At 56.1% G+C, this 129,917-nt stretch overlaps 4 protein-coding genes across 9 annotated transcripts; all 4 read left to right on the top strand.

Annotated features, from left to right (window-relative positions):
* Positions 1 to 12,741: 12,741 nt before the first annotated feature.
* ARHGEF37 (Rho guanine nucleotide exchange factor 37) lies at positions 12,742 to 26,883 on the top strand. The gene is made up of 14 exons (XM_055813157.1): positions 12,742 to 13,217; positions 13,552 to 13,614; positions 15,602 to 15,819; positions 16,242 to 16,365; positions 16,766 to 16,913; positions 17,813 to 18,012; positions 18,572 to 18,702; positions 19,291 to 19,395; positions 21,451 to 21,561; positions 22,789 to 23,118; positions 24,070 to 24,198; positions 24,558 to 24,753; positions 25,192 to 25,364; positions 25,742 to 26,883. Exons 1-14 carry the CDS (start codon positions 13,160 to 13,162, stop codon positions 25,949 to 25,951), a joined length of 2,196 nt encoding a protein of 731 aa, XP_055669132.1. The 5' UTR covers positions 12,742 to 13,159; the 3' UTR covers positions 25,952 to 26,883.
* Positions 26,884 to 47,409: 20,526 nt separating this feature from the next.
* On the top strand, positions 47,410 to 104,893 carry PPARGC1B (PPARG coactivator 1 beta). 3 transcript variants are annotated; one of them, XR_008748308.1, is made up of 13 exons: positions 47,410 to 47,579; positions 83,084 to 83,257; positions 85,736 to 85,948; positions 87,842 to 87,958; positions 88,754 to 89,900; positions 90,522 to 90,558; positions 90,972 to 91,036; positions 91,477 to 92,248; positions 92,739 to 92,814; positions 93,627 to 93,748; positions 94,129 to 94,283; positions 96,018 to 103,943; positions 104,055 to 104,893. XR_008748308.1 is itself a non-coding variant. In XM_055811477.1 (12 exons), the coding sequence occupies exons 1-12, from the start codon at positions 47,496 to 47,498 to the stop codon at positions 96,119 to 96,121; spliced, it is 3,066 nt and encodes a 1,021-aa protein (XP_055667452.1). In that variant the 5' UTR covers positions 47,410 to 47,495; the 3' UTR covers positions 96,122 to 104,893. The 3 variants fall into 3 exon arrangements, 2 of the variants coding, with proteins under 2 accessions (XP_055667452.1, XP_055667453.1); XM_055811477.1 differs by having other exon boundaries at positions 96,018 to 104,893; XM_055811478.1 differs by lacking the exon at positions 47,410 to 47,579 and adding an exon at positions 83,838 to 83,949 and having other exon boundaries at positions 83,130 to 83,257; positions 96,018 to 104,893.
* Positions 104,894 to 106,649: 1,756 nt separating this feature from the next.
* On the top strand, positions 106,650 to 115,935 carry LOC106112107 (E3 ubiquitin/ISG15 ligase TRIM25-like). Its single transcript, XM_055811482.1, has 6 exons — positions 106,650 to 107,339; positions 107,976 to 108,071; positions 109,186 to 109,419; positions 109,515 to 109,537; positions 110,531 to 110,673; positions 114,606 to 115,935. The coding sequence occupies exons 1-6, from the start codon at positions 106,716 to 106,718 to the stop codon at positions 115,076 to 115,078; spliced, it is 1,593 nt and encodes a 530-aa protein (XP_055667457.1). The 5' UTR covers positions 106,650 to 106,715; the 3' UTR covers positions 115,079 to 115,935.
* A 705-nt stretch (positions 115,936 to 116,640) lies between these two features.
* Positions 116,641 to 125,372, top strand: LOC101924715 (E3 ubiquitin/ISG15 ligase TRIM25-like). 4 transcript variants are annotated; one of them, XM_055811486.1, is made up of 10 exons: positions 116,641 to 117,302; positions 119,249 to 119,344; positions 119,920 to 120,153; positions 120,270 to 120,292; positions 121,447 to 121,574; positions 122,044 to 122,074; positions 122,311 to 122,342; positions 122,952 to 123,104; positions 124,287 to 124,337; positions 125,122 to 125,372. In XM_055811486.1, exons 1-10 carry the CDS (start codon positions 116,685 to 116,687, stop codon positions 125,160 to 125,162), a joined length of 1,407 nt encoding a protein of 468 aa, XP_055667461.1. In that variant the 5' UTR covers positions 116,641 to 116,684; the 3' UTR covers positions 125,163 to 125,372. The 4 variants fall into 4 exon arrangements, with proteins under 4 accessions (XP_055667461.1, XP_055667459.1, XP_055667460.1 ...); XM_055811484.1 differs by having other exon boundaries at positions 122,910 to 123,104; XM_055811485.1 differs by having other exon boundaries at positions 121,447 to 121,583.
* The last annotated feature ends 4,545 nt before the right edge of the window (positions 125,373 to 129,917 follow it).

Below are 129,917 nucleotides of genomic sequence, written 5' to 3'. Positions count from 1 at the left end.
CAAACCCTGCTCCCCTGCAGGTGACTCTGGCAGAGCGGGGTGATGTGGGGCTCACCAGGGCATTGCAGTGGGGTGGGAGGGATCTGGTTCTTCCACATTCCTTGGGCAATGTCCTGCCTGACACCCACCCACACCAAGGGCATCCACAGGCACCAAAGAGGTGGCCCTCTGCCAGGGCCACTTGTCCCTGCCCTCCTGCTGCTCCCTCCCCTGTGCTGTCAGGGCCAGTCATGGGGCTGCATGGAGCCAGCCCAGGGAACTGGTCCAGGTTGAAAATAACTCTGTTTTTCTGGAGCAGTCTGACACCGGCTGCATTTGCCAGGCTGGCTCTCAGCACAAAGCTTCAATGCCAGTTCTGGCACAAGGCAAGAGGCACCATTATTTTTGGCAAGGGTGCCTGCTTCAAGTGTTCGCACATAACCCTCAGAAAGTTGGCATCCCTTGTGGTCCAGGGTTACAGCCAGCACCAACAACGCCTTATTGCATCAGAAAAGACATAAGCAGCCATGCCGTGTCTGACCCAGATCCTGGGATTTCATCTCTGGCACTGCTGCACGAGAAGGGCAAGGCTGGGGCGAGCCTTCTCCACTTATGCCAAACCCTTGCATTTGACCACATCGTGTCTCCAGATAGACCCCATCATCCACAGCCACGACAGTGTGGATGTGGCATTATGCCTTGCTTGTCCTGCAGCAAAGAAGGGACATGGAGAGCCCTGGAGCTGGGGCACAGCTCTGGCCAGGTCCGCAGAGCATGGCTGGGGCAGTGGGACAAATATTCTTGCAGTGCTTGAATTGAACCAAAGGTATCGGGGTCTGGGGAGAAGGTGTCCATAAGCTAACAGCACCATTTCCAAGCCTTGCAAGAAGTTAGAGGGGAATTCTGCAGTCTGGGACATTCTTGGCTGGAGGGAAGGTTGTTTTAAGTACTGCAGGAAAAGGGGGATTTTCAAGTAATTTTTATGATTCATAGGAAATGCCATTAGTGCACAGCTGAAGCTCTACCATTGAACTTGTTCCCTGGAAGACTCTTTCCTGCAGTTTCTCTAGTGATCATGATTGCCAAGCAGCAGTGTCTGCAGGCTGCTTGGATTGCCCCAGCTCTGCTGCAAAGCTCAGGCTACCGACCCAGGCAAAAAGGTTGAGACACGAGATCCCTAAAATTTCTTTCTTGATGGAGCTTACCTGATTTCCTTTGAGATACCTTGTTTTACTTTGCCTTAACTGTGTATGGCCACAAGATTTCTAAAAGTAGGTTCCTTCCCTAATCCGGTGCCAAGAGGCTGTGCAGCTCCAGAAGTGTTTGTAGGGAGATGAAGGAACTGCAGCTCCTTTCCTTTGGCACAATCGCTAGAGACAATTTGCTGAACGGGGGTGAAACTGAAGTCCAAACTTTGCAGTGATGTCAGACTTGAAATTGCTTTGGGTACTTGAGCAGATGCACTGGGAGGTGAGGCGAGAGACTCTGAAGAAGTCAGGGGCCAAAAAAAGATGTAAATGGCAGCACAGCTGATTCACTGCATGCCAAGTGCTACGGATAAGGCTTCAGCAGCAGTTTCTCCGGTGCTTTTGAATTAATTACCCTGTTAGTGCAGAGTACTGGTATTTGGCATCCAGGGCACATTTCCTCTGTGAGACAGCTTAAATCAGTCAGGTTCAAATCATTGAAGTGAGTCTCCTCTGACACAAAATAATTCAGCTTGTGGATGATGGCTGATACACCTTGAAGTAAATCTTCCCCTTAAATATAATTTCTTGAACCATTTTAGGGAACATGGGGTCTATACATGCCACGTGCTGTGGTTTAGGATGCCAGGGAGGATAAGAGGAATAAAAGCAGCTGGTGTAGAGTGTCTGCTGCTGCAGTAGCAGAGCAAGAGCCTGGAGTGTGGGATGTGGCCAGCTCGGTCTCGTCTGCCCAGCGCAGGTTTGGCTGTGCTGGGTGACACTGCTGCTCTCCAGTGGCCAAAGCCAGCTGAGCACAGTCCACCCCTCTTCTTGGGGTGCTCTGGATGTCCTTACACATTGCAGGAAAAATAACACAGAGCTATGAGCAGAGGCTGTGTTGCCTGTCCCTCAGGCCCCTCTGCAGCAGGGATGCTCCCTCTGCCTCCCACCTCCTCTTAAGATACTTAGAGGCTGCCTTTGGATGATGTGGGACCCAATCAAGGGCTGCTGAGTCGGGTGATTTTATCACTAACGGCATGTCATGTGGTGGCTTTTATCGGCACCTCCTCAGGGGTCATGGAGTTAGCCCTGTGGAGTCAGGGCATTACAATTCCTTCCATTTTTTTTCCAAGCAAGTTGCTTCCTCCCAAGATTGGAAAGAAAAACATGTCTGAGAGCACCCCAGAGAGCCTGGTGCAGCGGAAAAGAGCTCCATCCCTCCTGGGGATTGTTTGTAATGTCTCTGTGATTTTTAAATCTTATATTCCCTAGGCCACCCTCCCGATTTCTAAATCCTGGGGGAATTCAAAGGAGACTAGCTCTGACGGATGCTGAGTGCTTGCCCATCTCCCAGAAGCCATGCACAAGACATGGTACTGCGATGCTACTGGGCAAACTATCCCAGGATTTGGACTCAGGCTGGAGCACCTGACTCCAGACAAATTGTAACTGGAAACCTGGGGCTCCAGCCTCTTCGTGAGCATGTCCTCCGAGGGGTAGGATCCCCTTGTGTCTTGTCCCTTCCAACAGTCACCTGCAGGCCTGAACATCTTCTCTACTCAATGGAGCAGCTTTTCATGTCATTCAAAATCTGATTCTTGTTGCGATTAAAAAACAACATGGGCTGAGAGATGCTGTTTGATTATGCCTGATTTTTTGTCTCCCCTCCTGCAAAGATCATCACGAGCTCTGGTTCATTAGCGTTTGTGAAAAGCACAAGGTGGAAAGTGCCAGATAAGGGGAAAGGCTCATCACATGTTATTGTTGCCACAGTACTGGAAATATCACTAACAAATCAGACAGCCCCTTGATGCGCAAGGCCCTGCTTCACATCTCCTCTAGAGCAGCAGTCACGCCACTGGGTCCCACTTTATTATCTGAGGAGCAGATGAAAAGGGTGTAGGGTGTCCCGCTTTAATGCTCTTGAGAGTGAGCTCTTTCAAGGGCTCTTTTGTTGATGGGCCTTTGGCTAATTTTAGCACCAACGAACAGCAGCTCAGCACAGCTCAGGAGAGCAGGGGCTGCAGTTTTGCAAAAGCAAGTGTCCTTGTTAAAGGCTCCAGCCAACATGTAGGTAGCCACAGAAAACGGCTCTGCGGGATCTCACGGGCAGCCCTGAGCTCTCCATGCCCATGCTCCAAACCAGCCAGGGATGTGCCAGCTTCAGCCTCAGAGCTGAGTGGCAGCAAGACCCTGCGGGCACAGCTTAACTGGGGCTCTGTGGCACTGCAAGGCAGCTTTCGGCCATGGCTTTTTCTGGCCATAGACTGAACTGCTGCCCGCTGCTCAGAGGCACAGGGCCAGATGTCTGGGTGCCCTGGGAAGTAGCTGGGTGTCTTGAAGAGTAGGGGGCTTTGCTAGTGCCCGCGATGCAAATCTGGGAGCAGCACCAGCTAGGTGCAAACCTCCCTTCTGCTCTGCACTGACTGCAGCTCTGGCACAAGCTCCCTCTGCGTTGTCCTCTGCCTAGGGGGAGCAGCAGGCTGGTTCCTGCTGCTGAGCGGGGGGGCACCTCTGACAACCCAGGACCAGATTCATCTGCAGAGCAGCTTCATGGTGGGAACACAGCCCTGCTAATCACTGCTCTGTGCCTGGTCTTGTTAGCATTGCGACTGGGTGAAAAAACTGGTGTTTTATTTATCACTGCGTGAGGCTCCGGGTGCAGAGCTCTCACACCCGTGCTCCTTTCTGCATCCATCTGCTTTGGGTCGGTCTGTGAGGCCACATTTGTGTGGTGGTGACTGACGCCTGGCAAAGGAATGTCACACAGCAAGGATGCCTCACCCTGATTACAGGTGCTGCTGGTTTGATCCAAAGCCCACTAGCACCTGGGGAGCAGATTGAAATCTCATGTGACTCAGGCACAGGACTTATCACCTCTCTCCTAAGTGAGGCAGTTCCCTTGCTCTCCCAAGGTCCCTTGTGATCCTGCCTCCAGAAGGACACAGAGTCTGCCAGGTCTCCAGAGGAGGGGAAGGTGTGTGGTGCTGAGCCATGGCTCCCCACAGCAAGTCTGTGCTACCCAGGCTGATGGAGCCAGGCTTCTAGGACTGGCATGCAACCTGCTGTCTGAGACAGGCAACTTACATCACTCTGAAGCTTCTCAAGAAAATTCAGACTTGTGGGACCTGCCTCCCCTCTGCAGGGAAACAAAAAATGGCCTGAGGTCAGAGGGGAAGAAATGAGTGTTTGTCATTCACCCAAGGGTGGACCCGCCACAGCCATGCGGTGCAGCAGGTGACAGCATTTCTCTGTCCTGTGCCACTGCTGGCCAAAAGGTGAGCGATGCATCCAGAGCATCCCTTGAATGCTGCAGCATGAACTGCAGCAGCAATGCATGAAGTCAAAACAGGTGCCAGGTCCTGGTTGGGAGCTCTCTGCCAGCCTTGGCACTGGATGTCCTCAGCATCTCTGTGCTGCTGTACCAGGATCATTTCTCATGGCAGGTTGGGGCAGATGCTACAAAAAGGATCATTCCCCCCTAGGTGTCCTGTCCAGTTCCCAAGGGTCAAGTAGCTTCCAGAGTGACCTACACTGTGACTGGTGTGTTCAGTGTCTGGAGCACATGAAGTCCTGTCAGTCACCTCTTCAAAAAACTATCCTGAAAACCAATGCTTCTAAAAATAGAAATTTCTCCTTGCTTCACCTCTGCTGGACCCTCTCTCATGCAACAGAGGAGACAGACCGGAGTCAGATCTTCCCATTAAAGCTGATGGTGTCACATCTCTGTACCCAGCAGCTGGTACCTGGCTTCTGAGGACTGGTGCATTGCAGGGAACTCCAGGCACATGACAGCATCCCTCTGTGTGCCCTTGCTGTGAGGTTTGCCTTATCACCCCAGGGAACTGGAGACAATGTTCTGAAATCTCCAAACTCAGACTGAATTCAGTAGTGCTGCCTGTGTGTCACAGTGATCAGATCATATCATCAGACCATGTGGCAGCAGGCAAACAGAAGACACTACAGTCAGCTGCTGTGTCCGAATAACCAGCTCCTGCCACCTCTGCGCTGATTACAACTCCTGCAAGCATTAAGCAGTGGAGACATGCACGCAGAGGTGCAGGCTGGTGAAAGAGGCAGGACTGAATCCTAACAAAAGAACTTTTTAAAATTTTTTTGTGACCAGGACGTGTTGTGGTTTCCATGAATTCCCAGACTCTTTTCCCCTCCTCTGTCTCAAGGACATCACCAGACAGCTGTTAACAGCAGAAGTATTTGCTTTCGTTAGGCTGTATGCTGCCTGAAATCCAGAGGAGTCCAGGCAGAGGGATGTTCCCCATGGTGAGTCATTCCAAAAAGCACTTGAAGAAAAATAGTGAACTTCAGTTGATCATCATCAACAGTTCTCTTAAACCCAAAGGGAGCGGGAACATCTTTGTGATGGCAGGACTGGTCTGGCACACGGCACAGGTGGGGCTGAGCCCCATGTGGGGCAGCCTTCCTGCAGAGCCTGTGGCCAGAGCAGCCCAGGCTGCCCTTGGGTGAGGAAGCAGTGTGCCATGTTCCCAGGGAGCTGCCCGGTCTGTGGCTTCATCTCAGGGCAGCAGTTTGACAAAATGTCAGAGCCACGTGACAGCTTATCTAGGCCAATATCCTGGCTCCAGCTGTGGCCCATGGCAGAGGTTTACAGAGGCACAGAGCAAGGGCACAGCAAGACTTCCTGAGAATAGTCCCTGAGCTCCCACCAGTCCTCCAGCCTCAAGGAAGAGATGGTGGTTCTTTGTATTTAATAACCCAAAGGATTTTTCTTCCATGAATTCATCCAGTTCCTGTTTAAATGCTTTGCATCTGTCACATCCTGTGGCAAGTTGCTCCTCGCTCTAACTATACATTGCACAAAGAACCACTTCCTTTTCCTTGTTTTAAACTTCCCTCCAGGTAGTTTCGTTTGGAGCTTGTACTCCTGCACTGGAAGAGATGGTGAGTAATCACCCCTCCACACCCTCAGATGCCTCCCAAGATGGTGCAGATCTGTATCACACCCCTTTCCATCATTCCTTTTCATGTCCATGGAACTGTTCCTCATATAGAGGCTGCTCTGGAGCTTGGGGCATTCCTGCCTCCCTTCTCTGAGCCTCCTCTGTATCCTTCTTGAGATGGATGCAACGGGCAGAGCCAAACCCACACGCAACCTCCTGAGCATGGGCACGTTGCCGGCTTATGCAGTGGCAAAGCATCCTTTCTCGTCTCCTGTTTCTTTCCTACTCACTTGCAGGGAATTTTCTGTTTTCTTTGCTCCAAACATTTTGGAAACATCATTTAGCACTAGCCCCAAGATCTCCTTGCTGGGAGGAGACGCACCAGTCAGGGCCCATCACCGGGCTACCAGCGTTAAGACAGCTTTGTGTGTCTGTTCTGCCTTCACCTGAGTTTCTTTGGCCACCTTGCTGTCCCACCATTCGGGAGGATGAACCTGGCAGCTCCTGGCAGCCTGCCCTTGTCTGCTCTGCTCTGAAGAGCTCAGTGCTGGTGGCAAACATGGGCACTTTGCTATCTCTGCCCTTTTTCAGATCATTTCTGGACACACTCAACGATCCTCCGTGGGTAACATCCCTTTGCTGTGAAAACTGACCCTTCGCTTCAGCCCTTCCTTCCCTGCCTGTAACAACTGATCTGCCTGGCAGCTCTTTCCCGTCTCTGTCCCGTACAGCACTGTGTCCCCAAGGGTCTGTGGTGGGAGGCCTGGCTGGCCATCTTGCTGGACAGCCCACGTGAACCTGGTTTCATTCCCCACATCCTTGCTGGATGTCCCAGTGATCCCCCTTGGCCAGAGCAGGACCCAAGGCTGGGCAGAGAAGTCTCTAACTGGAAGGGCTCAAGGCTGGTGGCTCTCCACCATCATCGTGCCTATGCAGCTGGGGCGTAGGCTGGTGAGTCAAGGCGGGTGGAGGAACTGGAGCTGGCATCTCATCTGCACATATTAATAATGGTGACGTCCTTCTGACGCTGCAGTCATCTTGAGGCTGGAGGGCAGGAGATGAAGTATTGGCTGCTGACACACAGCGGAGCTCTGCTTTCAGCCGTGGTGACTGACGGGCAGAACATGCCTCCACTGGGCGCTGCCTCTTTGGCAAGAAGCCCCATGTTGCTGGAGCCAGGATAACCAGACAGGAACGGGGGGGCTGAGCTGTACCCCGGGGTCTGGGCAGGTGCTGCCCAGGCTGTGCAGGAGGCTCTCCTCTCAGCTGCCAGACTTCAGTGCCACCGGCATGTGGGACTCCTGGCCATTGTTTTGTGTTCCACAGTATTCGCTGATGGGGTTTTCCCACAGCAAACTCCTCCCCAGAAAAATATCCTCCTTGCTAAGACATGAGGAGGTGGGTAGAGGAGGACATGTAGGCAACACCGTGGGCTGGTCCTGCAGCCTCTCTGCTGCTTCTGGACCTCTCCTTCCACCTCAGCCTCTTTTCACCGCTTCTGAGTTTGTTTGGCCACATCTCTCGGTCTTCTCAGCCTTGGCATGTGGCAGCCTCACCAGCACTGACCTGCCAGGTCAGACCACCATTCACACCAGGCAGCTGCCTACCTGCAGCTCTCCACAGCTGCCAGTGGAAATGCCTGGTTCTCCCTGCTTGGTTGTTTATCTGCTCATGAACTGAAGATCTCCGGCATTAGGCTGCTCCCCTGAAAAGCCGCTTGGCTGTGGTCTTCTCCTGCACAAAGCTTGGGGGCTACCCACCCCTGCACTCCCTCCCTCCCGGCAGTGCATGGAGCTGGTGACCTATGGCAAGGTCTTTGCTTCAGGTGACCTTACTATGCTGTGAAACACAGCACAGCGGCTGAGGTTCCTGGGCTGGGTTTCTGCCTTCAGTAGTGAATCAAGCGCATGATGATCCCTCTCAAGGTGGCAGCTGTTACACTTGCCTGTGGTGGAGACACAAGCCCTGTCATGGCAGAGGCACTCCCTGTTGCGTCAGTGGAACAAGGGATGGAGAGCTTGCACACAGACTGGCTTGACAGCTTCAAAGGGCTGCTCTTGCCTCCCTCCCACCCTTTGTTTCTCTCTCAAGCAAGAGAAGTCAGCTCCTGCAACATCTCCCGCACAGGCAGCAGCTGCTGTGGTGACTCCAAGAAGAACCACTCTTGCAAGAATTTGCCTGGATGAGCGGGTGCTGGTGGGACTCCAGAGGCACCTGATAGCAAAGGTGATGGTGAATCTCGAGGGGATGCACCTCTGCTTATCTTCTTGTGCCCTCACCGTGCGTAGGGGAGCAACTGCACCCAGGGGTGGGGTGACAGCAGTGGGGTGCCTGAGTGCCCTGGGCGTGTGGGTGGCCCAGGACAAAAGCGTGGTGTGCTGCTGGGAGGAGGTGGTGGTCACGTGGAGCTCCAGCTCCACGGGTGGGTGGCTGTAATCACTTAGCAGGAGCAGAAACTCTACAAAGTCAGGCAGGGAGAAGATGTTGGTTTGATCAGTGGAAATGACTAATTAGCATAAACCACCAGAATTTTCTAAATACTTCTTATCTCTCTTGTGTCTCGTTACTCCTCACGGCAGGCAGAAGATGCTCGGTGGGATAGCGCGCCTGCCCTGTGGGATGCTTTGCACAAGGAGTGTTGTCATTGGCACTGCCCTGTGATGGGGTGTCACTGGCTCCAGCTGGGTCTGGGCTGTCCTGGAAACATTTGTCCTTCCTCCCAGAGCTGCAAAGTGCTGCAGATGCCTCCATCCTCCCTGGCACCCCTGCCCAGGTGCCCACGGACTGTGCACACCTCTGCGTGCTGCTCAGCCATGGCTTTCCAAGCCGGGCCAGGCCAGAGGCAGCGACTAAGTGCCTGTCCTGCTCACAGGTTTGGAGACACCAGCCTCCAGGAAGGGCCAGGTGCACGTGTCCTTGATGGGCAGGGATGGGACACCTTGCAGACCAGAGCTCTTATGAAATAACCTGTTTGCTAACTGAATAATTGTGCTCTCCAGCAAACTGTTATCCTTCACCAGCAGAGATACCAGCAAGAAAAGCAGCCACCAGCATCCATGCATTAATGGAAGGAAGAAAAGAATAAATATCAATACTGCTTGGTCTGTTGAGCAAGAGATGGCAGAGGGCTCCAGCAGAGCACTGCTCCGCACTGGTCCTGAGAGCTGGCACTGTTGTCTGGACAGAAAGGCAGCTACCTCAGCATTCAGTGCCCTCAAAACAGCATCTGGTTTTCTCCTCAAGCTGTCATCACTATCAGCTGGCTCAGCTGGTAACAGGGATGTGGGACAGATGGGTGAAAGGCCCAGAGTCACCAGCCCTGGGAGAGAAATGGAGATCTTGGGGTAGGAAAAGCAATTCAAGGCAGCAGGGAATCTGCGGGGAGAGGGAAGTACCACAGAGGCTGGTGGACATGAAGCTTCAAGCACTAAAATGTGGACAGAGGAGACCTGAGGGGCTGTAGCCTCAGCAAGGCTGAGAGGGGCTGAAACCTCCTCCACAAAGGAGATCTGCCTAAGACCCATAAATAATCCCCTCAGAAATAAAGAGCTGACTCAATTTATTCCACCTGGATCAAATTCTATCTGCTTATTTTTAGGCTGTGCTTCTCCTCTTGGTGCAGGCATTGCCCCTCCAGCCATGAGGCTGGAGCCTGCAGCTCCTTCCAGACCTCTGGAGATAACACAATTCATACTTGCTTAGAAGCAGGTGCAGCCCTGACCGAGTACATGGATGGGGTTATCCCAAGCAGGTACACACTGCCCTCCTTCCCTCCCATGGAGGCTTTAAGCACAGGTTACATTAGCCAGGAAGGAAAGAAAGAAGAGGAAGGAATGACACCTATGTGGTTTTTCAGGAGTTGCTCATGCTGGGATAAAGACCTTCCATTTCATGAGTGTTTTCCTCCTTTCTCCACACCTCAGCTCAAATTCCCCTGCTTTCCACAGCATGCACACGCAATGGTGTTGGAGGCAAATTCCACTTCCTAGAACTGCAGTGTGGGAGGAAGTTTTGCAATTAGGACGCACCTGCAAGTACATTCTTGGGCTGCAATTTTTTCCCCCGTGTTTTCATTTCCACCGTGAATGGCTGATAGCGGCGTGTGGTCACAAAGTCCTTTCAAGACTGGAAAGAAATCCAAAGAACAGTAATAATGCAAAAGATTAAATAGAGGAAATGTTACTTTCCTGTGCAAACCCGCTGCTTGGAGAGGAACCCCCGCCTGTTCTTATTAGGCATAGCCTGAACTGTTGTGCTTTGCATGGCTGGAAGTTGTGTTTATTTTCTGTGTGAGCCCTGCCTAACTCACAGCTTGTCTGGTGTGTTCCCAGAGAGCCCCCTGATGGCTTTAGCTTTCATCCAAATAGTCTGAGCTTTAACATTTTGAGGAGCTAGGAAAATGCTTGTCAGCCTTCCAGGAGCCAGCAGAAGTTTGGGGTGAGATGTTGAGGGAAAATAACCACCTTTTTGGCTGAGATGGTACCTTCTCCCTGGGTGGCTGCGTACACGCTGGGCGGCCACATGAGCTTAGCTCAGGCAGCTGGCAGCCTCCTGCCCTGCAAACCTGCCTCCCTCTTGCTGATGCTTTTACTACAATGCCTGTTTGGAGCCAGAGCCCAGCACCATCAAGCAGGTGTTCCTCCAGCCTTTGAACTGGGCCTGTGGTCATCACACAAGGAGTGTCATGGGGGTACCTTGTTCTACCAGCAGCTTGGGGTTGTGTTTTTTATTTAGATAGAAGAGCTGGCAGAGCGTTCCTGCTGTGGCAGTGGGTATGAAGATGGCCGGGCAGATCCGTGGAGGTGGCTCACCCTTGCTCTGTGAGAAACATCCTGTAACAACAGGTTTGCAATGAGGTTACACAAACCTGGGTCTGTTCTGGGAGAAGGCAGTCCTGCCTCCCTGCTGCCCTCCGCAGCGGCTGCAGGGTCCCACGCACAGTCCCATGCGCAGTCCCATGCCCTGCCACTGCTTGCCAGGTTTTGTCAGGCTGGGAGTGCTGGCTTCCCACAAGAGTGTGAAATGCCAAGAGTGCCAGGGGACAGCCCACCCTGCTGGGACCCTTTAGCTTGGCATAACCTGAGCACAACGCCTCGCCCTGGGACACAAACAATTCTTCTTGACCAGCTGGCACCTATTTGCTTTTCCCTTGTAAGGAGAGCCAGACCAGGGAAGCCAGCCTACTCTCACGCCTCCCTGGGGAGCTCTGGAGTGGTGACAGTCCTGTGACACTGCTCCCGCTCCCCAAGCCGCCCACGTGAGCCAAGCCGAGCCAAGCCAAGCCTAGCCGCAGCAGCCCCAGCCCTGGGGCTGGACAGAAGTGTGGGGTCAGCAGCATGGCAGGAAGGAAACGGCCATGGGGAAGGAGGTTTCAGCCACTCCCTGCAGCTCTTGGCGGCGAGGCCATCCTGCAGGGAACTTGCTGGAGCCAGGTTACCCAGCATCTGAAAAACCAGACTGGAATGGGAAATATGCCCAAGGAAACACCCATGGCATGAGCTGGTCAGGGAGAAGTGAGTGGCCAGGGATGCTGCCCTGCTGTGCCAGACCCAGTGGGGCAACAACACCATCCAAGGGCGGAATGGTGCCCTGCCAGGATTCCCTCGGCAGCTGCAGGAGCGTGGTACCTGCCCTGGTGTGATCTGCCAAAAGATGCCGATGGCAGCAAAGTGGAGATGACGTACCTCAAGGGGCGACAGGTTTGTTGGACACAGCAGTAAGAGATCCTGCCCAGGGATGGAGCTGGGGAACTCCTGACCTGTGCGATGCCTGCACAAAGGACGCCCAGCCAGGCGTTTCGCTGCTTCAGAAAGCACCTGGGCAAGGACTGAATCCCTGCTGCCACCTGCAAGGGAGGAAGGACAACATCTGTGTCCCCAAGGCCACAGCCAGGTAAAGCCCTCACTGCCCAGCCATGTGCAGGTCTCTCTCGTGGCCATGTATCTCCCTAAATCCATATGGCGTGGGACAGCCTGGGAACCATTCTCATGCGATGGCTTTACCCCAGCCAGCCACCCAGCCAGGGGACATTGCCATGCGTTGGCTTCTTCTCCAAAGACCTGCCTGGGCATTAATACTTCTGCCTCTTCCCATCCTTGGCTCTTCCTGCCACGTTGCTGCCCAGCTCATCCATCTGAAACCATTCCTGTGTGGTGCAGCATCCCTCCAGCACAGGGATGAGGGAGGCAGTTTCATGCTCTTGGCTCAGAGCCTGACACAGCCCCACAGGTGGGATGGGATGCAGGCAGGGAAGGCAGTGGGTCAGGCTGCCCTTCCTGGCACCAGCAGCAGGTGGGAGCCAGCAGGGCAGGTGTGTGCGGGCCCTGTGCTGCCCTGCGCGGCCCACACCTGCCCCCACACCTCAGCTGGGGAGGGGGCTGGCTTGCACCCCCAGGAATGGTCCCAGAGGGAGGGTCTGCACCAGAGAGCTTGTCCTGGCCTGTGGGGAAGTTTGGCTTTAGACACAGGCACTGCCTGTGACCTGTGTGAGTCACGGGAAGACTCGGAGTCCTTTTTACCGTCGCATTTTTCGGATACTGCAGGTCAGCATGCACAAAGCCAAGTGCTGCTGTCCCCTCCCTGTGGCCAGACCGAGGCCGAGCTCCCAGCTGCGGGAGCTGGCTGCACATCACCATCTCCCTTCTCAACAGCTTGTTTATACGGATGCAAACACCTCACGAGCCAAAAAACAACTTCACGCCAAATAGCCACTAACACCCAACGGCCAGCTCTGCGCAGCCACTTCCTCGGTTGTATATTTTCGTTTCTGTTTGCTCCGAAGCCTTTTCCGCGGCAGATCAGCTGCCGGGCGATGGCAGAGCGGAGGGACGCGTGGCCAGGGCCATGCCGGCCCGCGGGGTAACAGGGTGGAAGCCCACGCGTGCAGGGATGGGCTGTGGGTGCACCGGGGCTCAGCTCGTGCGGAGGTGGCAGCCCGCTGCAGCCGTAGCAGGGCCATGAAAAGGCGCAGAGGACTTGTCCCTGTTTATTTATGGCAGGAGCCAGCCGGTGTGTCCCCGCTCTGCAGCCGGTGCCGCGACAGCGGGGCTGCCGTGCTGCTGCCGGCAATGGGGGATGCCAAGGGGCAAGGCGGGGGCTGCGGCCGCCGTGCCGGGGGGTAACGCAGACCCAGGTACGGCGCTTCCCGCCCCCCCCCCCCCCCCCCCCGCCCCGCACCGCCCCCCCCCGCTCGCTTTCCGCATCCTCCCCCGCCGGGGCTGGCAGCGGAGGCGCTGAGCAGCCGCTGCCCGCCGGGCCGCCCGCCAGACCCCCCGCCGCGCCGGGCGTGTGCAGGGAGCGGCGCTGCCCATCGGCCCGGCCGCCCCGCGGCCACCAGCCCCCGCCCCGCGGCCACCAGCCCCCGCGTGGGTGCCGCCACCCCCGCGCCGCGGGCTCGCCCCGTCCTGCCCACGCCGGCCGTGCCAGCGCGGCTGCGGCGCGGCGGGTTGATCATTAACTCCCCGCAGGCAGCCGGCGAGAGACCGCAGCCGGGCGCAGCTCCCCGGCGCCAGCCCCGGCCGCCTCCGCAGGTAAGAGCCGGGGCCGGGGCAGCCGGTTTCGGGGCGCGGGGGGGGGTGGGCGCGGCAGGGCCGGCGCCTGTCGCTCGGGGCGCGGGGTCGGGGGGGCCCTGCGGCTGCGGCATCCCCTGCGTGCGGGTCGCTGCGGGCTGGCTGCGGACGCTGCCGGGTCCCCGCGGCGTTGGGGGCAGGGATGCTGGGAGCCACCGAGGCGGCAGCGACATGTCAAAGGCAGGCGGCTGCCTGGGAGCTGGGGAGTAAAACCTGCCCCCGCTCTCCCTGCCTGCTCCAGCGCTGCCCAGAAATGCTTCTGTTTGGTTTTGCGCGATTCCCTTGTTCCTATGATGTGTCAGGCCGGGGGGGGGGAGGGGAGAGAAAGAGGTTTCCCCAGCCTAGGGACGAGCCCCCAAGGCAGCAGCATGCTCTGGGGGATGCTGGTGCGGGGACCAGTGACAGCCCAGCTCCTGCATGGCCCTGCGCTTCAGGACAGCTCTCCAGGCTTCGGGGGCTGTCTCAGATCGGGGCTTTCCACCTGCCTCTGCTCTGCAGCCATTCCTCTGAGCAAGGATTTTGCTTTCACCCCCAGACAGAGGGCTCTGGGCTTCTCCAACAGCCCTTAATGGGAATCCTTCTGCCTGGACACCTCAGAAGCAACCAAAGGGGTGCAGGAAAGTGCCTTCTACTCCCCATGTCCCATAGCAGCAGTCAGGGGTGACAGCCAAATCTGCAGAGGTCAGGGATGACAGCTGGCAGGGTAACGTGCCCCTGTAAGGCAGGCGGAGGTCCGATACCTTCTCACATGCGTTTGCTTGCTGTGCCAAGCCCAGCTGTCCTCTGGCGCAGCAGTGGGCATATGCCAGGAGGGGACATTCACCCTGCCCGGTGCTCACAATTGTATCACCTGCTTGTTACCCAGACCCTTCCCCAGTGAAGGCTCGGGCTGCCCTGCCAGCCCCTCTCCCTGCTCCCACAGCTGTCACTGGCTGGGCAGGCAGCAGAGAGCAGAGGCAGAACCACCATCCCAGTGCTGCTGCTTGTGCCATCTCACTCCTATCCTGCCAAGCCACCTCCATCCTGCCTTTGCTCTTCACGTCCTCCACAGCCTCCATGGACAGGCAGCCTGGCAGCATCTCTTTCCCTGGCTGGAGTCTGGATCCAGCCAAGCTGTGTGCTGTGCTGCTGTGGGCTGTGCTGTCTCCCTCTCAAGGCCTCCTGCCTGGGACTAAGTATTATCTGTGATGCTTTGGGAGTTTCTCCATCCTCCCCTGTATCAGAGCAGAGTGTTCCCTGAGAAGGAAATGGCATGAATCAGCTCTGATTTTTCATGCTCTCCACAGGCAGAGAGGAGAGGGGAGCAGGCTGTGCTGCGCAGGGCGCGGGCATTGCGCAGCAGGGACTGCAAGTGCCTCTGGCAGAGGTGCCTGCAGCTTCACCCACTTCTCCCCCCATCCCTGTCACTTTTAAACCAGCTCTCCCTGGCACAGAAACGCTTCTTGTTCAAGCACTGCAAAACACTCTTGGTACTTTGAATAGGACTCTTGAACGCGAGGCAACGTGCCAGGTGCCAACAGCCAAGGCAGGGAGGGATCAGCTAGCCCCGGCAGCAAGGAGTGCGAGGAGAGGTGGCAAACCCTGCTTTGCCCTCGGGGACCAGTCCCTGCGCAGCCCCAGTGCTGGGGTAGTGCTGCCAGGCCCCTGCCTGCACCCTGACCCTGCACGTAGTCGCTGGCGTTTGGGCACGTGTGTGTGGCAAGTCCACCCCTGCCTGCCGCACATGGGTGTCCATCCCCTGCAGCCAGCCCGCCCCTGCTTGCAGCTCTTTTTATGGCTCTGGAGTGTCATCCACGCCTTGCTTGTACATGAAGATGGCTTGAGTGTCCCCGAGGATGTGCTGTGGGGTGCTCCCCACACACAGAGCAGGGACCATGGGCATGGGGCTGGGTTGGGCACTGGAGCACCCTTGCACAGCCTGCCCCTAACCCCCTGCCACCCCCTGCAGAGTGCCCCACCAAGATGGCGAGTGCCCATGGGGCAGAGCCCAATGCAGAGGATGCAGCCGAGACCCAAGAAGCCATCTACGAGGAGATCATGCCCTGCAACAGGATGGAGCTGAGCCAGCAGCTGGCCGTGGAAGAGCTCATCACCACTGAGGCCAGCTACGTCCACAACATCCAGCTCTGTGTGTTGGACATCCGAGCACACCTCCAGAAGAAGCAGGTGAGATGGGGTATGTCCCCTTGCCCAGGGGCTAGAGACTGTAGGGTGAATCTGTCAAGAGCTGAGAGATACCCAAATCACTGCAAGGAGGTCACCACATGCTCACCTTCCACCTTCCTGGGCTCACCTCAATCAGCCAAGGTCATGGGTTGGATGGACATTGGGTCTGACCCAGTGCAGCCGTCCTACAGCTTTAACCCTGCATCTGTAACATGAAAAGGCCTCATCACCCCACTCGGGAGCACAGCCGCGTCTCAGCATACCCAGTGTCTCCTGCAGCAAAGCATTGCTCCAGCTCCTCTGGTGTCATGTGGGGCAGCTGGAAGGACACAAGTGCTCAGGAGGGCATCTGTACCTCCAGAACACACGGTCCACCTGTCTGATGTATTTGGCTTACCCTGGGGCATCTTTGTTCCCTTCAGCTGCCTGATCTTGACCTGGAAGGACTCTTCTCTAACACTGATGACATCCTCCATGTCTCCAGACGGTTTCTGAAGGGGCTTGAGGCCACAGCCACCAAGGAGCATGAGCAGCTGCACTGCATCAGTAAGTGGTGCAGTGCCGAGAGCTGATCCGTGCCCACCGATGTCTTTGCTGGTGCTGGCAGTGCTGCTGCCCGGTGCTATGCCCAGGTGCAGCCTCCAGCCCACCTGCCCTGACACCTCCTGCACCTTCCTTGGCTCCGGGAAGCACTGCTGCCTGCACGCTGCCACCCACGCTCACCCCGGTGGGACAAGGCAGACCTGCCCAGCCTGCAGAAAGTGAGGGGGAGGGCAGCATCAGGGCCAGGTTAGCAGAGGGCCCGGGGTGCAGAGAACTGCTCCAGCGTGTTTGGCTGGCACTGCTTTGCCGGCTTCACTCATCCAGTGCACTGGGGAGAAACCTCTGCCTTTCTCTGGGGCCATAGGAAAGGGCCATGCTTCCCAGCTTCGCTGTCCTTCCCCAGGCACCCTGTTCCAGGAGTTCAAGGAGGAGATGGAGACTGTCTACAAGATCTATTGTGCCAGCTATGATCATGCCCTCCTGCTGGTGGAGAGCTACCGCAAGGACTCCAGGCTGCAGCAGGAGATCTTGGAGACCCTGAATGCAACAGTGTAGGTGCCTGCTGGCTGAGGCCACCACCTCCCTGTCCCTGTTTTGCCTACTGGCCTTGTTCTTCACCTCTCTGGTCAAGCTGTCTGCATGGGTATGTGCCCCCAGGCTGAGTGTAATATCATGGCTATGACCTTTGTGGCATTGCTCTGTCAGCCTGTCCTGCATCCTCGGGGCCACTTGCCGAAGGGGCATTGCAGGCTGGTGGTCTTTTATGGTGGACCCCAAAACAAGGAATGGGGTGGCACCCACAGCTCCTGCCCGCTCCATAGCCAAGAGGCTGTACCCACAGATGGCACGTGTATACCAGCTTGACCAGAGGGATGGGCTGGCCCCAAAGGACCTGCTGAACCTCTCCTGAACTATCAGGGGGGTCACAAACACTCTTGGAGCCAGGAGAGGCAGGTGCAGCAGCACAGGAGCTGCTGGCATTTACTGCTCTCTGTTTCAGGGCACGGGTGATGTGACTCCCAGCGAGCAATGCCTTGCACGCAGGCGGAAAGGGAGTCCTGCCTGCAGCCGGCCCACGCTTTGCCCACACCCTCCCCTCCCCATTGCCCCTGGAGCAAGTGCTGATCCCGTGCCTTCGAGCTAGACAAGCACAGCACTGTTCAGGGAGGCAGGGCACCCGCCTGGGGCTGGCACTGCCTTCGGGGCTGGCAGGGACAGCGTCCCCCTGCCAGTGCTCCCGGGGGGGTGGCCTTGCAGCTGGCAGAGAGCAGGAGTTCACAGCCAGAACCTGCCCCCGGCTACTGGGCACAGCTTGTCTGTGGGTCCAAGGCAGCAAAGCTCCCCTGCAGCTGCAGAGGCGCTGCTTTCTCCCCAAAATGCTCGCAGAGAAGCTGGGGGAAGCGGCAGGGAGCCCTCCATGCCAACGTTAAGCAATTCCCCTCTCCATCAGGCCTCACACGGGCGTGTCGGATCTCAGCTTCTTCCTGGTGATGCCAGTGCAGAGAATCACCAAATACCCACTTTTGCTGGGGAAGATCCTGGAGAACACCCCCGCCAGTGCCAGTGCTTACCCGGCCCTGCAGGCAGCCGTCCGTGCCATGTCCCAGGTCAATGCCAACATCAACGAGTACAAACGGCGCAGAGAAGTAGGTGAGTGGTCAGGAGGCACGGTGCAGGCAGGGGGCATGGTGTCTGGCAAGCCCCAGCCCAACCCCATTTGTCTCCCCTCGGTCTTGTACTCATTCCCACTTCAATCAGTTCAAAGCTGTCCTGCCCACCACCCATCCTGCCTGGTGGAGCCACAGACTTGTGCGGGCAGCTCCTGGCACTGCTCTGGTCCTGCAAATGTCACTCTGGGCAAGATCTGAAGGCTGCAGGAGCAGGGTGGCATGGCGGGGTGGAGCACAAAACTAGTCTGCCTGCATTCCTGGAACTGGGGAACAGGGATGAACAGTCCTGCCCTTGGGATAGGAGAAATCAGGCTCCCCACAAATGGGAGCTTGCTGCTCTTTTTGGTTTTCATAGTACTTTCCTCAGGGCTGCCCTTCTTTGATGTGGGTTGTGCTTATCCTGTTCATCAGGACTTGTCAGCTCTGGGCCCCTGTGCTGCTCACCCGCCTTGCCCACTCAGGCTGCTGAGGCTGCTGCCCTGAAGTTTCCTCTTCTGATCTTTTTTTCCTCCCACCTTGTGTGCCCCAACCCGAGGCAGCCACCAAATACAGCAAGGCCGAGCACCTGACACTGCGGGACCGCTTTGCACGCCTCAACACACACTCCATCGCCAAGAAGACCACGCGGCTCAGCCGGCTCTTCATGCACGAGGCCGGCATCGTGGCCAAGGTGGGCAGCGCGCACCCCACTGCCTGCACCCACGGACCTGCTGCCTTTCCTCGGGTTGTTTCTGGGGCTTTCTGCTGCCTCCCGAGATGCCTGGCTGGCTGAGCCGAGGTGGGGTGGCCAATGCTGACACCCAGTGGCCCACGCTGTCACGAGAGCCACAGTCACATTTTCGAGCAGCCTAAGGATGCCTCCCGGTCCTCCATCCCGAGGATCAGTAGGGTAGAAGGGATGCAGGTACACACCTCGCTCCTTGCCTCAGAGCGTTGCAGGGGAGAACTTTGGCCCCCAAAGGATCTAGAGGATCCTTGGGCACCCCAGCAAAAGGAAAGGCACCCCCGTGTTCCCGGCACTGCAACCACGCCAAAAGCCCTGTTTCTACCTGCATCCGAAGCACCCTAGATCTTGGCCCTTCTCAGATTCCTGGAGCCTCTCAGGGTCTCCCTTGCCCGTCCCCAGCACTGTGAGCTTCAGTAAGACGCCAAAGCGCCTGGCTGCTGTTTCTGTCAGCACCCAGCAAGGGGCATCAGCCCTGCCGGAGGCATTGCCTGACGTGCCCGTGCTGGTGATGAGCTGCCCCTTGCCTTGCAGACGGAGGACAAGGAGTACGACGACCTGGAAGAGAAGTTCCAGTGTGTGGTGTCCAGTGTGGCCATGCTGAAGGAGAATGTGGCCTCCTACCTGGGCCATTTAGAGGTAAAACCTTGACCACTTGACAGGGGGTTGGCCCCATCCAGGCCTCGGGACCCTTTTCTTGGGGTTGCAGAATACTTTCAAGCCCTGTGGAAACCAATAGTAGTTGGGGCTGTTCAGGGACTTGCATCTCTCAGCTAAATCGTACTGTTGTGCCAGGGACTTGCACAACATCCAACAATTGCTCAGGTCCAGGGGAGCTTAAAACAAAGTTGATGGTTCATCAGTGCAGTCTGATCTGGGTATCATTTGAGAATAATCTGTCCTTAAACCGACCATTATCTCAAGGCGTGACATGGCTGAAAAGGCTGAGTGTTTCTCAGCCTGGGAATTTTTGTGTTAGTAACGGGTATAAGGCAGAAATGCTCCCAAATCAGGCCTGACAACAAACTTCCTTTCTGAGCTCACCTGGGTCAGTAGCTGGTATGATTTTCTCATGGAAATCCCTTGGGGCATCTGTGGAAAATGAATTGATGGCAAAACGTGCAATCCCCAGACACAGTAGTATCAGGGAAGCCTCAGGAAATGGCAAAGGGTTCAGAAAGCAGCAATTCAAGGGCTGGAAAGACCCTGTCATGGAAATATTGAGAAGGGCTCCCCATTTAGGATTGCGAAGGAGGAAAGGGGGATTGAAAAACTCCCTGTAGCCCAAAAAGTGGATAAAATAGGGTTAGCATAGAAAGCATGAGGATAGTAATCTGTTTGCCAGTGAGACATGGCATCAGCTAGGGGAATGGGGTATATCCGTTCCTTGGGACATCATGTACTCCTGGGGACCTGCCTGGCACTGCCCCTCGCTGAGCTGCATCTCTAAGCTTGGCACCTTGGCTTCAGCCAGGACATCAAGTGTCTGCAAACAGGCTGGGCAGCCTAGATAATAAGCTGTGGTTAGGAATCGTGCTGGAGCTTGGATGCTGCTTCAGAGGAGCTGCTGGTGGTGGAAGGTGGGGCTGCATGCATGCTCCACTTCTCTCCCTCTGAAAGCTTCTCACAGCCATCCTGAGGGCTGATGAAAACATCTTCTCATAGGACAGAGACAGTCTTACCTGACTTTGTGCTAACTGGTGGTTCCCTCATCTCTCTATACTGGTGTCCTCACCACAAGGAGACACAAATCTTGGTTTGTACAACAATTGTCACAGCCACCTCTGCTTGTGTAAGAGCCCCTGCAGGGCTGGGGAGCAGCACAGGGGTCTCAGAGCTGCTGTCTTCCGCTCAAAGGGTCAATTCCCTTTCATATTTCCATCTCCTTTCCCTCCTGTGGTAAGGAAGGACATAAAGGAAAGGTCTCCTAAACATAGCCACAGGCAAAAATAAGACGGGGTTTAGGACAGAGATCAGGGCATCCTGAGAGACCCATGGTAGCTGTGGTTGATGGGAATCAAGCAGAAACTACTCCAGGACTAACTGCAGGAGCAGTGCTCCAAGCGGTAGCAAAGCTCGCCCAGGGAAGAGAGCTGGCTTCCCTTGGCCAGAAGCAAGCTGGGTCTCAGAGCTCTGTGTTCCCTTCTGGTGGTCTAGGTGTTGTGGGTCAAAATCTCCCTGCAGGCTTGTAGGAGGCTGCTGCCCAGGTTTATCATTAGAGCAAAGCCTCTCAAAGCAGAGGAGTGCTTCCACCCAAACCATCCTTAGCTGCTTTCCTTTCCCGTCAGTCTTACTCTCCTTGCAGAGGTGGGGGGAAGGTTTTGTGCACAAATACAAGAAACTCCAGGGCTGCTGGAACACCAAACCCAAATGTCAAAGCACCAGGCGACATCAAACTGGGGCAGGCCACCTGGGGCTACAGGGCAGCATTGGCCACCTTGTTGGGGTAGAAGTCCTTCACCAAGCCAGTGCATGACTCCTTCCTGAGTCTCCTCTAGGTCTATTAACACCTGAGCAAGCTCCCTTGTCTTGCAGACAAGAGTAGCTAGAGCATCAGTCCCACAGAGCTGCTAGCATAGAGCACCCTAAATGGGACATTGGCGTGTCTTTGGGAACACGGGGATAAGCTATGGATGGGTTAACTAGTGTTGGGCAGCTTCTGCAGGTCAGGTCTGATGGCTTTCTCCCTTTCAGGTGTTCCTGTTGCCTGCTCCACACAAGTGCGAACTGCAGATCGACGAGGGACCTGCCCAGCAGTACCGCCGCTTTGCAGAGTACCTCCACGGCACCGTTTTCCCAGAGTTTGTGAGTGCTCCTTCCCTGGTCTCCTTCAGCCAAGCATATGCTCTCACATCTTCTGGCAGCTGCACAGCAGAGGCTGGCTTCTCCCCCAGGGCAGGACAACCAAGAGCTGAGGGGCCACCCCAGAGCAGGCAGCATCTGCACCAACAGGCAGGCCCCTGGGGCCTGAACATTGCAGGCAGAGCCAGGGGCAAGTAACAGGATCCATCAGCAGCCCCAGACACAAAAAGTGGGAAACCAGCTCCAGAGTCCGTGTAGGAAAGAAGAGACAGGGCCAGAGAGACAGCTACAACACAACTCTAAAGTCCGTCCAGGGCTGGAGACAAGCTGCAACATCTACGTGATGGATTCATCCAGGACCTGAACTACCTATAGCTGAGGTCCAAGGTCCACCCAGGAAACAGAGGCAGAAACACACCCACGGCAATATTCTGCAGAAACAGAAAGCCCTTAAATGAGCTGTGAGCAGGGGTGGCCCCAGGTGAGGCTGGTCTGGGCCATTAAAGACTATTTGTGCCTTCAGGGCCCTGATGTTCAGAGCCAGCCATACAGGCGGGGCTGTAGTGGAGGACAGGATGGTGGGAAGACCAGGTGTACTGTTTGACTCACACAGGGCATTTGCCACCAAACCCCAGTCCCACTTACACACATCCTGTGGACATCTGTGCTTACCTTTAGGAGCCCAAGAGACCCCCACCTGTCTCCTTCCACCACCCCTGTCTGGCTATCCAGGACTCCCTCTTGGGTGGTGGCTGCCGCTCTGAATTTCAACAGGGAGGTTTTTCCGAGCAGTGAAGAGTGTGGCAGGGCAGCCTGAACCCCACACCTGGATGCTGGCATCCCCGGGGAGTGCCTGTATGGGGAGGGAGGATAGCTACGTGGGATAACAGACCCTGGGCTGAGGGCCTCTGTCAAACCAAGACGTTACAACTTGCATGGGACAGTCACTGCAGCACCCACCTTGGCCCTTGGGACCTTGTGCACGGGGGTCCTACCCGATCATTTGCATTTGTATTTGAATCAAGGTATGCCTGACTGCTCTGCTCGGTACCAACAGTTTGCTTTGGTTGGCATCCTGTGTGCCTTCAGGGAAGGATGCCTCAGATGCTCCCCATTCCACACAAGCCCACCAACAGGTCCCCAAACCTTTTCTCCTCTGTACAACAGTGCCCCATGCAGACAGCTGGGCCTGTTTGGGGGCCTCACATTTTGGATTTTCTTGCCCCACAGAAGCAACGACTGGACAGGCTGGTCTGCCAGCCCCTCTGCAGCCTCTCAGACATGCTGGTGGGGCCACAGCAGCTGGTCAAGAAGCGCCTGGACAAGCTGCTGGACTACGAGGAGATCCAAGAACGGAAGAGCGAGATGGGCAGCGTGACATATGACGAGGAGGCAGCCATGAACACCTACCTTGCCATCAATGCCCTGCTCGTGGCTGAGCTCCCACGGTTCAACCAGGCAACCGTGCAGCTCCTGGGGCAGATACTGTGCTCCCTCAGTGCCCTGCAATGGGACTTGGCTGCCCAGGTGCTGCGCCAGGCAGAAAAGGAGCTAGAGCAGGTGAGAGTGACCCCTTGGCGTGTGTGCCCAAACTGTTGCACGTGCTGAGCCAGGCCTGCCCCTGCCTTCTTCAGGCTTGAGACATCGCTTGGACATTGAGGCACTGAAGGTCTGCTGTAGCCCAAGCCTTCTCTTGCTGACACGCAGCTCCCTGCCTAGCATTTGTAAACAATCTCTCCTCCTCTTTGGCTGGGGAAAGCCAAATTTTCTCTTCTTCGCTGCCAGGAACTGTCCTGCTTTCTCTTTGAGAACACCACTGGTAATTTATGGATGTGCTGCCTGAGAGATCAGTGTTAACTCTGTGAGAGCTCTGTGCTGGGAAGGCAAGGAGGAGAAAAACAGCTTCTGGCCTGAGGAATGAGCATCCCTCGACCCCCATCCCCTGGGAGACGTCTCCCAGCACTCCTCACTGGCACAGTACTCTCTGAGGTTGACGTTTGTGAACATGGTGATCAGGCCAGTCCACTGCCCTGGGGTAGAGCATGGCCCTGACCTGACCCATTACAAAGATGAGAACAAGATACAGCCACGTGGAGGTATCCTTTTAGGCGCTGCTCCTACGTACCTCGTCATGAGGGTGGATCCCCCTTGCTCAGTCTGGAATGCTTATGCTGCAGACATCTACCCTGGAGCTACATCTACCCACCTCCCTTTATAGTTGGGTGGGGTGGGGTGGGCTGTGGGCTTGGGGCAGAACAACGGGACCCAGGGACTGCTCTGGTGGGCTGGGTGCAGCCCTAAGAGCCCCATGTGTGATGGCCCTGCTCAGGAAAGGTGGCTCAAAGACAAGAGAGGAGCAGCTTTGATCCTAGATGCAAGGTGCATCTTTAGTGACCGGGTCTGTTCTCTTGCTTTCTCACCCTTTTTCTTCTTGCTTCTTCTCTTTTGACCCTACCCACAGCTCTTCCCCTCCCCAGGGCCCTCTCTCATCTCCAGAGTCTGTCTCCACAGATGCCCCATGGCCACATGCCTCTGCCCAGTTTCTGGAAGATGGTGGAAGACAGCTTGCAGCAGTCTGGTGCTCAGCTCCGTACCTTCTGCCAGATGTTTGAGACAGTCGTGCCAAGCCCTGTGACACAGGTAGGAGCTGGGAAGGGGATGTCTCAGACCAGCTGGATAAAGAGGTTCCCCGGTGCAGAACAGCTCTTTGGTGGGTAAATTGGCTCAGAAAGTGGCCCAGGGGCTTGCTGCAGCCCCAGTATTTCCCTCAAGCCCCTGGCTACAGCTGGGTGGGAATAACCAGGGATGAAACAGTCTTAGCTCCTCTAGTACTGGACACTCGTCTCCAAACCATGAGGTAGAGCAGATAGTGTGAAGGAGTTTCTCCTCTAACCTCTCACTGGGATGTGAGCCTGCAGAAAGCAGAGCACACGTATATGGAAGGCCTCAGTCTCCTGCATGTCTCATCAAATGCTCTGGTGTCTCTTGCTCCCCACCAGCCTCTGAACCCTGCTGAGGAGCGGAAGGTCCTTTCCCTTGTGAGCAAGCACGGCCCAGACAAACTTTACCAAGTGACAAGCAACATCAGTGGCAGCAAAGACCTGGACTTGACCTTGCAAAGGGGACAGATTGTAGCTCTGCTGCAAAGTGTGGACACTAAGGGGAACACGAGCAGATGGCTGGTGGATGCTGGAGGTACGGTGAGCGCTATGGGGAGCCTCTCCCTGCCTTGGCACCAGGGTCAGAAACCAAACCCAGACCACATCCTCATCTTGGATGGCCATTGCCTCCCGGACCCTCCCTTCCAGGGTTTGCTCATCCCAAACCCACCTCTGCTTTGCCAGCTACGCCCGTAGCCATTAGCTGTAAAGTTCAGGTTTCCCCACTCATTCCCCAGGGGAGCACTTGTGATGTGTTGTAGCTGGGAAAGGAGAATCCCATGCATACAGAAACATCTTGAACCCCCTTTTTGGGTGGTTTTGCTGCTGGGTATCCCCTAGCGGTTGACCAGTTTGAACAGGGCTGCTGTGCCATGCCAGGCAACAGCCCAGTTGTCATTCCTCTCTCCTGCAACCAGTCCTACATGTGCCAGGCAGCAGGGCCCCATGGCCTGTGTGTCTGCATGTCCTCCAGGTCCCCGAGGGTTTGTGCCTGCTGGAAAACTTCAGCCCTATTGTCCTGTACAAAGCCAGCAGCCCAGGATGCAGATGCCGGCCCTGGAGAGTGGCACAGAAAGGAGGCGACATTCATATGCATCACCTGAAGCTCCCAGGCCACAGATGGCCACCTTCACCCCCACTTTCCAGGTGAGAGTGGGGGACACCCCCCAGGGCCATTCCTAGCAACCTCACCAGCTCCATGCTAGTCCTCGTGTGTGCAACCTGTGGGTGGGAAGGTGGCCTTGCTTTTCCAGCACACCTGTAGTCATACATGTGCAGCCACGTGCCTAGCAGGGGAGTGTCGCATCCCGTGGCCAAGTGTCCCATGAGGCTGGTGTCTGCCTTGCTGAGACCTGGGGTGGACGGAGCAAAAGTGTCCTTGGTGGGGTCCCCAGTGTCCCTACATCAATGGCACTGCTGTACTGCCCTCAGAAGTGGCCTGCTGGCCTGCCATGTGTGTGCTTTCCCCCTTTGACTCTCCTGTCCAGCAAGGGCTTCCTCCCTGCTTCCCCCACCTTTTGCAGGTGGTTGCCGGCTTCTCCTTCGCAGCCAGGAGTCCACAGGAGGTGAGCCTCCAGGCAGGGCAGCCCGTGGTGGTGCTGGAGCCGCATGACAAGAAGGGGAGCAAGGAGTGGAGCTTGGTGGAGGTGAATGGCCAGAGGGGCTATGTGCCCTCCAGCTACCTGGTGACCGTCCCTGTGCAGGAGCCCACAGGCTGGAGCTTGCCTGTGTGAGCACAGCCAGCCCGCACCCAAGGGCACAGGCTTCGTCAGATGAGAGCGATCCGCTTGGCACCCAAGGACTCGTGGCAGGAGATGCTGAAGGGCAGTAGCCCTGGGCCAGGGAGGCGGTGGGAAGCAACTGGCGGAATATGGCCCAGGGAACATGGGTGTGAGGAGGGATGGCTGTTGGGAGGCACTTTTTGGTGGGTAGGCGTGAGGATGCCATGTCCCATACATGTTTGCATGAAGGAAGGCAGTATGAGGGAGTGAGGGCAGGTGGCTGCAGGTTTTCAGGAATTTGTTGAAATCGATGTTAGTGACAAAAGTGTCCTTAGGGGTGATGAGACAACATTGTCCCCAGTTAGATCAGGACTGAGCTGCAAAGGGTAAGTGCTGCAGGGGGGGTCTTCAGCCTGGCTTGAAGCATCTGGGGCTCTCGGAAGGGGGTTCTCGGAGCAGCACTGGTGAGAGTGCAGAGGAGCAGCCCTGGAGACGCGGTTCCCTGCTACTCGCCGGGTCACTCTGCCTACCTGGTTGCCTGCCCCTGTGTGCCATTGCGGTCCCTTTGGCAGCACAGCCTTCACGTCCTGCTGAAGGGCATGGCGATGCCAGCCTGCGCCTGGCTGCACCATCAGTGATGGGAGAGTGTGGGGCTGAGGCCCACGGGCCGGGGTCCTCCCAGGCCCTCCTGGCCACGCAGCCCCACTCCCGGCCTCGGTTTCCCCCCGCAGCGGGGCTGATGCTACTGACCCACGTGAGAGGCGCTGAGCTGTGGTGACCAGAAGCGCTCTGTAACACCGCCGATGCTGTTCTGTGTGACGGACTGATGCGCTGGCGTTGTCGTGTGTGACACCGCCGGCCTGCGCCAGGCGTGCTGACGGGCTCGGCGCCCCGCGCGGGGCTGCGCCGCGGCCGCCAGGTGGCAGAGGCACCGCGTGTGCCGGGCTGCGCCTCGGGGGGCGGGGCGGGGGCGGGGCTTCAGCGGCGGGGGCGGGGGGAGCGCGGGGCTCGGGGGAGAGGGGCTGCGGGGAGCGGGGGGCTCGGGGGAACGGGGGGCTCGGGGGGAGCGGGGCTGCGGGGAGCGGGGGGCTCGGGGGAACGGGGGGCTCGGGGGAGCGGGGCTGCTGGGAGCGGGGGCTCGGGGGGAGCGGGGCTGCGGGGAGCGGGGGGCTCGGGGACTGCGGGGAGCGGGGGCTCGGGGGGAGCGGGGGCTGCGGGGAGCGGGGGGCTCGGGGGGAGCGAGGCTGCGGGGAGCGGGGGGCTCGGGGGGAGCGGGAAGCGAGGACCGGGGCTCCGCGCTCCGGCAGCGGGGGGAGCAGGGAGCAGGGCTCGGGGCTCGGGCAGCGGGCACCGGCGAGCGGGGAGCAGGGCTCCGGCAGTAAGGGGAGCGGGGACTGGGGCGCGGGGTGCCGGCAGCGGGGGGAGCGGGGAGCGCGGCGCAGGATGTCGGCAGCGGGGCTCGGGGCTCCGGCAGCGGGGGCAGCGGGGCGCAGGCGGGCCGTGGAGGGGTTTCACGGCTGCGGTGGAGTGTGCGCGTCCCCGACGTGGGGACAGCCCGCGGCGGCAGGGCTGGCGGTGCCGGCGGAGCACGGCTGTGCCGCGGCAGCGGCTGAAGGCGAGCTGTGCCCCGCGGCCCTGCCGGCCGCTGCTGCTCGGGCAGGGGTGCTGAGCACGGCTCCTTGGGGCGCTGGGGACACCCTGTCGCCATTGCCCACCCCCACGAATCAGCAGTTTGACACATGCATGCTCTCGGGAAGCACCGGCCCCGTGGAAGAGGTCATTGGGACAATCAACCTGTGTCAGTCGGGCCCTGACCTGAGGCTTGGTCTGGGGATGGACACCGCGCTCCCTCCCACCACCCGAGGTGTCATGGCTCTGTGCCTCAGTTTCCCCATGGCTTGCTTTGATGCTGTGCTGTCATGCGATGCTGATGGGGCTCGGGGCTGGAAGCCATGCCCACACCAGTGCTGACATGGTGTCAGAGGGGAATTCAGGAGCTCCCAGCTGCAGCCCTCAGGGACTGGCACCGCATTCCCCCCACAGGAGAGCTCAGCCCGTAGTGCCACACTGCCCACCCCTCACCCACCATGGGCAGTGGAATATGGAGGCACCCACCGGTGCAGTAGCCTGGCGGCATCCCGACTGCCCTGGCCACCTGCCACTTCCCGCATCAAAGGTGTGATGGCTCGGCTGGCGAGCGCTGGCGTGCCAGCTCCTGCACCCTGCCCGGCAGGGAGGCAGCACACTCGGCTGCCCACAGGCTCCCCGCAGGACGTGCTTTGGCGGCAGGGTGGCTGGGTGCAGGTGCCCACAGTGCTGCCCTGCGGCTACGGGTTGGGCAGAGGGGCAGAAGTGGCATGTCCTCATCCAAGCTTGCACCATGTGGGGAGGGATGGGGTGGGTGCCAGGCAAGTGGAGACAAGCCCCAGACACTGCTCTGCTTTTGCTGTGCACCCCACATGTGGGTCTAGGGGCCTGGTTTGAGGCAGAGCTGCCTGTGAAGCTTGCCCTCCTTTGTACCTGCAGGGTCCTGAGGCTTTATCTGCTGGGAGGCTGGGGGCTGGCTATCTCCACCCAGGTGCCATTGAAAACCCCAAGCAAATGCTCACCCACACGAAACCTTGGAGGGGATGGCAGTGCCAGAGCTGGGGACATCACCTGGGGATGCTCCCAGCCTGGGGAAAGGCCATTAGGCTTCTCCAGATGGGCAGGCTGGGGGAACGAGGGCCACCGTGTTGGGTCTGTGTTTCTGAGGCTCACCCATCCAGCCCCAGCCCCACAGCAGCAGGGCTTACATCTCCAGCTCGCTGCTGATGGCTCCTCCAGATTTTTCCGTTCCTAATCAAATCACATCAGGTCGGATTTCCCTCCTGAATCACCTTCCTGCCAGCTCAGTGGGGTGCAGAAGCAATCAGCCCCGTGCCAGCACAGGCAACGGCAGGAGTCAGCGGTTCGGGCAGGTCCTGCTCTGCAGCCCACAGGTGCCCAGGACCCTTCAGAGGGTGAAAGGTGACAGCAGGACAAGGAGCACCAAGAAACAGCTGCTGCCTGTGCCCTGATCTGCCCATTGGAAGGAGACCTGGGGTGGGAAGGACTTGATACGCAGCTCATAAAACCAGTTGGGCTTTCCCTGTTCCGCTCACCTGGACTCTGGATTTCATGTACTCTGAAACAACAGCTCCCCTTTCCCTCCATCCAGCCACTGCTGATGCTGCCTGTGTGTCAGTGCTGGCCAGAAGGAGCTGTTTGCCCTGCCTACAGCTGGCACAGGGGGTGCAGGCTGATGTGAGGTGCCCTAGACCCCTGCTGCCTCTCCTGGGTCCCTGCTCTACCCATCAAATGACCATCTACCAGTGCTTGCCAGGGCTGATGGGCATGAAGAGCAAGATGGAAACAGCCCACGCACATCACACCAGGAGATGGACATGGGCCACACACCAGTGATCTGCAGAAGGTGGGAGCACACTGGGGACATGCTGCTTGCGTCAGGCACCAGCTGCCTGCCCCCTGCCAGGTAATGTGGTTGTGCTCCAAGCTGGGTACAGCCAAGGCACCAAGAGGCTCCACTGTACGGTGCTGAGCCAGCCAGCACCAGCACCCGGCCCAGTGGTGGTGGCAGCTGTGCCCTGCCTACCCCAAGGTCCCAGAAGTGGCTGGAGCACGCTGTGGATGTCCTTGCTAGGAAGAGGGAAATTAGCTCGTGCTACTCCTTGGGTCTTTGGACCCAAAGGGGTGAGCTGGGTTCCGCAGTACCCACCAGCCCTGTTGCCAACCTCGGTGGCCACGGGACCTTCACCGTGGGGTCTGTTCCCAGGACATGGTCTAGTACTTTGCTGCAGGACATGGGGCACCAATATCCCGTACTTTTCCCATGATTTCACCCAAACTCTTTGCACCTGCTGCTGCCCTCAGCCTGGAAGCATAGCCCCTCGGAGTCACCGAAGGGCACGGGGCTCTTCCACCCTAAACACGAGGGGTGTAAAGGGCACAAATGTGCCTTTAAATAGCCCGGTGAGGACAGGCTCTCCCAGAAGGAATGCTCTGGCTGGCATGGTGGAACATGCTTGTGGCTGGGGTCACGGGGGGACAGCCAGGCAGGGACAGCTCCTTGCCAGAAGGTCAGGTCAAGGTTAGGCATCGCCCCGGCCAGGCGCCAGTGTGCCGTGGCTTGGAACCACGGGAGCAGACCTGTGCAAGGGGGAGGGAAATGCATGCCAGGCCGGGGTCTTGCCATGCCTGGGGCTGATCTGCAAGGTGACAGCGGAGCCGGGCAGGTGCTGCTGCCTGCAACCTGCCTGCTGACCTGCAAGGGCTTTGGCACCAGCACAGCCTGGCTGCTGGAGCAGTCTGCTGGGCAGCTCGGGTTGTCCAGGAGTGGCTACTGCACTCCTGTCTGAGCTGATTCATATCCTAGACACGCAGGCATTTGGATAGCATCCACCCCTGGGGTGTGACAGCGCATGGCCCTGTCCCCAAGGTGCAGGGCACCAGCCCAGCTGCACACCTCAGGGCAGGATGGTGGCAGCTCAGGCTCTGCTCTCCCCTGCTTTGTGGGGCATGCTGGTCTCTGGGGACATGGCAGCGGCTGCAGGCAGGGTGAGGAGCCACAAAGCACATCTCCATATGGAGGCACCTGGATTGCAGGGAAGATGGCTGCATGCCCAGGTGTCGATGTGCCCGCTGGTTCTGCTGGGGCACCCAAGTGGCTGGGAGGCATGAGGAGAAAGCAGCTGCCAGGGAAGCACCAAGCCTGGCCTCCCAAACCCAGACCCATCCCCTCACCACAGGGTGCCAGGAGGGGAGTCGGGGTGCAGCGGGGCCGCAGTGGCCGGGGGAGGAGGGGAGCAGGGGGTCCCAGCAGGAGCAGGGCAGCTGTCCTGGGCTGAAGGGCACAGCCAGCCTGAGTGGAGCTGTGCTTGCAGGCATGGTGCTTGAGTTCCCCACCACTGCCAGGCTGAGCTGGCTCTGAGCAGAACCAGCCTGCAGCTGCACTGCTCCCAGGCACCAGCCCGTGTGCGGGAGCAGGGTGGCCCATGAGAAGCAGCCCACAGCCCTGGCACCCTAGCCCCCGGCAGCCCTTGCTGGCCCTGCTTGCTGTGCCACCAGCTGTGATCAGCGTGGTGCTGTGTGGCCTGAGGGAGGGCTGAGCCCCACAGAGAGTGTCCCCAGGGCTGTGAAACAGGAGCAGAGGTGTGAGCAGCAGTGCTCGCTCCAGGCTTGCGCAGCCGGCACCTGAATTGTCTAATAAAGTGTGAAATTGCTTTCATGCTCTGCTACCTTTGCTGAGATGGACCATCATTACGCCCCCCCCACCCCCGCTCCTTCCCAGCCAGCAGCCGGCTGCTGCTGATGTCCCTGCTGTTACGGCTGCTGCTGATGTCCCTGCTGTTACGGCACTGCCAGATGAGCCCCTTGCTGGACCTGTGCCTGGCACGGCTCTGCAGGACCACTAGGACCACTGTGCCAGGAGCTGCCAGGTGGTACCCACCGTCCTGGGGATAAGCACCCCTCCCCGGCCTCCTCAGCCTTCCACTGTGCCCACCCCATGTAAAAGCACAAGCTGGTGGGTGCACCACCCTGGATGGGGGCAAATCTCTGCCACGGGGCTGGGGGCTGCGGAGTCTCTGCCTTCCCCCCTATCAGGTGACCTGGGGGTACAGGTGTCAGCTCAGGTTGGAGCCCTGCCCTGGGGTTGCTCTGCTGCCCTTTCCCAGGAAGGCCTGGTGGGAAGCACGCCTGTCGGATACAGCCCACAAAGAGATAGGGCTCCCTCCAGCTGCGCCAGGAGTGCCAGGAGCCACCTCAGACCCTCACTCGGGCAGCAGAGGGTGCCCACCTTGGCAGGGACAGAGGCGCAGCCCAGCCCCCTCCCCCCACTGGTGGGTGACTAATTGCTCTTGAATCACCTGGATGTGCACAGAAACCATTCTCCAGCCTTAGTAACGATAATCAATCATCCTGCTCTGGGCAGGGGCTGTGGAAAGCTTTCCAAGACTGGGGAGCCGGCAGGGCTGGCAGGGGGTCCATGGTGCCAGCGGGGGGGCTCCCCTCAAGGGGACACAGAGAAGTCTCTGCTCTGGTGGTGGCTTTCCTCCTGCATTGCCTGCCGTGAGGGCAATCCATGCCCAGGTACACCCTACAAGGGGAAGTGCCAGCTCCTCTGTCCTGTCTGTGCAAACCGTGATTTTGGAGGGAAGGTAGGGCCAGCTGGGACCCCAGGCTGTGTGTGGGGCACAGGGTGCTCCCTGCCCCAGAGGGTGCCCGTGCTAGAGGGCCAGATGCAAGCACCAGGCAGCTGCTGAGGGGTGCTCAGGAAAAGGAGCTGCATCTGGGATTTCTGCAAGGATCACGATACTTTGCCCCAGGGAGATGGTGCCACATTTTTCCAGCCACTGATAAAGTTAAACCCTTGATCTGGTTAAAGATTTAGCCCACAAGGCAAGCCTGGGTAGGACACTGACTTGGTGACACTTGGCCAGGCAGAGGGGACTAACCCTGCTGCCCCCCTGCCTGCGGCTCAGCCCTCCTGTCTGAGCACATCCCCGCAGCCAGAACCTGCTGTCGGAGCATATCTCTGCAGCTGGACCCCACCATCACTGGGCTGCATCCAGGCCCCTGCATGGGGGATGGAGCTGGAACATCCCCAGGCACCAAGCTGAGGCTGGGCAGGCGGATGGCACGCAGCCAGGGAGGGAAGCATCCCGCTGGGAGCTGCTCTTTCTTTGGTGTAACCTTATAACCTGTGTTCCCCTGCCACCTGCCCTGGCCACAGCTTGGCCCAGTGCCACCAGTCAGGGGGAGGCTTCATGCCGCTGGGAAGCCAGCCTGGCCCTGACGTGACATGAGTCAGCTGGAGCGGCTGGGCAATACTCCCCACTGTGAATAGCCTGGCTGGCATGCCAGCCCCTGCCCCACATGCCCCTGCCCCACCGTGCCCCAGGGGGTCCCCAGGCAGGGACACTCTGAGCTGGCGGTCCCAGGGTGATGCACCCTGTCTCTTGGGGCTTGCTCAGTCCTGTGGCATGAGGGGCTTCATCCACTTGTCAGCAAAAGGCAGATCCCTGTGGGCTTGTCCTGTCCCCAAGGTCACTCCTCTGGCTGGACAGCGCTCCGGGGCTTTCCAGAGGTCACAGGAGTTAAGCAGTGAGCGTGGTGGGGAGGAGGTGCAGAGCACCCTCCTGCCTTCTGCCGGCTCCTGTGACAGCTGCCCTTTCCTACTGCCCAGCCTGGCAAAGGGCACAGAGACCCACGGCCCCAGCTCTCCTGCAGCCCTCATGCCTGCATCCTCGGGGTGGCTGCACACAGTTGTTGCAGAAACACTTGAGACTTCAGAGGTTCTCCAAATACATCCCTGCAAAGGCATCCCAAACGCAACCCTGGTACGTCTTTGGGGTGTTGCTGCCCCCCAGGCAGCAAAGGCAGCCCTGCCTTGAGTCATTTTGGGCACAGGGGCTCTGGAGTCCAGCTCTGCTCCCCTCTCTGTGGGTGAGCATGTGGCCTCCCCTGCCTGGATGGGCTTGCTGCCCCAGGGAGAAGCTGCGTGTGTGATCCCTGCATGCCACCAGGCACTGCCGTCGTCCCCTGCTGCAGCTAGAGCTGCGATGGCTGGCCGTGCTCCTGAGCCAGGGGGTTTCTCCCTAGCCTGAGCCCTGTGGCTGCAGCCCCCCACACCCTGCAGCTCTGGGAGCAGGTTTCCCCTGTTATATGGGGAGGGCTAAAGGGACTGTTGGGTCCCAGACAGCCTGGCCCTGTGGTTTCATGCCTCCTTGGCCAGCTCCCAGCTCAGCTGGCTGCTCGCTCAAGGCATGGCCCCACTGGTGCGTGTTCTGTGCTGCTGGGGAGGCCCCACAGGCAGCTTTTTGCTAAAGCAAAGGCAGAAGGTGCAGGTGGGAGGCAGGGATGGAGAAGCTCAGGTGAGCATCTCAGGGAATTGTCCCTGCCTGCAGGTAGAGAGAGGGCAGAGGGGTCGTCCTGCCTTCTGCAGACATGGGGCTTCACGGGGTGCTAGCTGGCATGCCACGGTGGGGACAGCACACACCTCTTCTGCCATAGGCCCCTTCAAATGGGCCACCAGTTCAGTGTGAAGACCCATTTCAAAGCCCTCTCCTCTCCTCAGTCACTGGAGGCAGAAAGGGTGGCTCATTCCCACCTCCCCTCCCCACTGCCCCCGAGCCATCCCATCTGCTAGAGAAAACCAGGAGCTGGGAGCAGCCAGGTGAACCGCGCTCCAACCCAGCAGCATTCCCTAGCCCTCCTTCATTGACATTCCTCCTCTCCCAGCCTGCACAGCCCGTTCCCGATGCCTGGACTGTTAATTGAATTACTTCCCCCAGAACTGCCGCAGCTTCAGCTTCGGGGATTCGAGCATCTGCATATGCCATGGGCAGCCAACTCCGTGCCGGCTCAGCCCTTGCCCGCACTCCTGCTTTCCCTGCAGCTGGCTCATCTGCACGGAAGAAAAATGGATCTGGCAATGGCAAATCCAGGTTGGTGTGAAGGTGCAAATGGTCCCATTGCAAAGGCTCACAGAACAAAGGGAGTTGGAGTCAAAGTGTAAATCAGAAGCCTCAGGGGCTGCGGGAGCCCCCCAGTAAGGTCTGCAAGTGTTCAGCGGGCTGAGCAGGGCTGGGAAATGTCCTGCTGCTGCTGCAGCCATCGCTACTCCCGCTGTCGGGCAGTAGTCCATCAAGCTGTCAGTCCGAGGCTGTTACTGCATCTCTACCTGAGGGAGGTGATGTGTGGGTCTACAGTTTGCCTCCTTTGGGTTGCATCCGACTATAGCTACAAGCTGCAGACACAAACCCCCTTTGTGTGCCCAGCCCGCATCCTGGCTGGGATTTACCTAAAACAGCCCCAGGGGGGAACAGCTGGGTGGGGACAGGGAGGGTGTGGGATGGGGAGGAAGGCTGCCTGGTGTTTGTTTTTACTAATGAAGCCCCATAATCACATCATTTCAATTTTAATTGTAAAGCCAGCAGGCAGATTTCTGTCTCCAGATGGGACGTGATAGGAATAGTTGAAGGCTGGGCACGTTCTGCTGCTCACCTTAATACTTGGAGCAAGGCCGATGGGAGCAGCCCTGGGGAGGCTCCTACCCTGCCTCAAAGAGCCTGATTCTTGACGGGTGTGAGGACCATATGAGCCTCCTTGGCATCATTCAGAAAAAAGGACCAAGGAAATAAACCCTAGGGAAAGAGTTGCTCCTGCACCCCGAGCCATCCCAGGGTGGAAGTGGAGGCACATCCAGCCAGTGCCAGCAGAGCCTGGGGCTATGAAGCTGAACCTTGGCAGCGAGGTGTTCCTTGGAGCACCAGCCCAGCGAGCCAGCATCCCGTTTACACCAGCCTGGGACCTCATCTGGCCCAAACCTCCCCACACACACATGGGGGCAAAGAACACCAGAGCCCATGGGGTTGGACAGGGCAATGTGGGACTTGAGCTGGGGTCAGCCCCAAAGCATCTCTTGCTTCTCTGACCCGGGGAAGCTAATGCCGGGGAGGATGTGCTGCTGCTGTACCCGGATCTGAGCAGGGGAGGCGGGAGCCATTTCCCTTGCTTTCATCTCCCAGCTCTGTCAGGATATGTGAAATCTATTTGTAGCTTCCACTTGCCGTCTCATTTTTTGGGTGCTTGGACGTTGGGAAAAGAGAAAAATAAAGAAACTGGGTCATTTTCTATTTAGATAGAAGAGCTGAAATGTTAGCCCTCCAGCCGCAGAGAGCTCTGCTCACGTTTCTGTGGGGCTCGACACACTTGGAAGCAAGCAATGCGGGAGAGGAGAAACCTCCTCATCACCACAGAAAATGTGTGTTTTGCTCAGCTCCTTGTTTAGGCTAGGGGTCAACTGGGTGCAGTGCGATTGGGGTTGACCTCCCAATCTAAAACAGCTAATTCAGGCTAAACACATGTGTTTGTTTCTCGTGATGGAGAAATGCAGCCAGGAGGGGCTGGGTTGCTCTGGGACTGATTAACTCCCCCAGGCTGGGATATTCCCTGCTGCTTGCCAGCCCTTGGCAATTGCTCAGTGGTAAGGGATGGGCAAAGAGGTTCCAGCTGGAGGTGTCAGAGGAAGGAGAAGATCTCCTCTCCTCTCTGTCAGAGAGGTTTACTCCTCCCAGAAGAGGACAGAGTCAGAGGGCTGGAGTGGTACAGCACGATCCAGGCAGGTCATGCCATACTGGGCTAGTGTGGTTGCCATAGCCATAATGGGGCAGAGCCCATCTCTTATCAAGGATGGCTGCTTCCCTCCCCATGCCTGCAGTCCTGCTCCCAGTCCTGACAGCATTTCTGGAATCCCCTGGAAGGGATCCAGGCCGGGGGATGCCAGGCACTGAGAGCCACCAGCATCCCTCCAGCCGGGCCTCTTTGCTCTTATCTACTTTCCCTTTTTGTGCCTGAGTCATCAGAGACAAGACCATCAAATCAGAAATAAAGTCATTAGCTCACTAAGCAAATACAGATGAAAATCCTCACTTTATTTTTTTAAATTGGAGTCCCAGCTCCCTGGGGCTTTAAAGAGTGTCTTCCCTCCTCCAGCCTTCTCTCGGCCAAGTCTGTTCCAGCCCCACGTACATCCTGGGGGCAAGGAGAGGAGGGAGAGGTGGGTGCTCAGCTTTCTCCACAGCAGCCCATGCACTCGCCATCAGTACAGCTCTCCAGCTGGGATGTGGGGAGCCCTGTGCCCAGTGCATTCCCTTGCTGATCGACTCCAGCTACACAAAACCACAGCAGCTCTCCCAGCCCGGGCTCGACGTGCTGGGCACATCCAGGAGAGGTGAGGTGTCCCTCTCCCCACCCTGAGGCTCCCATCCCTGCTGTCAGCGCAGCACCCTCTGCCCAGGGCTGGGCACATCCCTGCCGGCTCGTGCCTCCCATGTGGCTGCAGCTCAAGCATCCCCATCCCAGTCGATCCGTGTCAATCCATGATTTCGCTCTTCTTCCTATTTTTTTCTTTTCACCATGTACAAATGGGAATTAAATTGAGGCCACTAAACTCATTCGCACTCGCAGCTGTAATGGGGTTGCAGGCAGCATTTCATCACCAGCTCTTCACAGCAGCTGCCTGTCTCCGGCTGGAAAACCGCAGCGTGCTCGCTCCTGCTGCCGGTGCCCAGCGTGCTGCTGCCTGCTCCCTGCTGGGCCCCCGTGCTGGCAGCCCACGCGGGAAACCAGGGCTGGGGTTAAACCCAACCAGACCAAAACATGCACGAGCAATTTCTTTCTCATGTGAGTGTGCTAGGGGCCAAAAGGCACCGCTCAGCTCCTGCTTGGGCTGCCACGGCTCCGTCTGGCCCAAAGCCCCATCACACTGGGTTTACCTGGTGTCCCAGGGGTGCACCCCTGTCTGCACCCCTGCCCCAGGGAGCTGAGTGGGCTTCAGTGTGGGGGGACAATCCTCCCACCGGAGCCACACGGTGTGGTGCTGGAGGCCCCACAGTGTGGGTCAGCCTCAGGGTGTGAGGCACCATGGTGAGGAAATGGAAATGAGTCAGGGCCAGGAAGGCAGCTGCGGGGCACCTGTAGCTGGTGCAGGGGCTGGGGGTGCTGTTGAGCATGGGGGGCTCAACCTGCGGGCGAGCACCCAGCCAGCCCTGCACGACCCGCTGCACTGGGGCAGGGAGGAGGAGGAGGAGGAGGAAAAAGCCCCTGGAAGTGCCTGTGGGCAGCAAAGGAAGGCAGGCATGAGTGTGCTGGAGGGAACAGCTGCTGGGAATTTCAATGACCGCCCATGAATGCTGGTTTTGTTTTGTCCCAGCCATGACTGTACTCTGCTCCGGCCAGGCAGCATTCAAATACAGCCGCTCGTGGGCTTGCGCTTGCAAATAAAGCTGGTTTGGAAAACCCAGGGAGAAAATGAGCTTGAGAGGAGCCCTGGAGCAGCACCCTGCCCAGCCCTGCCAAAAGCCATTGCCCCGCAGAAGAAACCAGTGGAGCGGGACAGAGCGGGCAGAGCCGCAGTGGCAAGGGTGTGCAGGAGCCAGGCTGGGCTCACCCTGCGGCCTCCGGTAAAGCTTTATTCCCATCTGCCAGAAAGAAGAGTGATGGAAAGAGAAAAGATGCTCAGGAAGTGAGCAAGGCGTGCTTCCTGCTTGCTTCCTGCATGCTTCCTGCTCGCTTCCCTCTCACCCTGCCTGCTGGACACTGCTGTGGGGCTGGGGCTGGGGACCAGAGGTGGACTTTTCCAGGGAAAACCTCAGGGTGCAGATCTCAGCTTGGCCGCCAGCCTGGGACATGGAAGCTGCCCCGTGACCCACCATGGCTCCCTGGGCAAGTGGAGATGCTACCAGTCACCGCGGTTTGTGGCCTCAGCCACACGCCGACTCGACGCACGCTGCCAGATCTATGCCCTGAAAATCTAGTTTCATATGGATAAACAGCATTTCTTATTACTATTGTTAATGCAATGTCAGCACATTGCAACATAAATATTTTAATAATAGATAGTTCTTTTAATGAAGAGGCTTAACAAACTAATTTACTTTCCAGCATTTGTATATGTCATATTTGCTAATTTATTCATGCAAGAAATGAAATTAAAGTTACTAAACATTTAGAAAATAACGAGTATATATAAGAAGTGCACCTGTGTATTAAAAAAAAGGCAGGCGCTGCTTTTCCCGGCAGAGAGGCTGCCCACAGGCACACACTGCCGAGTGTTTCCTCCTCCCTGGGCAGCAGCACAGGCTGGAGGGGAGTGCAGCCGGGCACTGCCAGTCCCCCATTTCCCAGGCATGCTGACATCTGTGACAACCACTGCATTTGTATTTTTATCACCCCAACAATATCACTGTTTAGATCAGCTTTTATTAAAAATAAATAATGCTTTTTAAAATGAAGTTGGCACTGGGGCACCAAACTGTGACAAAGGCCAGGGAGGCGTTGCTGAGGATGATTAACGTGATTTTTTCCAGCCAAAAACTGTAGCAGCTCTCCCATGTCAAGGGCTCTGCCGGGGGCTGCGAAAAGGATGAAGGCACTCAGTGCTGCTTGCAGCCCGGTAGCTTGTCTGCAGATGGCACAGCCCGCGCTCATAAGAGGTCTGACTGCAGCCTCGTGCTCTCCCCAGGCTTTGGTGGGCACGTGCCAGGCAAAGGCAGGAGGTTGAGGCACGGAGCCCTCCCAGCTCCTTTGCAGGTCCTGGCTCTGTATCCCTTCCTCCTTCGGCTCTTGTCCCCCACGCTTGCTTCCAGCAGACCCATTTGCCCGAGCCAAGCTGGGTGATGAACACGCTCATCTTCAGGGTAATGAAACAGGACAGATGGTGTATCCTGACAAGTGGTGTTTGCTATCCGTGGGGCTTTGGTGATGGCATATACCCATTGCTTCACCATGCTGCCCAGGCACAGAGTGGCCCATGCCAGGCATATCCGTATCACATATGGAGACTTCCCTCATATTGCGGCCTCCAGTGCCTCAGGAAATCTGCCAAAGTCTGTGCAAGGCCAGGCTCGCTTCCCTCGGGCACACTCAGCCCACTCGGGCTTCCCAGGAGGGTGAACCTCATCCACCCCAGCGCAGATGTGTTTTACTGCGCAGAGCACCAGTGCAATGACCTAGCTGCCACCACTTATGGTCACAGGGACTGGGCTGCAGCTGCTGCCCTGGTGTGACAACCCCAGCTGCAAAACCCTTGTAGCTGATGAAGCTTGTGGCTGGAGGCCTGTAGCCCTTGCTTGGAGCTTGTCCAAGAAGTGCTCAATGCCTAAGTTTTCCCCTGCTTCCTGCTCACAGAGACCAAGTAATGAGCAAAGTCTTAAGCAAACATTTTGGGAATCAAAAAATCTCACTCTCTGAGTGTGGTTTGGCTTAACAGCTTGATGGGGGATGGCGCACAGTCAGTGTACAGATCAGGAGATGGAGATGCTGACCCACCGAGCTTGCAGTTATCTGCTCCATCACGGAAGGGAGAAGAGCTGCTGCACGTTGTTGCTTTGTTCCTTTTGTCCTGGTCCCTTCCCTGCCTTTCCAGGCCAGAGCATTTTCCAAACTCTGCTTTATCCCATCCCTGCCGCTTCCTTTCTAGCACTACCAGCATCACTAATAATAACAGCTCTAAATCCTCCTCGCCTGATGCTTAGTCGGTGGCAACAGGCGCTGTGCTGCCTCGTTGCATCTCTCTGTGTCTCCATTTGGTCTATGCCTGTGTGTGCACCCTTAAATACATGAAATGTGTGGGCAATCGCACAACACACCCTCCTCCCCCAGTTGTGCAATTCAAGTGTTTGGATGCAAAATCCAACCCCCTGGCTCTTTGCTCATGGGAATATCGTGCCTGTCCCTGTGGCAGGCAGAGTAGCTAGGCGGCTGTGTTCCTTACCTCTTGAAGGAGCTGGGAGTGCAGAGAGAGCTGGAAATAGCCCTGGCTGACACAGATACCTGTGCAAAACAGCAGGGGCCTGCACTTGCCTTGGTAATTGCATACTGCATGGCGATGAGTCACCCGTAGCCCTGCTCCGGCGGGCAGCACACGGCCTCCCTGCCTCCTGCTGCATGGTGCAGGCAGGATTTGCCATGCTCAACTTGGTACCGCTTGCCTGGGAAAGTGATGCACCCCCCTGAAGCACAGGCAGTGAGCAGCAAGGATAGCAGGAAAAGGATGGGAATGAGAGCATCTTGCAGCTTTTTAAGCTCTTGAGATGCTTTCAAGTGCCAGGAAGACTGTGTGAGCTGTGATTTTGCTGCATTATTTCTGTTGCTAGCCATCTCTGCACGGGGAGCTCCTGTGTGCGGAATAACTGCTTGCAGCAAGCAGGCATCTGTGCACTGCCTGATCCGGCAGGGGCTGAGCCCTCCGGCTGACATCACCTGCAAGAGACCAGGGACCACCCTGGGACCAGCCCTCAGCACTTTCCAGGGTGGTGACCCGGGGCCTCTGCCATGGGCCCCCCTTATCTCAGCCACCGGCACAACTGTAACTGAAGCAGCCAGGGAAGGAAACCATGTGTTGACTCACGCTGAGCTCCTTGGCCATGGCAAGGCCCCACCAGCAGAGCCCTCCATCCTCCTCATCATCCCCCTCCCCATGGCAGGGGGCTCGGGGGCTGCCTTGCTGCTGGCAATTGCACTGTCAGGAGGAGATTAATAAATAATTAGCCGGCAAACTTCCACCGGGGAGCTTTGTTTCTTCTCCTCCAGCAGTGCCGCCTGTTCAGAGAGCAAAATCCAGGGGAGAGCGGCTCTCTCAGGGGTAGAGGGTCTGGAGGGGGTGGCATTTTCCTCACCAGGCTGGCAGCTCCTCGAGCTCTTCTGCAGCTGACTTCACATATCAAAGGGACGCAGGAGGGAGGAGGAGGAATAGGTATAATCAATGAGAACCTATTTGGTGGGATAAAAGAATGTGGGTTTATTTATAGTGCTGGCTGGAGCTAGAGTGTCTCCTGCCCGGGGACACAGTGCCGAGGTGCTGAGAAACAGCAGAGCGGTGTCTGTGTGGGGCTGGGAGATGTGCCAGTGCCTGCTGCCCCAGCACCCCGGCCTCGAGCCCCACTGAGCCCATGGCCCCCTCCCTGATGCTCCCCAAAGTGCTGCGGGCAGCTCCGCTTGCCAAGCTGGCAAGGGGAGCAGGAGGGGATGCCTGTGGAGGGGTTTCTGCTTTAACACCAGTGCCTGCAGCTGGGGCAGCTGGGACCTGACAGCTGGCCCCTTCCAACACTGCTGGTGCCTCAGCCAGGGGTGCAGTAGCTGTGGACAGTGATGGCTGGTCACTGTGAGGGATGCTCGGAGGAAAGCTGGTGAGGAGGGCAGGGGTGCTGTGGAGGAGGTGCTGTGGGACGGGGTCCCAGGGGCAGGCAGGGCAGCCTGGCTGCCAGTTGCCCTGGGCAGGGGGCCACAAGGCAGGGAGATGCCCACGAACATCCCTGCCAGTGACAGCTGGTTGAGGAACGGCAAGTCCTTGCTCAGCAGTGCTGGGGATCCAAAGCAGCTCCCTTTGCTGCTCACCCCCTTGGCCAGCTCTGCTGGTGCAGGGGGATCAGGACCTGCTTGGATGATCGCGGTGTGTGTCTGGGAAGAGGCAGTTAGAAAGAGGAAGAGAAAACATTGATGGCAACACCCAGTCCCTGAGCAGCTCCCATGGAGAGGCAGGAGGAGTCACCCGGCTCAGAGCCAGGGTCAGCAGAGGAGGATGAGGTTGGTTTGGGTCTCAGCCAGCATCTCCTCTGCCCCTCACTCCTAGTGAGCAGAGCAGAGAAGCAGCTGGCAGCAGGATGATGGGGATGGAGGAGACACCCCAGTTCCCGATGCTGTCCTGCCAGACAGGGACAGGCAGGAAAGGGAAGGGAGGCCACGCAGTGCTAGCAGGACCAGAGGCAGCCCAACAAGCAGGGATGAGGCAAGCAGGCTAGCAAGGGGACAGTGGGGAGACATTGATGGGCTGTGACAGACACCATCAGCACAGCGTGAGAGCCACCAGTAGCATGGTGTGGCAGAGAAGCTGAGTTCAGCCAGAGCAAGAGTAAGCACGAGGGACATGTGCTGTAGGTGAGGCTCCCTTTGGTCCCCACACACGGATAGCTGGCTGGTGCCAGCGCACCAGGCTGCCTCTGGGGCAGCACGTGGGGACACTGCTGGCAAAACTGGGAAGGCTTGTGCCTCCATGGTGGGATGTCAGGCAGTGCAGAAAAAGCAGTGCAGGGTCTTTGACAGCAGGTTTCTTCCCCTAGATAAAGCGAGGTATGAGGTGAGCTGGGTGCCCCAGGCTGCTGCCAGGCTCTCGTCCTTGGGCAGAAGGGGCCTGCTGGCCCCGCTGTGCCAGAGCAGCCTGGGGAGGAGGACAGGTTGCTTCAGCTGCTGTGGGTGTGCTGCTTCCCGCAGACAAATGAGTCACTGAAAACACCATAAGGAGTCAATGGGCATCCTGGTCTCCTCGCTCAGCCCACACAGCTGGTGGGCAGCATGAGCCATTGCACAGGAGCCTTCCCTACCCTCCACCGTGCTGCCTGGCCACTGCTGCTTGCTCCGGGAAATTCCCATCTGTTTCAATAGCTCATCCACAAACCTCTTCTTACTCCTTTGTCACCACATTTCTTTCTTCATAGGTTTCCTCTGCAATAGCTGCATGCCTTTAGCTCCACAGCAAGGCTGTAGTTTTGGAGAGGAGCAGGCTGCAGAATCGGGCAGGCTGGAGCCCTGCACATCACCCTGTGTGTGTGCACCCCCCCAGCCCTCAGTGCCGGCCCTGGGCTCCTTTGCTCCAGGGAAAGACAACTGCAGCTAGCTGAGTTTGGTGGCACAGGGTGGGGAGGGACCCTCTGCTGGGTGCACTCCAGAGAGGGGACTGGGGGGTCTCTGCCCCTGCACAGGCAGATATGGTGCCTGTGTGTGCCTGCATGATGGGCTTTGCTGGCACGTTGGAGTATCGCTCCCTGATGATGCTTGGGGATGCTGGAGTGAGAACGGCAACCTCTGAATAAGCATTGCCATGGCTCTGCTCCCTGGACAAGCTGGAGTTCAGAGCAAGGAGCCCAGCCAGCACCTACGTGTCTTCTGAATCCACTCTTTTTTTCCACAAAAAATCTCCAGGTCCTCTCCAGCCCAAGAGACCACGTCCTCAGCCTTGTGGCAAAGAGGATGTCAGACTGAGAGTGGAGGGGCAGTTTCCAAGCAAGCTTGAGGGGAACGAATGTAACCCAGCAGTGCATTTCCAGAGATTCACTCCTTGTTCACCATTAAGCATCACAGAGCCTTCATGTCACAAACTGAGGAGGAGGAGAAGGAGGAGGAGGAGGTAGCAGGAGCTCCCCTGGGTGAACACAGCTGATCATGAGCCACTGGACACAGAAAGCATGGAGGAAAAGCAACAGCAGGTCCCTGTGCTCAGTGATTTCAGGTGAAGGACAAGGCTGAGCTGAGTGCTGAGTGGGGCTGAGGGGAAAGAAAAGCAGAACTTGTGGAAGGGAACCAAGCAGAGAAACTCAGCAAAACCCGGGAGTTCAGCACTGCTAACCACTGCTGCCCTGTGGGAGCAGGGCCTGCAATTAGCAGCCCACATGAATGAAGATTGTTTTAGGGGAGGACTTTGGGAGAGCCTCAGGGGCCCTTTCCCCTTTGGCTGCCCCCAGATTACCCAACCGCTGCCTCCAAGAGACCCAGCCAACACAGACCCCTGTCCCCCGGGTCCCCTGCGAGAGTGGCCACCAGGGTGGCCATCCTGGCTGCCACGCAGATTTTCCCCAGGGCTGCATGAGTGCCACAGCACAGGGGGCTGGCCAGGACCCACCAGCGGCTGGGGATGATGTAACTCAGAGGAGCCCCATGTGCCGCTGCCTCTCACTGCCCACGCTGCCCAGCCCTTACAACATATTCCCATGCACAAACAGGAGCAGCTGCAACGCGAAACCGAAGGCAGCAGTTTGCAGAGCATGGGGTGTCTCCAGCCCTGCCGCTGCTCATTGGCTCCTGCCCCACATTTGCCCTTCGCTAGGCTCAGGGTACCTTCAAACCCTGTCCCCTCCTGACCGCTGGCCTACTGACATTACTTGCTCTCTGCTGTTTTGAAAGGGCATTTGTAGACTTTTCCTGTTATAGTTTACCTTGGTAATATTATCCTCAGCCCCTCTGGGCTTAGCATCGCATTGCTGCAGCCGGCTGCAGCGCCAGCGCAGTGCCACAGTGCCATGGAGCCCTCTGGCTTAGCCAGGGTGGCCGGTACGGGGTGGGCACCAGCGGCCGATTTCTGCCCGACTGTGGCTGACACCTCTTTGGGTATATAAATACGAGGAGCAGTAGAAGCCAAAGCTCCGGCAGCTCTCCCGCTCACAAAGCTCAGGTTCTGGTTTAGGAGGAAAGCCGTGAAACTGCACCGTCACCCTGGGCACAGAGAGAGAAGGGTGCGTGCACATGGAGAATGTAACATCCCATTCACACCATCGCATTGAAGTACTGTGGATCAGATGCCCTCTCTGCCCACCGCGGGTATTTCTGAGGCTGCCACGTGACTGACTTCTAAGAAGGTGGAGACAATACCAGCTATAACATCTTGTCCTCCTTTGCCTCTCTCCTGGTGCTTTCGAAGCCCTTTTTATGAGCATTATTCAACCAATCCCCCCAGAAGCTCCAGGGCACAGGGAAGTGGTGTGATCTCCATTCTATAGGTGAAAAAAAGCCCAAAAGACACAGAAAAATATTTGGACTGTGCAAAAGTCCAGAGCAGTCAGGAGCAGAACTTGGTTGGAGCATGTTAACACCAACTTGCAGCCATGTGAACAACGGTACTTCGTCCTCTGGGATTCCATGGAAACCCTGAAGCAGCAGCAAGCCCACCCCTCTGAGATGCCCCTGTTTTGTTCCATCTCTGCTGTCCTCTGGCCCCTTCCCAGCACACAGGCAGCCTGACCCCAGCATCCCATCCAGTTTTGGCTACCTGGCTGAAAGAAGCTCTAACCATCCTCCATCCAGAGGAGAAATGGGGCAGCGTGGGCTGAGCTTTGCTTTCCTCACGCTCTGTGGTACCTGTGGCTGCTTGGCCGAGCTGTACTGCACGGGTGGCTGATGCCAGGGTGGGTGCCCTGCAGGCTTCTGGCAGCTGGGGGCTGGAAAGGGCTCATCTTGGGTTAGCAAGGAAGGAGGAACTGTGCTTGCACAGACACCAGAAGGGGGAAGGTATTTCTGAAACACATGGCTATGCATAACATGATTTTAGAATAACCATTCACAAGTAATTCCCATGAATGGTTACTTCCTATTTGAGTACAACTGGTATGAAGGAAATCACGAGATAATCAAGTGAGAACCTTGCCTTTTGTGCAACAAATCCCTCACAAACCACTACTTTTATGGTGGGGCCTTCTACTCCTGCTTTTTCCCCTGATGGGGAAAGCGTCCCTCCTCTTTGCAGTTCACCTCCTCTCTCTGTAGTGTTCAGCGCTTGCGTCTTCTGCAAAGGAGGGACTGGGGGGAGGAATGCACTCCAGATCACCAGCCAGCAGCACCAACTGGGAATTCAAGTCTTGGTCTGCAAGGAATTGCACATGCTCCAGAGCAAGGCAATTTCCTTTCCCGGGCCCTCCCGGTGCAGTCTGGCAGCGCTGTGCTCCATGCTGTGCCTGCTGTGAGCTGCAGCTGTGCATCCCAGCAGCGGCGTTTCTGGGCCCAGACCTCCCACCCACGGGAAGAGAAGTTTCATCGCTTGGCAGAGCAGCTTGGAAGGCAACTTGGGTAACTGTTTGAGAACTTCATAACAGTAATTAGTAATAAAGTGCCACAGCAACGAGGAAGAGTTGGCGGCTGTCTGCTGACATCTTCTTTTGGTGCAAAGCTTGGGATCATCAGGGAAAATCCAGTGTTGCTACACTGCATGGTGTTTACAGCATGTCCTGGACCAAATGGAGGCCAGAAGGTACTACAGAGTGGCTGGAAGCAGCTCTCCCTTTGAAACAAAAGCAAGGCAAGCACGCTGACGGGCAGCAAGCCTTTCCTACCAAAGAAGCACCTTCTGTTCACCCACCGGAGCCTGACGCCGAGCTCTCCACCTCGGTCGCTCTGTATTGCTTTGCTTGGTCAGCCATTTGCACTGATCCTGCCCGTCCATCTGAGGGAATGTGAGGATCTGGAGCCGTTAGGTTGCAGGTGTTGCCACTCGGTTGGTTGTGTATCAGCTAATTCAAGCTGCAGTGCCAAGCCCTGCTCTTACCCATGTAATTGCTACGAGTAAGTAAATAGAACATTCATGAGATTTTTGGTCCTATCATTAATTATTTCTGAAAGGGCTTTTAGTATATGCCTCAAAACCCCAGACAGAAACATGACGTGCGTGATACCGAGATGCTTGCAGCAACAGTGGGATAAGCATTGAGAAAAAAACCGAGGGAAATGTGAAAATCTTTTGCTTCTTGTTACTTTTTGCTCTCAGCCACCCGGCCCCACTCCAGTGCAGACCCACCGAGCCTGGAAGCAGACCCTCGGCCCCACACATCGCACTCTGCGTTGGTGTATCTCAGTGCAGGGTGACTGAGGGGCTGTTAGTGGTGCCCGGTGACGCTGGGCACCCCCACTTTTAAGAGCTGGTGCTTCTCAGGTGCGCACAGCGGTGTTTGAAGTGGGTGCCCTGGGTGAGTGCGCATCCAGTGGGAAGGTGCTGGTGCCACGCGGGTGTCTGCAGGCCCTGGGGACACTCTGCAACTGCGGGGAACCCCCCTCCCCGAGCCTTGATGTGACCCTCAGCCCAATGCGCTGCACTCAGGCTGTAGTATCTCAACTCGGGGTGATGTAGGGACCGCCCAGCGGTGCTGGCAGCCCCCGGGGTGCCCCCCCGTTTTAAGAGCTGGCACTTTTCAGGTGTGCACAGCGGCGGTTAAAGCGGGTACCCCGAGTGGGCACGCGTCCCGCGGGAAGGTGCCGGTGCCCCGCGCGTGGCTCAAGCCCCCACGGGGCACCCTGCAGCGAGTGTCCCCCCTGCCCGGCTCCCTCCCACCCCCCGGCCCGGCCGCCCGCCCCGGCTCCCGCAGCCGGCGGGCGGGGGCTGCGGGCGGCTCCGCCCCGCCGGCCGCCCGGCTCCCCGCCGCCGCCGCCGCGCCTGCTGCATGCTCGGTGCCGCCTCAGCCCCAGCCGGAGGTGGAAGATGGCGGAGCCGGGGCCGGATTGCAGCTCTCTGCTCGACGAGGATCTTTCCTCCTTCGTCTTCAGTTACCTCGCTGACAGCCAGGTAGGGAGGGCGGCGCAGGGGCTTTGCTGTCCGGCTCCCCAGCGCGGTGCAGCTGCAGCGGGGAGAGCCGGCAGACCCCCCCCCCTCCCCCGCTTCCCGGGGCACCTGGGGAAGGAGCCGGTCCCTGCACGCACCGGGGTGTGCGGGGACCGGCTCCTTCCCCAGGTGCCCGGAGGATCTGCAGGGGGTCCCGTTTACTCCGCGGATGCGCGGAGGGGGAAATGCCGGGCGGGGGGACGCGCGGAATCCTGCCGCCCCCGCGGCTCTCTGCGCGCCCCTCCCCGTGGCTTCGGGGCGGCCCCGGCGCGGTACCAACCCCGCCAGCCCCGCCGGCGCTTTCAGCACCACCCGCACGTGGACTCCCGCGTCCCCCCCCCACCCCCCCCCCACCCCCCAGTCCACCCCCACGTCTGCTGCAGGGAATTTGGGGGGCGGTGGGAGAAGTTGACGGGTTGATCGGCTTTGGCGCACACACCTCCCTTTGCAACAGACCCCCCACCCCCCACCCCCCTTGCTGCAAAGGTGGGGAGGGGGACGCCGTGTTGCAGGGCGGTGGGGGTGGGGGTGGGCTCCGCAGGGGGCTGCGCGGTGGGGGCTGATAAGAGCCGGGCTGTGGGATGAGTCATGCCGAGCGTCAGTTACACGCATACGGGCTGGGATCTTGGGGGATGGAGGTTTGGGGAGGGGGGTGGTTGGCAGGGAGAGGGGGTCTCGGTGCCGCGAGTCAGCAGCTCCAAAATCTGGATGGGCTCCCTTTGGGACGGAGCTGGGTATTAAAATCAGATTAAGGCTCCTTGGCAGCTCCTGCACGATCACGAGAGCGAGCTGTGCTGGCTATAGGGCTTGCATGCTTTTCCATTTTGGGGGGTGGAAGAGCGGCGCTATACAATGAGCCGGGCAGTAGCCAGAGCTGTGACTGATCAGGAGCACAACCGCGCATTTCGCAGTCGGATTGATGAGGCTGGTGCAAGTGGGGAGAGTTTTCTGTAGTTATGTATCATCCCTCCAGCCCTTCACTTTCATAACCACAGATTACAAAATAGCTTCGATTGTGAAGCTAGCACATTCATCCCAACCCTTGCTCTCTCACCAGTTTAGCTCCGGGATTGCAAACAGCAGGAGCATGTGTGTGGGGAATGGGATGGGGACTAATCCTGCTGTTTGGGTTCAAAACAAGTAAGGTCTCAAGACTTGGTAAATCAGATTTGCCCCTGGCGCATGTGCCAGACAGAACCAGGCAGGTCTTGCCACCAGCTAGGCTGATGTAGTCCCAGCACCTCTCCTCGCCTGCACCAGCTCCAGAGCACTCCGGCTTGGCATGGGACCCGGGCGGCTTGCTGGGGGCAGAGCAAGGGGGAGGTGGTGGCTTCGGTTGTTAACGAAGACCTGCTGACAGGTTGATTACGGCAGAAGGGTCAGGAAGGGTGAGAAGTGGGCTGAGAAGATTTTGTAAGCAGTTTGCGTTTTCTGATTTGGACGGATTTATTATTGCTGAAAGAACCGTCAGCTAGAGAAGAGGAGGCTGGTTGTGTGGGATGCCATCCCTAGGAAGTATGGCAGAAAGGCTGCAGCTCCCACCGGCCCCATTGCTCCCTGGGCAGGTGAAAGTTCTTGGCTCCACTTCCCTGCAATAACCTGCCTGTTCTCCACGTGCTTGACATGAAATGAAAAGCTTGCAATGATTGCAGCATGCGTCTGAAGGTTTGTTTCCTTTTTGCTTTTTGGTCAGTGTTTGATATGCCAATTTAGGAATGTTATTCCAAAAAGGGATTGCTAAGGCAAAAAAAAAAAAAAAAAAAAAAATCCTGCAAATTTCCATCCTTCCCTGGTGCAAAACCACCATGTTGTGAACATCCCCTGCAAAACTGGGGACTCTGAAATGGCCTGAGATCTAGTAAGACCGTTCTGGCATCTCCTGAAATACGGTTTGCTCTGCCTGTCCCCTCTTTTTCTCTCCCTCTCCCATACGTGCACTGTATTGGAGGGTGCGGTGTAGGTACACGCACAGTTAGTGCTAGTCTGATGTCTGTGGGGTGTATAACGTGTATAATCTTCGCAGCCCGCTGCAGGCTCCCTCGGCAGCGGTGTGCAGCCTGTGTTTGCTCTCCCGCCCGGCGCCTGCTTTTGATAATTGCATTTCCTCTCTGTCCCCACGTGCGCAGAGGGGTGAAAGGCTGGGGTAAAAAGAAAAGAAAAAAAGGAGAAGGGAAAAAAAAAAAAAAAGCAGCTCCCCCCAGCTATGATTTGCGTGCATTTGCTTAAGAAACGCCTGAAGTTGTAAGCTTGTGTTGTGCTTGTACCTTAACCTCTGATGAAACTGCAGGGCAGGCTCCAGCCCTGGCTGCTGTCACATGCCTGCTTTATAAGTCGGAGCGGGAGGCGGACCCGGGCTGGCTGCTGACGTCTCTCCCCATTACTACTGTACGAGCTTCTGCTTACAACTGGGTTACTGACTTCTCAATGAAGCCCGAAAGCTACTTCAGCAAAGACCCCAGTGCTCCAGCACAAGATCAGGTTATCCTGAGAGGCTACAATGTCAGGAGGCCATGAGATCATGAATATTAGCCGTTTCCTTCGTGGAAATCTTGAGGAACTCTGACTCTCCTCCTCTCTCCCCCATGCTCCTCCCCAGTCCTTGCTTTTGCAGTAGGTTTGAAGAAGGGCGCAGCTGGGTGCATGCAGGTGCCAGGTGATCCCTTCCTCTCCAGGGGAGGGATCCTCAGGAGAGCTCTTGGGGAGATGCACAGTGGAGGTCTTACATGGATATTTGCATCAGTCCCTTAATTATATGGGCTTGTGCTGAGGATGCCTGCTAACCTCTATTTACATATTGAGGACAGCAATGATTCACGTGGTACCTGCATTGCTACAGAAAGAAAACCAGGGTTTTTCAATTGATATCAGCCTTTCTCCTGCCAACTCCTTTTCCCTTTACAACAACACAAAAAGTGGTTTCATTTTGCTGCGACTCAAAACGTGTCATTTCTGGGCCCGCTTAAACCATTTTGTGCAACTCTTTGCTGCTCAGAGGTATGAAGCTGGTTGTAGCTGGTTCGTCTGCTGGCACCAGGCACTGGAGAGTGCCAGCCAGGCAGCTCTGCCGTGAGCACCGCGGAGCGGCCGGCGACTCTTGGCATCCCTGCGAGAGGCAGCAGTGGTTTGACTCTTACAGTTTCGATTTGTTTACAAACCCCAAACAAAGTGCAGCAGGGGGGGGGAAACCCAAAAACCCAGGCTGTTTCTCAGAGAGATGCTTAAAGATCACATGAATGGAAATACAATATTCCCTTTAACTTCCCGGCCTCCTGCTAACAGCTTAATCCACTGATGAGTGCAGGAGGCACAGGGAAGCCCTCGGTGGAAAAGCGATCTGTCGGGTGGGTTATTACCGCTAGAACTGGAGAGGGGAGATGCATCCCTAATTTCTGATAGTCCTCACTGAGCAGACCGATATTCTGCTTTTTCTGCGGCTCTTCTCTCAAAGATTTGGGAGGGTGTCTGGATGACTGAGACAGCCCAAGGGCCTCTGCAAAGTGTGTCTCCAGCCTGGCTGCATTGCTGCAGCTTGGGTTGAAGGGCTGCTGCATTGCTGGGGCTGGAGGCCCTCCTCGCTCTGTCAGGAAAGCACTGCAGGGTGGCTGTGGCACGGTGGCAGTTATTGCCAGTGGCAGTTCACCGAGGCCACACCAGTACGTTTGCAAAGCGTGGGGCAGTGGTTGCTGGGGATGCCAGCAGCCGCCTGCGCCGCAGCGGTAGCTGCGGGAGATGGAAAGCGCGGCATGCTCCTGAGCCTACTGCTCTCCTGAGCCTGCTGCTCAGAGCCAGGAGGGAGCAGCGGGAGGGAGCAGCAGCCGGGGAAAGGAGGGCTGGCCTGATAACCGGGCCGCTTGGAGAGCATCGCTGCTCACCTGCCTGCCTTCACCCCCTGCTTTTGACTGGGTCCCCTGGTGCTCCACTGGCAGGCCCCAGGGCTGCCCCACGCTGTGGGCTTCCCTCCCTCCTGCCTGCACATCCCTGCCCCACTCTCATGCTGTAATGGAAAGGCACCTGTCCAACAGGTGAATAATTAAGGTCTCAACCTAGTGCCTCCAGCAAAGGGAGCTTTGTGAGGGAGATGGATCTCTCTCTCACATTAACCTTTCCAATGTCAAAAGCCTCTTTGTAGTTAGAAACTTCACTTGCTCCGGCACTTCAGTGCTGTCGGTTGTTCAATGAAAAATGCCCAGGGGATGCCCTTCTTGCCCCAGACCCCATCCTACCTTTGAGGAATGGGTCCTGTGGTCCCCAGCATGGGGCTGGAGACTGGGATGCCGTGGGCTGGCTCCTGGCAGGTGGTTTGCTGTGCTGCTGGCCACTGCTGCCTGCTGCTCCTGAGGTGCAGAAGCCTGCCAGTCTCTGCAATCTCCTTTGGCGGGGCTGGGGGCCAGCTCACGGCAGAGCGTGGGAGCCCTGCATCTGCACTGCCGGCAAGCAGAGCGCTGGCAAGGGCACGCAACCCGCGGCCGGCATGTGCCAGCACCCATGGGAGCTCGGGGATGTCGCCTGTTTGGCTGGGGCAGAGGCATTGCACAGGAGCAGTCTGTGCCTTTGCTGCCCGGTGCCTGTGGGGCAAACGCCACCAAAGCCACCACTGCTTCTGCCTGCCCATGGCCTTGGGGAGATGGTGTCACAGGGCGAGGAGCACCGTCCCTGCAGGGCACTGAGCCAAGCACCCGTGGGGGTCTTCAGTATGGAGGGGGCCCTGGCCCTGCCGGGTGAGGGAAGAGCTGTCCCCAGAGATAAGGCTCTGCCAGGACCACGCACGTTGCGCTCGCTTGTTGCCCCTGAGGAGCTGGGGACACGAGGTGCTGGCAGGGCCTTGGTCAGCAAACACGTTTGCCGGAGGAATCAGCTTCGGGCTCCCGCGCCGAGCCCCGCTCCATGGCAACCCTGCGCGGGCTTATATTTCTCGTGACTGCTTGGCAGCATGAAGTGATTTAACAGAGGGGGAACTTTGTACGCGCTGGAGCTGCCACTGCCAGCGCGGCCGTGCCGGGCCAGCCGCCGCAGCCCTGGCCACATGGCACTCCTCCTCCCTGGGGGGCACGGGCTGGGGCAGCCCCTTGCCTGCACCCCAAGAGTGGGCAGCTGGCTCCCCAGCCCAGGTGCCATGCTGGGAAGGGACAGGTTCCCGCTGCCTGGCCAGCTACCCTCCTGTGAGCACCTGGAGAGGATGTTGTAAGCTGCCTCTGCTTGTAGTAATGAGCCAGAGACTAAAGGTTGCAGTTAATGGGGTGGGTGGTCAGGTGAGGTAGTGACCTACTTCCAGGGGCAGCCGCGGTGTAGGCACCGGGTTATGGTCCAGCCAATGTGTTTCCCTTCTCTTATCGCTTGGCTGTTCTGCTTTTCAGCACTTTTCCTGAGCTCTGGCTCACAAATTATTATTTATTTATTTATTGCTTTTTGTAATGGGAGCTTCCAAGAAATACCGAAGGACTTTGCACAGATCTGGCTGTGCTCAGAGTCTCGTCAGCCCTGTCCTTACCCTGCTCCATCTTGGTTCACCTCCCCAGGCAGAGGCAACAGCCAGGGGTTGAGCAGCTGCAATTTGTTAAATTGAGCCGGTTCCCTTCAGAATTAAGATAGGGAGAAATAAAAGCTGGAAATCTCCTTTGGCTCTGTAAGAGCTGGACATCCCCCGCCCCACCCCACCCCCGGGGAGGGCTTCCCCATGCAACAGGTCTGGTATCTGCTGGTGGGGGTTGTGGAAACTGTGGCAGCCCTGGGGGCTCTTTGTGATGGCCCCATCCAATAGGCAGACTAACCTTCGATTGCTGCTGGCTCCTGGGCAGCAATATGGGGCTTAGGGAAAATACTTCTCTTATCTTGCATCCCTGCTGTCCCAAGACAAAGCCGGCAAGCACTGGGTGCCGGGTGCCTCCCCAGTGCTCCCCATACCCCACGAGCTTCGTCGGGGGAGCAGGATGAGGGTCCTCCTGAAGTATTTATATCTTCCCGTGGGCACCCACCCTTCCCGTGGCACCCTGCCCACCCACGCAGCGAACGGGCAGGCATTTGCCCTCATGGGCAAGGGGAACCTGGGTGATGGGGGCTGAAGCAGGAGAGCCCCCGGTGCGCTGGGAGGGCTGATGTGACGCTTCTCCCCTCCCGTGGGACTGAGCCGTACATGCTTTATATGGATGTTTTTGTGCTGAGGTGGTGGAGGATAAAATGAGTGCCTCAAGCTCTTGCAGTGACCAGGGTTGCAGGGCAGCGTATCTTTACTGAGATGCATTTTCTGAATTCTTCCTCTGCGCCCGCTTCTGCGCCCTGCGGTCGCTGCAGGGCTGGGAGCACGCGGCCGAAACAGCCCCTTCTGCTGAGCCAGCGCCGCTGCTCAGGCTTCTCGGTTCCTGTTTCAGTTTGCAGCAAGTTCATCACTGCAGTTGCTTCTGCTTCCCTGGCCTTTGTTTGGGGAGGCCGCAGGACCCTGTCCGACCCCGGGATATGGGGTGGCGGGTGAGGGGTGTGGTAGGTGTCATCCTTTCCCCCCCCTCCCCGCCACAAGCAGCCTTCCCCACCTAGTCCCTGAGGAGCCCTCATTTCCTAATTTTTGTGCACATCAAGAGCAAGGAAATCCTGTGTCGGGGGGAGATGGAGGGGAGAGGGCAGAGCATCCCGGCACAGGCGGGGGGCTGAGCTGAGCTGGGGCTGTGCTGCAGCCGGAGCAGCGTGCTGGGGCGGCCGGCTGTGCCTTGCAGACGGAAGGAAGCCCAGCTGCCTCTAACCGTGTTTCTTCTCCTCCCTCCTGCCCGGATGAGGGGGGACTGCAGGTTTCGAAGCCTGCATGTGACAGCTGGGGACCTGGTTGTCCTGCCGCGAGGGGACCTGCGGCCGGAGCAGCCCCAGCTGTCCCTCGGTGGGCAGAGCTGGCATGCCGGGGAGCTGCTGTTGGGAGCAGGCAGCATGGTCCCTGTCCCCGAGCCTTAGCAGCCTTCCTGCTGAGCCCTTTCTTGCTTTGTTTTTAGCCAAAGTGCCTAGGTAGGAGTGAGTTACGTTGGGTTTTTTTATGAAGAAAGTGCAAATGTAGCCATGGAGTGTTCCAGGAAATGTCCCAGTGGGACACTGCTGCAACCTTCTGCATGCACACGAGACTGACAGGGCTGAGCTCCAGCCGGCCCTGCAGCAGCCGGGCTGGGTTCAAGCAAAGAGCAGTGCTGGTCACAGCCGGGTGATGGTTGTGCATGCACTTGGATAGCAGCGAGGAGCTGGAGGTGTAAAACGTGGCACTCGCGCAGCTCCCCTCGAAGGCCAAAGCAGGGGCAGGCTCTGGCTTCTCTTTCCCCTGCAGAGGCCAGCCCCGCTGCCACACGGCGTGCCAGTGCCGCTGGGTGCAGGGCTGGGGTGGCCGCGGTGCCTTGGCTTCTCGCACGTTGCCCGGGCAGAGCGCGTGCTCCCTGGGCTCGGGGCAGGGGGCTGAGCCGCGGCGTGTGTGCTGGGAGGATGGGAGCTCTGCCTGCCCGCGGGCAGCGCTGGCGGAGGGCAGGGCAGGACACGGGGCTGTGCGGTGGCTTGTGCCAGGCGAGCTGGCAGTGCCCTTTCCTGCCACACAGAGGTTGCTCACCTGGCACCCGGTAGTGGTAGGGCTGGACTTCGTTCCAGCTCAAGTCCCTCTGTCCTGATTTCCCCGGGACTTGCATGGCCTCGGTACAAATGTTTGCAACTTCCATGGCCCTTGGCTTCAAGCTAATTAAACTTTGCATTCCTGTCAGCTTCCTTTAAACCGCAGCTGCTTAGCTGCTTGCCTTTCCCCCTCTGCTCTGGGGCCTGCAGCCCTGCCAGCACGAGGTGTGTGCGGCTCGGAGCCACCTTCCAGCATCTTAATGATGGGAGGATTTTTAAACCTTCCCTTGAACAGCATAAACACCAGAGCTCTGCATAGCTGGAGCTGGAGATTTAAAGCAACCAGCGTTGTTTCTGCTTGTGAGCAAGCCTGCACACAGATAGTCACGACCTAACCAGGCTAATAATGAAAAGAAAAAATTGCAAATGTTTTTCTTAAAAAGGAAGTTTCTGTCTTAGTGGGCCCCACCAGGAGATGGGCACATGTGGGTTTTGGGTGCTAAAATCCATTTCCCAGGTAACAGACTCAAGCTTATGAGAACTGCATGGTTTTCTCAGGCTGAAAGGTTGGATGGTATTTGAACTGCTTTTTTTTTTCTTCTTCTTGTGGCCATGTCCTTTTAGGAAAGAATAAGTATGTCTATTTATATATATTTTGAAAATGAAAGCACGTGGTACATGTCCTCAGAAACCCCCATGGTGCATGTTGTCACCTAGTTCTGGTGGGGACGCTGCTTTGCTGATGACCAGCAACCAACCCTCCGCTGCAGCTCTGCCGGCAGCTGAGCTGGGGAGCAGGGGCAGCCCCGGCCCCGCAGCCCCAGCCTTGGGGCGAGCAGCGGTGGGTGTGTGGGACACACTCACGCACGTCCGTCTCCTTTCCTCATGGGAACAGGAGCTTTGGGATGTGGAAGTGGATGCAGGAAAAAGGAAGCTGGCAGCTGTGTGGGGAGGAATGTCGTGGGGGGACTGTTAGGACAGGCACAGATGGGGAGGGCTGGAGCTGCTCCGTTTATTTACTTCTTTTGACTCATCCTGCCCATTCTTTCGGCCGTGCAGCCTGGCCTGCCTGCAGTGATGGCTTCTCTGTTTTTCTGTTAGTGCACCCGAGATGCAGTGCATGGGCAGCCCCCAGGCCCCTGCCTCCCTCTGGTGACCAGGGGCTGCCCGTGAGGGTCCGCTTGCCCAGGCTCCCTCGACTCGGGTTGCACCGCTTGCCTGCAGCCTGTCTGCCCAGAGGAGCTGGAAACCCGTCCACACATCCAGCTGAGTCAAAAAGAAATGAAAGTCAGATTATCGGGGGGAGACTGTCCCTGTCTCTCCTGCTTGCTTATGGCAGTGCAAGGACCTGGAAACACAGCTTTCAAGTTTCTCTCTGTATTTATGTAACACAAACTAACTCTTTTTTGGAAAAAGCCACTCTGTCTCATTTAGATACCTAAATATAGCAGGCGCTCTGGAGGGAGGATTAGCCTGCGAGTGCCCTGGTGGGTACAGGACCTTTGTGGACCAGTGTTAGGGGGACTGTAAACCTTATTCAGTTAGTCCCCGGGGGTTATTCCCCTGCCGTTAGCAGGGTGGGCTTGCAGCGGTCTTGGGGGAGTGGGGAGCTGGTGGCAGTGACCGTCTTCGCTGGCTGGCAGGGAAGCAGTAACCTATAGAGATGTGGATTGCAGGTTTTTTTCTAAGCGTCTCGATGTCTTGTGGTGCCAGAGTCCATCTGTGCCCAAACATGCTGTTTGCTAACGTGCCATTGCCTCCCCTTGGAGGAAGGCACCAAGGCACAGAAGCAGAGCTGAGCTATGGGGCAAAACCTCCGAGTCCTGCCCTGCCAGGGGGGCCCACCAGACTGCAGCACCCCGGGGGGATGGTTCAGGGCTGCTGGAGAGGGGTCACTGCTGCTTCGTGGGGGTGGGAAGAAAGGCAAGGAAGGGCAAAGGTCCCTCTGCCCTCAGGTGTACCCAGCACTGCAGGCGTCAAAATCCTTTGAGCTCCTTTAGTGAAAGATGCGGGGCCAAGCCTTTGAAATGCCGAGCCAGGGGATGGCCCACCCGTGCCGTTCCCCTTTGCCAGGGTTGTGTGCTGCCCACCCTCATGGGCACTGGGGCCCAGACACTTGGCCGAGACACAGGTGGCAGCAGGATCTGGGTGCTGCGTGCATCCCATGGACCCATGTGCACTTCCTCCTACACACAAGACCCCTTGTTGCCTTTGGAGTGAGCACAAGAGATGGGTTCGCCTGGGTGATCTGACCACCTCGCTGGCCTGCCCACGTGGCGTGGCGGGACTCTCTGGAATCAGCAAGGCTTGCACATTGCACCAAGTATTGATGAAAACTGAGTTTCTCAAAGGTGCTCAGGGCGGCCCTTGCTTTTGCCTCATGACATCTCCGACTGCCCTGCAATGAAGGTGCCGTGGTTCCCTTCCAAGGAAGCGGGGAGCAGCTGTTTGCACTGGTGTCCCAGGGACTTGGGGCATGGGACACTTGCTGCTTGAGTCTCTGCAGCTGTCTGTTCATAAGCATATGGAGGGGGCACCCCCCTCTGCTCCTCCCTACTTTGCAGCACTGACGGTGAGAGTCCAGCTGCAGGGGCTCCCTGATCTGTCTTGTGATTTGGGCCCTGTGGAGATGCACAGGAGCTGCCTTATGTTTTCTGTGGGAAATCAGGGGGTCCTTCAGCTATCTGAGTCTTCATCTCTGTGCTTTTCTTGTTGCTTTCTCTGCACGTGGTGGCTCTGTCTCCTTGCACACCTCCACACCTCCCTGCTGCCCACCCCTGCCCCTCACCATGCCCTCTGCCCAGCTCGGAGCTGTGCAGCCTCGTGCCAGAACTCAACCCAGTGTGCAGGGTCCTCTGCCACCCTTCCCATCCCACCAGGGCAGGAGCCACCTGGCTAAACGGTGGGACCCCCGGGGAGGTGTTGGTGAACACAAGCATGCCAGCTTCCCACGGTGCCCTTGTACAACCTTGCCAACACCGGCACGATGCCCCCTTGGCTCCCATCACAGTGGCAGGAACCAAGCAGGTTCAGCATTGCCCCGTGGCAGCCCCGCTGGTCCCTGCTGGGCAGAGGTGGCCGGGGTCTGAAGAAAGGACCCTGCTGTTTTGGTGATGCCCTCCTCAGGTCTGTGTTATTTGGCCCTAGGAAGGTGGAGGTGAAATAGAGAAGGTAAATGCTGTGCATTGAAATGGGAGGAGGCACTGCTGGAGATCCGGCCAGAGGGCTCGCAGCGTCCCCAGGATCCCCAAGCCGCTCCGGCAGATGGCTGCAGCCCTCCTGCCCTGCTCTAAGGAATACAAATGTGCGGCAGATACGGTTACCCAGCCCGGAGAGCAGTGTTAGCTTTCATCTAGATCGATATCCCTGCCTGCCTGCGTCTGAGGGAGCACTCAGCTGGCAACCCAAGCCTGGCCAGGAGGAGACACCGGCCAAGGCTCTGCTGCCTGCTCCAGACCCTGCCTGTCTGTCTGTCCATCTGCCTTGGTGTGGAGGCAGAGCCAGCACCAACCGCAGCACCGTTGCTGTGCTGTCGGACTCCATCATGCGTAAAATGTAATAAATAGGGCCATAAGCCTTTTACGAAGTCTATTTCCACTCTTGGATCCGGGATTTAATGCATGGCTGCTTAGAGAGGCTGAGGATTTCAGGGGTCAGCAAGGCTAATTGCACTGCTGGAATAAAAGGGCGCGCAGCAGGATCCTGCGTGTGGGCAGGAGGGGGTGCCGGGGGTCCCAGCTGCCTGCCGTGCTGCCCCTGCCCTGCGTGCTCCCTGCCAGCAGCCTGGGAAAGCAGCGGCCACGTGCAGCGGCTTGGCAGGGGATGCAGTCCCTGGGGAGCGCTCCTCGGCTGGGCACCAGTGGCTCTGGGGCTGGGGGGACCGTGCCAGCTGGGGAGTCATATGCTGTAGGTGTTCGGTTCCCCACCGCTCCGTGGTGTCCCTCGGCATCTGAGCACGTCTGGCTGAAATGCTTGATCTTAGATTACCTGCAAGCCAGGGAAAGCCTGTGTGGGGACCAAGGGCTAGTGAGGATCAGGGCTGGCCTGGTGCAGGCTGGTACTGCCAGGCGTGGCTGGCCCCGGTACCAGCTTGGTCCCAGCCTGCAGCATCTCCTTGAGCTGCAGAGGGGAGCTGGGTGCTGGCCCTGCCAGACTGCCTGCTGTGCCGGCTGGCCCTGACACCGCAAGCTGGGGTGTGCAGGCACGTGTGGGCTCGGAGGTGGTGCTGCCGGGGAGACAGCCCCACCGGGAGTGGAAATGCAGCACTGGGGTGAGAGCCAGGGGCACGAGCCTGGCCGGGTGCTGTGGTGCTGGGTGTGCGCCGGGACAGCATGGGGCTGGGGGTCAGGACCTGGACTGCACTTCCATGGAGGTGTTGGGGAGGGACCGATGGGATGGGCAGGCTGCGCTTCACGGGGACAACTGGCAGCCAGCACATGCCCTGTAAGGCAAGGGGGACCCAGATGCCCGGAGGCTCCCAGTGCTTCGCCCCGTGCCAGCCAGCCACGCAGGACTGGCAGGGCTGTGCCGCCGGCCGCAGCAGACGGAGGACGCCAGCTCCGCTCGGTTACTTTCCTGGCTGATCCTGTCATCTCCATCTCGCGCCAAGTGCTGAAGTCGTCATGGAAACCAGCATGGTGGCAGCCTCGCCAGCAGCTCCCACGCGGGATCCTCGGTCTGAGTGCCCGGCCGGCACTGGTCTGCAGCGGTGGCGGGTGGCCGGCTCAGTCGGCCACTTGCTGCTGGTCCTTATTCCTTGAGGGCATCAGCCTGCTGCTGGGCTCCAGCGATGCATCCCTGGCATTGTAGCAGGGCCCAATCCATTAGCATTCACCAGTCCCAGAGAGCCTTGCAGAAAGCACAAAACCCCATAATCCCTATAGTACTGCTATTAATAGTACCTGTTCACAAAGTTATTTTTAGCAGCACCGTTCCCACCTTCATTCATAACAGCCATCGCATGGGCCTGATTCTTCTCCCTGCTGCCCAAGTGGCTTTGAGATTACCCCGACCTCCTGGGGTGCCCCACTCCCCCCGTGCTTCCACCACTCGTCCAGCATTGCATTTGGCTGTGGAAGGAGATGGTCTGCAAACCTTTCCCTGTAGTGGGAAATGGAGCAGGACTTTTTTTCCAGGGTTAATTTTTCTCTGGTGACTGTAGCTCTGAACTCTGCTTGCCTTTGCCTCTCCTCCCACGTTACTCCTGTCCAACAGAGCTGTGTTGTGCCAAAGGCTTTCTCCCTGGAGCATCCCTGCTGGAAGTCTACACTAGTGCTGGGATTTTGCTTGATCAGTGGAGGAGGCAGGGCCTGAACTTGACTATTGGGGATGGAGTATTTTCCACTTGTATTTCAGTGTGTGTTTTCATAGGTTTCAAGCTATGGTCCTTCTTTCCCAGCGTCTTCTGTCTTCGAGCTCATGCAGACTCCTGGGAGGGTGCAGGGCTTTGAAAGGGCTATGAGGATTCATGGGTTCAGCCCACTGCTTTGAGGCAGCATCTCCTACCACTGCCAGGGAAAGGCCTGTCTCTCCTATTCTTGAACTCGGCAGTCAGAGAGTTCCTTGGGTTCCTGGGCTAATCTGTTCCTGCCTTTAATGAGCTGCCTCATTAAAGGGTTTTTCCTTAATAACCAACCCTCTGGGCTAGATGAGAGGCTGGTGATGTTCGACTGTAGACAACCTGAGACCTGCGGGCTGCAAAGGGCTTTTCTGGCTGCTTGCAGGCATGCTGGATGAACACCAGCCCTCTCTTCCTGTGCGGTGCCAGCAAGGCTGTGAGGAGGCAGCAGCCCAAAGCACCCCATTCCATACCTCCCCTGGGCTCCAGCACCAGATTTACTGGACCCACAAACTGTAACAGGGCAGCTCAGGGGGGCAGGTTGCACTGGGGAAGACATCTGTCCTTGGGGTGCAGCAGACTGGGGGTACTGGGGTTGAACTGCCCTGCTGCACAGTCTTCCTGCACAACATCCTTACCCAGTGATGCGCTGCACTGGGGCTGCTCGCTGTCACCGGTGAGCCAAACCTGTGCGTGCATGCTGCTGAGCAGGCATGCCTGTGTGCCTCGGGCCCAGGAGGTGTCTGCCCAGCCTTAATGAGGCCTTTTGAGCTTGTTGCCTTAATGCTTGGGAGCTGGGGCGGCTGGTTTTCATAAATGGAAGTGGAAATCTCCCTCCTGGGGGCCTGCTGTGTGTGGAGGAGTATGCACACAGCTTGCGGCTGTGGCCTTCTTGGAGTGTCTGTCCGGTGGACGTTGGTCCCACTTGGTCCCCCCGCCTCCCGTGTGGCTGCCATGGCCAAGCGGCCGCAGGGCTACGAAGAAGCAGGTTCAGCAGTGCCTCTGGCGAAGGAGCAGGTTCAGCAGTGCTTCTGGCAATGTGGCAGCATTTTGTGGGCTGAGCCAGCCCCGTCTCCAGGCCATGGTTTTTAGGGTGGCAATGATGCAAGGCAGGAAGGTGCCTGGTACCAGCGCTGCTGGGGCTGCTCCATTTATATATAGCTGACCCACTTGCTGAGCGGGGGCTGCCGGCCCCTCCTGGTGCTGCACTTGGTGCGTGCGTGCACCAGGCTGAGAGGGGCTGCACCAGCATCGGCCTGGGAGCGCGGAGCTGTGCGTGCCTGGGCTGTCGTCGCCTGCAGCCTGCTCTGTGGATGGGCTGCAGGAACTCTCTGCTCACAGGGTGCAGCTCTGCTGCCGGCCACTCAGGGGGTGCAGGCTCTGTAGCCTGCCTGCTTCCTCAGCACCTCTCCCAGCCTCACCCACCCACTGGCACCCCAGCTCTCCCAGGGAAGGAGTAGCCGCCGGTGCCCCAGCAGAGACTGAAGCGGGCAGGAATTGCTGCTGGAGGCACCAGCTGTGCCTGGTCTGTGGCGGGATCCCAGCCCAGGGCAGTGCTCAAGCCCCCATCCCGAGATGCAGCCCCGTGTCCCATGGGGTTAGCTTGCCTCCTGGACGTCCCCTCCCTCCAGCCAGGCCGGGGTGTCAGGTGCTCAACAGGCAGGGAGTTCGGGTGCTGGAGCAGCCATGTCACTGCTAGCCCCAGGTCTGTGTGAGCAGGTGTGCATGGGGCCTGCGTGTGCATGCACCGGTGAGGCAGGAGCTGCAGCACACCTGCCGGGGCCAGCTCCCACCACACATGCTGGGTGCCTGCCTAGCCAGGCATGCCCTGCGCCGTGTGCCGTGTCCCACTGCCCGGCCCCTGCCTGCGCCAGTAGGAGGGTTCCTAGCCAGTGGGCAAGTAGGAGTGCTGGGGTGGCTGGGATGGGGTTGCAGGTACCTTGTCCCTGTGCCCTGGTCACCGGGGAGCTGTGCTGCTCCCCAGGGCTCACATCATCTCACAGGCACAGCCTGGTGCAGTGCGGTGGCCTCCCGGCTGGAGTTCCCACGAGAGACAGAGTACAAGGACGGGGCTGGGCAGAGTAGGTGGCAAGCACAGAGTGGGCTGTAAGAGGCAAGGAGCCCAGCTATGGGGCCAGAGGACCCAGGAAATAAGGGAGCAATAACCCACCGAAATTCATGCCCCGGACCACAGAGCACAAATCTTGCATCTCCTCTCCTGCTGGTACCGGTGGGGCTGTCCTGATCTCCCTGCACTCCCCAGCCCCAGCTCACCCCTCCAGCTGCCTGCTGCTGTTTGTGGTGGGTGCTGCTGGTGCCTGAGGGGCTTGGGGGAACTCTTGGAAAGCACTGGGCTGCCAAAGCAGTGCCTCTCCCTGCCAAGCACCTGGGAGCCAGCTCTTCCCCAGGATGGGGAGAAGATAAAAAGAAAATTTCTCTCGAAGTGCGGCTGGTGGGACACCCCACCACGCAACAGCATGGTGCACAGGCCACCTGGACGAGGGAAGGAGGAGGCACCAGTGCTCCGAAGCCTGCACCTCCATGGGCCTTGGCCAGTTTCTCAGGGAGGAGAAGGGGGTGCAGAGCCACCTGCTTGCGCTGTGGCCTTCCTGGTCACAGGTGGGAATGGGGTGAAGTGGCAAGGGCCAACCTCTTCTAGGTGGGCTCGTAGTGCTGCTCCTGTGGAAGGGTGGTCAGCCAAGTGGGCTGTGGTTTGGTAGGAGAGGAGCTGGGAGGCTCCAGAGGCAGCAGTTCTCTGTGCGGAGCCATCTCCCTGCTGCCCCATCAGTTTTCTGCCCACCCAGAGCCTGGCCCTTGGGGCAGAGCATTGTGGAGGTGACAGCAGGTGTAGGGACAGGGTCTGGTGCCAAATGGCCTGTCACACAAGGCTGCAGGTGACAGCGTGTCTGAGCTGTCACCCACATTGAGCCGCTCCGCCGCAGGATGCCGGTGCTGGCACAGGGAGGTGGGTGCCATAAGAGCCGCGGACACAGCAGCGGGTGTCATGGGAGCATGGCAGGGTGGCCCTGGGGAGACTGCGGGACTCGGCCCGTTAACCCTGCAGCTTCCTGTCCAGGATCAGGGCGTCTGGCCAGGATGCTTTCCCGAAAAGAGACGCTATCCATGCGTAGTTGCGTCTGACAGGCTAGAGGGGACATGGTGTTCCCATCCGATGGCCTCTTGACGTCCCTTTGGCTGGGTGTTTCCAGAGCTGTTGTGGTTGGCACACCTGGAGAAAGGCAAGTCCCCAAGGTAGGTCAAAGCAAAACGCTTGCTGCGGAAAGGGAAATTAATTATAGGCGCTTTGCTGCACTCCAAGCAACTGCAAAGGCTGATGGTTCTCCTGTTGGCTGATAAACTAATTGTAATGACAAAACCTCAACAAAAGCAACGCTCTTAAATGCTTTCTTAATTAATAATTCTCTGTAATTACTTGACGTCAATGACCAATAAAAATTTCGGAGAAGGGAAGTTGCTGTTAAGTGCCCAATACCTTTGCTCCTCCAGTTGCTGTGCCTGGGTTCCTGCGGCTCTGATGAATCCCACAGAAAAGAGCAGGGAAGGCCAAGCCTGATGTTTTTAAAGGAAAACATTAAGCAGGAAAAAAGTGATTATTCATGTGCATGTCCACAGGAAAAAGAAGAGGGAAGCTGAACAATCGCTCAGCCCTGCTGCTCCCTGCTGAACAGCTAGCAAGGGATGGCAATGCTGACAGATAGGCGCCCAGAGGGGTGGCACCCATGGGTCCCCATCTTGTGCCCCTCCAGTGCTGCTGAACCCTCAATGGGGTCCTTGCCTGGGGACAGCGTGACAGGGAGGGCACCTTCCCAGGGAGCCCATGTGCAAGGGGGCTTTGAGGCACTGCTGAGTGTCCTGCACTCGTGGAGGGCCACCTCCCTCCCACAGGCATCTGCTGCTGCCTCCTCCTCCTCCTCCTCTTCCTTCCCACGGCCAGTCTGAGGGCAACATCTCCCATCTCGGCACTGCCAGGCCTCAAAGCATCACCAGCTGCATTTTACTGGGTGGGAGCTGGGGAGACCTCAGTCCATCTGCTGTTAAGCAGAGCCTCAAGAAACCTGCCATTCGTCCTCACTGTGGTGCTCCTGTCTGCAGTGCAGTGCCGGGAGGGTTAATGTCCTCCTCCTCCTCCTCCTTCTCCTCCTCTCTGCTTCACAGCCATCTTAAAACCGCTGGAGCCGGAGCTGTGCAGTCCCTGTTCCCACTCCTTTTACAGTATGGGCTGGCCAGCCAGCCAGGGAGCCCAGCTGGCTCCTCCATCCATCCGACTCCTTTCCTTCTTTGGATGTCCCCTGCGCTTGCTGCCCAGGCACAGCCTCCTTCCCGCAGGACAGGGACTGGTGCCCCTGCCGAGGGGTGATGGCCAGGGTAGGGGGCTGCCCAGGGGCTGGGGGGCAGCAGGCCCAGGGGCGATTTTTGCAGAGGTTTCTCCAGGACAGCGCTGGGTGTCTGCCAAGATGGATGCCAGCCGGCTCCCCGGCACGATTAGCACTTAGCGAGCCCTTTATACCTGCAAATCCCGTGGCGGGCGTCAGCAAAATCCTCCTGTGGGGAAAGGTGGGAGAGGGTTACTGTCGTTAGCCAGAGGAGGGTGGCACAGCCAGGGGACATGAGCTGTTTGGGGCAAAGGAGCCTGTGCAGAGCGTGCCATCAGGGATGGGGACAGGGCTCCTTCCAGGAGGATGGCAGCAAAGGCTCACCTGGCCCATGTCATCGTCCAAAATAAGCTGCAGTCCTGGGGGGGCAAAAGCAGTGATGCCACAGGAGGCCCCCCCCAGCCTAGAGAGCTGCAGGCAAGCAGGCTCTGCTCCCCTCTGAGCTCTCCCCCCATCGCCCCTCACATCTGGACTTGGGGGTCCTGAGGGTGTTTGCTGGCAGCCGCGGGAGAGCTGCTGGAGCATGTGCTGCTGCTGTCCTGACAGACGGCCGGCCGCAGCCATGGCTGGCCAGCCGTTAACGGCAGCACGTGCTTCTGGCTCTGCATCCCCAGTGCTCCATGGCCTGTTACCCAAATACCAGCTGCTGCCCAAAGGTTTATGCCCCCTGTGAGCCTGGGGAAAGCAGGGGAAAGGCCTCTCAGGCTGGGGGGGGAGGTGGAAGCAGGGCATCCATGTGGCCCCTCTCTGCTGCTTCAGCAGATGTTGGCACAGGGAGGAGGAGGTCATCCAGAGATCACGTTTGGGGATTTTTTTTGGCTTGCTGGAAGTTTTTGTGCGTAGGATGGTCCCTGATCAGGGAACAAGGGGAAGGAGAGAAGGAGGAGCAGCCTCCAAAGGCATGGGGAGGTCTCTGATGTGTTCCTGCCTCATGAGCCCAGATATTGCCCCAAAAGGAGAGCTGGTACCATCTGTAAGGCCTGGCTGAGGAATGTAGCATGGGACTGGTCAGCTCACTCCAAGCATGGGGATACGGTGAGGGCTGGACTGTTTCAGGGTTCCCCACACTCTGAAAACATGGTCAGAAGATTATGAGATTTGGGGGGAAAGGGTCAAAACGTGTCCCTGTCTCTGGTCCCCAAGCGGGGACTGAATGGGAATTTCAAGACTGGGAGCATCCTATTGTATCCAGGGTTGGGCTGAGGCATGTTCATGGTCACAGGTCTCCTGTGGGCTTGTAGAGTCTTAGCTCCCTCCCTGCTGTGCCGCTGCAGGTCCCTGTGGGCCACTGATAGCAACAGTCTTGCTGCAGCCCACATGGCAGCAGCGACACTCCATACTGGCCAAGGACCCGTCAGTCAGAAGGTGGCTTTTTTAGCTGCCCTTCGTGAGCTTGTGCCTTATCCTGCCTGTCCCTGTGTGGGGACAGCAGCCTGGCATGTGAGCATCCCTCGTGTCCGGGGACCTCTGGCTGCTTCTGCAGCCACCCAGCTCAGTTTCCAGCCAGCAGCTGAGATGCTCAGGAGCAGGGGGTCACCTCTGCCCCTGCCCGGGGATGCTCGGGGGGGTTGCATTGCACCCTCCCCGTGCTGGCGATGGGTGGGAATGCTGCAGGAGAGTGTGCAGTGGGGGTGTGTGTGGTGGGAGGTGTGCGATGGGCGGCTGTGCGATGGGCGGCTGTGTGATGGGTAGCTGTGTGATGGGTGGCTGTGTGATGGGTGGCTGTGTGATGAGCAGGAGTGCCGTGCAAGCCCGGCAGCTTCCTGGTCCCCATGTGAGCGGTGGTATGGGTGCGGTGGGTGCCATGGCTGCCTTTGCTGCTACCACCGTACCATCCATCCAGTTCACCCAGAGGAGCTTACACTGCCGTCCCCACTGCTGGTGGGATGAGGCAGACCCCAGCAGACCCCCGCTGCTCTGCAAGACCCGTGGGTGGTCGCAATACCAGCATGTGTGGAGTGTGGGACTGGTGCCCCTGTGGGTGCCATGGGCCGTGGGTCCAGCCACTCTCCAGCTGGGTTGATCAATGGCTTAACTCCTTCCCTCCCTCCCTACTTCCCAGCCTTCCACTTGGCCAGTGGGGTGGCTGTGGGGGAAAGGCAGGGTGGGCTACGGGGGTGGAGGGCTGTTTCCTTTTGCTGGAGCTGTGTTCACGGGGCAGGAGCCATGGATGAGGCCAGCAGTGCCGGCAGCAGGGCGCCCTGGCCACCCTGGGAGCAGGTGTCCCAGCATGAACCGGCCAGCCGGGAGTGCCGGCGGCAGGAGGCAGGATGCCTGGAGTTCCCGTCCTGCTTGGCCCTGTCTCAATGGGACTCAGCGCCAAGAGCAGGGGGATGGCTGCTGCGAGCAACCAGCAGCGCCTGGCCCAGCCTGGCTTCCCGGCTTGGGGGCTGTCTTGTTGTGCATCCCCTCTTTTGAGCCATTTTTCCCCAATGTGGTGAGGGAGGCAGCAGGCACGCAGCCTGGCTCCCTGCCCCTCCTGCCTCCTGCGCAAGTCCCCATCGGACAGCAGCAGGAAGGGTCCAGGGAGCTTGCTGTGCCCGGGCAGAACAGGTCACACCAGCCCTGCATCTCCTGGGATGGCTCTGACGGGCCGTCGGCTGGGGTCAGTGCTGGGGTTTTAGCGAGAGCCCCTTTGGGCTCTCACCGAGTCCCACCTCTGGAAGCTGGAGTGAAGGGGCTCTGCAGCTTGGCCTGGAGTGGGGGAGCTGCTCGGGGCAGTGGCCAGGGGCATGGTGCTGCGGCACGGCAGCTTGCAGCTGCCTGTGGGGGTGGGCAGCAGGCAGCAGCGGTTTACCCTCTTGTTCCTGCCTGTGCCTTGGCCCCGTGGCAGCTACCTTCATACCACGTCCCAGAGCTGAGCCTGGCAGCATTTTGTGCTCTGCTGGGCATGTGGGATGCAGTCTCCATCCTCCCCTGCCTGCCCTACCCTGAGTGTCGACGCCCCCCCCAGCACCACATGTCCCATCACTGAACAGGATCTCTTGGGATAACCTTGGCAAGGAGTCACGGAAGCTGTAGGTCCCCAGCAAATTTTGGGGCATATCTCCTTCCCTCCACAATGTACAACAAAGGGACAAATCCTGGTGTGACCTGCGTGTTTGGCAGAAACGATCCCTCACCTGTAGTCCCAGAGAGACAAAATGTGCAGCTGGGTCAAGCACTGGCCTCCGTGGCTGGTTTGGCGGGGAGGCATGCCTGCGTTTCATCCATAGGGAAGCCACAGGAAAGCTGCACATCCTTTGCTGGGAGGCCTGGGCACCACTGCTGCTGTCACCAGGAGCAGGGGGAATCCCTTCCCACCCAGGCAGGACAGACCTGCTCATGCCGGTGCATCCCTAAAGCCCTCCAGGATGCAAAGCAGGGGATTTGGACCCACAGCATTATACCAGCAAACCAGCCCTGTTTCTCAGGAGACACCCAGGGGGAACGCTTATGGTTTATTTTATGCTTTGCACCTTGTAGGAGCCAGTGTGAGCTTCTGCACTTGATGTTTACAGGCAGTCCCCACCTGCGGGCAAGGGGAGTGTCAGCGCAGCCCCCCAGCTCCTCTTGCACCACATCCAGCAGCCGGCAGGGTAATAAATGAGGAGTCTATATTTAGATGCAGTGACTGCAGAAGCATCACAGCATTGCCAGCGGGTTTTACAATTCAGTGCAGGCAGGTTTCCCCGCTCCTCCAGCTTAATGCCACCTTTGTGGAAAAGCTCATCAAGGACATCCAACACCAGCTGGAAAAATACCCCAAACATAAAAACCAACACCTGCGACAAGATCTTGGCGCCCACCAAGGAATGAGTGGAGTGGAGCATCCGAGGAAACCTTGGAAAGAGCTGGCTGGGGGCCCATTTAGTTTGGCAAAGGCCTTGTTTTGTTGCACAGAAGTTTGTAGTAAAGAAACATGTTGCAGGGATGAAGCCATCTCTTGTGCCACCCCAGCCCGTTGTCAGCTCCCTCTCCCAGCGCTACTGCTGGTGCAGCCAGGCTGGCGTCCGTCTTCTCTGTGTGCTGGCTGGCTGATTGCTCTCCATTTTCCAAGGACTGGCACAAAGGCTGGCACAAAGCATTTCTCCCTCTCCATATTCCCACCCGGGCTCCCTGGGTTGGGCACTGTCCGTGGCAGGAGCGCTGCAGCCCTGGTGCAGGCAGGTGGCTGGCTTTATCCCATCCTACGTTTCAGCACAGCGTCCGGAGCTGCTAATCCATACGGTGCCTAAACCTCCGGCAGCAGCCTGGAGCTGCTGGGAGCAGCCGCGGGTGTTTAGGGAACGTTTCACTGCCAGAGCCAGGGCTGCTGGGCCCTGCTGACTCAATCGGTGGCGTATGAAGTTCCCTGCAATCTGTGTTGAAATTTAAGGAGAGGCCAAAGTGTTGTGCAAAGGATGAAGAGCCCTGCACAGAGCCGAGCTGCAGGTTTCCTGCTATCCCAGAGCGTGAGATAGGTACTGGCTTGGGAGGGATGAGATTTGCCTGATGCTCAGATCTGGATTTTTTCCTGTTTTGCAACACGTTGGAGGCTGCTCAGAGCAGATGCTCTCCATGTGCTGGCTCCTCTCCCCTCTTAGTCTGGGGAGGATTTCTCCAGGTAAAGCCAAACACTGAGCCATTGCCATAAGATGTGAGCATGGCTGAGGCAGCTAGTGACAGACATGGTGACCAGCTCTGCCAGAGGCCTCCTTTGTGGCTCACAGCACCATTTTATCCTGGACCTTTCCCAATTTTGATGGCAGCAGGTCACAGGGAGCAGTTTGCTTGGGTCCCTGCACCGCACCAAGGACGCAGGCAGGGTGGGAAATGCCAGTATGGCCACAGTGCTGGGCAAAACTCACCAGCAATGGGGCAAACGGCCCCTTCCCCACCTCTGCTGCACCCTGGGGCTTGCACGGCCCCAGCTCCCTGCTGCCAGCCAAGCATGATGGGTGTCGCATGGGTGCGAGCTGAGCATGGACAACCTTTCCTCTGATTGCCCGTGGTGCGTGCTGTACGTTGGCAGCACCGGGACACTTGAGGACACCTCAGGGACTGTGAAACCTGCTGACTGGGCTGGTTCACAGCCGCGCTGGGGGATAACAGTGCATTGTGCCGGGGGATGGTGAGCCCCTGTGCCTGCCCCCACCTCCCGGGGTACCCCAGGGAAGGGGAGCCCCTTGTTCACAGCAGGCATGGCGTGGTCAGTGTGAGGATGGAGGCACCCGCAGGAGCCTGGGCAGCTGCCCACAGGGGACTGGCAGCCGTTTCAGGAAGAGGAGGAGAAGGAGGAGGAGGAAGGCACCTGACTGCCAGGCAGCAGTCCAACTAGTTGAAACAGCTCCCTTTGCGGTTTGCATAACCAAGCATGGCTCGGCTGGGTCTGGGTATGCGCGGCTCCACCCGGTCGCCCACGGTTGGAGACCACACTTGCAGAGGAGCGCTGGATGGAGGGACCGAGGGGTTCGCTTGCTGCAGTGCCGCATCTTCCCTACCCGCTGTGCCCGTGCTGCCAGGGGCCTGGACATGCAGGGTGGCTCCAGCAGCAGTGGGACGGTGTGGAGCCAGCTTTGCCTGTGGGCTCAGCCTGTGTGGCCCGGGCAGGGTCCCCGTGAGGTTCCCGCACCGGTGCCATGCTGTGTGGCCGCAAGCCTCACTGCCCTGCCTCCCTGCCAGACCCGTTGCGCTCCCCTCCAAGGTGACATTAGAGGCTCTGCCCGAGGACACCTGGCCGTGCTCCCACATGGCAGCCCCGATGCGGGGACGGGGACAGGGATGGATGGCCTCCATGGAGCAGTGAGATGGATGGGATAAAAGCGAGGCACAGAGGTGACGGTGGGGCCAGTAACTGGAGCTGCTCACATGACTGGGGAGCGGCTGCCAGGCACTGGGACTGTTCAAAGTATGTGAAGGTGGCACACCAAGCAGGCGCCTTAACCCTGCGAGCTCTGCATGGGGATTTGGGCCATCTGCAACATGGCACTGCCCGGGTAGAGGTGGCTTCCCGTGTGCTGGAGGGGACCCTCAGCTCTGATGCTCTTGACCTGGAGGTGGATGCTGGGTCAGACTAGTTCCTGAGCACCAGGCTGTTGCATCCAGATTTCAGGTCTGGATTTCAGGCCAGCCTGCCCTGGGGGCTCTGGCTGTTGATCCCTGGATTAGCTAGGGAAATAGGTGGGGACAAGGCTTGGGAGCAGGCAAGCTCAGGGCAGGGTTGTGAGGGAGCTGGCACAGGACACAGAGCTGGTAGAAGGATCTGATTTAAGCATAGGAGGTCATGTTTGTGGGCTTCAGCCCCACGGGTACGGGGGGAGGAGAGGGGTCCCAGCCCCCAGCCGCTGCAGCGGGAGCGGCCAGATCCCACTGGGTGTGCAGCTCCCGTGTGCCCTGTCAGAGCCTCTGGGGCTGGGATTCTGGGGGGGACGAGGTGTGGTCCTTCCCAGGTAGGAATTTGGAATAGCGCGAAGCTTTGTGTATGTGGGTGATCGCCTGGTTTGCATGTGCTCCCGAAGGAGCGTTTTGCCCTCGGAGGGGGTTTTCTATCTGGAGATCTTGGAGCAGTTTCTTTCTGGGGTGAGTCAGTTGTTATGTGGGGGGGAAGAGGGGAGCGCCCGGTCCTGACACTGGGGAAGGCTTGGAGGAGCAGCCGGGTTGGTAGCACCGGCTTCAGGCTGCGGCTCCCAAAAATGCTCCGGCAGAGCCCAAAAGCCCCAAGTCCCCAGGGGGCCTGCCTGGGACCCCTGCCTCTTCCCGGGATGCTGGCAGTGCTGTGGTGCGGACCCATGCACAGCAAAGCCTCGTGCCGTTTGGTGCAGCACCGGGAAATCCCCAGGCCAAACAGGTTGTGCTAGCGAAAGTGCAGCAGGCGCGGAGCACGGCAGCCCCAGAGGTGCTGCTCAGGGATCACGCCTCCACCAGGCACCTTGTGAGCTGTGTACATAGCCCGTGGTCACGGGACCTGCTGTAACCTGCTCTCATTTCACCTTCCCGTGGCTCAGTTTCCCCGCTGTAATAATTAGAATAGTATCAATACTATTGCTCAGTTAATTCTGCTGATTTCCTGGTACTGATGATGCCCACCTGGAAAATGCCCAGCTGTTCAGCATCCCCCTTGCCCACCACGTTTTTAGGTAGTCACTGAAGGGGTGACATGGCTGTGCCAGCTCTCTGCAGTTTTGGGATGCTGGGGCTGGCACAGCCCTCTCTGGGCAAGCCCAGGAGGTGGCAGTGCCCCCACCATACCTGCCCACCAATGCCTGTGCTCCCCTGATCCCCCCCTCACCAGCTTTCCCAAGGTCATGCCACCACAGAGCCAAGCGGTGACTGGGCTGAGTGGCGATACATCCCCTCCAGCCAGGACACCTCCAGCCACTATGCAGAAAACGGGCAATAATTTAATCAGGGAGACTGCAGCGCCTGGCTGATGTGCTCTGCCGGAGCGGGGAGAGGAGTGAGCCCCCAGTTCAGGAGGAAGGGTGGGGGGACCCCTTCTTGCTCTCACAGGGGACCCAGGTGATGGGGAGCAGTGGTGATGGGGAGCAGTGAGGTGCAGGCAGCGTGGCCCACCAGCCTGGCAGGGGAGGCTGGGCTGGGCTGGTGCTTCCACCCTCGCTGGGATATGGGCCCAGGCATGCAGGGACTGGCCTGGCAGGAGGGAACGGACAGCTCTGAGCAGTTTAGCCCTTTCCGCAGCGGTTTTCAACCTTTGAGGCCTTGTGCTGCCAGCTGAAAATTTCATTTTTCATGTGGAAGCTGGGTACAGTGGGGGGTCCCCCAAAGACCCCCAGCACGGGGGCTAGTGCAGCCAGTGTCTGGCAGGAGAAAGGGTCTGTGCCTCGCTGGAGTGTGCCTGTGGCAGCAGAGCGCCAGGGCTGGCCCCATAGGAGGTCAGGCTAATGTGGGAAGATCCTCCTTGCTCCTTCTTAACCCCAGCTTGAACCTTCCCCGTCTCCTGCTTCGTCCTGATTAGCGCTAAGAGGGTGCTTTGCTGCCGGCGGCACGGGCAGCACCTCACAGTGCAGGGCATTGCCCTGTCTTCCATGGCGGGGAAGGTCTCAACACCTCTCTGAGCTTCAGTACAAAACTTGCAGGCAGGCAGGAGGCATGCTTTCCTCCCTCCCCTGCCTGCCACCTCCTTGGCAAAAGTTTTACATTCCTTTCGGCAGGGGACAGGCTGCCTGCGCAGTCCCTGCTCTACTGGGGATGCATCAGACGGGAGCATCAGTGAGGTCCAAAAAGGTGCCTGTGGCTCGGGGAGGTGAAGAGCATCCCACAGATGACAGCCACAGACCTGGCAGAGGGATAACATCAGGCTATGGTGTCCGGCACTCGGCAGGTTCTCTCTACCTGCTCATCAGATCTGTATGTAATGGGGCAGGATTTGGGCTGGCTTTAACCTCAGCTCCCATTTCACAGCCATGGATCTGCTGACGTGGAGTGCCAGAATGTGCTGGGAATTACAGCTCCGCACCGAGCGTGCCAGAGCCAGGCTGTGTGCCGAGCCGCTGCCTCCTGCTAACTGCCACCCAGCAAGCCCTCTGTTTGGTGTCCCAAACCCCTGTGTTTGGTGTCCCAAGCCCTGTGTTTGGTGTCCCAAGCCCCTGTGTTTGGTGTCCCAAGCCCTGTGTTTGGTGTCCCAAGCCCCTGTGTTTGGTGTCCCAAACCCCTGTGTTTGGTGTCCCAAACCCCTGTGTTTGGTGTCCCACCCAAGCCCTGTGTTTGGTGTCCCAAGCCCTGTGTTTGGTGTCCCAAGACAGGGCAGGAGGATATTTTAGTAACGACAGTTCTCCCCGAGCTGGCCTCCCCTCCCCTGTCATTTCACAGCCTCAAGGCACCAACCTCAGAGCTGGTGGCACTGCAGGGCGAGTAGCTCCAGTGCGGCCGACAGCCTGCCCCGCCAGCACGCTGGCTGCCCACCCCCTGCCCCTAGACCCCCAATGCCTCCCAGCTTCCCCATGCTGCCTGGGCCAGCCCCTGAGAGTAGCTCAGGGATTCCCAGGATCACAGACTGCATCTGTGGCTCCTGGCAAAGCCAAGAGGAGCTTTCCCAGCACAGCACCGCGGATGCTGAGGCTGTGGCTGTGGGTAGGGAGGACGGCTGAGGCTGGGCTCGCCTGGGCAGCTCAGGAGCTGGAGCGGGAACCTGATGTGGCACGGCACATTGATGTCTAACGCAGTCCCTCTGGGCACTGGCTCCGCTTCCCTCCATGTGCTGCTGCAGGCTTAACCTCACTCCTAGCGTAGGGAGCTGGAGGGCCAGTTGCTCGCTGCCTCCCAGCAGGGATTTGCTCTTAGAGCCAGCTGAACGAGAGAGCCGCCGGTGCCAGGGCAAACAGTGCCCGCGGAGCAGAACTGGTATTAGCTGTGGAGGGCTGCACCACAGGAGGACATTTGCAGAATCCTCTGGACAGAAAGGGCCTCATGGAGCCCCACCAGCCCACGAGCTGGTGACCAAACCTCCAAAGGGGCCGGTGGCTGGAGCAGGACAGGGGCAGGGCTGCTCCTCCTCTGGCCCCTACAGCCACCCCGACCCCGGAGGAGCCTCCTTGCTGGTGTCCCTTTGCCCACAGTGGTCATGTGGCTGCTGGCTGCCAGGATATCAGAAGAGGAAGGTCTGAAAATAATTGCCCCCTCATGTTTTCCTTTCAAAAGGAGGGAGTTGCCATCGTGGGGAATTTTTGTGACCAGCAGAGCTGGCTAATCATCAGCTCCATGGTGAATCAGGTGCTTGCCCCCTCCCATGGCACAGCTTGACCCCTCAGTGCCACCAGCCTGGCTGGAGCTTGGGGACACCCCCTCTCCCAGGGCTCCCCAGCCTGTCTCATGGGGCCACAGTGCTTCCTGCCACCTTCACTTTCAGGGTCTTGATGGTCCCACTGGCCTTGGCCACAGCCCCCCCTGCTCCGTGTCCCGCTGGGCATTCTCCTGTGGGGCCTTTGGAGACTGCAGGGCTTGTGCCACCTCTCGCTCTGCCCTTGCCTCACTGGAGAAATGCTGCGGCGAGAAGCTGCCTGCCTCTGCTGATGGGACGTTTCAGTTCCCAGTGTCCTTTTGTACCCAGCTCAGCACGCGCTGGCTGCTGTCTGTTGGTCCTGCCTTTGGTTTTGGGGCAGATAACAAGGAATTTCTTAGAAACCACCACCAGGGTTCAGGACCAGGCCCGTGCCCTGCCTGGCTGATGCCATCGAGCAGTGCCAGCGCCGCTGCCTGCAGCAGCACCCATCGGTGACTGAGGCGAGGCTGGCAGCAGCCACGGGCACGCGCACGTTTGGGGGTGCTGCTCCCCGCATCAGTGGGCAGTGTTTGCTGGGCTGGCTGCTGGCAGGGTTGGCATGGGGTGCTGCTGTTTGTCTCAAGGGGTGCAGGATAAAGCTGTGACACATCTCTTGTTATGGGAGACACTGTTACCGGCGTGCTGTGCGTGCCTCAGTGTGCTGCTGCTGCTGCTGCTGCCCGGGCAGCCCTCTGCCTGGTGACCATATCCTGAGGACATGGCAGCAGCAGCAGCAGCCAGCACGGCATGGCACTTGGCAGCAGCCACAGTCGGCAGGTGCTGTTTCCATTAGGCGGTGTTGAGAGAGGAGCGTCCCTCTTCGGGAACTGCCTGTTCCCCACTGCATCTACCTGCCGCCCCCTCTCCTTACACCATGGCTTCTGCCTTTCTGCCCTTGCCTGGTGCTTGCTGGTGCCGCCCCGGCAGCGGCCGTGCCAGGGGGTGACGGCAGTGGGGGGGTGTGCTGGGTTCTGTGCAGGGCAGCTGGGGCTGCAGGGTCTCTGCGGCTTCGCTGTGGCACTAGTGGGTCCTGCAGCTCTGGGCTGGCCCATCCCAGAGCTCAGGCAGAAATAAGGTGGACTCTGTAATTTGGAGCCCAAATAAATGGCTGCCAAGTATAGTATGAACATGCAGCAACGTAACCTGTGATATACTTTGCTGTTGTCCTTCTTCCTAAACCGACACACCTTTGTTTGAAGTGTTCCAGCAAAGCGTTGTTTATTCAGGGCATTATTACCAGTATCTCAGGCTCCTTTTTTCTGCCCTGTGACTCAGGGATAGTTTAGTGCAATTTCTTCCATCTTTCTTCCATATCAAAGATATCCTGGCAAGTTTGTGTTTATTGTTTGCAGTTAATGTTTAATATTTCCTATTACTGGCATCTCATGATTGATCTTAATTACACCCTTCTAATGTAAGACAAAAGTCAGCAAGCGAGACCGTGTTCGTTCTCGAGCTGTAGCTCAGAGCCTGGCACTAAGGTCCTCTTGTCCCGCTGGTGCCGCCGGGCTGGGTGCCCGGTGCTGCCTGCGCCCCCACCCCTCGCCCGCCCCACACTGCCTGGGCTGTGTCGGGACGGCGGCTGCTTCATGTGTGTCGGCGCGGGGTGTCCGGCGTGGGGCTCCCACATGCTGTGGCAATGTGGCCAAGCAGCGGTGGGTTTTGAGCAGCTGGAGTGGAAGAAAGGATCAACCTGCTATTTATTTTGTCCAGGCTTTAAATGCTAGGGCTGATTTTACCTCTTGCTGGCTAGGCTGAATTGTTAAAACGGATCAGTAGAAATTAAAAAAAAATAAAAAATCCACAGAGTGCAGAGGGCAAAATGCCCTGCTCCTAGCAGGACAGCAAAATGTTGCATGACTCTGTGCAGACTTGGGAGCCTGGAAGATTTGTGTGCTCCTTTTCCCCCAAAATTGGGAGGTAGATGAGGGAGCAGCAGCCTGATGCTGCAGTGCCCTGCCTCTCCTCTCCTCGTGCCTCTCCACTGTGTCACAGTGGTGGGCTTGCAGGCAGGGTCCCTCTGCCGTGTCTGCCTCCCAAGGAGGGACCACTCACCCTCTGCTTTGGGGCTTTCAGGCTATAAATATCAGGGGGGTGGCAAGGGGTGGCCAGGCCATGGCACAACCCGACACCACCTCTCCTTCATTCACAGTGACATTTTGTCAAATGCCAGCGGGGAGGGGGGTTGCTTATCTGCTGGCACATGCTACTGTGACCTTCACAGCTCTGGCCAGGTGCCTCCTTGCTGTATTTACACTTATTTATAGCTCTCTCCTCCATCCCCACCTCTGCCCTCCTCTCCGTTACTGGAAGGTTGCTGCCTGCCCCATGGGGGTCCCTCTGGGCCAGGAGGGCTCATAGGGAGCTGGTGCATCCTTGGGGATGATAAGGGGCTGGCAGCACCTTGCTTCACCTCCCAGGGTGCTGGTGGCCTGACCACATGGGGACTGCAGGGTGGGAGCCACCGGGACAGCAGGCTGTGGATGGGGGCTGGGTTTGGCCCCCGTGTGGGTCACAGTGGCTGCATGCCCCCGTTGCCTCCCCGCACCAGTGCTGGGGCAGCTGGGGAGAGTGCTGGGGGTCTGCAAGCACCCATCCCTGGTGCCTGCAGACCCAAGCATCCCACCTGCCCGAAGCAGCTAGTGTGGCAGGCAGCCGTGCCCACCATGCACCAGCCAGGCTGCTGCTGCCCACCTGGGGAAGAGTTCATTCCGGTGAAACTGCCGTGCGGTGCCCGTCTCCCTGCACGGCTGTAATCCCTGTTTCAAGCAGTCTGTGATTACGGATTTCCCTGATAAGCCCGGGCGGCTCTCTCCAAAACCCCTGCCCAAGGATTTTCTTTCTTTTTTAGAGACAAGCCTGGGGTGAGGGTGAGGAGGGGGAAACTTCCTAGCCGGCTGCAAACGTGGGCACCAGGAGCCGGCGCTGCCCGTGCCACCGAGGGAGGGCTGGCAGGAGCTGGCACTCTGTGTTCTCAGCATTTCTCACCTTCTGCTGGTTTGGGTCCCAGCCTAAACGCTACCGGCTAATTTGGGGCTCTGTCTCCAGCGCGTGTGGATGTATATTTATCCCTTAGTGCTTTGGGTAGGCGCTCAGCTGTGGGGAGGGAGGAGGCTCCATGCGGGGCTGAGTCACTGCTTTGGCTCCTCGCGGAGGAGATGGGCTGCCTGTTTCTGGCTGGATCCCTCGGCCCCTCCGAGGAGCCGCAGCTTTCCTTCCTTTTTTCTGTACAGCAAAGTGGCATGTGAGTGACAGGGCAATTGCAAAGCATCCTGGGGCCGTGTATGCAGGCGGCAATGCAAATCTGGCCTCTCAGGCTTAAACAGGATTAAGTTCCCGCGAAGGCGCTGTGCACGTCCAGCAGCGCTTTCGCACCGGCAGACTTCAGAAGCTGAAATTTTGCAGCCTCACTAAGCATGAGCACAATGTGTGTGCCATCGCCCGGTGCGCTTGGAGCCTCGCTGCGGAATACTTGGCCGCAACTTCAAGGAGCTGGACCCAGGGGTTCTGCAGATAAGGGAAATTTCTACCGGTGTTGTTGTCAGGGCTGTGACAGAGGAGAGGACCTGCAGGTCTCTTCGTCATGGTCACTGGCATGTCCCCAGCCCCTCTGAGCCAGCTAAGCCCTGCAGGCAACTGCCAGCTGAGCTCTCTTGCTTGCTGTGGTTTAGGTTGCTACTGCCTGGCAGCAGGGCTGCGGTTCCTCCAAGAACCGGCGTCTGGCAGCGGCATCGCCCCTTTGCTTCTTTCCCAGGCCTGCCACAGGGAAGGCAAAACCCCAGAGCATCAGCATTTGCCTGCAGGCTGCTGAGCTCTGGGTGGCAGGTGCCTGTTTTCAGGCTGGCAGGCAGGAGGGCAGTGCTGCCTGCTCCCCAGGCAAGCTGGCTGCACACACTTGCAGCCAAGGTCTGCTTTTGGTGGGCTCACCAGGTACGGCTGCCCCCAGGAGCCAGCAGCCTGGCCCCAGCTAGCCTCTCCAGCCCTGCTGGCCAGGGGGGTTATTCTGAGGAGCCTAAGTTGATGCTGAAAAGCGGAAAACATTTCCTGTCTCGCTAATCCAATGTTTGAGTTAGAGTTGGGCTTGGAGAGGAACTTCATGTCTCTGCAGAGATAAGACCTCACATGCTCCCGCACCGGAGTTCATGCTGCTCCAAAGGGAAATGTCCCACCTGCTGTCCCCATGATGTCGGGAGCCAGCACTGAGCTGTGCTCAGCAGGACACCCTTGGATGTGGCTCCAGCTGGTGGCTGCCCTCACGCTGCTGCAGGTCCAGCCCAGGACATGTGCCAGAGCTGCTGAGGACACTAGAGACAGCTGCCCACATCAGCCACCTGTATCAGCCACCCTCACAGATGATGGAGCTCACCCCCATGCCAGCTCCTTGTCCTGCTCTGCCTTGCCACTGCCCCAGCAAGGGCAAAGACTGGGGGCTCTGCAAGGGGACGGGGGGTTGGAGCAGCAGGAGCCCTGGTGGGTGCAGTCCCCAGAGCACTGGGAGCTCTTCCATTTGCAGCCCTGGCAGACAAAGGGATGCTGACCAAGGAGCCACCAGAAGCTCTCAGACTTACCTGCTTGCATGGGGTTCCCAGGAGAAGGCACCGTGCAAGCTGGGTGGGGGGGAGATGGCCCCTCCTCACCCACAGGGCTGAGGGACAGGGCCTGCTGGTCCTTCTATGGAAACACTGAGGTGCAGTTGAGGCTCTGTGGGATGGGAGAGTTGGTGAGGTGATCTCTATACGTCCTTGACTCCCACTTTGGAGACTGTCCGTTGCGCTTTCTTGATGTTGCCGGCTCCGCCATGGCAGCCACGGGTGCGGGGCTGCAGCGGAGCAGTGCAGCCGCAGCGGGCACAGAGCCCCCCTGCGCTCCGGGCTGTCCCCGGGCACACACGGCACTGGCAGAGCCAGCCAGCCTCCGCAGGGGCACGAAATGAGCACAAACCCTCGGTGCGAGGGTCCCTGCCAACCTCCTGGGGCAACCCCTGCTCCCACGACTGAAGTTAATAAACCCCTCGCAGCGGGGAAGGGCTGTCCGAGCTCAGCAGTTAATGAACAAAAACGTTAATTCTCTGTCTTCCCAGCCCAGCAAAGCCTCTGCAGAGGCGAAGCTCCTTGCAACATGCAAGCCAGTATCAGCTGCCTCTTTGTCCTGTAATTGCGATTGCGTTTCTGCTGGGGCTGAGGTCAGAGTTGGTTCATGCTTTAAAGAAAGCCGAGGAGAACGTCTCAGAACAGAGGCTGTTCCCTCAAACGCCCTCCACCTTTTAGCTTTGGCTTTCAGGTGCAGCTGCCCACACGGTGTTGCTGTGGGGTGCTCCTGCTGCTGGAGGGGATGCCCAGGCTTGGGACTCTGCTCCCCAAAAGGATGTAGGTGTGTGGCATGAGGGTGCCCGCATAGCTGCCTGGGCATCTGTCTCTTCCTTGGAGCAGGGATTCATCAGACACGTCGCAGTGAGCTGCCGGCAGCTTTCTGGTCGCAGCCACACTGCAGCGCGCACGGGCCAGGTGTCTGGGCTGGAGGATGCCTCCGAATTTTTGAGCATGTCTCCATGGGTGTTTGCTGGCTGCACACCAAGAACCCATGGCTGATCTTCCTACAAACTCCCGAGTAAAATTAGAACAAAAGTTCACTCCTCTCCCAAGGCAGCAGGAAATGCAAAGGGTGGGAAAAGGGAAAGTCAGAGCAGATGAGGTCCAGTGCCCGCAGGCAGCCTCCCCATCACTGCTGCCACCCCCTACTCGGGTGGGGGGCTGGGTCCCCGCCACCCCTGCGGCCAGCCCAGAGGGGCTGTGCTCTCAGCACTCAGTGCGGGGGTAGCAGTGCTCAGAGTGATGAATTCCCTCTAGAGACTCAAGCCCTTGGTGGCTGGGCCAGTTAAATGACACTTCTAGCCGAGGGGGCTGGCTGGAGCCGTGGCTTTGCACTGGGATGTCCTGCTGGGTGCCCGTGGGGGCGGCTGCACTTAGCAAAGGCTCTCCCCACTTTTTGCAAGGAGGAGAGGGAATGAGAGAGCTGAGTTCCTGGGCACTCCTGACCTGTGCTAGCTGGGAACCTGGGAGCATCCACTGCCAACCAGTGCCTCGGGATGGCTGCACACAGCGTGACAGTGCCAGGGCACTGCTGCCTCCAGGGTGCCCAGAGAGGGCAGCTCAGCAGCGTTAGATTGCAGGAGTTTATTTTTACCCAGCCCTGTTGCCAGTGGGGACATGTCACATCTGTGGAGTTGATCAAAAGACATCCCAAGCACTGGTGTCAGCTGCTCCTTGTGATCTCAGCACCAGGATCTTTTCCCTTGTGGCATATCAAAAGGAGCAGGAGAATTTGACTGCTTTGCTATTTTTAATTGAACGCACACACGCACACACAGACACATATATATATGTATGTACGGCTTTTCTAAAAATAAAAGCCTTTGCCTGTGTTCCCATGGGAAGATTTGGGGAGAAGGGGGAGCCAAAGTTGTTGCAAGACTTTTTCTAGAGCAGGCGCAAGAGCAGTGGCAGGAAAGCAGGGACAAGCCAGAGCAGGTAAGGGACACATCTGAAAGGCCTAGGGACGTCTGATCCCAGAGCAGTGCAGGATGCCCCAAGCAAAGGGGGCGGGAGAGCTAGGGAAAAGGTAACATCTGTGTCTCCCAGAGCTGGCAGTGATGAGGGCAGGGACCCTTGACCTGCTACATGTGCTCTGACAACCCAGAGAGCAAAGGTTTTTGCAGGGCAGGTTTGAAGAGCCCCAGCCCTGGGGGCCCCACGAGGAGTACCCGGATCCCAGAGCCGCTCAGGGGTTTGCTTAGATTTTTTCTGTACCCGATATACTTGGTGGCACCACACTCGTGGATGTCTTCCTGATACGCCTCCCTCCAGCAGCAGGATGGAGGGAGGACGCTGGGGAGAGCGTCACCCTGGGGCTGGGGCAGCGTCAGCAGCTCCCTGCAGCCCCCAGCCCCGCTGTGGCCATGGGCATGGCTGGGCTGGCAGTCTGTGGCTCTGGCTCACTGTTGGGCTTCGAAGCTGCTCTCCCCTCCCCTTGCTGCATCCTTGAAACTGCTTACCCTTTCCTCCACAACCCCTGGGATGAGACAGGGTGGAAAGCAGGTGAGAAATATGAAATGGGAGTGGGTTTGTGCACAGGAGTGTCCTTTGGTGTGGCACAGGGTGTCCTAGACCTGGTGGGGAGCATGACACGCAGGCTCCTCAGCAACCAATAATCCCAGATTATCCCAATTACCAAAAAAGAGAAGAGAAAGAGAGAAACGCTTTTTTCCATTCCTGCAGCTCAGTTTGAAATCCCTTTTCCTTCCCGTTGATTGTTGAAGGAGATCCTCCCAGGGCACTTCAGGAGGGGAGGCCCCCGCATTCTCCTGCCCCTGCAGCCACTCTCACATGCTCAGATGTTTGCCTGCTCCAAAATCCATTTGCTCTGTAAATAAACTTGCTTCCCTCATTGCCAGAAAACTCCCCCCGGGCAGCCAATACCAGGAGGAGTCACACCAGACCTTTCCCCTCTGCATTTGAACCTGGACATCGCAGGGCAAAGCCGAGCCTGCCCGCTGGGGTGGGTGCAGGCAGCGAGTGGCAGCGCAGGCAGGGCTGTGCCGCAGGTCCCAGAACCTTTCTGTGGTTAAATGAAGATTTCTAGCTTGGTTCCTAGAGCTCGCGTCGATCCGTGTGTGCCCGGACATAGATTCGTTTCCATGCTGTTTTTCTCATCCTGCACATGCAATGCAGGGACCAGGGTCCACATTGCTTCGGCAGTGCTTTGGAACATGCAGGACGTGCGGCTTCCCCAGAGGGACTGTCCCTGTGTGGTTCAGTGCCATGTGGCAGGGACAGGGATGGGGTACTGAGCAGCCACGGGTACCGAGCAGCCATGCTGACCGGAGCCTGGCTCCATGCGTTGCTGTCTCATGTGTGCCCAAGTCTCTTGCCTTGCTCTGTTATTGCTGATCTCCAGGGCAGGTGGATAAAACTGGATGGCATCCTTGGGGCACCAAAGGCAGGAATGGCTTCAGTTTCCCCTAAGAGCACCAGCAGCTGCTTTGCCACAGTCCAGGTGACTGTGCTGTGCCCTGACCTTCTGTTCACCAGAGATGAGGCTCTTCCAGTGCAAATGCTGCTGTTCTGACACCTGCCACAGCATGGGATGTGAGAGGGCTGGTTTGGTGGCAGTTGTGGGGCAGCTGTCAATAACCAGCAGTGCCCGTGCCAGGCTGTGCAAACCCATTCCCGAGATGCCCAGTGCATCTCCACACTCTGCACTGCTGCATTATTGCTCCTGGAGCCCCTTGCCAAAGCTTATTTGAAAGAGGATCTGAAATGGGCTCGAGCAGAGGTGGCTCAATGTGGGGAGACGGGCTCTTTCCACAGGTGGTTGCTGCTGCCTGCCCCTCTGGCGTGGTGGATGGCTCACCCGCTTGCTCTTCTCTCCCCAGTACGAGGTGTCTGGCGAGGAGCACCTCTACTCTGACTTCCCTGAGATTGATTTGTCTCAGCTGGATGCCAGCGACTTCGACTCAGCCGGCTGCTTCAGCGAGCTGCAGTGGTGCGGGGAGCACTCGGAGACTGACTCCAGCCAGTACAGCACCGATGACTCCGAGCTCTTCCAGGTACCCCCATCCCCCTAGCACAGGGGGCCTGGGGCTGGAGGTAGGGGGAGGGGGAAAAAGAGAGAGGAACAAGGGGGCACACACAACTATTAATAGCTCCTCCCCAGCTGATTAGTGCTCCATTAATTTGCACACCGGTTTTAAATGGGGCAAGTGGAGTAAGGCTAATCAGGTGGTAGAAAAAGGCTGCTGGCTCAGCTTTGCTGTGATGCCTTAGTAAAAAGGAATTACAGCTGGTGTGCAGCACATCCTATTCAGTTCCTGGGATGGTGGGATGTGCCAGGGTGGCAATGTGAAGGTTTCAGGTCAGTCATGCGGGGTGGGAATGTTTGCTTCCCAGCAGGTGAAAGCAGCCCCCCTCTCCTGTCTTGCTAGCTTTGGCATCATCCCTGTGTTTGGGGCTGGGGTCCCCCGGCAGAGGGTGGCTGATTTCTCTCCTCACCTTTGTGCTGGAATGGAGCCATTGCTGTACCAGCACCTGGGACCACACGGTGCAAAGCAGTGCTGGGGCAGAGGTTGTTCCCAGGTACAGGCAGGGCTGGTCCTTGTCCCTTGGCACTGTTTTTGCCTTTCCTTGCAGAAAAGCCGAGCATCTCATGGAGCTGTGGTACCAGGGCAGGGCTGTGAGCACAGTGCAGGCAGGTTGGAGGCAGGGAGCTGTGGAGACTGCCTGGGGACTCAGCACAGAGCAGGTTGGGTAGCCCTCTCACCTTTCCCAAAGCTCACGCTATGCCCTGGATGTGTCCTGTCCTCAGGGGCTGGGGTCTTGGTGCCCTCCTGAGCAGCACCTTGGCGCTTACCCCCTTGGACAAGGAGACTGTGGTCCACTGTTCTCTGCTAGTCACCAGCTCCAGGTTACATTTTAGGAGGGAGAAGGATTTGTATTTAAACAAGGGCAAAAAAAATAAAAAAGCCCCAATATTTATAACCTGGCCATGATAACAACCCTCTGGGTTTTATGCTGTGCTGATGCTGTGCTTGAAAATGGTCCAGTCCAGCTGAGGGACCTTCATCACGAGATGCATATTTTCCGCTGAACTTCCTGGGGAAAAGATAAACAGAAAAGAAATGCAAAAGACGGGCCCATTAGGAGCAGTGGAGTATGATGAAATGTATCCCACTGAACTTGTATGCACAGCGGTCTCGTGCCAGTAACAGGAGGAAAAGAAATGGAGCCAAAAATGGAGCATCCTGCTGCCTTTCCCTGGAGCCTGCTCTAGTAACTGCGAGCAAGGTTAGGGCATGGAACAAAAGATATTGAATTTTCAAACAAGATGAGAGAAACACGGGAGGCTGTGTGCAGTCAACAGTCCTCCTTGAGAGCCTGAATTTACCCCTGTGCCAATTTTTTAACTGGTGGTAGCCTGCTTCTTGTTGTATATGGTTTATGTTCAGAATATGATGGAGGAGGACTAAAAAGAAGGAACTCCTGGCTCACTTCAGCCATTCCTCAGCTTCTGCATCCTCTTCTGTGCTTTTGCACTGTATTTCCAGACTGGAGGGGGACTAGTGGGAGGCTGTGGGCTACTGGGAGGGCTGGAAGTGCATCAGCTGAGGTGAAGCCCAGATGGAAAGACAGACCCAAGGGGGCAGGGTAGGTGGTAGGCAGGGAAGAGGCAGGAGCAGCCCGTGGCCCTGTCTGGCCTTGCACAGCCCCAGCCACTCACCGTCTCCCTTCAGCATCCCCAGATCATGCTGTCTGCCAAAAAAAAATGGATCAGGGAGCTGTAACGCAAGGCCCATTTTGTTCTGCCGATAGGGTCCCTCGCAGAGCGCTGGGTGCAGCCACCTTTAACTGTGAGGACTGAGAGCCCCTGTCAAGCTGGGGGTGCCTGTGTTTGGGGGACTTCAGCAAAAACAAACCCCATACTGCTTGTTGCAAGCTGTGTCATCTGGCCAGCAGCGCAGCCTGGGCTGAGCTTCCCCTGGTGCTCTCCCAGGGGTCCGTGCCCTCTTGTCCACTGGGCAGCTCTGGGCTGAGCTTGTGGCTGTGCCCCCGCTGGCCTCCCAAGCCTGGTGGAGGGCAGGGGGGGGCTCCCCCTCCCCGGGCTCCTGTCCTGGCTGGCTGCTGCTCCAAGCCCTGCTCAGCAGTGCTGTGGTAGCCAGCGCTGGGGGGACTTACAGCCCGGAGTCAGGAGGATTTGGATAAGGAGCCTTTTAATCACAGATCCTTTATCTGCTGCAGTTTGCCTCATGATTGGCTGAAGGTGACTACTGGGAGAGAAGATGCTCTGATTCATTGTTTTCCCACTGGGGGAGCAGGGGGACAGACTGATGCTGCTTTTCCAGTTGGGTCTCTCTTCTCCTGATCCCATCCTAGTGCTGTGCTGGGGAGAAGCTCTCCCAGGTCCCCTGCAGGGTCACGGGGAAGTGTGGGTGCTGGTGTGGCACCGCCGGCTCCTCTTCCCCCCTGCCCAGCATCCCCTGGTCCCTCTGCCCAGCCTAACTCCCCCTCTCTTCTTTGCATATTCCTTTCAGATAATAGACAGCGAGAATGAAGCGCTGCTGGCAGCCCTCACGGAGACATTGGATGATATACAGGGAGATGACATGGGCCTGGCTGCCTTCCGAACTATGGAAGAGGGGGACACGCTCAACCATGTCTGCACCTCGCCTGCCCCCTCCCCCAAACCCACCGCCCCGGTCACGGGGGGGCCGCCCCCGGCCCCCGAGTTTGATGAGCTGTCTCTAGTAAGAACCCACTTCCTACTGTTTAAGGTGGATTTGGATGAGCCCCTGATAAGCCGGCTGCATGGGTATGATAGGAAGCAAAGGTCTGAATTTTTTCATTCTAGGCTTAAAACTCTCTTTAACCGTCAATACCAAAGCATATACTTGTATTGTATACGTATACATGTTCTGCATCATTGCTGTCACCTCCATCACCATCCTCACGGGAACAAGTTGTGTGTATACAAATATATATATGAAGTGGGTGGGGGTGGGTGTCAAAGGGGTGGGGGCTGCTTTGGCAAGACCCACAACTGCTTTTAATCGGATGTGTGGATGTGGGGCAGCCAGGGGTCTCCCTAGTGCATCCCAGCCCCGTGCCCATGGGCAACGGTGGCTGCTCCCGCCTGGCTCTGCCTCGGTGCCAAGCTCCCCACTGCTCTCGCAAGAGGGACAGAGGGGGCTTGGTTGGAGTGTCAGACAGCCCATGCCCTTGGCTTTCAGCGGGAGGGTTTGACCCTCCCATGCCTTCCACCACACCCCCTCAGGGGCTGCGTGGCCTCCAGTCCCTGCAGGCTGGGTGGCTGGAGCATCCCTCTTGGTTCCCTCCGATATCGGGGCTTCAGCCCCCCTCCCGCTGCTGGCCAGGACTAACTGGCAGCATTTGCTGCAAACCACTGCCGTCCCCGGGAGGTCCCCTGGGACAAGGTACCCAGCCCGCTCCATCCTGGGGCTCACGGTCCCTGCCAGGGACCCCCAGCCTGGCCCTGGGGTCTCCCCAAAAGCTGGGGCTGTGGCGGGGAGGAGTGACATCCAGTGGTGAGAGCGTGCATTTCCACTGCCCACACCCTGCGCAGGGGGGTATATATCACACACAATATGTATGTGTATATATAGGATGTATACGTTGCAGGGGTGGGGGGGAAAAGGAGCTGGTTGCTTCCACCAACAGGAGCTGCACGCCTAAAGCTGTGGGTGCCCCGGTTGACGTTTCCCAGCAGACCCTGACCTGGGCACCCCCGATTTCTATCACCCCTTAAAACCCCTATGCCTGCCGTGAGGCTCCGTGCCCACCGGCCAGGGTGGGAGCACCCCCAGTCTGTCTCCTCTGTGCAGTCCCCCAGCGCCTACGCAGTCGTCTTGCTGTTGAGCTGTTGTCGCTTTGGTTGTTAGTACAACATGGGTAGAATATGAAATAATGTTGTTGCTGGGTGTGGGGTTTGGTTTTTGCCCTCCCCCTAACCAAAAATGGTTTTGAGTAGAAGAAAAATGTTATGCTGGCCTTGCCGTTGGAAGTGGTGGCACTGTGGGTACCCCAGGGAAAACCTCACCCCCACCACTTGTGGGCTTGGCCGAGTGTGTTGGGGAAGATCCTCAACAGGGCCCACAGGGGTTTGCATCTGCTGCAAAAAGCCTTGAAAGCTCACTAATGTGTCGAGGCCCTCTTTGGATGTTTTGGCTAAATACGTCTTGCACAGCAACCCCAGTGAGTTGTCCAAACCCATCACTCGTGCCGATTTCAAGTCTCTGTCACCTAAGGGAAGAGCCGATGGAGTGAGAGGTTTGGATGCCACAACAGCTCCTGTGTGTCTGACAGGAGTGGGGGTGCCCCTAGGAAGTAAATTCCCTCCGGTTGTCCCCACTGTTCTGACCTTCTTGGGGGTCCCTGGGAATATGGTGTGGAGACAGCCCTAACCCCTGCGGGGCTGTGTGCGGCCGGGCGCCTCCCCCCACAGTCTCTGGGAGGTGGGAAACACCTCCCTGCCTTTTTATTTTTCCTCCCCCATTTTTGGGTCGGGAGGTCAGCGATGATGTGCTCGGTGCAGATGTGACCTGAGGGGCTGCGGCCCCACTGGTGCTTTCCCTTGCCCTCACTGCGATGCCGACTCCTTTTCTTGCTGCTTCTCTTTGCAGCTGAAGAAGTTGCTCCTGTCTCCGTCACACGTGCCTCTGAGCTGCGAGGCTCAGCGGGATGGGAGTGCCCGGCGCCCGGGGACCCCCAAGTCCCGACTCGCACGGCCCTGCACAAAGGTACTTCCTTGGCGGGCAGAGCTCGAGCCCACCCAGCACCCAGCCCCCGGGAGCCGTCCCAACAGCTGTCACCAAAGGGAGCATCTTGGAGCGTGGGCAGCCTCAGAGCCGGGCTGGGGGCAGGTGGGGACCATCACCCCTGGCAGAGCAGCACATGGTGTTCCCGTCCCTGGCTGTGCTAGGGCTGCAGTCCGGGCTCAGCAAAACCTTCGGACTTCATGCTGGGCTGAGAAATGTCTCGATGTCATTTGGAGCCAGTGGAGTCAGGTGTCTCCCAGCTTCCATGAGTGCTGGTTTGTGAAAGCTCCACGTGTTCCCTGGCCGCCCCCGCCCCGCTGACTCGCAGCCCAAGTGGGAGCCATCGGCTCCCTGCATGCCATGCTGCAGAGCCGACCCCAACACTTAAGCTAATCTCCTGAAACCCAGCAGAAGTTGCCATCAAAGATTTTTCTACTTTGCTAATAGTAATTGTGCGGTGCATTAGGTCCGGCAGGTTAGATTGCCTGGGAAGAGCAGCAAGTCTCTCCTGGGGAGAAGGAACATCATTGCATGGCGGCTGCTGGAGCAGCAATGCTCGGGGTGGTTGGGCTGCCAGCCCCACATGCCCAGTGGAAACCCCCTGGGGTGTGGGGCTGACCCCCAGTCAGGTCAGGATGCTGGTGGGCTGGAACTAAGGGGTTCAGGGATATGGGGTGACTCTGTCAGCCCAGGAGGCTTCTCCCCCCGTGCCTGCTACTTATGTCAAGTCGTGGATGTGGGGCTTGGGGCTGACTTTCTCCTCTCTCTTCTCCGAAGGTGGAGGGTCCCCGGGACAGGAGGGCGAGTGTCCCACAGGCACAGAGCCGCAGCTGCACTGAGCTGCACCGGCACCTCACCTCCACCCCACCTTGCCCCCAGACCAAAGCCTCCCAGACATCTGAGGAGTGCCCCAGCAGCAGCCACCACCCATCCCCAGGTGACTGCACCCATCATGAGGATGACAGTGACTCCAGCGAGGACTCACTGAGCTCTGCCGACTTGGTGACCCCCCCTTCCTCAGCGGAGGATGGCTCCGGCAGACAGTTCTCCTGTGAGGGGGAGATGCACTCGGTGGTGGAGCTCATCCGCTACATGCACACCTACTGTCTGCCGCCACGGAAGCTGCCTGCCCGCGATGCCGCTGACACCAAGCCCCAGCCCTGCAGCAGCCCCTTCAAGAGAGTCAAACCGGACTGCCCCGCACAGCCAGCCCCCCCTGGCAGCGCCCAGAGCCGGCCGGGCTGCACCTGGCAGGTGGCTGGGGGCTGCAAGAAGCCTGGAGCATCCTTCTCCATCCTTAAGGAGCTGCTGGCACGGGACCTGCTGTGTGACGTGAGCAAGCCATACCGCCTGGGCAAGCCTGTGTACGCTGCCCTGGCCCGGCCGCCCGGCTACTGCTCCCCTGTGCCACTGGCCCGGGATGGGGAGGATGCCAGCAGGACCTGCACATCCAGAGCCAAAATGGCACCAGAGAAGAGTGAGCTGCAGCAGAGTCCCGGGGCTGAGGCAGAGGCACCGCAGGAGCCAGGTGGCTTCGAGGACGATGCTAGCAAGCATGTGGGTGCACTGGGCACAGCTGCGGGGAAGGTGGCCCGCAAACAGGAGAGCACCGTTTATGCCGTTCGCCGGTCCAAGAGACTCAACCCCGAGCTTGGGCACTGGCTCTCCTTCCTTGATGAGCCACCCCCAGAGCCCTCTGTCCCCCGGGAGGCAGGGGACAGCCCCCAGGATGCCCTGGCCTGCAGAGAGCCCACACCATGCCCAGCACCAGAAGGCTTTTCTGCTGAGGAGCCCGCGGCCGAGGTGGAGGTGGGGGGTGCAGCACCACTGGCAGAGCCTCAGCCCCTCTCCCTGGGCTCCCCAGGGGATGGTGAGGTGGGCGACGGGGCTGAGAGCCGGCGCTGTGCCCTCCTGGAGCAAGCAGGTGAGGAGGGCTGGGGACTGTCACTCCATTCACCCCTCGCCGGTGTGCCCACGCTGCCTGTGCCGCTGCCTGTGCCGTCCCTGCCATGGGCGAGCGCTGCTGGCCGGGCGCCTGGCACTCAGCTGGCAGTGAAGCTGTGAGCAGCCCAAGCACAGCCAAGCCCTGACCCATGTGCTGGCTGGCTGAGGGGTCCCATGCATGGGGAGTTGGGGGCCTGTTCTGGTTTTGGGGTGTGGTTTCAATCCACGGGGGCCTTCTGCCTCAGTTTCCCTATCTTTACAACAAGATGAAGGAGCTGGTGTAGCACTAGCCCAGCAGGGACTGGGCTGCCCCATCCCTCCAGCTCCCTCTTCCCTGAGGGCTCACCCTTGCACGCCGGGGTTCAGCTGGTGCCCCGAAGTCGCAGCTGTCCACAAGCGCTTTGTGAGCACCAACGGCTCAACCACGGCGGGGTTGGCCCTCCTGCAGACGCTGCCACCGCGCAGGCAGGCAAAGCCCACGGTCCCCAGCCCCCTGCCAGGCCAGGGCAGGCAGAGGGGCCCTGGCTCCCACCGCAAACGCCACGGGTGCTGGATGGAGCACAGCTCCGCTGGTAACCCTGCTTCTCTCCCTGCCTTTCAGAAACACCCAGGTGTCTCACGCTGTCCTTGGCACAAACGTAAGTGCGCGCGGGGCTAAATGAACCACGCTGGGGCTGGAAAGCCACCTGGGCTTGTCTGGCTGGGCTTGCATCCGCAGTGAGCAAGCCAAGCTGCTTTTGCAGAGCAGACTGAGCCGTGCAGCTGGGTGCAGGGCTGTGGGGAGCCCCAGCCATCACTCGGGTGCAAGGAGCTCAGAGGGCCCCGGGCCGAGGGCAGGGCATTCCTGTGTGCCAGGGGAAACGTGCCGCAGAGCTCTGGCTGGGACAGGGAGGGCACGCTGCTCGCCCTGCTGCCCCTCGCACCCCTCCGTGGGTTACTCCGTCTGGCTCTGACCACGGTGGGAGGGCTCACTTGTAGACAGTATTTTCTCAGCTTCCTTTCAGTTTTTGGGACCTACAAAATTTCTCTCTCCTTATTTTCTGCTCTTCAGTGACCCAGCCTTCGGGAAGAGAAACTTTGAGCCAATGCTGACTGTGGAGCTGTGTGGGACAGCAGGTAGGACAGGATTTTCATTTTTGATTTTGCAAAACTCCTCCCTGCGAGGGGGCAGATTTACCCTAAATTTAGCCTGGAGTCACCAGCTCCAGCCCAGCCCAGCCAAAGGGGCACGTTCATCCCCTGGTCCGGGACCCCTCTTCACACTGCAAATGCAGGAGACTTCCCGTGCACTGTCTCTGCATCCCAGCACTGCAAGCAGCTGCTCAGGGGTCCCCTGCCTGAGCCAGGAGGGAAGGGGGTGTCCTCTGGTCTTCTGGTCCCTGCTGGGATCAGGCATCCTCCTTTTTCCCCAAGTGCTGCTGGGTGGATGAGGCTGTGGGGGCTGAGCAGCCTCCTCCCTTGCAATACCTGGTGCAGCCCAGGCGCTGGGGTGGGACGGGGCAGGATGGCAGGGGCAGAGCTGACTGCTGCCATTTGTTTGGGGGGGGGGGCTTCAGGTCTCACGCCGCCCACCACTCCGCCATATAAGCCCGCTGAGGAGGACCTGTACAAGCCAGACATCCCCCAGGAGGCAGGGAAGGAGGACGGGATGGCCCCCAGCCCTGGAGGTACAGGGGATATGGCAGCCTCCCAGAAAGCCCCCAGGAAGCACCCTGAGAGGACAGAGCTCTTCGCCCACCTGAGCCGAGCCGCCGGGCGCCCTGCGCTCCCCGAGCAGCCGGGCATACTCAAGCGGCCCTTCTCCCGCTCCTTCGGGGACCACGACTACTGCCAGGTGCTGAAGCCCGAGGCCACCCTGCAGAGGAAGGTGCTCAAGTCATGGGAGCCCTTGGGACAGGTGGAGACAGAGCACAAGAGGAGGGTCCCGGCTGCCCACTACCAGGGGCTGGAACTCGGTGGCAAGGAGGCGGGCGGTGAGATGCTGTGGAAGGACAGTGTCAAGCAGCTGAGAGACCAGGAGATCAGAGCCAGCTTAACAAAGCACTTTGGCTTTCTGGACAGTGCTCTTGATGATGAGGACATGGTCTTCTGCAAGACCCCTGAGTACGACACTGTCTTTGAAGACAGCTGCAGCGAGAGCGGCTCCCCCCTGGAGGAGGAGGAGGAGGAGGAAGAGGAGGAGGAGGAGGAGGAGCATGGCGACACCAAGCTGTGCCTGCGGAGAAACCCCCTTTCCAGAACCAGTTTGCATTACTGTTCCCGAAGCAGGTCCAGCTCAGGGTCTTCGTGCTGCAGGTCCCGATCACCTGCAAGCAGACGCACCTTCAGGTACAGGGGGGCTGTGGGGAGGGCACTTGGGACTGTTCTTGCCCCTGTGTTTTTGCCCCGGTGCGTGGCAGCCTCAGCTCTCTCTGCTTTGCTGGCACAAGTAATAAAGATGCTGCCTAATAAAATATAATCTATAGAAATAATTGGTAGTACATCAGCAGCTGCTGCAAATGTCAGCCATGGCCAGAGAAAGCAGCACCGGTGGCAAAGCAGCCAGGGGTTTCTGTGGTGCTGGGAGTGGTGGGACATGGGCAGGGGCTGGAGCTGTGCCTGGGAAGGGGCAAGCACCAGCTGGGAACCCTGTCCAGCATCTATCAGAGAGGACTTCCCAGTGTTTCCAGAACCCCATCTGTCTTCTGCTGCCAGTGCTCTGGAGTGCCCGCCCGCTGCTGCAGATGCTGTGTGCCTCAGCTTCTCTTTGACGCTTGAAGCTTTCCTCACCGGATCCCCCCCACCCCCCAGGGCTGACCTCCTCTCCCTCCCTTCCCAGGTGTGAGAACGGTGAGCAGTGTCAGGGCAGGAGCGGGCAGCGGGGCCAGCTGGAGAAGAGACGGGAAAAGGCCATCGTAAGTGAGCAGGGACCTTGCTCTGGGAGAAAGCAGTCCCCAGCCCTCTGTTCATCTCCTGCTCCAGAAAAGCAGCGGTGGAACCCATTAGCCCTGGCTTCAGCATCCCTTGATGTGAGGCCAGTGCTAAACAAGGACATGGGGGGTGGAGGGGGGAGAGAAAAACTCGACGTGAAGTGGAAGCTGCTGGCAATTGGCAATACACGGAGTCCTTGGCAGGAAATGCCCAGAGCATCCTACACGGGTGCTTCAGTGCAGTTGGCATTGGCAGTTAGCGGGGTGAGCCGGGGAATCCCTGAAGCCGCTCAGCCGATGCAGATGCAGTCCCTGCAGAGGCAGCCTCATGCACCAGGAACCTGTGGGTGGCAGCTGGGGTGGGGTGGGCACGCAGGGAAATAACATGCTCCTCCGTACTGTTGTGCGCGCACACTCACACATGCCCCTGTGGTATTTTTCACCTGCAACGTAATTGAATTTTGCCCCTAGCAATTCTCGGGAATATTTCCCAACATCTTCACCAGGAAAAGCTGAAAAAGCTGCAAGAGTGCAGGAGAAATTTAAAAGAGAAGGGGGTGGTGGCTGCTTCAGCCTGGATATGGCTGTCCCCAGCAGCAGTGGTGTCCTGGGGGTGACACCCGTGAGCTAGCTGGAGCAGAGACAGCCAGACCCTGGGGATGTCAGGCTGTGCCTGCCGTGGCATGGCCCTGGCGCTGCCTTGCTGGGGCTCCTCCATGACCCCACATTTCCAGTGCCCGCCAGCAGCGTGCAGGTGTGGGGTCCCGGAGCCTGAAACCTTTCACTTGCTTTGCCAGGGAGAAGGCCGGGTGGTGTATATCAGAAACCTCTCGAGCAGCATGAGCTCCAGTGAACTAAAGAAACGCTTTGAAGTGTTTGGAGAAATTGTGGAGTGTCAGGTCCTGTCCAGGACTAACAGGTGAGTGGGGAGCAAGCTGTGGTCCAGGGCTTCGGCAGCTGCAGACGGTCCCTCTCCCCAGGCATCACCAGCACTACCAGGTGGTGCAGGGTCACCCCTGCACACAGCTGTGCATGTGCAAGTGATACAGTGGTGCTGGTGGGGTAAAGTGCTCTGTGCCGTGCCAGCCCCCTCAGTCATCCAAGCCCCTACGATCTTGGCTCTTCGGGTGAGGAGATGCGAGTCCAGGGACATGGGGAGGGCCGGGGGGATGGAGAGCCAGAGGGATTCAGGGCCAGTGGGATGAAGGGACAACAGGATGGGGGGCCAGGGGCACAGTGCTGGGCAGAGCCATGTCAGAGGGGCCCATCACATCTTGAATTCTTTCTCTGGTTGCTCAGGGGGGATAAATATGGCTTCATCACCTACCGGTATTCAGAGCATGCCGCCTTATCTCTGAAGAACGGCACGTCGCTAAGGAAGAGGAACGAGCCTTCGTTCCAGCTCAGCTCTGGTGGCCTCGGGCACTTCTTCTGGACCAGATACACTGACTTGGGTAAGAAAGCAGGAGCTGCTTTTTCTGACACATCTCGTTTATCAGCACAGAGCTGTAACAGCACATTGCACTGGTGAACCCTAGTCACGCAAGGATCCTAAGCTCTTTAGAGCTTGCAGGAAAAGCCCACCGGCTCTCCTGTGGCTCATGTAGCTGCTCTTCGCTCAGTCAGATGGCTTAGGAAACTGGGACAAGAGGAGAAAAGCAGCTGGTGTGAGGACCCGGAGTGTGTTGGCTGCAAAACGTAGCATCACATCCCAGGGCTGCTCGCTCTCAGCTGACCACAGCCCATCTTGTCTGCTGCATTTCTGCCCAGGACTGGACACGTTCCAGCAGAGAAGTCCCTTCCCAGTCGTTAGAGACAGCAGTCAGCAGTATCTCATTAGCTCAAGAGGTGATGTGGGTGGTTTGCTGCTCCACAGGATGGATTCACCATGCTGCACATGCACTTTTGAGCCAAAATGAAGGCACTGAAATGTGCTGTGGTCGCATTAACCCTTTCTGTGCTGTATGGGCTTCTGCAAGACCTCCTGCCTCACTTGGCGACCACGTTAGCCAGGGTCTCGCTGGGCCCCATCCCTCCACAGGGACAGGCTGCAGCCTGAGCTGAGGGGCCGGAGCAAAACCCTGTGCTAGTCCTGCAAAAGAACTGTGATCCAGGCTTTGCTAACCCCTTGTTGCTGTGATCTGCAGGTGTTTCACAAACCCTGCACATTTAGTTCTGTACCCTCTGCAGGGGGTGAATTGGTACCAGTGTCCCACTTCATGCACGAGAGACTGAGGGCCTGAAAATAAAGCCCTAAGTCTTGACTTATCTCTAGATGTCCAGTCTGACACAAGTACTGTCTCATCTTTTAGCACCTTAGAATCTCTCATCTGCTCAGAGCAGCAATCCCTCTGACTTTGGTTATGGGTGCAAATGGCCATTCATCTAAATAAATCCCAGGGCCTCTCATTTTGGGCACGAAGAAGATAGAAAACAGATAGCACCCTGCGATGAAGATGTTGGCACATGGCTGAGCAGTGCTGTGAGAAGGGGGGCCAAAGCTGCCCCCCTGCATAGCGGCACCCCCCTCAGTGCTCCTCACCTGCAGATTGCAGCAAGGCCAGCAGTCACCCCCTCGCTGCACAGCCATGCTCGTTCCTAGAATCCCACATGCCCTGGAACAGGATAAGATGGGGAGCCCACAGGCAGGGGTGAAATGCAACCATGCCATTCATGGCTCATTCAAAAATATACATCCAAAAGGGTTAAGCTGCTGTTAAATTAAGCAGCCTTATTTCTGGCATTTGCTGAATTTCCCAGGCTTTGCAGTGGCACTGTTTGTTCAGCTTCTGCCGGAGGGCTGGGGAGCGCGGCAGGCAGGCAGCCCCCTCCCCACGACCCGCACAGCTCCCACGGGGCAGCCCTGTGTCAGCCCTCAGGATTCAGCTGCAGCCGGCAGATTTTTGCACAGCACCTGGAAACGGGTGTCTGCGGTGTGTGAGCTGCTGGGCTGCACACCGCTACAGCCCCTCTGCCCCACAGCTCCTTTCGGTGGGGGGGACAGCACCGTCCCTGCTCCCTTTCCCCATCACCGCCCCGTCCCGGCTCTGCGGTGCCAGGCTGCAGCATGCCGGTAGCGGGGAAGCTGGCAGTGCCCTGCCGTGCCTCAGTTTCGCTCCCTGCCAGGCAGCGAGAGAGCTCCTGCCCCACTCCCTGACCTGGCTGCCTTGTGTCCCTGCCGTTCCCAGATTGCAGCGCGGAGGAGTCCTCCCCAGCTCCAGTGAAAAGCAAGTACGAGACCATGGATTTTGACAGCTTGCTGCAGGAGGCCCAGCTAAGCCTGCATCGGTAACAGCCTTAACCTTGGAGGAATACCTCAATACCTCAGTCAAGGCACTTCCAATATGTTTACGTTTTCAAAGAAATTATTCAGTCTATGGAAAGCAAGAGAGAGCGAGAGAGAGCGAGAGCACGCACGCACGAGAGAGAGACTGCTGTCCCTTCCGATCGATGTTTACATTGAACAAAGCTGCTTCTGTCTGTGAGTCCCCATGGTGTTGATGTCTCACTGCCACACGTTAGTCCCTCTGCTTCTGACTGGTTGTTTTAGGGTGAGCCTAGGAGCCCCCCAGCCCCTCTCCCCCCTCCCAGCCCTCCTCCTCCCCGTGCTCCCACCGCGGAGTTGCAGCTGTGTTCACCATAACATTTTTTTGTCCGTAGTGTGTGATGATGAAATTGTTAATTGTGAATAGAATCAGGATTATAAACTAATTTTTAATAGAAGAAGAGAAAAAAAGTATATACTTAAAAAAATGTATTTATGGCTCAGATGTACTGTAATTCAGATTTATTGTACCGCTTCCTTGATTTTTAACTATGCACTGTAATGAGGCATTTGCCACTCAGCAAATGGGGGGTCAGAGCAGAGTCACGGAGCCGGCATTCGCCTGTTGGCCACGGAGGCACCCGCCTCCCCTGCTGGCAAACTGGGCTGCTCGGCAGTCACTTCGGGGTCACCCACTTTGCTGTCAAAGCCATTCTTCTCGCTGGCGTGGCCCAAGGCCCCCAGCCCAGCTGGGTGGCAGCACCCAGATGCTGAGATTGGTCCTGGCGTGTGATGGAACCAGCAGGCGATGGGGCACGCCAGCCCCCTGCCCTTCTCGCCATGGGGCCAGGCAGCTTTGCAGGTGCAAAGGAGAAGGGTGGTGGAAGGATGCTCTGCCTGGGGGACCGTGGGACCAGTGCTTGCCAGGCAGCACTGCTTCAGCCCTCCGCCACCTTTGGAGCCAGTGAAGAGGGGACAGAGCTGGCCAGGCTTGATCTGGCAGGTCCTGACAGCGCAGCCTGCGGGGTTGGTGCCTCCAGGTCTGTGCGATGTAGCTGGCTTCCCTCTGGCTCCTTGGGCAGCTGGGAGACTGGCTGGGCCAAGCGGCTTGCTCCCCGCTCGCTTCCACCGCCTGCAAAGCAAGCGGGGTGAGAAGGACCCATCTGTGATCCCTGCCTGCCCACCCACCCAAACCCCAGGGAAGCGGGAGGGGGCACAGCAGCTGTGCCGAACGCCTGCCCCAGCCAGCAGCCCGCCTGCACTCTGTCCGGTACCTGATAAGCCATACCCTTCCCCAGCACCCAGTTGGCCCCCAGGATCCGTCCCCCATGCCACCAGTGCCCCATGGCATGCTTGCTCACCCTGCCTCGGGCCAGGGGCCCTTGGGGCTGCCTGGCAGAGCTGGATTTAAGGCATGCTCAAGCAGCACCCCCCTGAAATCTGCTTGCAAACTTGCCCTCCGTTTCCGAGCGAGGTGGGCAGGGGGAGAGCCCACCACCGGCTGGAGCAAAGCCCATCACAAGCCGGCCAAGAGGTACTGTTTTCCTGAGGTAGCGGGAGTCTTCCTGCTCCTCAAGCCATTGCCATCGTCTCCATTTATTTTTTCAGACCCAGAGACCACTAGGGATTCAGCCATCCTATGTAGATAGAATATTATAGCCTTAACTCTGCCAATAGATAGATTAGAGTCTCCTGGGGTCTCCCCTCAACATGACTTAGGGGTTTTATTCTCATTTCCCTGGCGTGGGTACTGTTTTGTCTTGCAGGGAGTATGACCAAAGCCTTCGAAATCACGCAAGATGTGATGCCAAGAGCTGGAGCCCTGCCGAGGTGGCCCTCGGCTCCAGGGCCGTGTACGCGGCTGGTCTCTGGCAGGAGCAGGAATGCCGGCAGCACCGATACCAGCACAGTTACCTGGCTATTTCTCCCTGCTTTCAGGGAAGCTGTGGTTCTGACAACAACCAGCCTGGCAGTGCAAGGGCCACCGCGGGGTTTGACCTGCAGGTCCCCAATCTGCCGCCGGCGACAATCCCTGTCAGGGAACAGTCCTTGTGCCATTTCAGGCTCAGCAGCAAGGTTTGGCATCTCTCCTGCCACAACCTCCCCCCACTTGTCATCCTACCTTAGCAAACACAAGTAGCTCTGACCGAGACTGAGCATCTGCTATTGGCAATTGCCTCATTGTAGCTTTGCCTTTTTCTGTCCTAGTATTTCCTCACAATGATGATGTTTACATGTGATTGCTATAGAGCTTATGTAGAATGTATATAGCGACACATTTAGGGTGGGTAGTACTGTCCTGTGCTGTGCTGATGTTTTCCAGAAAACGATCAATCCAAAAAAACAAACAAACAAAAAAAAAAGCAAAGTAAGTGGAATTCTTCCATCTCCCGCACAGCTCTGGGCACCGAGCCCCCCCGGCCGTGCCCCGCTGGGGATGCATCAAGCGTGGTGGAGGGAAGGGTTAGTGCAGAGCTGGGGGGGACCTCTCCTGGGGGGTCACTCAGTCACTGCCCAAGCATTGGTTTCAGTGTACCCAGCTATAGAATTTCGCATTGTTTTCCTGCAGCTGGGTGCCCCGGGTTGGCCCATAGCCCCTGCCCATGCCCGGCTTCTGGATATTGAGGCCGGTACTCGGGAAGGGGAGGGCTCGTCCTGCACAGAGCTGATCAGTACTGCACCCATAGGGTAGAAAGAGATGCAATAAGTGGTCTTTCTGGTGCCTGAAGCCTATAAGTGGGTTTGGGGTTTGGGTTTTTTCTTTTTTTTTTTGGTTTGGGTTTTTTTTCTTCGTTGTTTGGTTGGGGTTTTTTCCATTAAATTGGGATGGTTTGTTTTCCCTCCTTCCCCAAGAAATTTATCCAGGATTTACACACTATGCGCAGAGGTGTGCGAGGTGCAGATGTGCAGCCGTGGCTGGGGCAGCCCTGTGCCACTGCCCGTCGCTGCAGCAGGGGAGAGCAGGGGTCAGGTGCTGTCACCCCAGGGCTGTGCTGTCACCCCAGGGCTGTGCTGCCTGCCCCAGCGGCTTCCCCCAACTTTTAGGACTGGGTGAGAGTGGCGGGTGTTCAGCTCAAGAAGCACAGGTCTGCTGGGTTTAGAATCCCTCACGCAGGGTTTGTAGTGAAAAATAGGTTTCTATTTGATTATTATTATTTTTTTTAAATATAGTTGTCTTGAGCTGGCAGTGCCCGAGTCCGCAGAGGGCCAGGCAGGAGGGCTCGGGCACAAGGGCAGGTGGGAGCTCACTGCCTGAGCAGCCTGCGACTGCTCCAGATGCTCATGGGGAAACGGGGCAGGAGCAAGGCGCTGCCCGGGCGCTGTGCGGGAGAGGCAGCCCGGGCTGCTGGGGGCACCCAGCCAGGCCACCCAGTCTGTGGCATTGCAGCGGGTGCCCCAGTGTGGGTGCAGCTCAGAGCTGGGCACCCTGAAAAGGGAACCCTTGCACCCCAGCCCCCTTGGCAGCCCCGGGGAGCTGCCCCCCACCACCTGCAAGGGCTGGGGCTGCAGGCGGGCAAGGAGCACTACTTCAAAGAGAAACTGGGAGCAAAAGGGTACGTTACCATAGGCAGTAAGTAAGGAGGAGATCTATTTTTTTAAGAATATATAGTTTCCTGCAGGTGCTGTGGGGAAATGCTGAATGTGAAGAGTTTTCGTGATAAAATGCCCCTTTGCTTTTTTTGCACAGATTTGCCCCAGAAAAGCTCATTGTTCAGGACGGGGTACTGGGTTTCTGGCTGGAATCCAGTGGGTCCCTGGGGCTCCTTGGGATGGAGCACATGTTTCTGAGTGTCTGGGCTGAATGCAGAGGACAATCCTGGTTTTTAGATTCAACGCTGCCCCAACGAATCCCGATCCCTACTCAGCACAGCTGGCTGGGTTGCACATCTCCTTTAACAAAGCAGCAGCTCAGTCACCATGTTACAGTCCTGAGTGTCTGATTTCAGCAGTGGTCCATGCAAAGGGGTGTTGCAATCGCAGACCAGCACTTTTCTTTTTTTTTTGGTGGGTTTTTTCCTTTCTTTCTTTCTTTTTGGAGGTATGCTGAAACTGAGATACAATGTTGTTCGTAGCTGTGCCCTGACACCCCTTCTGTTCTAAGCCTCGTAGTCCATCCCTGACAATCTCAAGCAATATAGAGCCAAATGCAGCCTTCGGGTTTCATTCCTCTTCACTCGCCCACCCTGGGGTCAGGGGCGGCAGCAGCCCAGGGCCCACGGCCACAGCGCCGAGCTGAGAGCCATGCTGCAGTAAACACTGAGTTGGGGAGGGAGTGTGTGTATGCATGTGAGAAAGAGAGAGAAAGATTAAATTGATGCATTTCTTGAGAAAGGTGTAAGAATTTCACCTAAAAAGGGGCACATCTGCTTTGTTATTTATATAAAAAAAAAAAGCTAAATTCTGTCTTTTTCTCCTTTTTTTTTTTTAAGTAAAAGGACACTGCTCATAATTATTAGGGGCCAATTCTGCCTCCCTTCCTCATACTGAGTAAGTACTACTTAACTGCAATTTTCTACTTGCAGAGTAAGTAAAAGTAGCAGAATTGATCCCTTTGTGATTAAGAATCAAGTTTTTAGTCTGTTGGGTTTTTTTTAATTGGTAGCATTTTTTTATATTTCACTTAATTTTTTCCCCAGTTCCGTTCTGTTGTGTCCTTATTTATGTAACATACTTTAACCTTAAAAGATGGCATGGATTCTTATGCCTTTCCTTTATTATTATTGTTATTATTTTTAAAAAAGAGATTTATTTCTAGTGTGATTTAACTGTCTACCTTCTAAAACGAGAGAACGTTTTCTTGTATTTTTACATTGTCAGATTCTATAGTTTCATAGATAATTTAACCAAATCGCTCAATGTATTATCTATATCTATCTGGTGGGTATAAAAGTTCTATTTTAAATTGTGTAAATACTTCAGAACTGGCTTCTTTTTCCAGACTCCCCTGCTGTGGAGTTACTTGTTTACATCAAAAAGACTGTAGGATCTCTACGCTCATGTACTGTAAATAGTGAAGTGATCTGCCTATAAATAAACGATAACATATACACTATAAAGTGGAAAGGAAAAAAAAAAGGAACAAGTCTGTGCTGCTAATACTTTAGTTTATTAGTGCAAACCTGCCCTGGGAGGAGGCGTTTTGCTTTGCAGAAGGTGCTTTCCTGCATCTGTCTGGCAAGCAGTGGGATGGTGGGGGCACAGCTGGGGTCAGGGGGGTGGCGGAGCCCCCCAGCTTGCTCACACCAACACTGCACCACTGCCAGAGATGCAGCTCCCAGGGGGAAATACCTCTGTATATTGCTATTTTAAGTGTGGCTTCTTCCAGTTTTAACTTGTGCAGGAAAAGCCTGCCACTGCCACAGGACCCATCGCAGAAGAATGAAGGGTTAAAAATGAAGTGGGGCATGCACCTCGCGTTTGCTTGAGTGGGAGTAAGAGAGCAAAGGGCTAGATTGCAAGAAAAAGTGTGGAGAAGACTCCAGATGGTGGTGCAGCAACTGTACGGCTCAGGATGGTACCTGGATAGCGGTACCAGGAGAGCCGTCACCTGGCAGCCACCCTGCTCTCCCAGAGACACAGCCAAGGTGGCCAAACTGCTCTTCGCCAGCATAGGGTGTCCTGGTCATCATGGGAGCCTGGGAAGGGATGGGATGGAAAGCCTAGGCAGTCAGCAGCAGCCCGGGGGCAGCCACCCCACAGCATGCAGGAGCCCAGGGCCCAGGGCTCGCCGGGTCGGAGACGCTGCACTGAATTTATCTGGAGCACGGTGCGGTGGTGCTGCTGGGCAGGAGGACCTCAGCAGCCCGAAAGGAGGAGGTCAGCAAGGTGCTGAGCTGTCCCAGCTATTTTTTTTTCTGCCAATTTGCACCAATTTAGGTAGTTGCCTTAGACCTGCCCGTGCCCAGCGCAGCACAGGGGGTGGGAGCCCAGTGTGGGTCCCCCTGCCCAGCCACAGAGCCAGAACCAGCCTCCCCCCCTGAACCCAGCCCCTGGTCCTTGCAGCTGCTGCACCCTTGAGTGGCGAACTGGCAGGAAGCCTATTTCCCAGCTTCTTTCCAAAAAAACCAGGTTTCAGAGCCACCGATATTTTTTTCTAAGACACATAAGGGCACAGTGACACTGCCAGTGCCAGGACAGATTAAAACATGAAATTTCAAGGGGGAAATTTGGGGATGCAGCTGGGGTAGCCAGTGTCAGGGTGCCCAGGGTGGATGCAAGCAGGTGCAGAGGCACGGGAGCGGGGTCCCTGGCTGGCAGGGCTCCAGGATGGAGTGGAAGCAGATGAAGGAAGGGGTCTGCAGGGAGGGCAGACCCACAGCTAAGGCTTGTCCTCCCAGCCTGACCTGTGCTGCCCAGACCTGCCTTCCAAGGCAGCTTTCTGGAAAATAAAAGGCTGATAGTGTTTATTGAGGGCTATCCTGCAAGCAGACCTAGAGACTGAAGGGAACTGTTGGTGAATCGCCACATCAGCTCAGCACCTCCGTCCCAGCAATTAGTCCCAGAAATTACTTCCAGCCATTTGGAAAAAAAACCCAATAATGTGACAGTTTTCATTTTGGTATAACGTTATGGTACAATGGCTTTTTTTCGCACAGATGGGCACTGCTTCGATAGTAGCTTCTGTGGCTGCTCTCCAGCTGCAGGAGGGAAGGGAGGCGGTGATACCTCCTGGGACAGGCATACCGTGCCTTGTGGGAGGGGAAAATAAGTCAGTAACAGGCTTTTGTGAACAGGGACAGCTTCCGTTGCTTACCATGGCTGGCTGCCACCTGGCAGGCAGTGTGGGCAGCAGGTAGCGTGGGCAGCACATGCAATGCAGGCAGCAGGCACAGCAGGGGCTGCAGGGCCAGCGTGTGCGGTGTGGTGGTGCCCACATCTGCCCAGCTGAGATCACAACTGCCCCCAGCTCCACCGGCTTGGTGGGACCTCCCCCTGCCCCACGGGCAAGGGCCCACAGAAAGGCTGGTGGGCAGGCAGAGGCACAGCAAGGCAGGCTCATGAAACGCCTGTTGCTTGGGTTTTATTTCACTGCCTGGTGAGCTGTCCTGGGCTGCCCTTTGGAGTTTCTGTTCCCACCTGTGCCCTGGGCAATGGCATCGGACAGCAAATCCTGCTCGGGGCTCTGCTAGGCACAGGACCTCCCTGCTCCCTGACATGGACCTCAGCTTCTGGGCCACACAAGGTCTGCACAGAGGACCCTGGAGGACATACTTCAAGTAATGTACGCATTTGCCCACTAAGCATTTGTCAGCCCGGGTCCATGCAGGTGTCTTTTCAGGGAGGAATAGGGACAGGCTTGGTTTCTTTGCTCCCTGCCATCTCAGGGACCTCTCTGCCTGCTGGTCCCACTGTACTGGCCTCCTGCCTGCAGCAGCTGCCCACAAGGGACTCCTGCCAAGCCCTGCATCTCTCCCCCTAAGGCACCTGCAACCCCCACCTCCTGTGTTTGCTGCCTGTCTTTAAATGCCGGTGGAGAGCTTTCTCCAGGTGCTGCTGGGTTTGTGTCCTGCATTCTCTGTTCTCTCTTTCTCTCCCCCTCAGTCCTTGGCTGGATATGTTCTAATTTTTCATACGCCATCTCTGTCTCCAAATACCTTTTCAAACTCAGGCTTGGACCCCTTGTGTTTCTCAGCAGCCTCCTGCAGATAAGAAGGCACCATCCTCTCCCCACCAGCTTTTTGAGCACTAATGCTGCTCTCCCAAAACCTGATGACCTGCTGACTCTGAGGGAGCGTTTCCAGCTCCTTATGTCCGCAGGCTCTTGCTGCCTGCAGTGCACAGTGGGCCCCACTCCGTGGTGGCTGAGCGGACCCTTTGATGACCAGGGCAACATCCTCCCCGGCAGCAGGTGCGATGGGTGAGATGCTGGTGCAGGGGTCTCAGAAGGCCACCAGCTCCACGCAGCAGTGCTGGGGCTGCTGCCTCTCTCCTTCTCTAAGTCTCTCTTCTTCCCTTTCAGCTTGACATGCACAAAGCCCCCTCTTTGCTCCTGCAATCCTGCTTTGATCACCACGAGCAAGCAGGAGGAGGCTAAGCACCAAAGGAATACCAAACGGCTGGAGAGACCAGGCAGCTCAGGTTTGCCAGGAGCTACCCTCTGCCTGCCTGCCTGCCAGTCAACAGCCTGAGGAGCAGAGGGAAAACACGTCCTCGTTGCCTTAATAATAGCAATAACTGTAGAGGAAGACTCTCCACACTGCGGTAGTGCACACAAGCATGCGATGCCCCAGGCTCTCAGTAAGCCCTGAAGCACAAAGGCTGACTGCCCACACAGAACCTGCTGGAGAAGGGCACTGAGAGTGCAAAGCTTGGCACAAGCTGTCTGTCATCTGTATCTGCTCGCACTGGTTTTGGAGCACGCAGAATCTTCATCGCAGTGGATCTGCAAAAAAGCAGTGTCTGACCGGAGAGAGGCAGGGAAAGGATCTGGCTCACCACTGCTAAAAGGGAAAACTCTTGGGTGAAAGCCCTGGCTTTCATCACCATCACCTTCTCCATTCATCACTGCCAGCTACTGAAAGTCAGCCCCAGGCAGGACCTCGGCAGTCCAAGGAGGAAAGGCAACTCCTGCAATCCCCCCAGGATGTGGGGCTCACCCTGGCGTGCTCACGCAGTGGAGGGAGGGACACAGCTCTGAGCATCCTCACTTCTGAGGTTCAGCTCACCTTCAAGTTTACTTCCACGAAACACAAGTCCAGGTCTGCTCTGCTGGGTTTTTCCAATTGGCCAAAGCCAACCAGCACTGAAATAATGTTGTATTTAAAAATTACATAGAAAAATAAATGTATCTGGCAACTAGCTATTGCTCTCTCCATGCTGCTTCCAGTATAAGCTCTGTCCCTGCTACTGAATTTACCCCATTCCATGCTGCTGGTGGGGGGGGACCCCAACATCAGTGTAGCTGTGAGACCAAAGGGAAGAGTTAAAAAGCCAAACAGGCTGTGGCTGTGCAACCATTTTGCCACACAAGCTGCCCGCAAGTGGCCCGGGAGATACCAGCAGGTTATTTACAGTGGCCATTACCTGCAGCTTCCAACATCTACTGGCCATTCAAACTCCTGAAGGAAATCAAGGAAATTATTTTTTCTTCAATGAAAGGATTAAGAACTTTAATTAATGAAGGGTAAAGAAAGAAGATTTTAGGCTAGACGATTTGCAGGCAGCACACATAGCAGCAAGGCTGCAGCTGGCCGCAGCAGCACACAGCAGTGGAGCAGCAGCTTGTCTCAGCCTCTGTCTGCAAGCAGGGCACAGTAAGTAACCCAGAGCCATCCACAAAATCCCCGCAGGCACCCACAGGGAGCGAGTCCTTCTGCAGCCCTCGTAAGCTCCAAGCAGATCAGAGGATTTTTCCTACGCAGCACCAGGTTTTGCGGTTGGGATGCACGCAGTGGCACGGCAGTCAGCTGGTGCCACGTGCACTAAGGGCAGCGTTCGCAGGTGCAGGTTGCGCCACACTGCAGGAGGTGGGGAAGGGCAACGGGAAGCAGCAGTTTCATGTGCTTTGGGGGAACAGCAAAGCCAGGTGAGCTCTGCATACAGTATTAGTCACATTCGGGACAACTGTGGAAAAGGGATTAGCAGGAGTGGAGTGTAAAGCCACAAACTCCAGAGAGCGGAGAAAAATAATGATAAAGGACACAGTGTAGCAATGAAAATAGGAAACATCACTCGGAAAGTACAGCTAACATCTGAAACCTCTCCATCCAGCAGGCCAAGGTCATTACAGAGCATTAGGGAGCAGTTAATAGGCAGCAAGCTGAAAATGAGCTTGTGCTCTGATATGGAGGGAATTATTCTACCTACCCCCAGCAGGTGCATCGTGTTGGAGAGGGCTGAGAGGCCAATATCATCAGGAAGAGATTTGTATGATGAATTCTTGTAAAATAACTATTGCTTCTCTGGGCAGGTAGCCAAGTGCAGCGCCCTTGCCTGGACAGTGGCTCGGGTGCCTCGCTCGGTTCCAGGAGCGGGTGTTGAACAGGTCCTGGGGAGCCCAGGAGCAGCTCGAGCAGCCCAGTAACCCCAGTCTCTGAGCGACCGCCGGCTGTGGGGCTGTGCCGCGGGGGTCGCGCTGGGCTGGGACAGTCACCGCCAGCGTGCCGGCTGCCAGCACCCCCTCGGGAGCTTCCTGGAACAACGGGGCAGAGAACAGAGCGAGTCGGTTTTAAACTGGCAAAAATAAGTTGCCTCCATCCTGCTCTCCCCCCTGCTCCTGCGACGGAGGGGTCTTGAACTCCCTCCTGTTTCTAGAAGAAACCGCAGCTTCGGGCGTAGCAACCCGCCGGCGGGACGGAGGGGGCTGCCGGGGGGGTACCAGCCCGCGGGACCCCCCGGCGGGAAGGAGGGGGCTGCCGGGGCGCTGGACCGCGGGACCCCCGGCGGCAGGTAGCCGGGAACCGGCGTTATCCCTCCCGCTCGCTTCGCCCCCCCCCCCGCGGCAGGGCCGGGCGGTGCCGGCGGCGGGGCTGGCAGGAGGCAGCGCTACGCGGGGCGGCCCTGCCCGGGACCGGGGCTGCCGGCGGGGGAGGCGGGGCGGGGGGGCCGGCACTGCCGCTTTCGGTTTCTTTTCCCCTCGGTGCGCGCCCAAAGCAGGACCCGGCTGCGCGGCCCGGGCGCCATGGCTGGGCTGGGTGCTGTGGCCGGGCTGAAGGAGGAGCTGACCTGCCCCATCTGCCTGGGCATCTTCCGCAGCCCCGTGTCCCTGAGCTGCGGGCACAGCTTCTGCAAGGGGTGCATCCAGGAGGCGCGCAGGGGCCGGCAGGGCCCCTTCAGCTGCCCGCTCTGCCAGGCCTGCGTGGACCCCCCCGCGGACCCCCAGCCCAACGTGCAGCTCTGCAGCATCGTGGAGCGGCTCCTGAACGCGGCCCCTCGCACGGGGGAGGAAGGGTGCGATGCGCCACGCGAAGAGGAGGGGGACAGCTCGGGCCAGCCGGAGGTGACCCTGTGTGATTTCTGCCTCTGGGAGCCACAGCCAGGCGTGAAGACCTGCCTGACCTGCGAGGCCTCCCTGTGCCAAGCCCACCTGAGCAAGCACAACACGAAGAGCCCCACGAAGGACCACATCCTGGTGGAGCCCTGTGATGCTCAGTCCTTGGCCGAGAGGAGATGCCCCCAGCACGGCAAACCGCTGGAGTGCTACTGCCAGACGGACTCGGTCTGCATCTGCGTGCTGTGCTGTGTCATCGGCTCCCACAAGAGCCATAAGATCATCACTTTGGAGAAGGCTTTTGGCCAAGCGCAGGTAAGAGGCTGCCAGGAGAGTGGCCCAGGCGTGGGTTGCGTTTAGGAGAACCACGGGGGGCTGTGGCCCAGCTGCCTGCAGCACGGGGATAAAACATCTCCCGAGCCTCGGATCTACAGGCTCGGGGTAGGGCTAAATCTCCATCTTGGGTCACTGAGCTTCTATGCCTAGTTTTGCCCCAGATTCCCTCTGGGCTCACCCCTCGGGGTATAAAACGAGATGTTATAAACACTTTCTTCCCATCCTGAGGAGCCAGACTGGTGGGACTGAGTGCTTGTGGCTATGCTTTTAGTTCTTGGTGTACTTCCAAGCTGGAAGATCAGCCTGAGCTGCGTTTACGGGAAGAAAATGAATGACAGAGCAACAGAAAGGAAGCCGTCAGCACTGAAAGTAGCTTTATGCATGGCCGTTGCACATGAACATGAGTTTTCAGTCTCAGATTTCTTTCTTGTGCTCAGAATTGTTGTTATTTGTTCAGGGATAAAATCTTCCAGTTAAACTTTATGTAGTGATTTATCCTGAGAGCATGCGGTGAACAAACTTTTTGCAAGTCTGGCTTAACCCATTTCCATAAAATTGCTGATCTGGTGCCCATATGTCAGTCCTATCCCGATATCTCTCTGGTTATTTTTATAGAATATTTTTCCTAAAACTCTGGAAACAATGAAAACACACGAAGCCGCACTGGATCGAAGCATAGCAAGCCTGCTGGAACAACAGGAGCAAGTAAAGGTTTGTTCCAAGGTCCCGTACTGCTTTGGGGATGGTTGCTTGCTGGTAGCTGATGAGATAAAGTTTTGTTTTGCCCTTCCCCAGATTGTTGATTCCAAAGCCTTTTTTCATTCTTGTGTGGTTTCTCAGATGTTTTCTAGGTTTCTTCTCTGAGGGAGGATGATGAATAACTTTCTTATCAGTCTGGGAAGTATATTCTTAGTTTCCAAAGGACTTTTGAGCTTGAAAGTTGCTGTTAAGTCTGTGCCTCCTGATTAGTGGGTGGCGGTTGGCTTTCCTTTTCCCAACCTTATTCAATTGGCAGGGTCTAAAACATTTCGGAAAATATTTAGGATAAATAAATTTATAGATAGTAATTTTGGAAAATATTATGGAAAAAACCCAGACCATGTTACAGTGATTTTATTCCTTTTTACAACAAGAAATCCCTTTAGGTTAGCTTGTGGTTCTGAAAAGTTGGTAGGAATTAGGTTAAATGATTGCCCCAAAGTGTTTGGGTTTTGCTCCTAGCATGCAGTCACCTATCTAAAAGCTCTGAAAGAGCAGGGAATTTAACACAGGTCTCCAAACCCTAGCTCATTCTGCTTAGGCAGAATTGGCACTTGCCTTCCTCCACAGGGAAAAGTGATGGGAGCAGAAGTCCTGGTGCTGGGAAAAGGAAATGTATATATATACATATATATACATATTCTAGTATGAAGACCTAACTTTACCTGTTGGCAGTGTCCTGTCTGGCAGTATAGCTACTTTCACACCGTGAAGGAAGCTGGGTGGAGGTAGTAAGCAAAGAAACTGTTTCCTCACCCACCCTTAAAAGGACCAAAGGCAATGTATCCCAGAAAAACACCAGTGCAGAATAAGGAAATATATGCATAGTGGAATGTCTTCAGCAAGCATCATGCAAGAAGCACTACTTTTTAATCTTTTTCTGGTCAGTTGCCAGATGCTTTCTGCTGTCAGTGGGACATCTTGATTTGTTGTCATATGGAGCGGCACTAAGTTAGTGGTTACTTCTCTCAGCCCGGAAAAGACCAGGCTCTTTTCTGAGAGAGAGAGTTAGTGTGGAAAATGTAGAATTCAGTCCCTAACAGCTTTGAAAGTGTTTTCTTCATAGGCTAAGGGGAGTCTGCAGAGGGATCAGCTGAAGAGCCTCTTTGACGAGATGTGTATGCAGCTAGAGACCAAAGAAGAGCAGGTCTTGAAAACTCTCAGTCACAATGAGGAGCAACACCTTGCTGAGATTCAGACGGAGATAGAAAAACAGAAAAAGGAGAAGGATGCTGTCAGCCGTGATGTACAGGAGATGGAGGCTCTGAGAGATCAGAAAGACCTACTTCTTTACACCAAGGTACCTAACAGCATCTCCCTTCCCAGAGATACTCAGCTTTTGGGCTGGCCTTTGCCTGGTCTATGCTAATTCTACTTTCAAAATGTCTTTTACAGACTTTTGCAGCGATTCGAGCAAGGTAAGCTCTTCCTGAGGTGGTGCACTATTGCATTACACTTTGTTTCAGGTGCCTGGTAGTCTACTAGTGCGAGTCTGCTAGCCCAGCCTGCATGCCCCAGCCCCACAGCTCCCTGGGCTTGCCCTGGCTGCCCCCTGGGCATGCTGACTGCACACTCTTGAGCCTGGCTTTGGCAGAGACCTGGAGAAGCCCCAGAATATTAACAGAGGTCACGTGTGACTCTTCATATGCAGCATGGCTTCTTTTGCCGTACTCTCCACACCTGTTCTCAAGACCCATTCTGAGGGCAGTTCCTGAATATTTAGGTCCCTGAGTGGGCATGCAAAGGATGGATGAGCTTAGGTATCCTGAGTCATCCTCCAGTTTACATTGCCTTCTGCTTATAAGAAGCAAATGTGGCAGAAGCCGAAACGTGCATGAAGGAGAGTCTACAAAGTTCATGGCTTTTCTCCTGAGCTGTTCCACTAGCGCCTGCCCAGCGCTGTTCCTCCACCACAGCCCACCGCTGCATGCACACAGGCGGCCCCAGCCTGGTCTTTCCTCAGCCCTGCCTTTCAGGTGCAGCAGTTGCCCCTTGGCTGTCATAATGCAGCACCTCTGGTTTGCTGTCCCAGCATCCCAGCAGCTGTCCCTGACACCTCATTAGCTCCTGCTGTGGGGACTTGAGGACTGTAACCGCAAACATGATGCTAGGGCATGTCCTGGCAAAGCTGGGGCTGAGGTGGCTGAGACAAGGTTCCCTGGGGACAGGTACTGTCCATGAAGTGAATTTCATCCTAACAGTGTTGAAGGGATTTGGGGTTCTGGGAGAAACCTGCTCAGAGGGGGAGTCCCTGGTAAAGCTGCAGAGGGAGGGGAGGATAGAAGCTGCTTTCTGTATCTCCCATCGAGGCTGCATGTGGAGCAGGAGAGGCAGTTGTTGGCTCAGGGATGGGTTTTTTGATGGTTTTCTGACAACTTGCTGCTCTTCTGATGTCTTTCTGTATGTTTTAGGAAACACAAGCCAGTTCCTAACACAGTTGGTGTACAACTACCACAGCCACCCATTATTTTGAATGAATTAACAACAAACACTACTCTGAGGTTTTTCCAGCAATTTCTCTCAGACATGCAGTCCTTATTTAAAGCACTACCTGGTAAGTGATCATTTTGCTACACAACAAGCAAGATGGAAAACATATTTTAAAAAGAACTGTAATAAGACACTGAGTACAAGTACCTCTAGAAGAACTGATTAATCACACTTACTAGACAATCTTTAAGGTCCTTCCAACCCATTCTATGATGCTCTATGATATGACTGTATTTTCACATATGTGTACATAAAAGGGCCTCAGGGCTTTTGGATGTGCTCTGAATACACGCTGTTAAAGTGGGCTCTGGGTAAAGAGCTGTGGATGTCCTAGAGTTCTCTGAGAGGATTAAGACTAGCAATGCCTCTTCTGTCTGTAGCATGACTTTGATTCAAAGCACATGGAAAGCCGAGAACTCTTCAAAGCAGCAGCAGCAGCAGGTGGAGTTTGTCTCACAGTGTAAAAAATTTACTTTTTTGTAAGATCAACCTGCTGTCCCAGTGCTGTGCACAGTGGGATGCTTGTCCAATTGAATCAAAAATATTAGGGTTCCTTTGTTATAGCTCCCATGCTGACAGTGAGCCTAGGGTCAAGACCGAGAGACAGCTGGGGTGGGAAGGCTCTACCCAGGGCACACGTGACAGTGCGCACACCTAACTGGCTGCCGCCCATACAGCCTTGGGCGCACCAAGAGGCACACTGCTCACAGCCGCTCCTCAGCTCTGTCTCTGCCATCCCTGTAAGCACAGCCCAGACCTATTCTGGCTAGAAAACCTCAGATCCAGGTTTCCTAATTATCTATGCCACCTGAGCGGTTTTGGTTAGTTGCCCAAGTCACTGCCGCTGTTTCAGTTTCCTGAAGGAGTAACTTCCAGAAAAATGTCACAATTTTGAAATGCATTACATGCAAGAGAAGGTCTGAATAACAACATTCTTCAAATTCCTGAGTGTAGAACTCACTTTTTGTTACTGGCCATGGTAAGAAGTTTTGAGAGTTCTAGAAAATAACTTCACAGTATCACAGACTGGTTGGGGTTGGAAGGGACCTCTGGAGATCATCTAGTCCAACCCCCTGCTCAAGCAGGGTCACCTAGGGCAGGCTGCACAGTCTCATCCAGGTGGGTTTTGGATGTCTCTGGAGAAGGAGACCCCACAGCCTCCCTGGGCAGCCTGTTCCTGTGCTCTGTCACCCTCAAGGTAAAGAAGTTCTTCCCTCAGATTCAGATGGAACTTCTTGTGTTGCACTGTGTGCCCATTGCCCCTGGTCCTGTCACTGGGCACCACTGAAAAGAGCCTGGCCCCGTCCTCCTGGCACTCGCCCTGAAGATATCTGTAGCCCTTGGTAAGATCCCCTCTCAGTCTGCTCTTCTCCAGGCTACACAGGCCCAGCTCTCCCAGCCTTTCCCCACAAGGGAGATGCTCCAGTCCCCTGATCATCTTGTAGCCTCTGCTGGCCCCTCTCCAGCAGTTCCCTGTCTCTGGAACTGGGGAGCCCAGCACTGGACACAGCACTCCAGACGTGGCCTCACCAGGGCAGAGCAGAGGGGGAGGATCACCTCCCTGCCCCTGCCGGCCTCGCTGCTCCTAATAACCCCGGGACACCACTGACCTTGGCCACCCGGGCACATGGCTGGCTCACGGGCAACTGGCTGCCCACCAGACCTCCCAGGCCACCCCCAGCCTGTGCTGGTGCCTGGGGCTGTTCCTCCCTGGGTGCAGGACCCTACACCTGCCCTTATTGAGCTTCATTAGGTTCCTCTCCACCCAGCTCCCCAGCCTGCCCAGGTCTTGCTGAATGGCAGCGCAGCCTCCTGGGGTATCAGCCGCTCCTCCCAGTCTGTATCAGCCACAAACGTGCTGAGGGGACACTCCGTCCCTCCATCCAGGTCGCTGATGAATAAGTTGGAGGACGGGACCCAGCACGGACCCCTGGGGAACACCGCGAGCTACAGGCCTCCAGCCAGGCTGCGCGCCACTGGTCACAGCTCTCTGAGCTCTGCCATTCGGCCAGTCCTCAGCCCACCTCACTGTCCCCTCATCTCGCCCACATGTCCTGATTTTATGTATGAGGCTGTTACGGGAGACAGTGCCAAAAGCCTTGCTGAGGTCAGGGTAGACAACATCCACCACTCTCCCCTCACCTACCCGGCCACTCATTCCATCACTGAAGGCTGTCAGGTTGGTCAGGCATGATTTCCCCCTGGTGAATCCATGTTGACATTCCTGATGACCTTCTTTTCCTCCACATGCTTCAAGACGACCTCCAGGATGAGCTGTTCCATCACCTTTGCAGGGACGGAGGTGAGGCTGACCAGCCTGTGGTTTCCGGGTCCTCCTCCTGTCCTTGCCCTTTTTGAAGACTGGAGTGACACTGGCTTTCCTCCAGTCCTCAGGCACCTCTCCTGTTCTCCATGGCCTTTCAAAGATGATAGAAAGTGGCTTGGCAATGACATCTGCCAGCTCCCTCAGTGTTCGGGGGTGCATCCCATTGGGGCCCATGGATTTGTGAGTGTCAGGCTTGCTTAAGTGATCTCTAATGTGACCCTCCTCGACCAGGGGAAGTCAGCCTTTCTCCAGACTTCCTCTCTTGCCTCCAGGGTCTAGGAAACCAGAGGGCTGGCCTTGGTGGTGAAGACTGAAGCAGAGAAGGCGTTCAGTAACTCCACCTTCTCTGTGTCCTTCATCACCAGAGCACCCACCTCATTCAGCAGCAGGCCCGTGTTTTCCCTAGTCATCCTTTTCCTGCTGACGTACTTGAAGAAGCCCTTCTTGTCCTTGACCTCCCTCACCAAATTTAGTTCCAAATGGACCTTAGCCTTCCTGGTTGCCTCCCTGCATGTTCTGATCACATGCCTATATTCCTCCCAAGTGTCCTTTCCCTCTTTCCACATCCTGTAAACTTCCTTCTTCTGTTTGAGATTTGCCATAAGCTCCTTCCTCATCCATGCAGGCCCCTTGCCTTCTTTGCTTGATTTCCTACTCACGGGGATGCACCTATCTTGAGCTTGGAGGAGGTGATGTTTGAACATTAGCCAGCTCTCTTGGACCCCCCTACCTTCTAGGGCCCTAACCCACGGGATTCCTCCAAGTAGGTCCTTGAAGAGGCCGCAGTTAGCTCTCCTGAAGTCCAGGGCTGCAGTCCTGCCTACTGCCCTGCTTCCTCCACGCAGGATCCTGAACTCCACCGTCTCATGGTCACTGCAGCCAAGGCTGCCCTCAACCTTCCCATCCCCAGCCAGCCTTCTCGGTTTGTGAGCACAAGGTCTAGGAGCATACCTCACCTTGTAGGCTCCTCCACCACCTGCATCAAAAAGTTATCATCAATACTCTGCAGGAACCTTCTGGACTGCCTGTGCCTGGCTGTGTTGTCTTTCCAGTGGGTATCAGGGAGGTTGAAGTCCCCCATGAGAACCAGGGTCTGTGATGGTGAGGCTACCCCCTGTTGTCTGTAGGAGGCCCCGTCGGCCTGATCAGGTGGCCTGTAGCAAACACACAACAGTGTCCCCCATGTTGGCCTCCCCTTAATCTTTACTGTAAGTTCTTGACTTGTTCACTTTTGAAGCTTTGAATGTTCCTAAGCAAATAAACATTTATAAAATGGCTGTGCTACTGTTCACACATTTCTTGTACGTAGAATTTTCTAAGAGTTTTTAAAAATGCCTAATGAAGCTCTGCAGAGGACAATGATAGAAAACTAAAATTGAAGAGTTGCTGTCGTTGGAAACAAAAAAGGAAAAAGACACTTCAAAATTGTGAAAGAGCAGCATTTCTTGAAATGTGTTAGCAATCCCCTTTAGAATTACATAGGAGCAGCTTAGAGAGGTGTTGAGGGTGTTTCGGTTAACATATGCTTTTAATGACTTGGATAAGATGACTTAGATTGACTTTGATGAGTTGGATTGGGAAATCCAGCTTTCAGCAACAGCAAAAGGGATGTGTGCAAATCTGCACAATTATTAATTAACAATTGTAATGTGTTTTTTTTCTTTCTGCAGTTCATCAACATCTGACTTGTTCAGCTGCTCACCCTGACCAAACAATCTTTGACTCCTCATTTGGTTGTTACACATATAGTATACCACATAACCCATATTCTTTACCATACGTGCAGAGTCACCAGAGCTTCTCAGAGGGCTGTCACTTCTGGGAGGTGGACACCAGCAATGCGAGATGCTGGAAGCTCGGAATCATTCACAACAAGATTGAGTGCTACCTGTGCATGTGTTGTGATTACCTTAGTGTGTTCCTAGGTGAAACCATGATCACAACTGAGAACTTTTCTGCAGGCTTCAAAGTGATCAGGGTAGAGCTAGACTGTAGAAGAAATACACTGTCATTTTATAACATGTCTGTCAAGGGTGGAGGTCCTGCTGAGAGACTCAAGCTTATACAGGCAGTAAGCATCCCTTCAAACTACCCCGCCTATGCTACCTTTTTTGTGTCAAACGGCTCTTTGAGGCTCCTGTAGTGATGGGGGGACAAGGTGGTGTTTTGTATTTCCAGGCCTAGGTATTGGGAGTGCTGCTGCATGGAGGCTGTGCTAAGCTGGCATATCAGCAATCAGGGTTTGGGCTGCTGTGACCGCTCGTCTGTGTGACGGCAAGGCCTCTGTGGGGTATAGCGCAGCACACCGCCACTTACTGCCAGAGCTCCTGTCTTATTAGTCCTGTGAATCACTATGAAAATGCTGCTGAGATGCACTTTGTTGCATTGGATCAAATGCTGTGTTGGCTGCATGTTATTAAAGTAGTGTAGTTTGCAAAACACAATGGCAAGTTGGTGTATAAAAATGTTGACAGCACAACATTAACTGCTGCAGAACTGAGCAGCAGCAATGCTCATGTTTGCTGTAATGCATCAGCTTTTACCCCTGCCTTCCTCCACCCATCCTGCAGAACCTGAGCCATCTGTTGCAGAAGCAAAGAGGGCCTGGGAGGCAAGCAGAGACTAGGCAGTAAGACAACTGCTCTGCCTTGCTGCCGTCACCCCCTGCGAGCTCTCTGATACATCGCTTACCGGCTTCTTGCTGCCATTTCGATTTTCTCCTCATGTATGCAAAAATCTCACAGCAACGGGAGTAACGAGGAAAACTCATGTGCTTTTAGCCTCTGCCATATGGGGCCTGGCCCAGTTCATTACGATTGTCCAAACACCTTGGGGAGGAAGAGATGATATTCCTGCCTGCTGCCTTCTGACAGAGCCAGGGTATTTGCCTGAAGAGGTCCAGGCAGGAGCTCTTCACCCCAGCAGGAACAGTGAAGGGCCTTAATGAATGTTACAGTTTTGCAGATCCTAAAATAAATCCTCGTTCAGTCTTGGAAGAAAGTGGCTGTGTTTTGTCTTTTGCATCTTATGCACCAAAATGATACAGAAGACCATGTGGGCAGAGCTGGGTCTCCCAAATGCGCCTGCAGTGGCTGCTGCTCTGCCCGGTCTGGGGTGGTGCAGGTGCCAAGTGGGGTAAGCAAGGCTCCTGAGATGGTGCAGGGATGTTCCTGCCCTAAAGCACATTCCTGAGAGCCTTTCCAGCCCCTGTTTCCCTGTCACCTGGCTGCAGGTAGCAGACCAGCCTCAACAAGTCCCGGTAAAACTTTCCCCTGGGTTCTCCCTATTTTACCTACAGGTAACCTGTAACTGCTGTGGAAAAGAACCAGACAAAGCAGAGGGAGTTCCTGGTTTACCCCTGCTGGGCTCGTGCTCTTCTCATCCAGGGCTTACCTTTCGTTTGCTGTCCCTGGCATGGGATGGAGAAGCTTTCTGGGAGGGCAGAGGGCTGCAGAAGAATTGTCCATCTCCTGCCCTCCCCAGCACTCACTGCTCCCACCAGTCTGGTGGTGGTGGCTCATCCTTGGAGCGATGCTGCATGAGACTGAGGGCAACCATCTCAAAGCGGCTGCCACAGTTTAGAGGAGCTGCGTGTGGGTGGAGCCTGGGACGGGAGCGTTATCTCTGCTGCCCTGTCACGAGGACTTGCATGCAGCCTCTGTGCTGGGTCTCCAACCATGGCACAACGCCAAAGTCATCTCTTTTAGTTTCGTTTCTCACAGGCCAGCCAACACACCATTTCTGCAGCCATGGCAAAAGCCAAGGAAGGATATGGAAGGGGTGCGAGCCTGGAGGATGAACTCAGCTGTCCCATCTGCCTGTCTCTGTACAGGGACCCAGTGCTGCTGAGCTGTGGGCACAGCTTCTGCAAGCAGTGCATCCAGAAGGCGCTCAGTGCCCAGCAGCAATCGAAGGCCACTTACTCCTGCCCTGTATGTCAGCTCCAGCTGGGGCCCATCCTGGATCTGCAGAAGAATTTCCAGCTGTGCAGCATTGTGGAGGCATTTCTGGCCACAACTTCCAAAGAACAACAGGACGAGGGCTCTGCAGAGGAGAAAGAGGTGGTTCCCTGTGACTTCTGCCTGGACTGGTCCCAGCCAGCCGTGAAAACCTGCCTGAACTGCGATGCGTCCTTGTGCCAGGCCCATCTGAACAAACACAACGCCAAGGCTTCCCAGCAGGACCATGTCCTGGTGGAGGTGGGCGCAGGCGGTCTGGTGGAGGAGAGGAAGTGCCTGGAGCATGGCAGGCTGCTGGAGTGCTACTGCCAGGATGACAGGCAGTACATCTGCATGCTCTGCTCTATCGCGGGATGCCACAAGGGCCACAACATCCTCAGCCTGAAGGAGACACATGACAGACAGCTGGTAAGGGGCTCTCCTCTCCCCATGGCCCCTGCAAGGGTTGCTGCAAACTCCTGACCTGGAGGAATGGGGCAAGCTGCAGGAGGGGCTGCAAGGATTTCACCGGGGAGTGGGGATGGGGGCAGGCAAGGACAGGCAGGCAGCAGCTCCGGGGATTTCATGCCCACCCCGGCAGGGACTAGTGCATTGTGCTGGAATTTGCTTTTCATTTCCTCCTTTGCGGTGTCAAAGCAGCCTGGCAGGCTAAGCAGAGGAAGAAAGGCAGAAAATGGTGTTTGGGGCTGCCTGGGACAAGGGTGGGTAAATCCTGCAGTGTGTGCTGATGTGGGCGTGCATGTGGGTAAGTGGGCGAGTGGCAGGCGCACGGCTCCGCCGCCCCCGCTGCTGCAGTGCATACTGGTCGTGCACAGCCCCACGCAACTGCAAACTGCCACGCACCAGGGCGTTCCTGGCTGCGACTGAGAAGTATTCTTGCAGGGGTTAAGAAATTTCTTTCTCCACAGAGCCTCGGGGACCCCACCACTGCTGAACTTTGGGTTGGGAAACAGGTTTTCCCACTCTTGCCTCTGGCTCCCTACTCCCTCTGCCACAAATTTTGCTGAGCTAGCGTCCCAGAGGGCACAGAGATATGGGCCCTCATGTCCTTGGCTTTGAGTCCAGCTGCTGTCCTTGAAAAGCTCCAGAATCAGCTGAGACTGAGGAGTTAAAATGTATTTTCCATTCCATTCCATAAAATGCTTGCTCACTGCTTGCATTTGAAATTTCTGGGCTCAGTTTAAAGCCCAAACAAAACACCCTGCAGGAACCCAGTGCATGGGCAGGAAATGCCTGGCTTGCTCCCGACCTCAGGACAGGTCACAACCTCCTCAGGAATTAGCAGGAAGCATCCTTTGCAGTTACACGTATTGCAAACTAACTTTCTCCCCCATGTTACCTATAAAAAATTCAGGGCTGCCAAACAGAAGTGGGGTGTCTAGGATAGTAACCGTTCCCTTCATCCCTGGAGCTGGTAAGGGAGCAGTAGTGCCCTGTCTATGGGGAAGCCATCTCCATGGGTCTCAGCTGCATATTCCTCTTCTTTGCTTGTTTTTTTTTAAACTCCCCAAGATAGCCAGAGGAATCAGGAATGCAGCTTTTTAGAAGGAATTATAAAAGGGTTTTGGTGCAAGGAACCTCAGCTGAATTTGATTATTTGTCTTTTAATTTTTCCAAGAGTAAAACTTTCCAGCTGTGACAACTATCTCATGGAAAACCTAAGTTTTCTGGTATCATTTTTACTAAAGAAACGGGAGTCTAGCAGCTGTGTTTGCTGTGGCCATTCTTGGGTGCTCAAGGTGTGAAAACTGCTGGAGGCAGCCAGAAGCAACCAGAACCAGAGACTGTCTGATCCCCAAAGAACAAAGTTTAATGTCCCTTCTGAAATGTGTCATTGTGCAGTATATATAACAGCACTCAATGATAGTGGTATCCGTTAAAAGAAACAGCTGGGTGAGTAAGTACCGCTGTTTTGCTGATCTTCAGAAAAGATGGTTGCTTATTACCTTATCCTCAGATCCCACAGCTGGTGACAGATGTGAAAACTAAGGATTTGGGTCACGTTAGGTACATGTGAAGATTCTGGCAGGAACAGAGCCTTAACGGATAAATTGAGATGTAATTATTTAAAGTGAAATCTACTTATTCAAAGGGAAAGTTGTTTACTAACCTACCTATACAAAGTTACACATCTATAAAAATTAAACACTGACTTGAAAGTTTTCAAGGTCATGTCAGTTTTCCGTTATGCCCTGTCTTTATGAGGAGGCGTTTATTATAGGACTTGCTGGTGAAAGCAGGGAGGTAGAAGGTACCTGTGCCATTTTATCAGCTCTGCAAACTGCCGGTCTGGTTTAAAGCTTCCTGTGCTGCTTCCCTGCTGCAAAGTACAGTGCTGCCTTTCCTTCTTCTAGGGTGAACTCATGGACATTGTGACATGGCTGCAGGAATGTAAAAGCGCTTTAGCTACTGCCCTAGAAGAGCTTCAGGAAACCAAGAATCAGCTCAAGGTTGGTACTCAGATCATCACTCAGAGCATCTTTCCTCCACAATTTCCCAGAAGTGATGGCAAATACACTGTTAGAAGCAGATGAATAGAAAGAGATACAGTCCAAAGCAGGGAGAACACCGGTGTGAGAAACTGCCAGAAGCCAAGCTTTTTCACAGCTCCCCAGCATAGCTCTACAGGAGGAACCACCTGGGAGACTCTGCCATATATTGTGGTTGCACAGATGAGGTTGCAGGACTGGCAGACCACAGATCATACCTATCATTATGTATTTTTAAAGTTCTCTATCTGTTAAATGAAAGAAAAACAAGTTGAGTCTACAAGTGGGATTCTCAGCGTGTACCAATAGAGTTCTCACATTGCTAGCTGGATTTTATCTGATTTTTTTACTATATCAGGATTAATTTTCATAACCCTGTGCTTAATCAGATATTCTAAGCAAATGTTTATTGTCTGCTTCCTTCTAAAGCCAGTGCAAAGGATAGATACAATTAATAAATAATTCATAAACAGGGACACTAAGCTGAAGTGCTGAGTTCCTGAGCCAGTGCACCATTTGCTTATCTGTTCATTTAGACTAATACAGAAACAGTGACTTCTCAGCTGCAAATGCTGTTTGAAGAGATGAAGACAGAGATGACTCAGAAAGAGAAGAAGATCCTGAGTGACATTCAATCCAATGAGAAAAAACAGCTGGCATATATTACCAAAGTGAAGAAGAAAATGGAACAGAGGAGACATAAGGCTGCACAGCATCTTCAGTCTTTGCAGAAGATGAAAGAGCAAACGGATGTTTTCCTCTTTCTCAAAGTAAGCAGCAGTACTCCGCTTTTCTTCATGAATATCGCTGTTTGTCAGCCAGCTGCCCTTTCTGGAAACCACATTAACAATTTTTTTCCTTTTTCTTTTGGCAATCTTATTTGTAGGAATTTAAACTGGCCAAGGACAGGTATGTTCCATCTGAAAACACTTGTTTTATTCTTTGAAAAAATATGGTGTTGATAACTGGGATCAAACCTGTCTGTCCCAGAACCCTACGCTGCAAAGCTGCTCTCTATTCCCGCTGAGCCAGAGGGCACCACCTCCACACAATTAATGAAGATGCAGAGATACCCGCCTGCCATCCCAGAGTTCCCTTTAAGTTTCAGTTTCCTTGGCAGCTACACGGTTGCTGGATTCTGATGAAAACCAGTGGGTTTCGTTACCAGAAAACCGTTTTTATCAGAGATTAAGCCCATAGGGTTCAGTTTACAGCAACACTCTCTGGGATGGGTATTGTGCCACTCCTGTATGTAGGTCCCAGTGAAAAGCCTTCAGCTGCAAAGGTAACTGGCTCATTTCCCACTGAGTTTTGCTTCTGCTTGTGGACAAGCTTAATAGCTAGACAGATTTATTATCTTTTCCCTTGCAAGTGATACATTTGACTTATCACATCCTAATTGACACCTGGGTGTCAGCTGCAATTCAATGGTGCAAAATCACACCAACAGTAAATTAGAGATCCACAAGAGGTTTTGCTGCAGCACTGAACTCCCCAGCCGCATGAAGGGCTAGCTTAAACATCTAGGTAGATTTTAAGATGTCATCTTTTTAACTTGTACAAATTAAAGCTGGGTTTGAACTTGGATTGCAAGGATAACTTTGAATCACTGTGTACCTAGGGGGTGTGCTGGCAGCAGCATAGTCCATTACTCACAGCTGTGCTACAAGTCAAAATCTAGACTGTGGGATCAAAGTCATTTTCCAGAAGCCTGGACACCATTTAATACGTTTGGCATTTTCTTTCTATCAGGATGGCAGTTGTGCTAGAACAGTAAGTACCTGCCTGCAGCAGGTCAAATCACAAGGGTATTAGCAAAACTCCTTCCCCTTTCTCATTTCCAGCATTTGAAAGTTCCATCCAGGTTTGGTAAGCAGAAGGCATTGCCAAAAAAATAACTACATAACAATTTCAACTCACTTAACCTTATCAGAGAGCTGTTTACATGATAATTCATGTTGCCAAAGCACCCTCCTCTTTCGTAGAGTCCTTCCTAAAAAAGGATTTGTTAACTTTCTAATGCTAAATGGTTTTCCTTGGTGAAATGACTGCCTGCGCTCTAGGATTCGGAGTCAGAATTTCTGCGTTGAAGGGACAGACATGGTGGTGGTGCAGCTGGATCAGGCCAGGATCGATTGCTGCCGACGCCTGATGTGGGACTTCATGAGTCACCTGGGCTCACTGCTGGAAGATGTGCACAGTGAGTGACCTGCCCCGACCTGCCGGCCACACGCTGCCGAACCCAAGCAGAGACCACCAAGCCCCAGGGTTCAGTGAGCAGGGCTGATGGCCACTGAACGGTGGCTCCTTTATACGGGGCATGTGCGTGGCCTTGAGGGGCTGATAAGGATTCAGATGGGATCTTGGGGTGTTGGAAAGGGGAGGGCAAAAGGGGCGGAAAGACTGTTTCTGGGGATAACAAGAAAGAGGTCTGCTCCTAACCAGCGTAAGGACAGCTCCTAGCTGAGGTGGTTTCCTGCTCCCACCTACCTCCCGAGTCTTTGGGTGTGCAATCATGCTTTTGAGAAATGGCCCCTTCGTTTGCCCACCCCTATCCCCACCTAGTTTATCCCGGACCATGAGATCCAGGGACACAGTACCAAATCCCAACCTTGAATGCATTACTAGCTTTGTAAAACATTCTTCTCCATCTTTCTTAGGTGAACTCACCAACCAAATTAAGCGGAACAGGTAAATCCTTTTCTTAACTTACAAAATGTTCCCTGCAAATTTCTCTAACAGTTGTTCATTTAAGGACCGTATGCCCTGTGCTCCTCTGCTTTGGTCTCAAGGAGGGCCCAACAGTCTAGAAGGCTGTCCTTCATCTCAAAAGAGGGGGTCAGATCTATTCACATGTCTTATCTTGTTATTAGCAAGATGTATTTGTGTTTTATGAGTCACTAACATTCAACACTATTTCTTTACAGTGGGGCTTCAGACACTGGTACCTCTTCAAATTGTAAGTGTTCAAAAATACTAGTTATTCCCCAGGACTCTGGCCTGGGGCTGTGAGTCTTGCGGAGAAAACCTCCCACATAAAAATGTGAACAGAATTTTGTTGCATGCATATCCTCTCCTTGCCAGAGGTGAGACAAGCAGGCGTGCAGCCTCAGGGCACAGCTCTCAAAATCTGCAGTGGGCAAAAATCTCTGGGAACTCACCAGAGGAATCATTTCTCTTCAGCCTGAGGGAGAGATTGGGTTTGCTTCAGTATCCAGTAATCTGAGTCTGAGCTGGCTCCAAGGAAAGACCATGTAGGGTGTGCTGGGTTGACCCTGGCTAACACAGGTGCCCACCACAGTCACTCCATCGCTCCCCTCCTCAGCTGGACTGGGGAGAGAAAATAGAATAAAAGGCTCATGGGTCGAGGTAAGGGCAGGGAGATCACTAAGCAATGACCGTCACAGGCACAACAGACTTGATTTGGGGAAATTAGTGTAATTTATTACCAATCACCAGAGTAGGGTAACGAGAAATAAAACTAACATCTTAAAACCAGCTTTCCCCACCCCTCCCTTCTTCCCAGGCTCAACTTTTCTCCCAATTTTCTCTCCCTCCTCCCCGCCAGCGGTGCAGGGGGACAGGGAACGGGCGCTGCGGTCAGTTCATCACACGTTGTCTCTGCCGCTCCCTCCTGCTCAGAGGGAGGGCTCCTCACTCTCCCCCTGCTCCAGCGTGGGGTCCCTCCCACAGGAGCCAGACCTCCAGGAACTTCTCGAAGGTGAATCCTTCCCATGGGCTGCACCTCTTCATGAACTTCTCCAGTGTGGGTCCCTCCCACAGGGTGATGTCCTTCAGGAACAGGCTGCTCAAGCCTGGGGCCCCCGCGGGGTCACGAGTCCTGCCAGGAGCCTGCTCCAGCCTGGGCTCCTCTCTCCATGGGTCCACTGGTCCTGCCAGGAGCCTTCCCATGGGGTCAGAGACTCCTTCGGGGATCCACCTGCGCTGGCGTGGGACCCTCCCCGGGCTGCAGGTGGGTACCTGCTCCCCGTGGGCTCCATGGGCTGGGGGCACAGCCTGCCTCACCGTGGGCTTCCCACGGGCTGCGGGGGGATCTGCTCTGGTGCCTGCAGCACCTCCTGCCCCTCCTTCTGCACTGACCTGGGGTCTGCAGAGTTGTTTCTCTTAGATATTCTCACTCTTCTCTTTGGCTGCAGTTCCTCTGATATTTGGGGTTTTTTTCATCTCTTCTTAAACACATTCTCCCAGAGGCGCTACCACCGTCTCCGATGGGCTGGGCCTTGGCCAGCGGCGGGTCCGTCCTGGAGCCGGCGGGCACTGGCTCCATGGGACACAGGGGAAGCTGCTGGCAGCCTCTCACAGAAGCCACCCCTGTAGCCCCCCGCTACCAAAGCCTTGCCGTGCAAACCCAGTACAAGGGTTTCCCACCAACTGAGCAGGAGCTGGAGCAAACTCAGTGCCTGAAAGGTTTCCCAGACAAATCCAAATGCTGCAGGCGATATTAAATCTGTAAACAGTATTTCTCTTATGATAGTACTAATCTGATGCTCAAATAGATTTCTGCTGGGTACAGCGGTATATCCTTTCTACATGCTTTTTCTAAGAAATGGTTTTTGTAAGTTATTTGAAAGATTTTTTATATTTTTTAATTGCTGCAACAGAAGTTCTATTTGCAAACAAGTTTTTCTTAATTCATAAATTCAAAATAAAATCCTATCTTCTTCACCCCTTTTTAATTTTTGGAGGGGAAAATTACTCTCTTCTGACAAGCATTTCTTAGAGACATGTTAATGGTAAAATTTTACTTGGGAAGGGATGTTTTTGAGAAGAGCTGTTCAGTGGGGGGGGTTGAGAACAATGTAGTCTTGCCCTAAAAGCAAACATATTTGTTTTACCAGACACATTTGAAAAAGCAGAAAAAAATCTCGTTTTCTTTTTACAGTAGTTCATGTAGCTGATGATGGCTGGAGAGCACAACAGGCATGTGGTGCAGGTAAGCAATTAAAAGGAGGATTAATTACACAGCACAGCTTAACAATACAGTTACTTTCATTTAGAATTATAGAATCATAGAAATTTTTTAGGTTGGCAAAGATCTTTAAGATCATCAAGTCCAACTGTTAACCCAGCACTGCCAAGTCCACCACTAAACCATGCCCCTAAGCACGACACCTACGTGTCTTTTAAATACCTCCAGGGATGGTGACTCATCCACTTCCCTGGGAGCCTGTTCCAGTGCTTGACAACTTTTTCAGTGAAGAATTTTTTCCTAGCATGCGATCTAAACCTCCCCCGATGCAACTTGAGGCCATTTCTTCTCATCCTATCAGTTGTTACCGGGGAGAAGAGACCAACCCCTACCTGCCTACAGCCTCCCTTCAGGCAGCTGTAGGGAGCGATAAGGTCCCCCCTGAGCCCCCTCCTCTCCAGGCTGAACACCCCCAGTTCCCTCAGCTGCTCCTCATAAGACTTGTGCGCCAGCCCCTTCCCCATTAACATAATGTCAGCCTGAAATCTAGAGGTATCTTCTTCCATCAGTGTACGTGGCCACTTATTTGTCTTGTGAGCTCAGTCTTCTTCTACAGACATATTCATGTCTGTGTTCTGTACAGAACCAGACGGTTACTCAAAACAGGGGAGCAAGAGGAAGTATCTTTTCTGAGGCAATGCAAAGCTATACTTGGAAGAAACTTGTCAAATATGTTATTAGCATAGCGATAAAATATTACTTTATTATTACAGTAAGTGAAACTTTTCCATCTTGTGTATTCCTACAGCACAAAACCAACGATTGGTGCACTTCAAGTGGCACATGTAACAAAGTGTATGGTCCACGTATGCCCAGAAGTAAGGGAGAGATGAAAAAAAAGAAGCCAGAACTGAGATGGAAAGAAAAAGTTAAATATTGTCAAAAATGCCTTCTAAAAATGGGGACCTGCCAGATGTCTTGACCTCCCCTGCATACCTGCAATTAAAAGCAATTCTGTAGCATATGCAAATTTGGAAAAGAAGTGCTAAGAATGAACATGAACATAAGAAAATCTCCAACTGCTGGACTATATCATCTCATGGTACTAATGATACTTGCGTACTATTAGTTGTGGTGACTGTGTTGTCATTTTGTCATTGGATAACAAAAGAAATGGCTGTAGATACAGATAAACAAGGCTGGCTGATTTCATGCCATCACCAGGAATTAATTGTTGAGAGCCTTGTTTGTGGATGGTTGCAGTAGGAAGCTGTTCAGAACCATGCCACAGATTTGGATTATCACATTTAACATGAGTGATCTTTGTAGCAAAGAATTAATTATCTGTGTATGAGTTAGCCTCTAAGCCACATTTTAACACTTCCGCAGAGTGCTCAAAGAGCCATGCAAAATACCGCAGTCGGCAGCATACGAAGATGCTTTACTGGTCAAATCTTCATGTGTTCAGATGTTCTCTTCTGATCAAGCACATGCCGTGCTTTCCTGATGTAGCCCTTATTGCACCTGTCAGCTCCACCAAGGGATTTCATGGACACTGACAGGCAGCTAGCTCACTCTGCTTTTGTGGGCTGCTCTGTGCCTAGCTGTGGTTTAGATCCTACATGCAGGTTCACAACCTGGGTGTTTCTTCTCCAAACGATAAAAATGTTTTGCTGCAAATGTGAGTTGCCAACATCCACATTTTTAAGAAATAAAGGCTAAAGTTCTGAATGCTTCTGTATGAATTAGAATTCATGGCTACAACTCTATTGTCACTTGTGGTAATTGCAGTGATTGAAAACCATAAACTCAGCAAAATCCATCTTGGATTTAGTGTAATGTCTCCCTTCATGGTTTAGATGGACTCACCAAGCTGTAATGGATCCTAAGCAGCCCTTGCTCTGCTGCATACATCAATTGTCAGCGTAACAGAAAGTGCATGGCCAAATTCTGGGAGCTCAGCAGTAGCTCAAGGTGACTTTGCAAATATTCCCTACTGCTCGAAGCCAGTGACACATGAAGGACAGCTGCTCTCAACCACTGAAATGAGGCAAAAGAAATGAGCCTGTCCTTCAGCACTTTTGTGTCCTGGTCTTTTCTCTGGCTGCCAGGTAGTTATTGCTTTCACCCCAGGTGAAAGAGCCATGACCAGCCAATGCAGTTCAGTGCTGCTGCTGCATACAGCAAGTTATTGCACTGCTGTAAATCACTACAGAGAGATCTACTCAAGCACGGTATCTTAAGGCACTCCCTCCTCTCCATCTCACAGCATGTCTTGTGTTTGACTACATTTAGGAAACGTCAGCACCTCTGTAACTCCTTCTGAAATACCAGTTTAGCATTTCCTCAGTGAAACCCATATTGCAAACATGTATTCCCACACCTCCAGCCACAGGCTGCTGTGGGAGAACTGGAGCACCACTCTCCTCACTAGCAGAGGGAAAGGGCAACTGGCAGCGGTGTGCTGAGCGATTCCTGCACTCCCAGGCAGCTGCCCTCACCAACAGGTTTCTGGATATATGGCTACTCCCTTGTCCACAAGCAATTGTCATGTTTTTAACACCGTTTCTGACAGTCTTGGAGAAGCCATGGTATTTTCTTCTCCCAGGGAGGTTCAGGTCCTGACTTCACCTTTCCTCCAGTGCCAGCCATCAGCTCCCTGAATCTCTGAGCCCCTGGCAGAAAAGTCTGTTAACTGGTTAGAAAAGGGTCCTTCCAGAAACCTTCACCACAGGCAACCATCCAGGTTTTCACAAATGGAGCCATATTCATAAGAGGCTTTCAGAAGGGCCAGGAGCGGTTGAGAAGGGAGTATGTCTGCAGCTGGCTGGGTTGAGGCCATTCATGCTTGAAGGAAGAGCTCCACAGCCCGCACTAGACAGTTGTTACGCTGCCTTTGAAGCATTGATCACAGATAACACAGTATTGCACTAAGACTGAAGTACTTTGCATAACTAAAACCCAAGATCAATGAGATTTATTGACCAAAACAAAGATAATAATTGTCTGGATGGAAATTGCCCACCATCTAATTTGGAGGGAAAAGTGCACGTAGCTCTTCACTGCTAGGTTTATCGGACTTGAATTTGGGGTTGATGTTAAGCATCTGCCAAAATGAAGCAAAAAAGGTAATTCTATTGTAGGCAAAATTAATGTGATCCAGGAGATAAAGACCTTATTATTTCTGCTATGTGGCAAAAGCAAAGGGTTTCATTTCAAGTAGATTGGAAAAAATACATTTTTTAATACTGCTGCAGGCTCACAAAGCTTCTGGAAGAAAACGACTATCTAGGAAGGTAGATTTTCTGAGTTAGATACTAAGCTGATGGTGCAGTTTATTTCCCCCATACATTTGCCTGCTATAGTATTAGCAAAGATACACTCCTCTGAATTTGAGACTTGTTGTATTTTTAATATTCCATGCATTAGCCTTGAGGAAGCAAAGAGAGGTGAAAGGACTAGGTGAAAGCAATGTAAAAAAACACACTGAAGTCCAACTAAGCAGTCTAACCCACAACAACAATGAAAATTTTAACACCTTATTAGTTTTTGACTCTAGGAGACAATATTGGACCATGGCATACATTCAGAGTATAGCAATTCTGTACAGATATTTTTGCAGAACACACTTTCTTGATAGCAATATAATTGTGAGATATGTAGTCCTGAGCTATGAACAGAGCTTATTTTTTTTTTATATCTTTATGGCTTAGGTATTTTGATTACCTCAGGACTCTCATTCATTGTGTCTTTCATTATTTATTATGCTCTCTTCCCTCCTCCTGCTTAATTTTTGCTTGGCATTTGTCTCATCCTTGAGGAAAACCTTTAGAGGGGAGGAAAGCGGAGTAGCTGATTTTATGGCTCTTTTTTTTTGCATTTGCCAAGCATTGCATGATGTAGCTGAATTTATAATCAAATGCATAAATAAAATAGATTTCAGAAGCTATGACAGGCTTCTTTCTGTTACTCTAGTCTGATGGGTTTTCTAAGTAATTCACACACACTACATCTAGACCTTTATGTGTCTGACACCTTCTAAGACCAGCAGGTTAGACACCAGACCCCAAGGATACCACTTTGATTTTACATGCTGGACACCACAGGAGGTCTTGAGGAAAGTTGTCCTAAGGGTCCTGATTGCTCCCCACAAAGGCTCAAGTTCAAGAAGCTCAGAGTAGCTCCACATTTGCTTCTGCTTTTTCCCTGTTTCCTGGCTTAACGTGCCTGGATGACCAGACAAGGTGCCCACACGGGGAAAAAGGTTTCTGTGAGCTCTGATACACTTTCTCACTTTCTGGGCAGCAAGCTAAGCAGCTCCCACCTTCTCTATCTCCAAACTTCATGCAACATTTTGCAAATGCAGGCCTGATTCTCAGAAGACAGCAAATCGTACAGGGAAGGAAGGACAAGGAGAGAAAATAAGTTTTTAGCTGCTTTCACCACAGCCTACCTGCCCTACCATGGACTCACAGAGCCAGTGGGACCGAGGCAGTGGGCAGGGAGGTAGCAAGAGGACATCACTGAAAGCAGGAAGCTCCTTACTTAGGGTTGGGAACCAGGTGGCATAAACCAGCTGACAGCTGGCGGAAATCAGAGGGTGCCTTATCTGCTGAGTGATAAAGCAGAGCTGAAAGCCCAGAGAGGAGTGAGAAGAACCAGGGGGAGTCATTGCACACAGAGGTTTTGTTGACAATGAGGAGAGGGATGATAACACTGTCCCATGCAGCTTGTAGAGCTCTTTGCTGGGGGGACCAGGGCACAGCAGGGCTGTATGAAAGCTACTGGGCAACAGGCAAGGTGGAAGGGCTTCCCTAGCTGCAGTGTGCAGGGCTGCCCAAGAGCATGAGCCTGGTGGAACAAAACCAGTGTTTTTCAAGATTGTTTTGTAGTCTGAGAAACTGGTCTCTGGAGATTTGATATTATGAGGATGATGGGGCAATCTGGAGAACTGGAGGCAGTGGGTTTGACAGGCAGACAGAGTGGGATGGGCAGATGGCACAAGCTAGCATTTGTGTGTCAGCAAGCCCCAGCTCACTGTTCCTTGGCAGGAAATTCTGGAGTGTGAGGAGCCCAGAGGCACATTTCTCCAAGGCCAAGGTCCCCTTAGCACAGAAATACATGAACCATAAAACTTAATGTACCTCGAGAAGAGGAAAGCAGTTAGAAGCTAAATGATTTACTTATCTTAAATATTTACTTGGATTTCCCCCCCGCTTCTTAGAAAATCAGTGTACAGTAAAAAGAAAAAAGCCTATCCCTAATAACAGCAGTAATTCAGAAAAATATTAATGCTTGGGATTTTTTTTAGTGCCATGTTCTTTGCTTGGGCTCCAAGAAGGTATTATTTCCCCTCCATGAAGACAGGATGTCTTTGATGATCCAAGTTGTTCCACTGCCAATGCCTCTAGAACCACAATGAAAATGCTATAATGCCCACTGCATGTTTTTGTGGTTTCTTATGAGGTTTCTGCAAAATCCCCACACAAAAGGCTTCTGTTAAGGTTTTTGTCAAGATGTCACTCCTCACAAGAATTTGCTCTTGTAGTCTCTGAGTCACCATATACATCAAACTCAGCGAAAACTCCTGTGGAAGTCCCTAAG

Source organism: Falco peregrinus, chromosome 8 (assembly GCF_023634155.1).
Source record: "Falco peregrinus isolate bFalPer1 chromosome 8, bFalPer1.pri, whole genome shotgun sequence".
Taxonomy (NCBI): Eukaryota; Metazoa; Chordata; class Aves; order Falconiformes; family Falconidae; genus Falco; species Falco peregrinus.
The sequence above is the reverse complement of the archived record's forward strand: the minus strand, read 5'-3'. Positions and strand labels throughout refer to the sequence as shown.

Coding starts and splice junctions, on each gene's coding strand:
- ARHGEF37 (XM_055813157.1), top strand. CDS start 13,160: ATGCCAAGGGGCAAGGCGGGGGCTGCGGCCGCCGTGCCGGGGGGTAAC. Junction 24,199..24,557: donor TGCCAAGCCCTGTGACACAG/GTAGGAGCTGGG, acceptor GCTCCCCACCAG/CCTCTGAACCCTGCTGAGGA. Junction 25,365..25,741: donor CCTTCACCCCCACTTTCCAG/GTGAGAGTGGGG, acceptor CACCTTTTGCAG/GTGGTTGCCGGCTTCTCCTT.
- PPARGC1B (XM_055811477.1), top strand. CDS start 47,496: ATGGCGGAGCCGGGGCCGGATTGCAGCTCTCTGCTCGACGAGGATCTT. Junction 92,249..92,738: donor GCAAGCAGACGCACCTTCAG/GTACAGGGGGGC, acceptor CTCCCTTCCCAG/GTGTGAGAACGGTGAGCAGT. Junction 94,284..96,017: donor GACCAGATACACTGACTTGG/GTAAGAAAGCAG, acceptor TGCCGTTCCCAG/ATTGCAGCGCGGAGGAGTCC.
- LOC106112107 (XM_055811482.1), top strand. CDS start 106,716: ATGGCTGGGCTGGGTGCTGTGGCCGGGCTGAAGGAGGAGCTGACCTGC. Junction 107,340..107,975: donor AGGCTTTTGGCCAAGCGCAG/GTAAGAGGCTGC, acceptor TTATTTTTATAG/AATATTTTTCCTAAAACTCT. Junction 108,072..109,185: donor AACAACAGGAGCAAGTAAAG/GTTTGTTCCAAG, acceptor TTTTCTTCATAG/GCTAAGGGGAGTCTGCAGAG.
- LOC101924715 (XM_055811483.1), top strand. CDS start 116,685: ATGGCAAAAGCCAAGGAAGGATATGGAAGGGGTGCGAGCCTGGAGGAT. Junction 117,303..119,248: donor AGACACATGACAGACAGCTG/GTAAGGGGCTCT, acceptor TCCTTCTTCTAG/GGTGAACTCATGGACATTGT. Junction 124,338..125,121: donor ACAACAGGCATGTGGTGCAG/GTAAGCAATTAA, acceptor GTATTCCTACAG/CACAAAACCAACGATTGGTG.